General features: G+C 39.4%; 2 protein-coding genes across 6 annotated transcripts; both read right to left on the bottom strand.

Moving 5' to 3' along the window:
* Window positions 1-1,704: 1,704 nt before the first annotated feature.
* LOC134498386 (complement C1q and tumor necrosis factor-related protein 9A-like) lies at window positions 1,705-6,770 on the bottom strand. 2 transcript variants are annotated; one of them, XM_063304462.1, is made up of 4 exons: window positions 6,612-6,770; window positions 6,078-6,244; window positions 4,219-4,281; window positions 1,705-2,851 (listed from the first exon to the last, which is right to left on the bottom strand). In XM_063304462.1, the coding sequence occupies exons 2-4, from the start codon at window positions 6,241-6,243 to the stop codon at window positions 2,055-2,057; spliced, it is 1,026 nt and encodes a 341-aa protein (XP_063160532.1). In that variant the 5' UTR covers window position 6,244; window positions 6,612-6,770; the 3' UTR covers window positions 1,705-2,054. The 2 variants fall into 2 exon arrangements, with proteins under 2 accessions (XP_063160532.1, XP_063160533.1); XM_063304463.1 differs by lacking the exon at window positions 6,612-6,770 and adding an exon at window positions 4,844-4,927 and having other exon boundaries at window positions 6,078-6,168.
* A 2,435-nt stretch (window positions 6,771-9,205) lies between these two features.
* SPATA13 (spermatogenesis associated 13) lies at window positions 9,206-100,282 on the bottom strand. Of its 4 annotated transcripts, XM_063305760.1 has the most exons (14): window positions 99,998-100,282; window positions 63,020-64,822; window positions 46,390-46,746; window positions 41,297-41,441; window positions 33,642-33,778; window positions 33,150-33,329; window positions 30,257-30,442; window positions 28,749-28,928; window positions 27,440-27,672; window positions 23,812-23,941; window positions 21,065-21,437; window positions 20,173-20,247; window positions 13,547-19,144; window positions 9,206-10,317 (listed from the first exon to the last, which is right to left on the bottom strand). In XM_063305760.1, exons 2-13 carry the CDS (start codon window positions 64,706-64,708, stop codon window positions 18,963-18,965), a joined length of 3,867 nt encoding a protein of 1,288 aa, XP_063161830.1. In that variant the 5' UTR covers window positions 64,709-64,822; window positions 99,998-100,282; the 3' UTR covers window positions 9,206-10,317; window positions 13,547-18,962. The 4 variants fall into 4 exon arrangements, with proteins under 4 accessions (XP_063161830.1, XP_063161832.1, XP_063161831.1 ...); XM_063305762.1 differs by lacking the exons at window positions 63,020-64,822; window positions 99,998-100,282 and adding an exon at window positions 56,064-56,082; XM_063305761.1 differs by lacking the exons at window positions 63,020-64,822; window positions 99,998-100,282 and adding an exon at window positions 50,439-50,591.
* Between the last annotated feature and the right edge of the window lie 18,952 nt (window positions 100,283-119,234).

Raw genomic sequence — 119,234 nt, 5'->3', positions numbered from 1 at the left:
TAATAGTTTGCTTCTTCCCCTGCAGATGAAAACAAAGTTTCCCCAAGTCAAATGAGACTTTGGCTGCTGCCTGGGCATGTCTACATCATTTTCTTTCACAACTCAGATGTGTTTCCATAATTGGTTCCGGGATATTTTTTCCTGAATTCCTTTCCAGTCTACAGCTCCTGGTAGTCTCAAGTCCTAAATTGTTTAGCTTTTTCTAAGTCACCCTATATTAAAAAACAAGGTTTGGGGTACTTCCTGTGGACAACCTACAGCCACAGGCTTCTCTAGGGAAGGCATGGGACAAATAACACATGGGTCATAATGTCAGCATGCAAATAGTTTATTTATGTACTTAAGTCTACTGTCACAGTGTCATTACATGATCACACATCAATATTTCCATGTTGATATCTTTATTCATATACTGTATGCTGATCATTAAGGTCCCTTCAGACACAGGCAGCCATTTTGAAGTACTGTAAATATATTAAATGATCAAGCTGCAAAACAAACGTCAAGCCTGAATGTGTCTGTTAGTCAATGATCATTGCTAGGTAGTATTGTCAAGATTAATGATTAATTCCATCTTGCTAAACAGGCACTCTAGCCAGCAATTTCTGACTGCAGGCCTTTCCTGTCTGCTCTGCAAAACTGTCTTCCCAGCCCAGGAAAGCTTACATTTCATATTCCAGTTTTTTCAGCTTCTTGACCAGGTCAAAGAGTAACAACATTAGCAGCTTTCATGAGAAGGCTAAATTATATGTTTTATTTCCAAAAATTGTGTGAAGTGCCAGCTATTTTCATTTAAATGATTTATATGGCTGCCCATCTCCCAACAGTGAATCTGGGCAGCTTACAGGGATTAAAATAGCTACAACCAATAATCCATGATGCCCAAGGTAAACAGTATACCCCAGTCATGAAAAGCCACATCAACAGCAAAGCTCACCTAACCTTCTGGCTCAAACACTTGTTAAAACAGACAGGTCTTCAGAGCCTTGCAAAACGCTAACAGGGTCAAGGCCATCTGGATGTCTGGGGGGAGGCTGTTGTGCAAAGTTTAACATGTATGCCTGCCTAGAAGCAAGCGAATTGCACAATTTAAAAACACAGAACATGATCATCCATTTTGGTCACATTCCCTTTCCTCACTATTATAAGCAGTTTTCTTCTTTCATGCCTGTACTGGATCAGTGTTCAGAAATGCTTGGGGTACATCGAGTTGGGATGTTTGTTTGTTTGTTTGCTTCCTGAATAGATCACTAAATAAACCATGATATGTTCTAAGGCAATAAATGAATTCAAGTGTATGGTTTGTTGTTAGTATAATGAGCCAGTGGAGATTATGCCTATTTTGCAATTTCCTGGCTTATTTCTGGTTTGGTTTTGTGCCCTTCTCAAATCCCAACCAATCCAAAACTGCAGGGCAACAGCTGCTAAATATTTAAATAAATCATATTTTTTCCAGGCAAGGTATGCTTATTTTTCTTTTCTGCAAGACCAACTCTGGCTTTTCTAACATACTCAAGAAATAATGGTTAAAAACAAATCATGATTTAATGCAATACGCGATCAAAGAATCACTTGCCTTAAAGTCTATCCTGAGGATTGAGGGCAGTAGGAATGAGAAAAAAAGATAAACCCAAGATTATTTGTTATCTTGAAGGAAACAAATTTTGCTTTATTCAAACATTTCTAGGCATAAATATATAACAATGGATTGTGTGATTTTATTCATCAGTTTAAAGATTTTTTGTAAGAAGTTGAAATTAGTTTACTTGATTAAAACAATAATAAAACAACAGGAAAAGATAATGTTTTATATCCTGTGATTCAAAGAGTTATATAAGATATTAGAATTTTGTATTAATTTTGGTGTGGGCCTACATTTTCTGAAAAAATAGCAAAACCATATAAGCAAAGTAATGCGCAAGTGGTATTCAGCATCATTCTGCAAGAAACTGACTGGGAGGTCTTGATTTGGCTTCATGAACTTTGCTGGAACCATCACATGAAAACTAAGCTGCGCCATATATAAGTGATATATTCAAACACAAGCAAGCATCTTATATGCTGGATGACACAGATGCTGCTGCTTCTGAGCTACTAAATAGAAGGAAGCCACTGAAGACAGTGTCATCATCTGGATCTGCATACAATCCGTTATAAGTCTCCCCTCCATAGGACTGCAGCCATATCCGGTCCCCTTTCTGAAGTTCTAGGATGATTCCGCCGGATGCCTGATCTTCAGCCCCTTGGTACATGTCCGCAGTGTGGAGCATCCTGTGCTCATTTTTAACTAGAGCTACCCTCACGTTCCTTGAAAAAACGGTGATATGGTAGGTAAAATAATAGACCCCAGAGATCTGGCAGGTGAATACTCCAGTTGCTGTGCTATAATGGTTGAAGCTGTTGTATAAGACTTTGTCAAATTTAATGGGAACATTGAGTGGAGGAAATTTAGTGGTAAGGCCCACACTGAACGCGCTTTTGGCAATTACTGGGGTCTTGCCAAGACTTCCTTTTTCTCCCCGTTCTCCCTTCCAACCCCTTTCTCCCTGAATTCCTTTACTGCCCTTCGGTCCTGGGCCTCCTATCTCTCCTTTAGGACCCACATGGCCCACTGGGCCCATGGGTCCCCTTAATCCTATTTCACCTTGGATTCCAATCTCACCTTTATCTCCTTTGGGGCCAATTGGCCCAAGGTCCCCTTTTATCCCTTTTCTTCCCTGTGGTCCTAGCTCCCCCTGTTGACCTTTATCCCCAACCGGTCCAGGAATTCCTTTTGGCCCAAATTTCCCAGGCCAGCCTCGCTCTCCTTTATCACCTTTGTTTCCTTTTTCTTCAACTCTGCCATCAGCCCCTAAATGGAAAGTAAAGACAATGCAGTTAATCTTTTACAGAATTGTGAGAGTATATATCAACTGATGGATGAAAGCAGAAATCCAAGATAATAGGAAGAGACATTTGTTATTTCTATATTAGCTAACACAAAACCAGGAGCAGATGAGATGAGACTACCTTTGATTTTTCAGGAGGAGGAGGAGGAGAAAGCAGAAGAGATTAGGGTTCCCAAAGCAAACATATATGAAATGAGAGAGTCTCAAACTACAACTGACTTCCTGGATGCCTTCTAAATGTGTTGGGAATACAATTCCCAGCCAGTAGTAGTTCCAACACATCAGAATGCAAAAGGTTGGAGAATTGGGGTCTTTGGGGTCTTTGTCCAGGATGTGTGTTTTTTTCCTTCTAAAACTCCTTGACACCATTAGGCCTGCTGGGGCTGGTCAGGAACCAAATCCAGGCTCTTGACCAAGTTAGTTTTTGTACCCCAACCTAAGGTCTGATGGCAGAAAATGATCTAATCTTTTTTCACAGTGACTGTGTTTAATGCAGTGTCATGGCTTAATAGAAACATAAGAGGGCTGTGCAGCTGCCATGCAATCCTGGGCCAAAAAATACACTGCTTTAAAGAGTTCAAGACAGGTGATAAGTTCTTGCCCATGTGCATAAAAGTGCCTTTCTAGAACTAAATCTAAAGTGGTGAACAACTCTACTAAATAACCTCTTGGCCCATGACATCCAAGGTGACATTATGTGCTGAAGACTCTACCACTAGAAGAGTACAAGATTAAGCTGGAACATCACAATGCTGACAGGAGGTCAAATATGCTCTCGGTATGAAAGGTACTCTGATGAATGGCCCAAGTCATGACCAGCACTGTATGCTAAGCCTTCCAACCTGCAGTGATACTCCTGTAACTGGCAAGACATCATGCCAGTCCCAGCATTGGTGCATTGAATCTCCTTCCTATGGAGTGAGTGAGGAGAAGGAACTGATGGGCCTCAGCTTCCCTCATCCTAGTCCCTGCTGGAGGGCCTAAATCTACCATAACTGGAGATGTCGGGAAGGCTGATAGAACCCATTTTTCTGGCCTTTTATAAAATGTGCCTTTGTGTCAGACAGGATGATTGTCAGTGAGTGGTTTTGTAGATACTGCTGCTCATTTGATTGGATTGTAAAATGACATTTTGTATAGTTTGGCTATGAGGTTATAATAAATATTTTAAATAAATTATTATGTAGCTCCTGGATCAACAGCCATATTGCTGCAACAAAGTACAGGTTGTTGTATGTATTGTATGTATCACAGTCAGCACCTAATCACAGAACATTACCATGGATAAGCACATCCTCATATTTTGGGTGAGACCAGCTTTGGCTCCTACCTGATTCTCCCTTATTTCCACTGATGCCATCTCGGCCTGGTTTTCCCGGATTTCCTGGCTCACCTAATAGTAGCAAAATACAGCATTTGTTCTGTGAGGAAAATAAGTTTTCAGATGAATGGCCCCATTTAAACCAAATTGAAACATAAAGGAATGTGGCAACAACCTTGGGAGCTATCTCACACCAGCTTCTGCAGTTTTTGCTAACTTTTATCAGGACATTCCCATAGAAACCCATGAATCTCTATATTCAAGAAGGTTGCTCCTTCCTTTCTTCCCACTAAGACAATGGCTTTCTTCAGAGTAGGTAAGTAGAGCAGAAAATAACTTGAGATCTATTGCTTATGAATATGCATGTATGCCTGCATCATCATATTAATATGTATGCTTACATCATTTCCTTGTCCTGTAATGCATAAATATCAGCGCATTCCTTTAGCCTGCAGGCGAGGCACCCACCATCTTGGTGAGAACCCCTCCAGTGTGCACTGTTTAATACATACTGCAGTTCAGCCTTGATTATTTACTTTCGGTCCTCAGTTCATACAATATTATATGCTCAAAAGAGGTGGCAATTCATAGAGAGTAAGGGAGATGACCTTGACAGAAAATCAAAAACTGTTACCTAGGCAAAGAAGGCTGAAACATTCTTTAAGTCCAGAAAAATGAGATAACATTCAGAAGTTCAGACAGATAGCTCCCTAATTCACTGGAGTTTAAGGAAGAGGAAGAACTACAGCACAATCAGACTTGCAAGATTCTGTTATTAGAGCCTGTCTCAATAAAGTATAGTGCTAGAATTCCTGTGGAGTTGATTTCTTTGTCTGGTCTACCTAGTGGGGCTGACATCAGTGATTAAATGACGAAGAAATTGAATCAAAGAAGCAGACAATACTTACTGCCCTGTGTTACATATCTGGCCAAAGCCATAATGAGATGGTTTGGTTTCGGCTTAATGTCTTGTGCATACTAAGATACTGTATTTTCTTCACCGTATAGTGAGTATCAGTGTGATATACTGTAAAGGATAAAAGTATTGGGCTAAGACTTGGGAGACCCATCAGTGGAGATTTACTGGTGACTTTGAGTCAGTCATTCTCAACCCAGCCTATCTCAAAAGGATGTTGTTGTGTGGCATAATTAAAGGAAAGAGTGCCAGATACACTGTCAAAGGTTCCTGGAGGAAAAGCAGGATAGAAATCAAACAGATTTAATCAGTAATTTTATGGCTTAGCATGTTATATGAACTTAGGTAATGATGGTTAATTGAATAAAACATAGTTAAACAAACCATAGCTTAGCGTGTTGTCTGAATCAGACCACTTCTTCCTTGTGTTGGTATTTAACATGTTTATGTACTTAACTCAGTCACTGGCAGTGACCCTCGGCATCTCCTCCTTGTGTCAATGAGGCAATGCCTTGAATGGCAATACTGTAGCTCCAGTGTGCATATTCAGTGCACTACACATGGGACACCACAAGCATTCACTCCTTGTGACACTATAATTCGGATGGCATTTATTAATCTGTTAGATGGGCATTGTTAGTTTATCACCTGGATGATCCTGCTATTGTGACAGGGTAATGAACTCTGCATTTCAGTCAGCCCCAAGCATTCTTCAGCTCATTCAGCATTTGAAAACCAATGTAGCCTTCTCTTGATTTAAATGATAGGTCACATTTTTATAATACTTTCATTAACTATTTGGCATGACCTTCAGCAGTCAGCTATCAGGCTGCTGATTGACTGTTGCAGCTTCGGGCAAAGAGCTGATCATTCTTTCTTGAGAATATGCTTTTATGCATGCTTCAGAAACATTGCTGAACATACACTTCATTCCAATATAGCATCCTGATACCTAGATCTCCTTTTTCCCCCTTTGCTCCATCTCGTCCATCTCGTCCCGGTAAGCCATTGTGTCCAGGGTTCCCAGGAATTCCAGGAAATCTTTCAATACAGCTGTTCTGTCTTGGCATTTCTTCTGTGCTGACTGCAACAGCCAGCAAAAGAATCCAGAGTTTCATTCTAATTTCAATTGAAAGAATCAATATATTGGGTTTTTTTAAAATCAGTATTTAGCACACTTTGCAAAGTAAATGCTAAATTTCAGTCATAAACTTCAGGTATTAGGATTGGGAAGACCACTACTCTAAACCAAGAAAGATACTTTTAGTACATCATCCATGCCCAACTTGGTAGCTACCAAGAGTCTTGGACTACAACTTCCATTATCTTTCAGCCAGTAGGACCAGTAAGACCAGCTTGACAAAACCTAGCATAGATAATATGGATCAATGGTCTGGCAGGGTGCAAGGCATAATAGGTTTTCTAAAGGAGGCTGATTCTTACATAATCAATTATTTGAATTATAGTAACAGTTTGCATTCAAGACTTACCTTTATTTACCACTGCCCAGATGGATAATGTTTTCAGACATATTGTAGCTTCCTGCAATGGTTGTATGTGAAGGAGAAATAAGGATAATCATTTGGTTGGTTACTAAGTTCCAAAGGGTGTTATTCAGTCTTCAGATATGTTCAATGATTAATGCCAAGATGTTGATGTGGAATGATTTTAGCATTTAAATATTAATCATCAGCAAACTACCAAAGGCTGATATTAACTGCACAGTGTTGTATCACCTTCTACACAACAGGGGCTTCAAAGCAATGTTGGCTTATGCAATTGTACTGATCTGTTTCCCTGTATGTATGTTTCCTTGTATGTATGTTTCTGCATGGGAAACAGATCCTTGCCCCCTCTGAAAAAAGGATGTATATTTTATTTAGGTGGAGAGCTGTTCTATTATACTACGAAACAGAAAGGAGATAATGGTCAAAAGAATAAGATTGTACAAGGTGTTAAAGGCAAAAACAACTTCCTTACTACATCATCCCAGGATCACAATTCTGATTCAGAGTAGCCAGTAAATGCATTTGGTACTCTAAAAAGGGAGCTTAATTCATGTAATGAAAGTGATTGTTCCAATCAGAAAGCCAGACATGATTTTTTTCCTCATCTCCCAGAATTGCTATATGGACCTTCTGATTTCACTCAGATAGAACTTAATCGAGTGCTACCTAACAACCACAGTATATAATGACACTATATCCATGAAGGGTGTAACAGCTATTCTTCCTTTCCTACCCCAAATGTCTTGAAATAAAAGATAACATATGAACAAGGAACCCCCAACCATTGGATCTCTATTTTTGGGGTCTGATTTAATCCAAAACATTCTTAGCAATTATAATACCACCTCAATGGATTATTCAAATCCTTTAGTTTGTTGGTTATGGTAGAGTTCTTCAGAAATCTCTGGAGAATTAAATGGCTTGACAATGAAAATTGGGGGAAGTTGAACAAATCACTTTGTCAATAGGAAATAAGAGACTGAAGACTTAAAGACAAGCAAAAAGTCCTTCCTTTGCAATTGGAGACAAAAGAAATTAGAAGCTCAAAGCTGGCCACTTTTATTCCACCAGAACTTCAACTGGGGTAATATATAACCATTTTCCAAAAAGGGAGAGACTCGTTAATACATAATCAGCCTCATAAATAGGCAGTGATAGCATATTCAGAACACAGAAACAAAAAAATGCAGTCTTCAAAATCTATATTGCTCTCTTGTGGTCATTTTAGATATGACAGAAAATTCCTTATCAACAAATGCCTTTGGGAATGTTTTCACACAAAATCCTCTTCTAGGCTGTTATCAACAGTGAACCAAATGACACGGTACATTAGATTGCATGGCAGAGAAGCTAATAGGAGCATAAATAATAACACTTTTGTAGTAATTAGGAGGCTATTTCTGAATATTGACCTAGGCCAGTGATTCTCAACCTTGGCAACTTCAAGATGTGTGGACTTCAACTCCCAGAATTCCCCAGCCAGTATGGGGAGTTCTGGGAGTTGAAGTCCACACATCTTAAAGTTGCTAAGGTTGAGAAACACAGGTCTAGGGCTATTCAAAGGAGCTATAACTTGTGTTTAAAAAACAGGAGCAATGCATTTTCTAAACAGCACTAAACCGGTATGTATAAAGAGTTCCTGTAGTGGCTGTCTGGTCTTTTCCAAAGCATCAGCCAGGCATTATACAGGTAGATACCTCTGTGGAAGCTAGGCATCCAGTCTCTCCTGTGGTGTCAGCAAAAATTGAGATGGAGGGCAGTACTCAGTGACTAGAGAGAAGAGGCATGTCTATATCCATGAAGGGTGTAACAGCTATTCCTCCTGTTTTCTAAATCAACTACATAATTGAGAAAGTGTCACAGATAGTGCCTGTGGCCAAAAGGAGAGAGAAAACACCACTTTAAAGCCAGGACAGTTATATACAGTTTTACGTTGCCTCTCCTGTGGGCTGGAGATGAAATAAGGCAGTATCTTGAGGACCTAATATAAAAATGGTTCATGAGGCATCATCATATCACAGTAGAGGCATGTGAGAATGACCCCTTATTCTTTCCTTATGTCAGAGAAATAGCTCCAAGATTCAGTGGTCTGCACCTGATAGCAGGAAGCAATGCCTCTCATGCAAAGTATTCGTTGTGAAATTGTTTCTTGGTGTTAAGCAGTAGGCTGATGGCAAAGGAGTAATTTTAGTGAAAACTCAAACTGTTCCTCTCCCTTTCTTAGTCACTATGACACACACACACATACACACACACACAAAGAGTTTAACTGTGGTTTATCAAACAGCACAGCTGGCTGGATTCACAAAACATTAAGTCATAGATCACAGTTTATAGAGCACATGCCTGGATTTACACGTCATGCTTAGGCAAAAGCAGTTATGACAATATAACATGTGAATGTAGCGATATGAATGTAGAATGTGGAATGAATGCCTCTTAGTTCATTTAAATTGGACATGGCAAACAAGGCACTTAAAATTTATGCACTATGCATTCTATGAAAACTTAGAACATTCTTAATGTTTTTTTAAAGTAGATAGAAGTAGGCCAAATAAATAAAAACACTTCCTTTTTGCTGTCAATAAACTCCATTTTTTAAAGTTCACTTCATGCACTGTGAAAATCACAAAAAAATTAAAATGTACAGTGACATTTATATAAGACACAGCTGGTAAATGTTACGCACATTAAAATATAAAGTTAGAAGAAGATAAAAGGAATGTACATTTGTATATACATTTCTGGAAAATACATTTGATATAACATATTAATGCAGATAAATCTGGCCAAAGAGATTACAGCAAATACATAGCAGGCTGACGGGATCATATACATACATTGGATTTCAGCTTCAACAGCCTTTTTTTAAATGAAGCCATGACCTCTGGCTGAAACAACTATAAGATGCAGAAAGCATATATGTAAGAAAAAAGTTACAGAACACTTGCAAAATAAAATATACAAGCTGAAAAAATACCTTGTACAGGTATTAAAACTAATAGTTTTAAATTATTTTTTTTCAAAAGGTGTCTGTTATAAACAGATTCCATACACTCAGGAAAAAAACACATGACAAAAATATTGTTTTATTATGGCTAAGATCATTTGGCTGGATGGTTAGCATCTAAAATACTATTTAAAAAACATGTGCCCTCCAACAAAATTTCAACTGAGCTTCTTCACTTTTTGAATATTAAAATACAATTTCTATTTTAGATTTATTTTAAGTTAGAAATTCTGGTTTCTGAAACACAAATGGTGTCTGTTTTGCATAACACTTAAATTAAGAGCTGTCCATGAGGGAATAAAATGGCAATACATACTGTTAGCCAAGCTTTTCAGTTTAGTTCATGAGAACTTAATCTCTAGCTAACTTACTTATTTGAAGAAAACAGTGGTGCACTAAGTGTTCTGAACTCAACATTTTCAATTTTGAGTTTAAAATGCTTTGTTTTTAGTTTGAAATAACCGTTCCAACCATATTGGAAATATTCCAGTGCTGGTGGACAGACTATTCTGCCTGTGTTTTGAACTTAAAACAGCCCTATTTTGAACTTAAGACACTTCCAGAATGGTCAGAACAGCTTTGGGACACTTCCATAAATCAGAACAACCCATTTGAACTTGAGACGTATTTTGAATTTGAAATATTGTTCACCTTTCTTGTTAAAATATAAATTACTAATAAACTAGCCTCCGCAAAGGATCGTTACCTTGTCGTGGTGCTGGAGCTTGAGCACCTCAATGATGCCATGAGCTAAACCGTGAAGGGCCACCCAAGACGGGAAGGTCATGACAGAGAGGTCAGACTAAATGCGATCCCTGGGGAAGGTAATGGCAACCCACCCCAGTATTCTTGCCGTGAAAACTAAATGGATCAGTACAACCAGAGATATGTCGGTATACCATCGGAAGATGAGACCCCCAGGTCGGAAGATGGTCAAAATGCTACTGGGGAGGAACAGAGGATGAGCTCAACTAGCCCCAGTCGTGATGACGCAGCTAGCTCAAAGCCGAAAGGACGGCTAGCGGCCGACGGTGCTGGTGGTGAACGGCGAATCCGATGTTCTAAGGATCAACACACCATCGGAACCTGGAATGTAAGATCTATGAGCCAGGGCAAATTGGATGTAGTTATTGGTGAGATGTCAAGATTAAAGATAGACATTCTGGGCGTCAGTGAACTGAAATGGACTGGAATGGGCCACTTCACATCAAATGACCACCAGATCTACTACTGTGGACAAGAGGACCACAGAAGAAATGGAGTAGCCTTCATAATTAATAGTAAAGTGGCTAAAGCAGTGCTTGGATACAACCCCAAAAACGACAGAATGATCTCAATTCGAATTCAGGGCAAGCCATCTAACATCACAGTGATCCAAATATACGCCCCAACCACAAATGCTGAAGAAGCTGAAGTAGAGCAGTTCTATGAGGATCTGCAGCACCTACTGGACAACACGCCTAAAAGAGATGTTATTTTCATCACAGGAGACTGGAATGCTAAGGTGGGCAGTCAAATGACACCTCGAATTACAGGTAAGTATGGCCTGGGAGAACAAAACGAAGCAGGACATAGGCTGATAGAATTTTGCCAAGACAATTCACTCTGCATAACAAACACTCTCTTCCAACAACCTAAGAGACGGCTTTACACATGGACTTCACCAGATGGACAACACCGAAATCAGATTGATTACATCCTTTGCAGCCAAAGGTGGCGGACATCTGTACAGTCGGTAAAAACTAGGCCTGGAGCTGACTGTAGTTCAGACCATGAACTTCTTCTTGCACAATTTAGGATCAGACTAAAGAGATTAGGGAAGACCCACAGATCAGCTAGATATGAGCTCACGAATATTCCTCAGGAATATGCAGTGGAGGTGAAGAATAGATTTAAGGGACTGGACTTAGTAGATAGGGTCCCGGAAGAACTCTGGACAGAGGTTCGCAGCATTGTTCAGGAGGCGGCAACAAAATACATCCCAAAGAAAGAGAAAACCAAGAAGGCAAAATGGCTGTCTGCTGAGACACTAGAAGTAGCCCAAGAAAGAAGGAAAGCAAAAGGCAACAGCGATAGGGGGAGATATGCCCAATTAAATGCAAAATTCCAGAGGTTAGCCAGAAGAGATAAGGAATTATTTTTAAACAAGCAATGCGCGGAAGTGGAAGAAGACAATAGAATAGGAAGGACAAGAGACCTCTTCCAGAAAATTAGAAACATTGGAGGTAAATTCCAGGCAAAAATGGGTATGATCAAAAACAAAGATGGCAAGGACCTAACAGAAGAAGAAGAGATCAAGAAAAGGTGGCAAGAATATACAGAAGACCTGTATAGGAAGGTTAACAATATCGGCGATAGCTTTGACGGTGTGGTCAGTGAGCTAGAGCCAGACATCCTGAAGAGTGAGGTTGAGTGGGCCTTAAGAAGCATTGCTAATAACAAGGCAGCAGGAGACGACGGCATCCCAGCTGAACTGTTCAAAATCTTGCAAGATGATGCTGTCAAGGTAATGCATGCTATATGCCAGCAAATTTGGAAAACACAAGAATGGCCATCAGATTGGAAAAAATCAACTTATATCCCCATACCAAAAAAGGGAAACACTAAAGAATGTTCAAACTATCGAACAGTGGCACTCATTTCACATGCCAGTAAGGTAATGCTCAAGATCCTGCAAGGTAGACTTCAGCAGTTCATGGAGCGAGAATTGCCAGATGTACAGGCTGGGTTTAGAAAAGGCAGAGGAACTAGAGACCAAATTGCCAATATCCGCTGGATAATGGAAAAAGCCAGGGAGTTTCAGAAAAACATCTATTTCTGTTTTATTGACTATTCTAAAGCCTTTGACTGTGTGGACCATAACAAATTGTGGCAAGTTCTTAGTGGTATGGGGATACCAAGTCATCTTGTATGCCTCCTGAAGAATCTGTATAACGACCAAGTAGCAACAGTAAGAACAGACCACGGAACGGACTGGTTTAAGATTGGGAAAGGAGTACGGCAGGGCTGTATACTCTCACCCTACCTATTCAACTTGTATGCAGAACACATCATGCGACAAGCTGGTCTTGAGGAATCCAAGGCTGGAGTTAAAATCTCTGGAAGAAACATTAACAATCTCAGATATGCAGATGATACCACTTTGATGGCTGAAAGTGAAGAGGAACTGAGGAGCCTTATGATGAAGGTGAAAGAAGAAAGTGCAAAAGCTGGCTTGCAGCTAAACCTCAAAAAAACCAAGATTATGGCAACCAGCTTGATTGATAACTGGCAAATAGAGGGAGAAAATGTAGAAGCAGTGAAAGACTTTGTATTCCTAGGTGCAAAGATTACTGCAGATGCTGACTGCAGTCAGGAAATCAGAAGACGCTTAATCCTTGGGAGAAGAGCAATGACAAATCTCGATAAAATAGTTAAGAGCAGAGACATCACACTGACAACAAAGGCCCGCATAGTTAAAGCAATGGTGTTCCCTGTAGTAACATATGGCTGCGAGAGCTGGACCATAAGGAAGGCTGAGCGAAGGAAGATCGATGCTTTTGAACTGTGGTGTTGGAGGAAAATTCTGAGAGTGCCTTGGACTGCAAGAAGATCAAACCAGTCCATCCTCCAGGAAATCAAGCCAGACTGCTCACTTGAGGGAATGATATTAAAGGCAAAACTGAAATACTTTGGCCACATAATGAGAAGACAGGACACCCTGGAGAAGATGCTGATGCTAGGGAGAGTGGAAGGCAAAAGGAAGAGGGGCCGACCAAGGGCAAGATGGATGGATGATATTCTAGAGGTGACGGACTCGTCCCTGGGGGAGCTGGGGATGTTGACGACCGACAGGAAGCTCTGGCGTGGGCTGGTCCATGAAGTCACGAAGAGTCGGAAGCGACTAAACGAATAAACAACAACAAAATAAACTAGGGATTCAGAGTTTGGCACTAGCTTTTCCCAAGGGAAGCAGAAAGGGTTTTCTTTTCTGTCTTTCATTTCATTTCATTCACACAAGGAGACTGTTATTACAACAGAGTCCTGCAGCAAAAATAGCCTTCAATCATCATAACAGTGGCTCCCCAGGTGTTGTCCATACCCAACCAGCATGGCTATTGTCCTGGATAATAGAAGTTGATTCTATAATATCTGGAAATTCAAGTTTGCACAAATTTGAGAAATTTAAAACCATGCACGGTGCATTGAAGCTCAATATTCAATTCTGTGATTTATTTATATCAATTTATATGGTCACCCTCTCATAGCAATGACCGGCTGGCATATAAGAAATTAAAACCAAGCAACAATCAAATTGAACAGCCATTAATACACTTTTTTGTATTTATGTGGAATTGGTATGCATATTTAAAGTCAACTATACTATTTAAAATTTGAAATTCTGATCAAGCCAAGTTTGTAGGGAACTGGAAACACAACATTCTGAAATGTATTTTAATTTCCATACAGACCAGAGTCGGGTTCAGTCAGTTAACTTTGCATGTTTGGCTTTGTATTTCTGAAATGAGAGCTGTGTTCAGTTGGCAGTACATTTTTGAAATCAGGGTTTTGAGATGTAAGAAAATTGAAATTGCTAGGAAAAATTTACAGAAATTATTATGCTTTGGGTAAGGGGTGGGGAGAAAAGTAGAAAACAAGATAAAAAAACCTTTTAAGCAGCTTTTTAGATCTTAACCAGCACAACATGACCATAACATCACCCAGGAAATGTTAGGAGCTTAACTTGTTAGAGTAAATAGCTTACAAGAGTTCTTATAAAATGTTCTTGTAATAATCTAAACCCTGATCATCCCTATCAGGTCTTTGGAGCATTCCAAACCAAATTATTGTTATTATTGAAAAAAGCCTAATAATGCTCTCTTCAAATACTCTCACAAGCTGCAAAAGCTTTTCCTCATACAGTGAAAAATTAGGCTGCAAAAAGCCAGTTAAGAGGAGCATTAACCAAAACAGTTTGCCAAGCAAAATGCTGAGCACAGCATTGTTCTTGCATAATATGAACGGGATGATTTCCCTCTCTTTGTAATCTTTGAGGGTTTTCTGAAGAATGTAATATCAGTGATTATCAGAGCCCAGATGCAGTGGATGGGACACATCATCAGAATGGATGACCACTGTAAGGGGCCATGGCGGTGCAGTGGTTAAGACGCTGAGTCAAGAGGACCATTAAGGTTGGCAGCTCGGCAGTTCGAAACCTGAGAGCATGAGCTGCGTGATGGAGTGAGCTCCCATCAACTTGTCCCAGCTCCTGCTAACCTAGCAATTCGAAAGCATGGAAATGCAAGTAGATAAATAGGTACCACTTTGGTGGGAAAATAACAGGGACATGAAAGGAGCCCCCTTGGGTGTCCCCCGGCAACGGTGACATCACCGGCAAATCCTTTCAATACTGAAGCGCCTTGGTAGATGCTTCTGACACAGAAAAAAAAAAAAACCACTGTATGCCTCACCAGTTGCTCTATGTTGAACTGGAGACTGGGAAGAGACCTCAGGACCACAGCACTAGAAAGATGCTCTGAAAGAAACCCTATGCCACTGTGACATTCAGCCAAGGGAACCAGAAGCTGCAGCTGCTGACAGAACCTTCTGGTGAGCCCTGTGCTATGAAGCCTCCACCAGCTTTGAAGACAGGTGATAGAAAACCCTGAGCGGCATCACAGAATCAGACCAGCAGCTACTACAATGATGAACTCCCAGTGCCCCCATTGTGTTAGACTCTGTGCTTCCAGACTGGGACTGCAGAGCCACCTCCATGTCCACAGATGAAATGCACGACAGAGTGTCTTCTTTGAACCCAAAGGACTACCATACAATATCAGTGCATCTGCAAACAAATTCCAAGTGTTCTGCTCATCTCAACCACTAAATCTGCAGTGTTTACTGAAAAAGAAACTGGGCACAATCATGCAGAGAATAGAGGATGGTGTTCTACCCCTCTCTTTCTCTTTTGTCTAGGCAAAATAGTGGATATCCATTACTACCGCTCGTACTGAACTAAGAAAGAGTGCCAATAGAAATGAAGGCCTCTTCCTGTAAATATAACATAGCAGTCCCTCCATCTAAACAGGGTAAAGCTATGTTTAATAGCTATTGAATGTTGTCTGTCATCTGGGGAAGAAACAGGAGACAGTGAGGAGTAGGTCTTCCTGGAGAAAAGCATGGCTGTTTCGATATTTTATTATGATGAGAGGTAGTCAAGCTATGCCTCATAACCCCCTAGATCAGTATTTCTCAACCTTGGCAACTTTAACATGGGTGGACTTCAACTCCCAGAATCCCCCAGCCAGCCTTACTGGCTGGGGAATTCTGGGAGTTGAAGTCCACCCATCTTAAAGTTGCCAAGGTTGAGAAACATTGCCCTCAATACTCCCAAAATCACAGCACTGAAGTGTGGCTGCAAACCACCATAAACAAAATGCTGTGACTTCTGATGTTTGGTGGGGAATAAAAGGAAATAGATATATTAAACTTCCAATACACTTAATGCATCTATTAATATTAAGAAAACTTGCCCAATTTGGAACCTGCCAAAACAATTAAAAATTCTGGTATCTTCTGATGACACCATCACATCCCAGGCATATCCCCTGCACCACTCAGCTGCAAAAAAATCCTTTTAACGCAGTGTGAGCCCCAGGCACGAATGGTTACTTATCCATCTAAAATACATTATAATATTTTGTTACAAGTCCCAGTTGTTAGACATAATTTTAGGGGCACATTTTAAAAATACGAATGATGCAAGACAAGTTCCAATGTCCTTGCATGGCCACGTTTCTTTGTGCACACATTCACTACTTGTTCTTGCAAAACATGGCTATTAAGAAGATACTTGTTTTCGTATGAAATGGCAATCGCTATTGCAATTTTTTTTTTAGAAAAAGTAACATCTTTGGGGGAAAAGGGGCTAGTATCAAAAGCAAGTATGAACAGCACAATGAACAATTCAGCTGAGCACCAAAACTATTTTAAAGCATCCCCTCCCAGCCCAGTGCTCTCCAGATGAATTAAAACTTCAGCTTCCCTAATCCAGTGCTAATGCTATGTTGGGATTAGAGTCAAAATCCAGCACATCTGGAGGGAAGAAGGACTGTTTTGCTGGATTTTCTATGCTATGTACAGAGACATACTGTATCTAGCATGCCTGTTATTAAAAGCTATCTGCTCGTGTTTAAACATTCTTGTTAGTAAAGAAAGACATTTCTAGCAGTATGAAAAATGTAGGTGCACCAATTCCTTTCAATATATCTGTAGTCAGAGCTAATCAGATCCATCTTCTATTAGCATTTTTATCATATCAGAGACATAGTTTTTATTGTCTACTGCTGAAGCTGCCAATTGTTAAAAATCATTGTAACACTGTATGTGTGTACATATGTACAGACCACGGCACAATGCAGCCAAACTTTGGAACTGCTGAATCTCCCTAAGTTCAGTCTTTAATACTGAAGCATGTCTGTTGAAGCGAAGACTGAGAAATGCTGCACTTTGGCTGGATGGCAACCTCTCCAAGCCACGTCTGCTCAGAAGTAAGTTCCGATGAAATCAAAAGGGTTTACTACCTAGCAACTATGCTCAGGAGTGGACTCAAATTCTTATTTTACATTTCATCTCATCTGGGTGAAATCATGGCCCTTCATACAGTCTAGCCTTTCCTTTGGGCCATGCTGGCTAAGAAATTGCAGTCCAACATATCTAGAAAAGGCTGATCCTGCTTTTTTTTAAAAAAGTGCACACACATACCCCAAACCAACCTTCGTAGCAAAAATAACATAAACATCCCTGAATTTGTTTCAGAGCTCATACATTGCTCTGAGCTGTAGTTTTGTAAACCGTGGTTTATTGAAAAAATCACAATTGGCTGGGTATGCTCAATAGATTGAGCCACGAGCCATGGTTTACAAACTGCAGAGGCTGGGTTAGTGCAACAGGCTAAACTGAACACACCTGTTATGGCTTAATGCTAATTGCAAACCATATATCCCATCCTATTCTGAAGATCCCGTATTTTACTGTAAGCATTAGCAATATATGACTCCAGCAGAGAGGGGGACCAATGGCGTGCCATAAACTCTAATTTATGATAGTTTTCTCCAAGGAGCATATTTTTGGCAACCCCATGTTAAAAAACAATTTCATTTCACAGAAGAGAACAAACCAAATCAAAACAAGGACATATCATTTTAATATTCCATAAATAGACCATGTTTCTACCAAGTTTAATCAAAATTCATTTCTAATGTCACCAGATGGTCCTAGTGTTGGATACTCTTAATATAATGCCAGAGAAATAATTGCTAAGCCTCTTCTTGCTTGTCTGATGCACCTAAGAGTAACCACATAAAAATATCATGTTGGAAACTGTCTAAAGTCCTTTTTGTCGGAAATCCCACAAACCAGATGGAATGAGTATATTTATGGGATTGAGTGAAAAGTCTCTCAGGTTGCTTTTTTTTTCATATTCTTATCTTTGTATAGTCAGACTGGTGCCATTTAAGGCACTCCTAACATAAAAAAACACTTTCATTTTTCATACAGTACAAGCAGGTTCACTGGAAACCAAAGATGCAATTTTCATAGGCTCAAGAGCTACAGGTAACAAAATAAAATGAAATCAGTTTCTCGATGAGCAGATAATGCATGCAGCAAAGTACCGGTTTTGGTAAGATTCTACCCACAGTCCATAGGGGCCTTTCTTCATATAAAAATGCATGTTCATCTATTTATGACACTAAGTTCACATTTTCTTCCTTTTGCCATGAATATGCCTTGGAGGAAGTCTTACTCCCACTTAACAGAAAAACACAGCAAACAAAGACAAATAGGAAGAACTGAGCAGCTTTCTCAGTAGCGACAACTTGATCATATAAGATCCATAGGGAGGATACCACCTTTTGCAAAATTCTGTACAAAGGGGGAAAGGCTATCCTTCTTATTTCTAAATTTGGCCAATCCATTCATTATTAAGCCTGGCAAAATGACTTAAGAGTTTTTAACCATTCCTTTGGTACAAGGGTGGCACATGCCACTTTCTGAGATAGCAGCAATTTGCTATTGTGGTCAAGTGGCAGCTCCCCTATCAGTCTGTTTATTGATTCAGGACCATATTCACTTCAGATCATTCACTACCTCCTTCAATAACCCATGTATACTTCATGTTGTTCAGTGAAGGTTATGGTGGAAAATCAGGAATAGAGCCCAATTTCTTCTCTCCAGAACAGAATTCAAGTTTTCCAACTGGACCAACAAAATATTTGCTGGCAAATTGTTCCCCTTTTCCAGATGGCCTTCCAGGTCCAGTCCATGGGCCTTGGGTAATTCATTTCTTAAATGGCGTCAGTTTGTTAAAAGTGTGCCAGAAAAGTGATGGTTTCCGCTTTGGTTCTGCCAGGGCAAACACCTGCTGCTGTGGAATACTAGTGGGCACCGTAACATGACGCTGATGGATAGGATGTAAACTTTGGTGTGGTGGTGGCACAGGGCATCCATTATAGCTGACACCTGTAGAAGGAAAACAATATCCAAAGATTACAATTCAGGGGCAGTTCACACGACACTTTTTGCTATACATCAGGGAATGGGAATCTAAGGCCAGAGCCAGTTGCACCATTAGGCAAAATTCCAGGGATTAAAGAGGGTACACAGTAAATTGGGGCCAACCCCCTTTGCTGTCCACAACAGTTTATTCATTATGCCTAAGCTGCCTGATTTTCCACAGTAATTTGCTGCTGAAATGACCATTTTGTAATGTGTCACACTGATGACCCCATCCGAACCATTAAGAGTGACAGCATTAAGAATGGGAGTATTACAACAGCCAGAGAATAATGGTGTTAGAGAGATTATGGGGCAATGGAACAACAGAAGAGGGGAAACTGGGAGATCCTCTTTTCTACTCAAGTGGCAGTCCTTCTCCTACCTCAAATAGCATGTTTTCTTGAGTCACCATTGCCCGTGACACACTAGTTTTCATGGAACTACAACCTGGCTGATTCAGAGAACAGGACTCACAAGGAGGCTGATTTCACACAACATGCTTAACCAAGTCTTTTAAAGACAAAGCAAATGCATTCACACAACTTGTTTAACCACCGCTAATTTCTTCTGTGCTTAAAGTGTTATGCAAACAGAGTACATTGGTTAGCTTATAGTTAAATTATTGTATAAACCTAGAAAATTAAGCATATTAACTAATACAGTGAGTGGGCTGTGGGAATCATAGTTCAGCACCATATAAATCACAGGTTCATCATCACCTGTTCCACCTGCTAGGTACCCCATGTATCCAGAGTCGTGTACTTACGAAGATAATGCTGTATGTGGATTAACAACTAGCAGTGATATCTTGCCAATATCCAGCTAGTCAAGCATAGGAATTTCTGCCCTTTGGATCAATATTGCCTGATCTATGTGCCACCTCCTTACCCCCTAATACTGAACAAGAAGAGAGCATTCTTCATGTGAAGGGAAAAATATCTTGGATCAACCAGTCTTTGGTCACAATGAGGGAAGATGCTTTAAATATTCACCTTTCATCTTCCCATGTCTTGCCTTCCGTGCATTTTGCATTGCTTGCTTCTTTTGGTTTTCTGAGATTTCCATTCCTATATTTGAAAGGTAAATGATACTGATTTCAACACTGTTTCAAGAACCAGATTGTAATACATTGTTAAAGCAAAGTTCAATAAAAAGCATCATTGACTAACAAGTAGCTAATGGATCCGATTTCAAAAGAGGAGCCACATGTTTCTTGTAAAGCACACGTCACAGTTTAATAACAGAGCACAGACTTTGCACACAGAAATGCTCAGTTTCAATTCTCAACATCTCCACAAGGATGTCATAACTTCTGAAAAATAGTAGCAAGCCATTGTCATTTGGTGTAGAGAATACTGAGAAAATGGACCAATGGTCTGATTCAGAATAATGCAGATTTGTCAGTCCAGAACAGCTCCACCAAAAGAAGATAAATGGTGATCACAAGGAATTATGCCTGAGAACCTGGAGATGCTGTTTTCAGTCATAAACAGGACATAACACTATATTTAAAAGTCGTTGTTATTATTATTTAAAATTAAATGTATATACCACCTGACTTCCCAATGACTCTGGGTGGTTTTGAATCCACTGATACCAAAACCACATCAGAAATAAACAAAGTATTTCATCTTGGCTTAATAAAGAAATCAGCAATGTGGTCCTTCCAGCCCATTATATCTGCCAATGCCCCAAATGCACCTACTCTTACCCAAATTAAATAAAAAATCATTCTTTTGCAAAAAATCTGAGGTCTTACACAAGAACGCTGAAATCTCACAACATTTCAGCTACATCAACAAGGCCAGTGGGAGAGATTGTGCAATGGGAAAAGATTCCAAATCTCCATCCTCATGTTTTCAATTAGCAGAAGATAATACTTACCCATTTCTTTGTCTTCTTGTACCCGTCTCCTCTCATTTGCACAAGCCTCCAGCCACTTTTTTTTATCTCCTGGCTTTTTCCCACAAAATAGATGGACTTCTTCAGTAGCACTATTTACAATTTTAAAAGCATTTTTAACAGAGATATTGAAGTCTTTGTCTCTGCCATCCTCAACATCTACCACCTCCACTTCATCCATGTCCATCCGGCCTTTGTAGTACAGCATGTCCCTTCTCAATAAATCTTTCTTACAGAATACAAGCTGATGGTCGAAAAGAAAGAAAGTTCTTTGCTGGCTTTTGCCTTGCTTGGAGATTTTGGTCAATTCTCCTGAGTGGATTAATTCAGAGCTTTTGCCTAAAATGTCTTGCCCCTAAAGCATTTGTAAAAAATTGAAAAGGAGATACCCAACTTTATTTTCTTTTATTGTTACCATGAATGAAGTTAGGTGGGTGAATAATTCATCCTTATATTAGTCTTTAATATTAGTCTCCAATATGGTAGCCACCAAACTTGAACTGCTTGCCACACTTTTTTGATCCCAATGCCAGTAAATACAGCAGGCTCTTCACTTACCGGAATGGGGAAGACACCCCACTCACCCTCCCAAGGAAAAATATTAGAAATAGATGTCAACCACTCCCCATCAATGAATTAAGAACTACAAGATCCCTGATGGGAAGTTTATTTCTCCTTATAGAACAGTGTTTCTCAACCTTGGCAACTTTAAGACATGTGGACATCAACTCCCAGAATTCCCCAACCAGCCTTGTTGGTTGGGGAATTCTGGGAGTTGACGTCCACACGTCTTAAAGTTGCCAAGGTTGAGAAACACTGCTGTAGGTCCTCCCCTCCATTTAAGCCAGTGGAATGGTCTGTTGTGCACATAAATATTGGAAGATAACTTCCTGGTGAAAAACAGACAGAAAGAGACATCTATCCCTGCCAAAGATCCTTGTGGCAATAGGATGTTTGGGGGGAACTAAGCTTTTTTCCTGTTACTCAGCTGTCTGGAGTTACTATTTTAAGTCACTTAAATAAGGGATACTGTAAGAGGAGAGCTGTGTAGTTTAGGTTAGGCAAAAATCAAGAGTTTGGTGGCACCTTTTCAGACAAATATTTTTTATTAAAAGGCATAAGCTTACTCACAAAAACTTATGCGTTTTAACCTTAGAGAGAGAGGGTAAAGTATAAATGTCCTTGTAACCACTGTTAACAAGACTGGAAGCCTTTTCTTTTCTTTTTTCTCTTTTCTATTTCTTTCTTTGCACTTTTTCTCACTTACTTATCACTTCATTTTACTTTCCTTAATTTTCTCTTTCAAAATTTGTATTGTTTTTATTCTTTTAAAAATTTATTTAATTACAAAATTTATTTAAATACATAAAACGTTTATGCCTTTGAATAAAATTTGTTAGACTGAAAAGATGCTGCCAGACTCTTCCTCTTTTGAATAAGGGAGAAATTCTTTCCTACTGAAAAACTTGGTCTTTGCCTTTGTCTCTCTTACTCTGTTTCAATTTTGTCATTGTGCTTATGACCCTGTTTTAGTAATAGCAATATGTGCACAGGTCCCAAATGGTTGCTGACCTCTCCAAAACAGAATGAAGCAGGCTGTTTAAAATGCTTACTGAATTCTGAACTTAAATATACATAATTGTGTTAAGAGTTAAACCAAATTAAATTATCTCTCCGAATCCAAGGGTTGTCAGAAAGGTACCTAGGATTTCCAGAGTGTTCATTACACTCCTAAATAGTGCTCCAACCTCCCAGATCATGGACTATGACCGCCAAAGCCTCACAAAAATTGAGACTTTAAAAAACAGTACTCCAAAAAGTTGCCAATCTGGGATAGAATGTGTCCCTGAAGGGGGGCGGGGGTGATGTGGTGGATTTCAGCACTGCCACGGATTCTCAGGATGGAGGGAGCGCATTCCAGGGAGATACGAGGACTCACAGTCCGGACAGTGTTGGTGGGAAAGTGAAGAAGTGCAGGGTGGCCCCGCCCTAGAGTCCCCCTGGTTATTTCCCCTTAGGTAAGTTAGGGTAGCTTTAGTCTGGCAAGATTCGGTCTGTATAGTGAGAGCAAATAGAGAACTGGAGTCTGGAATGCACTGACTCGAACAATGTTCTTGGGCTGGCCCTGACGACATTCCCTGTCCAGTGAGATTACTGCAATTTTATAAAACCAATCTTAAACCAGGAGAGCCCATTTGAGTAAAAATGCCTCTCCTCTGCAAAGGTTATACCCTAAAAATGTTAGAGACTGAAGAAACAGTAACAGGTGTGCAGGAAGGGGAAACACCTACAGTGATTCCAACTCACAGTGAGTCCAACTTCACTTCTTCTCAATTTCAAGTATAAAACTAAGTGATCACCCAGCTGCTAATGGAAACACTGTAAAATTCCCAAATATGTAAATAATGGAGCTCAATCATTTCTAACACTGCTCCTTGATTTAGAATGGCTCCCCTGTCCTGCAGATTTGCTGCCTTTTGGGGGTAGGCAGAAATAGTTTGGTGCAGCTGTTTTGAGTTTTTAGGGCATCAGCCTTTTGGTGAATCATTGTGAAAAATAAAAGTGAAATAAATTAATAAATTACTTCAAGTAAATCACAATCACCATGATGGAGACCAACAACCACCTTTTCAGAAGGGAAGCAGCACAAAATAAGAAAACACCCAATGAAATAGTTGGGAGAAACCTGTGTCTTCATGCTTGAAAAATGCCTGGCAATGTCCCCTCACCTCCCAGTTGACAATGGAGACTTGCCAGCGAGCAATCTTGTCTATACTTTCTAGCCTTCGTTTGCGTTCATTGATGAGGCAAGCTACATTTTTCATGGCTTGATATGCTGCCTTTATATTGTTATAGTCGCTGCCAAAGAAAGAAAGGCACTGGTCAATCCCTGCAGAGGATACCTTTTGTTTACTTAACTAGGTTTATATGCCACTCTAATCAACAAATGACCCTGAGCAGTTTACACCTACCTCTTTCAGTAATCAACCTAAAAAAGACAAAGCCAAAACAATAGCAAAACCCACAGGAATAATTAGTTTAATAAAGGAGAAGAAAAATAACTTTATTACCCCAAAAATGCATAACACCAAGCATTCTCCTATAGGAAGGAACCATCCCATCTGCCAGACTCCAAAAGCTTGTTGAAACAGCAAGGTTTTAATGGTCTTACAAAATGCCAAAAGTATAGGAAACATCCAGTGTTTCTCAACCTTGGCAACTTCCAGATGTCTGGACTTCAACTCCCAGAATTCCCTAGCCAGTAAGGCTGGCTGGGGAATTCTGGGAGTTGAAGTCCACACATCTTGAAGCTTCCAAGATTGAGAAACACTAGTTTAGGAGTTAGATTATTTCTGAGCACCAGTTTATCATTTTTCTGAAAGAGTGCTAAACCCATTTCCAGAACTAGTCTGCGTGAAAGGCCCCAGGTGCAGGATGAAGCAAGAAGACCAAAAAGGGGTTGTGGCATTGGGGGCGTTCTGCCCCATTTCCTATGCTGGCTGGGGAATTCTGGGAGTTGAAATCCAGACATCTTAACGTTGCTAAGGTTGAGAAATACTGGGACAATCTAATGTCTTTCTAGCATTCTCTCTGACACACATGCATACATTCACATAGAGATTTGTGGGCAGTGGGGGACAGTGGCAGTAGAGTCCATTTCTACAAGTACCAATATGGGAATTTCCCACTGAACAGCAATCCCTTTGTGTATGCAGAGTGAACATGGGACAGCTCAGACGAAAGGAAGGCTGGAGCCTTTTCTGTGCAAAGTCATGCATGTCTTTTCAGAATGTCCAAGGTGGCCCTGCATTAGTCCCAAAGAAGAAAGTTGGAAAGAAAGGAATCAGACAAGGATCTCCCATACTCCTAACAGTCTGGCTGGGCAGCTGCTGTTGAAAGGGATTTCTATCTCAAAAGGGCGTGTGACATAACCACTGCAACTTCCTGTCCAGGTTGCATATTAACTGAATTTTTTATGAATTCACATGCTTAATTGCCTCATTGTCTGAGCACTTTTACAATGGGAATTAGAGCTTGTACCCTTGCTGAAAAAAAGAGACTGCCTATGGAGCAATTTTTGAAGCCACCTTTAGATTTAGCAAAGATGTGCCTAATGACCCCCTTTGCTGCTCTGTGTTAGTCAATACAAAGCACAGTCAACTGGAAAGAACAATAAAATGCATCACAAAAGTGATTCAAACAAGCAGAGCTATTCCAGCTCTCTGAGTGGGCTTGCTCATATCACAAGTTATTAGTTGCAGAAAGATTCTGATACTGGAGAAAAATTCAAAGATAATATTCACTTCTGGCATGATAAAAGTCCTGTAAAAGGGCTGTATGATTTCAACAAATGTACTTTTCAGTTATGCTTCAAAATGCAATTAACCTGAAAGACTATAAACTGAGCATCTCAACTGCTACTTGTTAATACTTCACACAGTGCACAGTTGCAATCTTCTGCCATTCATTTTAGAGAGCCGACACGCAAGTCAGGGGTCAGCAAAACATCGATAAAAGCCAGAGCACTCACAAACTCCTAGAAAGCACTGAAAGACCAATACATTAAATAAAAATGTAATATTCAAAATCTCACATGCTTATTAAACTCACAAGATTTCACCATTTTCAAATCAGATTTCATGAGCTTGTATGGGAATGCTGAAATCTTGTAAATTCTTGCGTGACTCCTAGAAAAGAGTGCTGAAATCTCACTAGTGATTAAAATGAATGGCAGGGACCAGGACACTGTACAACAGCATGTAAGCAGGCTCTGTAGCTCTGACAACAGCTCCCTAGGCAATAAAGCAGATTGTTCCAATTAAAATAATCACAGAGCTGGTATTAGGGTATATCTAGGACTGACCTCTGCCTCTGAATTCTCTCCTGGCAAGTTACCCACTTTATCCCCATATTAGAGAAGGACAAGTGAGAGAGAATATGTTGAGAGGTATTGAGTGGCCCACCAAAATCTAGGAAGAAGTTAGTTTGTGTTAGATTACATTTCCCATTTTCCCTAGTCTGCAATGTAGGATATGGGCCGTAGGACGTGAGTGATTTATAATGTTGCGAGGATCTAGGATTACAAGAGGGATTCACATGCATGTAGTCTGAAATTTGTGGCTGTGTGATGGAAGCTGTCATCCAGCATACAGTATCTTGGGAGCTCTAGGGTGAGAAATGTTGTATAAAGCAAGTTCCTCTTTATTTGATTACTCAGAAATTCTGAATGCACTTCAGTCCATTCAGAATAGCAGAACTTGTATCAGACATATTATGCAAGCAACAAAGCATTAAAGCCCTGAATCATAATTTATCATACAACAGTTCACTTTCTCTCACACTAGTAGTTTCCATTCAGTTTGTGTGAATTAAAAAAAAAGAGTTCAGTGAGGTGTGGAAAACTGGTTAAGAATGATTGGTTCAGCTTCTAAATCAGTCTTCCCTACCTTAGTAAGTAGTTACAACTCCCAGCATTCTACCCCATTGGCTGTGCTGGTGGGCAGCTGCAAAGACTTCAAAAACTATAGCCAGAAGGCCCTCAGCTCCTCAACTCTGTCACAGAAGTTGACCATACTGGCTGCAAATTCTGGGAGTTGTAACTCTAGTATATGTGGAAAGTGTCAGGCTAGGGAAGTGCAAGGCTAGGTTGACAATGTTTCTAGAGGTTGAGGATCCCCTCTACACAAAGAAGTAAGATTGCTTAAAGCTTCACGGGATCATCAAGTTTTGGCAAGCAATCGCACCCCTGATACATTGCACAAAAATGCCAAAATCTCAACAGGTCTCTTGCAAAAACATGGAAATCTAACAGGATTTTGCCATTCTTGTTCAAAAAGTTTACAAGGTTTGACCATTTCCATTTTAACTTTTGAAATTTAATTTAGGGGTTCCATGTATAGTGTCTAGGGCTATCATGGGCACCTTAGAGGCTACAGATGCTATGCTCTGCCCCAATTTAAGTGAATGCTCTCAGCTAAAATACATAATTTACATTTCAACCCAGTTTAACCATTTTACCTACTTCTCAAGATGGTTTAAAAGCTGTTTCCTTTCGCTGTCACTAAGTGTTGTATATGAAGAGGACCTACAAGCCTAAGTCTGTGCTTCTGGAAACAAAGTGAAAGGCAGAGGTGTTGGCAAAAAAAGTCAAGATAGAAGCCACGATGGTGCAATTGAAGCTCTTCCTTTTTTGTGTCTGTTTGTGATGCACATGAAAAACAGGTAGAACTTTGATCGTACCATCATGGCTGCTATCTTGACTTTATTGACCATATCCTGCAGGCATCCTTGGTGAGTGGACAGAAGATAACCTGAATGTGGAATTTCCCCACAGAAAACCTAATCACTTGGCCTTACCTATGATCCTGAGTGGTGTACTTCAATAATTCAGCAAGCTGCAGGGGATATTTGCAGATTTTCTGAACAGGCGTGAGGAGGAAACCATCAATGGCAATGTCAATCATTTGCTGAAGGAGGCGACAAGCTTCAAAAAAATGGCGGTACTTGCTGTGCTTCATCAGGTTGGAGAGCTCAAGGCAGGCTCCAGGATGATTGTTACAATACTCAGAATAGATCGCAAAGCCTTCTTGCTAAAAGCAAAAACAAAAATACGAAATACCAATTTTAAAATACCTCATAGCTGGAAGGAGGAAACTAAAGGCACAGATGTACTGTAAGCTGTAGAAATTGCTTCCACAATTCTGCAGCTGTTTTAAGGTAAAGAAAGGGAAAGGACAGAGATGCAAGTCACACCTGGATGTCCTGCAAAGGCACAGAGACAATATAATTGTTTCTCAGATAGGTGGCAAAAAATGAACCATTGAGCATGGCAGTCTGTCAGGCATGCAGGACCCAGAATGAATGAATCCCTGCAGCATCACATTTTAGGCAAACACCCAAGTATTTGCAGAACAAAAATCACAATATAGCCTATATGCCTTTGGCCGCCAAAGTCAAGACTTGCTAGTAAATAAAATCTGGACCCATCCGTATGCATTCTAGAGCCATTTCAGCAGTGATTTCTGCAGTCACAGCCACCCCAAGAAATGGCAATGCATTTATTGAAATTGGTCCTAAGTGAATCTGCACATACAATGGCTTCACATGATTTAGTTTTCCCATTTGAGGCAGAAAACTGGAAACTTCTGCAAATCAGGTCATTTGTTTCCTATTCATCAATCACAACTTCTTCTTTTAAAGAGGTTTTATATGGAAAGAAATACATTCTACCATGTTTTGAGTCATGGTGTTAGAACATACCAGTGACTGTATGCAAATTGAAGGTAAAACTGAGGAGATTCTTTGAAAGGTAGGCAACTGTCCCCTCTCCCTTTCTGCAGCCCTCAAAGCCCTCTCTGGTTAAGACTGCTGAAAATCTATGGCATAGTTCTCTTAACATTTTGAGATGGGAACACCTAAAAACTGGTTTAAGCTCTAAAATATATATAATATAGATTCCCAAGTCCTGGCCCCTCTTGCAAATCAGCCTGTTCACTCTGGCTTTGGCCCCTTCTGAAAACATTACTGAAAAATTGCCTATAACCTTTATTGAATCATGCTGATATTAATCGTGCAGTGTTATCTCACCATAGTTTCCCCAGCTCACCAAACTCTCTTTCTCTTGCACTGCGCTTTTTAATCAAATGAGGGTATTTAACCAACTTACATGCTGAAGAAAGCAGGATCCTATTTCACTTAAGTGGGGTTCTTCTTTGTTGTACTGCTTCTCTAGATCTTTCAAAAATTTTCTTTGGAATTTGTAAATGTCTTCAATATTTCCAAATATGGTGCTTAGCTGGGCCACAGTGAACATTCCTGTATGTTTGCGACATTGCCGAATATATCCCTAGAAATCCAACCACAGGGGTCTTAATACTGATCATAGTAAACAAAACTGAAGGTAAGTGTTCTACCATTTTACACTAAAAGAAGTCCAATCATAACATTTCCTCACTTGTCTCCTGCCATACCTCCTTAGAATTCATAAGGAACAATTATTTTGTGTGTCTCAAAGTCAAGATACAGGCACTGAATTCTACAGCATGGTAGAATTAATTTACTTCAAGGAAGTAACAATTGTTCTGGTAGAACATCTGGACAAGACATTTCAGCCTGCTCCCAGACAACTGTAGTGTATTTCCATGGCAAGAAAACCTAGCGCAGTACTAGAATAAGCTCACAACTTGGTTTTCCGCTCAAAGAAATGCAGTGCTCTATGAGTGGCAGCAGGTGCCTTCCTGTATCTTTTAAAAACAAGGTTGGGGAAACATTTACAAAAGGTCAGTGTGCCTTTCACTTGGGGAAAGCGATTGGAGGAGCAGTTGACAGACACAGGGCCAGTTCAGACCAAACCAAATGACTAAATAGAAATCATGATCACAAGCAACCTTTATTGTGAAAAGCACAAAAAGATTTCTTTGAATTTTATTGTAAAAATTTGTTATTATGATACTGACTTATTAGTGTCTTCCTTCTCTTTGCCCATTTTGCCTTTTCCTGTCACTTTCTCCTGTTCTTCTGTTTTCTCCACAATGCAGCTTTATGTTGCTTGACTCCTATGTACAGACCTGCTGGAAATGAAATTCCTTCCTCTACTTTGTCCAGAGTAATGGCCTGGTGTTCTGTCTGGACTGAACATATTACCCTTCTGGAGCTTCTCTTCCTTCATTATCCCTCCCATCCGTGCCAGGAAAGGCCCTGTGCCAAGTGGTTTCTACTGACAGACCTTCTGTATAAACCCGAACAGTTGACTCTCCCTTGTGCTTGATACATTCCTGTCCAATGTCTCCACCAGTGACCAGGAAATAAATAAATAAAACACCATAGTTTTATCGTTATTTCTGTCACTTGAGCCATTACAATTTCACAAACACTAATTTGATAGGTAGCAGGAAAAGACAGTTGAAGGTTGCTTTCCCAGTAGGTTGGGGGGCAAAAGAAGGATAGAAGTACGGTGTGGTTAGTAGCCCATACTTGCACTGGGGCAACCTGGATGTGTAAATCAGCCTAAATCTCATCACAGGAAAAGAAAGGAACAGTCCAAAGTGGTCTTCAGAGTTTAGTGATAGTGCTGTTCATTAAGGGCCACATCACTGTTTTGGATGGCTCACAGACTCTCTGAGACAAAGGCTGGATTTCTTTTCTCCTCCATTCTTACATCATTTTATAGCTTACCTCACAGATGTCCTTGAGATGTTTGATATAAATCCTCTCTGTATTCATTATTTCCTGAATTACATTGGTTCTCATCTGATCCTTGTTTTCTGCTATTTTTTGGCGATGCTTTTCAGGATCTACATTTGGTTCTTCATCTTGGAGGCCACCACAGTATTCTGCAAGTTCTTCTTGATTGACTCGTAGCTGGAATAAAAAGGTAAAAGGAGGTAAAACAATTGAGTTGAAAAAGTATACCTATAACCAACACCACTCTGGAAACATGATGTCAGTAATAACAGGGCAAGGTACTTGCCTAGGTATACCTAGGATTATCTCCATCCATTACCAGAATTTTACAATCTTTGTCAAAGTTTCCCTACAGATAACCATGTCAAATAACATGGTGGGGACTATATGACCTTTTCAGTTGTGCTACCCTGTTTCTGAATGTCCTCCTTAGAGAATCCCACCTGGTATCCATGCTATAGTCTTTTTAGTGCCAAGTGAAGAAATATCTTTTTATTTTCTAAGGAATTAATCATCACTTTATTGTTTTTACATATCTGCAGTTAGTTTTGCTGCAAGCTTTATTGTGATTTTATGTTGCCTCTATTCTTACTGCTTATTTTACCTTGGTGTTATTATACAGTTTTTCCCACTATTTTTCTTTCTTATATTTTATGAATTTAATTTTATTTGTATGTTGCCTAGAATTTGAGTTATTAGGCAATCTAACTACATAGAATATCTTTGGTCTAGTGGTTAAGGTGCTGGGCTAGAAACCAGGAGACAGTGAGTTCTAGTCCCGCCTTAGGCATGAAAGCCAGCTGGGTGACCTTGGGCCAGTCCCTCTCGCTCAGCCCAACAGGGTTGCTGTTGTGGGGAAAATAGGAAGCAGAAGGAGTATTAGGTATGTTCGCCGCCTTGAGTTATTTATAAAAATAATAAAGGCAAGATAAACATTAAATAAATAAAACAAATAAATAATGGCAAGCTAAAATGAGGGGGAAAAATCTAGCAAAAGGAAGTACCCAATTCTCCATATCCTTACAGGAAGCTACACTGAAAGTCTTTGTGATTTAACTTCAGAAGTAAGTCCTCAGTCCTCAAGACTGACTTGTTTCTAACTCCTTTATTATACAATGACAAAAGGTTCATATTTATCTTGTTATTCTTAAAATCCTTCCTTTACTAATTTTAAACCCCTTTCAAAGCACAGGTCACTCATCTTATAGCAATCATTCCAAATTGGTCATGTCTTCCTTTTTATATTATGTATTCTTTTAACTTTGTAAGTTGTTCAGTGTCTTTTTGGAGATTTGGAAACAAATACATGAAAAAATAAAAGCTTTGCTTTTTAAATTTATTGGATGATGACACCATAATTCCAATTTAGTGGAGCATTTGGCCAGGCTACTGGGAGTTACAGACAGAGATACATATCTGATTGTAGATGTTAAAGCATCTATTTCCATTTATTTGCAAAATACATAAATAAAGGAAAACGTCCCATGGAAAACTGAGTATTTCTTATTTCCATGGAATGATTTTAGAGGTTTCCATGGCTATAAAACAGAGCGGGAGCTCTCTGTGGTCCAGAGTCACAGGTTGCCCACCTTTTCCTTTAGATATTGCCAGCTTAAAAACAGTATGGGGAAGCTGCATTGTAACTAGTAAGATAGAACAAGTGATCTCTAGAGTAGTTTCGATTAATAGCAGCTTATTGTCAACAGAACAAAACCTTTATATTGTCTATTTAGCCTTTACAATATGCTTTTTGAAATCATTACTTATTTATGCTACAAGCAGAAGAAAAATAATATCCTCAAATTCAGCAACTTGGAAGATTAAATGCCTGCACACAAGGAAAATAATATTTGGGAATGAAAAGACAAAGCTGACTTTGGTCTCTGCCTATGCTGATGATACCTAATAATACATTTCCACCCCTGGCTAAGTTATGCTATCCCAGTGCTTGGAGGCTGTAACTGGTCCAGAATGTGGCAGCACACGCAGTTCTGGGTGCTCCACATTTCCCCCATATTACACCATTGCTGTGCGAGCTGCACTAGCTTCCAGTTTCTTTCTGGGTGCAATTCAAGGTGCTGGTTATCACCTTTAAAGCCCTAAATGGCATGGGACCAGGCTACTTGCAGGACCACCTCTCCCTGAGGGTATCTGCCCATCCCACTAGGTCAGATAGGATGGGTGCACTCCAGGTCCCTTCCCTTAAATGTTCTCATCTACTGGGACCGGAACATCCTTCCCCCAGAGTTCTAGCAGGCTCCTATCCTCCTTGCCTTCTGGAAGGCCTTGAAGGACTGGCTTTTCCTGCAAGCATTGGGGTAGAACAAGGGTAAAGCCCAGCAAGATTGTGGTGTGTAGATGTATGGGAGAGTGCTGCCTTGGGGTGCAATGTTCTTATAGTTTTATTTTACAGTGTGGGGGCTATGGATGTTTTTACTGTTTTGTGCACTGCCCAGAGTTGTTGCTACAATATGAGCAGCTATATAAGGCTTTTGAAACAAACAAACAAACAAACAAATTCAGGTTTATATACTAGATTGGGAAGCTGAAAAAACACCTCAGAGGAAGGAAATGGCAAACACATCTGCATTATTGTTATAAAATTACATGGACATGTCCATGTAGTCACCAAGAGTTGAGCTCAACTCAAGAAATTCTGTACACAGGAATAGTCTTTCTAAGCAAACAGAAGGAAACACAAGAGTAGGACAATTATGATTTTAATAGATGGGGTTAAATGAAGCTAAAGTATTAAAAATGAAAAATAATCCAATGGATCACTGCAGTCTAGATGCCTTGGTGGATAAGGAAGCAGTACAGAATTTAACCAGGTCTCCAAGGCTGAACAAGTGCTTGAAAGGTAGAGAGATCTTGCTTCACTCACCCTGACAAAGCTGGCTGGAAACCAGGCTTCCTTGTCTTCATTTCTTCCCCACCACCAATCTTTGTTGGAAGCTTCAAGGACTTGGATGACTTCTCCAGCTTTGAAGGCTAGTTCCTGATCATCCATGGTCACGTGATCCCAGAGAGCCTCTGCATAGACCACGTTCCCATCACTTATCAGCTGCAATAAAAACATTTCATTACAAGAAAAAGATCCTGCTAAGTACAAAGTATAAGCATAAGTAGTCACTGCAGTGACAAAAATGTGGAACTTTTTACATATCTTCTGTTGCAATGTGTGGATATTCCAATTCAGTAACTAGAATAAACAAAGTGCAGATTTTGGACACAAAGCTCTAATGGTCATGCTGTGGAAATGAAAACATAATCTAGTTGACTAAGAAGATTTATATGAATCTCTATCTATCTATCTATCTATCTATCTATCTATCTATCTATCTATCTATCTATCTATCTATCTATCTATCTTTACCTCATTGACAGCTAGCTGCTCGCCTCCAGGCTGCAAGTACCTAGGGTTGGCATGGCAGAGTTCCTCATAGCTGTAATCCTCCTCACTGCCATTATCATCGACTAAAGCTGGAGATTCAACGCCAACATCTGCAGCACCTGGTGGGAAAGGGAAATTCTGAGAAATTAGGTATTGTCAAACCCACTGTCCATTGCATTATTTGTTTTAAAAAACAGCTTTCTTAAAACAGCACAGCATTCTGATTTTTTATTTCTCATAACCACTTGCATGGACAGTAAAAAACCCCCAACTTACTACAATAGAAAAAAACAACTAAAAGACACGGTTAAGGCGAGGAAAAGAATTGAATGTATAGTAGGTGCCTACAGTATCCTGCGAAACAAATGGGAACTGAAATATAAGGATAGTGGGGAACACATCATTCAGTATTCCAGCCAGCCAGGTCTTCAGTCATAATATTCAGTTCCATGCTGCCTACCCAGACTTTCCTCCCTAGCAGTCAGTTGCCATTCCATGTCTGTCAAGCACGCTCAAATCTTTTCAAGCTATTTTAGAATGTTCCCCTACCCCTTTTTAATTTTCTTCCCAAATTTTTTGATACCATTTTCTTGGCTATAGGTATCAACACTCTGAGAATGAATTCATTACGGGTAGGGCTGGGCAGTGATATGGATTCAAAAACAAAAAGGTACTTCTGAGTACGTATAACACCCATTTGCAGCTGCATCTTTTCCTGGGATCATGCACCTGCCTCTGCAAGTGCATCACAATCCTGGGGAAAAATGCATTTAGTTTTAAGAATTTGCAGTCAGGCACTATATGCCTGCTCCTGTGTGTACAGGAGCACCTTGTTGACTTTAAATCCCCACAACTACAAAGCCCTAATTACGAATAGAAGACATGAGCTGGTGAAACTTTGAACGGTACCTCTTCATTTTGCTTGAGGTAACCACCATTCTGTTCTCCCCTTGGATGATACAGAATAATACATAAGCTTACTGAGCTTCTTTATCAGGCTTCTGAAGGACTGTAAAGACCTGACAATGCATAATTAGGAATAATGGAAGAAATCTCATTTTTGAAATCCACCCCCCCCTTAACTGAGCATATCCTCCTTCCCAATTTAACATTTTGTCCTATTACATAGAAGAATGTTGTTACAGTGGTCCAGGTTTCTATCAGCACAGTTGATTACCTATTTTCCCATAATGTATAGATCAACTGAGAGAAGGCCCCATTGTCCCATTTTTGAAACAAAATCTGAGAACCAATGAACAGTAAGGTGTAAATATCTTAATCAATTAATTATATAGATAGCAGTGTTGTATCTTTTCCCGAAATGTCTGCCTACTCATGCCTTACAGAAGGGTGGAAAGCCTGTGGCCCTCAAGATGCTGCTGAACTACAATTTCTAACATCCTTCCCTATTGGCTATGTTGGCTGGGGGATCTGAGAATTATAGTTCAGGGTAGTTAAAGAGCCACTGGCTTCCCATTAGACAGGGTGACTTTAAGTCATCCTCTGAGTGACCCTCATTTCAAAGTTTGGACAGTGGTTGTAAAAGATAATCTTTTCAGTGGTGGCCCCATGAGCTAGAGAAAAAGGCACCTACATTACTATCCTTTCAGTACAGGGTGATTCCTCTGTTCTCCCCAAAAATATCTTACTTCAGGCATGCCAAAAAGTTCTCCCAGAAATAGTACATGATAAATAGTGACCCACCAAAGTATATCCTTTTTACTTTAGTTGCCACAAGTCAAATCTTTTCCAGGATCTACATTCCAGGAGACTTAATTTTTAAAGCTGTACAAAACCTACTAAAATATTTAACTTATGGATATTTTGAAGTAGACTAGATCTGTCTGCCTAAAAATGTTAGACTAACACCTGATCTCAGTTCTTTAGTTTCTTTTATTTAAAATAAATAAATAAGGGAAGAGTAATTAGAATAAATTATTCCATTAATCACAATCACAACAGAGGAAATATTCCTAAAAACAGGAGGAACAGAAATAAAAATTGATGAAGTTACAGAAATGCAATACTCATTTGAAAGCCATTTTAAGATCCAGTATTGGTTTCTGCCTTAATACTGCATTTAGAAGATTTAATTGTCTATTTTTATACCAAGAGTAAGTTTTAAAGCAGATACCCATGAAGAAGATTGGAGCTGATTCATCCACTGAACTCAGCTTTGATTCTGTATAGCTAGTTTATTAGTTCTTGTTCACTGTCACTATTGTTTACTGCCTAAAGTAAATATGCAGACTTGAAGGGGCAATTTTTCTCTCTCTAATTGAAAGTCAAAAGTAAAAGCAACAGTGAAGTCATTTTCATATTTTTTAGTCCCACTACTGTACTAGGCTTTCCAGTTAAACCATGATATTTTATACCCAAGTCTAGACCCATGTTTAAAGCAAGCCCAAAAGCCACAAAGAATAAATGGAGATCTCCTACATCAACATACTTATCTGAAGGCTTTCCAGGCTCCAAAACCGGGTTATATCCCCTCTGGCTACCATCCTGCTATCCAGAAAGAGATCATTCACCATGCCCCTGGTTTACATTCAAACCAAGAATCCTTTTTGATCCGTAAATAAAATTCATCAAAGATCACGGAAGCTGCAGGCTATTGGAAACACTGAAATAGCTTATTCATTGCTTTGAGCTTCGGTTGCTGCACTTCAGCCAAACTCTACTTTAAAATGACAGCTCACTCTCTGAATGTGGAGCTGTGAGTTTAGTGCCTTCAGTGACATCATGGGGAATCCTTAGGGAGGAAGTTACGAAAGAAAAAAAGAAGATATACAGACAATTGTGCACATGCAGCATTCATCCACATAATGCAATCCTAGCCAATTCTCTCCTTATTGCCACCAGCACACATTTTTTATTACAGTATTATGGCTGATCGCATGGTCAGCCAGATGTTTAGACTGGATTTGGCATTTTTGTCCACCTATTAAGTCCTTCCCAAGAACCTGGGATAGGCAGATGTTGTTGTTTCATAATATTAAAGGTATCATTGCAGGATGTAAGCTGTTCCAAATAAAGCTGCCTTTTGCAATTGACTGATGGTGATTTTGTGAATGTGGATGGTGATCCTCCTCCTCCTCCGTGAGATTTTCACTGGGCATTCAGATGTATCCCTTTTTAAAATAAAACAAAAACCTTCATCCTACCTTCCCCAAATGTTGAAGAGCGACATTTGTCTCCACAGCATATACATAATAGTAATAATAATAATTATTATTATTCACTTGATGCAAAATGTGCAAATGTTGCATTATTGGAGAGTGCAGAATTGCCTATTTCAGCTCTTCAAACCAGGATTTCAGCAGCTGTACTGGATCACCAGCTTACTAGCTTGTTAAATTAAATTCCATGGGCCAAGAGAGCTTCTACGTCAGCAGGATTAGTTGCACAAAGATTCATCAGCTGACTCACAGTTCAAACCTATTTTAAGCAACGAGTATAAAAGAGCTGGTTCTTCAGCCCACACAACTTCTCTTTAGTCTTGCCAAAAGACTAATTCCATCAAGCTGCCATTAGGACCCAACAATTTTTGTCACGTACCAGCAGCAGAGAGATGTGGCAATAAATAAAGCCATTCCCTCTGCCTGCTGAAAAATCAGCTCCATTAGCTTCTCCTCTCCCTGAATTCAATCCAGTTGGCCATTCCATAAAAACTGCTATTTAACATGAAGAATTGGGCCTGAACCTGCCGTTTTCCTCTTCCTTTGCTATCCTGTTTTCCTTTTGTGACATGATTTCTGAATCGTATAAGCCTACAGGCAAGGTTTTTTTTTCACCAACTGTACACTTAGAAAATCTTTATAGTCTAAAAAGCAAGATAGAAGTGTAAGTATATCACTGTGAAAATTTATTCTCCTGTCCCCTTTTCCAATCTGTTGTTTCAAATAGACACAACTGCCTGATTTATATCTGCTTCTGGCCTTCACATATCACATCTGCAGCCTTAGATATCAGCTTCAAATGTACTTTAGCCTTTGGGCTTCAGCTCTTCCCAACCTGCCTTTTCTGGAGCATTTGCCATCTGTCTGGTCCTGATTACACAGCAGAATCTGCCCTCAGAATCTTGGTCTGCCATCTCTGGAAATTAGCTTTGTGAGATGCCTTCTCTGGATCACAAGATTCAGCAGCTACAGTGGCAATTGCTAGGGCTTGGAAGTGCTAATGAAGGAGAATGCCACTCCACAACTCCAACGTCTACCCAGCCTGTGAACAGTTGAATATCGTTGTGGAGCAGCAAGAGAGATGTATTAAGCTATCAGCTTTAGTAGTTGTACAACTGCACAAACATACTTTTTAAAAAAGACAGAGAACCTTAATTTAGAGAAGATAACTTGGTTGTGGAATATGTTTCCTTCCTAAAAAAGTGAAAAATGAATTTTAACAAATAAGTTACCTTAAAACAACAGGGATTTTGAGTAGCATATTATCTAGGTAATCTTCAATAGAATAGTGTAAGAATTTAATTTTTAAAAACTCAATCTAACATATAGATATATTATTGTTTAGTAATACGTAATTCCAGTGTGCCTCACAGAGAAGGTAAATTTTTGAATTATACTCTTTAAATTCTAAAGCTAGAAAAACCAAAATACAATTTAAAACATGAATGCAGAAAAGCAGCACTGGAATGAAATTTAAGGGTTTGAAGAATGTTTTCAAAACATATATATTAGTACAGATCCTAGAAAAGCATTCCTTAAGGACAGCATTGCAAAGCCTGGTCCTGCATCTAAGGCCTTATCTACTTTTTTGTTGTTTATTTCCTTCTACAGGCACTTGGTATTTATAGACATCACCCAGTATTCTTCAGGTGGCAGTGAAAAACTTTTCTCTTAAGCACTTCCAAAATCCATTGCTACCTGTTACAGTGATTGAAGAGGAAACAGTAGGAGAGAGAATATAAGCTTAGCTAAAACAAGCAACCACAAGTGTTTTGCTCACTCTTCTGAAAGTAGGCGCCCAGTTTTCTTGGATGCAGCCAGAAGTGGCCCGAAACTTACAAAGCCACCACTCAAACTCTGCAAATGCTACAGCTGTGCAAACCTTAACCACAGAAACTAGGTTTGTATCCTGTTGACTTATTTCTTAGCAACAATGTCGCTTAAATCAGAAGGGCAAAGACAGATGAAAAGTCTGGGGGAGTATACAGAAATTAACTGTACATATCCAAGCAGCTGAATTTTCCCATAGCTGAGGAAAGCAAGGGGCTAACCAGCATTCATTACATGGAACTTGAAATAATCTATGAAGAGCTGTTCTTGAGCATGGAACAATTCCCAACAACAGCAATGCTAGTTACAAACACAAGGTCAGAGTTTATCTCTTCAGCAACTGCACTGCGCTGATCTGACGCATTAAGTCAGTGTTCCTCAACCTCAGCAACTTTAAGATAGGTAGGCTGAGATTGAGGAACACTGCATTAAGCAATAGCCCCTGTATCTTCCTGTATTTGGAATTCCTTTTTAAAAGCAGCAACAAAGATTCTACTCTTTTATCAAAAAAGCAATTTAATGCAATTGGACTGTATTTGGAGGCTTTGCAAAGTTGAGAGCTTTCAAAAAGGAAAAAAAAACCCTCAGTGCTGCTTAGTTGATCTTTTAAGTGAGACACCCCACCCCTTTGTACCACACAGCTCGCCCACGGCTTACATTGTTCTCTTGCTCAAAAGATCTTTGAGGCAACACTGTAGTTTTGAAATACCCATAGAAATCATGTGGTTTCCTGGCTGGCTCAAATGGGAAATGAACAGTCGGGCATTGCATGGCAATTTCTACACTTGGCACCTGCAGACGTTGGCATTTTGCCATCTTTTGGAAGAAACAGCCCAGTTATGACAGAAACCGCCTTCAGCAGAACTCAGAGTAGCCCTGTTGAGCTACAATGAGAGTCTAACACACAACAAATTCCATCTTTAGATTCCTGGCTTGACCTAAATGATTCATTAAAGCATGCAGAAGTAAGCCAGAAGCTGTAGGATTTCTTGTATATCACACCCATATTAAGTAACAGGTGAAAAACGTGTCTAGGAAACAGAGCACCAAGCGTGCAACCCTCTTAAGGATATTATTATTGTTGTTTTTCTCCAGAATCTGATATATTGGTACTGACCTTCATCATCATCATCATTTAAACTTGTATGCCGCCCAATTTCCACTGATTCTGGGCAGTTCACAACAATCAAAGTAGTTACAATAAAATCAATAAAACATAAAGATAAAAGATGGCAAGTGAGATGAAGCATGGGAGACTCCTTCACTTGAACTACCAAGACTTCTGATAAAGCTCTCCTGCACAAGAGGAGCATTTTCCCCAGCAGGAAATCACTGTCTTGATGACCAGGCTGCTTGAAGCACTAAGCACATTCCAAAGTCGACAAAGAATTGACTAGCGAGCTGCTGCCAGATGCATCAAGCATCAGTGCTATAGCTCTACCAGTTAGCTCTTTGCAGCCTTCAGAAATATTGCAAATGGAAAGATGGTGCACTTGCTATCGCTTCTCCCAGAAACAAGGTCATATGTATATAAAGTGTCTGTATATATACCTGCAGGCATGGGGATACATGTATATGAGTGTGCACAATCCATCAACTAGCAGCTGAAAACAAGGAGAACAACAAGAAACCAGGAATACGAGAGTGTGTAAAATGACTTGTATGCTGTTATTGTTCTAAAACAAATTATTGTGCTGACTGCTTATTGCCAGCAGGAAAAAAAGATAATGTAATAAGGAAACTGGTAGGTTGGGAAGACCAGACTAAACCACACTAATTTTTTACACCTGCTGAAATGTAACGTACTTGTAGCAAGGAAGTTGCCAAAGCAGTATTCTAGCAATCTTTTCTGTTTTGAACAGCAACGTTATCCTAATACACACGCTATAGCTTATACATGTGTATAATTATACACATGCACACAGAGATAAACACAGAGATGTACCTACATGCACATACAACATACACACACACTGGGTTGGTAACCTGGTACTTCCCTTATCTTTTAACTTACAGTTCCCTTAACAATAGCCCATAGTTTAAGAAAATCTGGTGGCAGCTAGTAAAATTAATTTAAATCTCCAGTCTAAAATACTATACGTGGAGAATAGGTGACTCAATTCTACTTTTAAAATAAATTTTTTCTTGGTAAAAGAACACAGAGTCTTGCAAGTGGAACTACAATCTACATAAAGTAGCACCGCAATTTTATTTATTTATTTATTTATTTATTTTCTATCCCAACTTTATTATTTTTATAAATAACTCAAGGCGGGGAACATACCTAATACTCCTTCCTCCTCTTTTCCCCACAACAACAACCCTGTGGTGAGTTGGGCTGAGAGAGAGGGACTGGCCCAAGGTCACTCAGCCAGCTTTCATGCCTAAGGTGGGACTTAATGAGGGACATTAAAATAGCACAAACTTCTAAAACTCTGATTCTGAGGGTACAGTAAAAAAAACCAAATTGAAGATCCGCTTGAAGAAGACAGTTATTACTAAGAAGAATTTCTGCAGAAGTGAGTTCCAAAGTTTGGGTGCTGACAGCCAAAGTGTGAGTGTTCACCCCAATAGAACTTTTGAATATTCTCAAGCTTATTTACTTCTTTCATGCCAAACGAAACTCACCATTGGATGCTCTCATTTGACGCTTACACCCAACTTTATCCAGACCAATGGGCGTGCTTTGAGAAAAAGTGAAGGGGCGGAATCTGGCTGAGACAGCTTTGTAGGGAGGAACCTGATGTGCTGGTACTGGAGGCCGTGCCACAGGCTAAAAAGGCAAAAAAGAAATCTTTTACTACAGCCATGCAGGAAACAGTATTTATTTGGAAATTATGTTGTTGAAACAAGCAAAAGGGGCCCTTTTACTGCAAATCAGCGTTAGGGTTCCATGTTGTTTTCAGGACTGATAATTTATTATACCACTAATAAATTCTCCAAAGGCTATTCTTGACATAGTCAAAACAGCAACATCCATGCCCAAATCCAAAAGAGATAAAGTCTGCAAAATATCCCATGAAAAGTTAAAGGGGGGAAATAGCAAGGAATTTAAAAACAGCCCTGGAAATATCAAGTCTGCTCAATGGCCACTGAAGGCAGGGTTGGCATGCTCTGGGTCCCTTGTCCACGGGAGGCGTGCTTCTCTGTCACCATTCCTACTTTCTGGAATAGCATTTCCTCTAAAGTTCCTATGGCCCAGACCCTGCTGTCCTTTAGCAAAGCTTTAAAAACTTGGTTCTTCCAGCTGGGGCAATTTGTGAACCTGCTGGAAATCACCTAGATTTTTAAGTTGTTCTAATTCCCGGCATGGTTGATGGGTACTTCTGTTCCATTCATTTTATTGTCATGATGTGTTTTTAATTCTCTTTGTATGCCACCTTGAGTTATTTGTGATTAGGTGGCCTTATAAATTTAATTAATTATTAATAGTAGTAATTTTCAGTGACAGTTGAGCAAGAAATGAAAAAAGGAGGAAGAGAGGTAATATTTTAGAAAATCCTGAAAAAAGACCTTGCAGGCTAACTGAAATATTGCACAAACATTTTTTGCTGCAACATACTGTCCCTTTGCTATCTCTACTTCTACTGTGAGGCGAACATAACTACTTACATACAAGGGTGTCATTCATGCAGACATGGAAAATATCAGAGGGTTTGGGAAAAATCCAAGGCTTGCAGATGTTCAGAATATATTTTGGGGGAAAACAATTTAGAGAAAAAACTAAATCCAACAATACATGCTACCTGACTTCTTGGGACTATGTGAAAGCATAGGAAAGAGGAATAATGTGAAATAAGACATAGGATGTTACGGTTTGCTGAAGCACTGAGCTAAAGCAAAAGAACTTCCCATTTTTTTGCATGACCCACCTATAATTTTCTATTTAGCATTTTAAGATGTTGGATTTATATTCAGCACTCTCTCTCTCTCCCTCTCCACATTAGAGCTGGGCAGCTATAATATATTCAAATAATAAATATTCCATAAAGCAGAACCAAATTAAATGTTCACTAAATTTAGTGGGAGAATTGGGATAGCCATTTTTCTTTTCTAGTTGAAATTAGTGACACTTGCATAGTTTAAACACTGGAGGATTAACATATATGAGGTGTGCACAATATTTTTTGATGGGAGGGAAAAAGAGCTCACTTAAAGATGCATCAAGATTCCTAAAAGTGGGTGTAATCAAGTAAATATAGCAAAGCTAAGTTAAATGAAATACAAACTAAAAAACTCAAGCTACTAAGGAGATACTAGTTACTCTAAATCTACAGTCCCGATAATCAGCAAGGTAGTTTTCATTTCCAGTCAAAATCTACAAATATACTGAACCAGAAACGTGTTAACTCTCATTAGTATTATTAAATTCAACATTTAAATTCCAGGAAGGCCTCAGATAAGCTCCCAAGAGTCACTAAAGTAAATATCAGGGAAATTAATCTAAAGATTTCCAAATCAAACGCCATCACTGAAAGAGTCCTTTTTCTGGGCTGCCATACCATGAAACATAGGGGAAACCAAACAAGCAACCCACATGGCTTGCTTTATGGCAAGGGGTTCTGCAGGGAGGGTCAAAGAAGTCAAGATGGTGGTTGCAACCACACAATTGAAGCCTTGCCCCTACTCATCCATGGGGCTTTGATCATGTGGTCACAGTCACAATTTTGACTCTTGGACTTCCTTCCCCACGGATGCCCTGGTTTATGATTTGGCTGAAACCATGCATCAGGGATAGGGCATTTGATTTTCATTAACTGCCTTTTTCCGGTCCTGTTCGCAAATCAAACACAATAGATATTTTTAAAAAACAATTTTTAATGAATGTATTTCCTACACATGTTTAAGCCTCTCCTTCCATGAAAATGAAATACTGTTCCTTTCCGTTTTTTCTTATTAGATCTTTTTAATTAATTTGCTGTTAATAAGAGAAAGTGAGCACTTTTCACATTAAATTCTAGAGCTCTGACAACCTCTTTGTCAGGTTTTCACAGCCTTTCAAGAAGCTCTTTTGTCTGGAAGGGCTTTTGTATTCATTGAAACTGAAACACTTCCTTCTTCTAAATGAAATTGTCAAGCAAATGAAAGAAGTACTAACAAGGGATTTTGCTTTCTGGAATTCTACTAGCTTACACTCTAGGGTGATTCTTCAAAAGCTGATTAGGAAATATAAATACATATTGTATTTTTGTACATCTTCCCGCACTCCTTGTGTACAATTGATTACCTTTCTCTTTTTCTGAAAATAATAAGATCTTTACAAAAACCTTCAAAATCTCTTTTAATTCCTCATCTTTACAATGCTTCATCTATTCCAGTTAAACCTTCTAGGAGTAAAATAGGACTCCTATTCCAGTTAAACCTTCTAGGAGTCCTATTTTTCTTGTGGGTCCTATACAAGCACAAGGAGTTTACACTGTTTTTCAGACATTTGTTTACAAGTATTTCAGCTTCCCCCTTTTCAAAGTAAATAACATATTTCTTCTTTAAATATTTACCCCTCTTCCTTTTATTAACACTGGTAGGAAGACTGTATTTACTTCAAGCTTACATTCAGCAAGCTGAATGCAAACTGGTGGAAGACTGCCTATGAGAACTCAGTATGCTGGGGGCAGGAGGGTGAATCACACATATATAGGAAAACTGCCCATCTCGTTGGAAAGCTAAGAAAAGTAACAAAATAATGAAACAACGTTTGTGATATTTCCACAATGAGAAGTTTAAAGATAATAGCCTAGCGTTTTTCTAACTACTGAATAAACAGTGACTGTTACATTATTAATACAAAATGCTGCCTATAAAGGAAGTTAATATGAAAGTAAATAATTCAAGGGGTTTTTTTTTTTGCAAAACTTCTGTATTTATCTGTGAATTTTTTTAAAAAAAAAAACTGTCTTTGTTCACAAATATTCAAAGGTGAGAACAGAGAAAATATCTAAATAAAGCATCTCTGCCAGAAGCCTACGCTAGACAATATAGGTAGACCTATTCAGGTTTCACTGAATTCAGTGAGACTTATTGTAAAGTATGCTTTTATTTATATGAACCTCACCACATACTACTCTAATCCACATACACCACGCCCCTGACTAAAAGTGTACATGTTTATGGACTTCATATCACATATAATGTATACATCCATTCACAATTTAAATTCAGGGTGAATGAAATGGCTATATCTTCCTATGAAAAGCTCTTTTTCCTTTTTTTCTGTTTTGGTTACATCTGCAAAAAGTGCCATCAAGACAAACATTAAGGTTGGGGTATATGTCTAAAAACGTAAATGTACCCCTTTCTTAAAAAAAACAACCTGCAGAATGTTTGAAAATAAAAATGAAGTCCATATTGCTCAAATTCATTTCTTTACAGCTTGCGTTTCATATAACTGAGTCAAAGGCTACATTTGGACAACTCACTATAGCCAACTCTGTCTTAATTGCGAACGTGCCTGGGTGCTCTTCCTCATGGGTAGCATAGCTGCACATCACCTGCCTGTGACGGCTTATTCTACCTGCAAGAACTAGGAGTGTTGCTACAGTTCTGTCTCTTTCTCTCCATATATGCCATAATGCCTCACAACCTATAAACAAACCACAGATGGGTAACTTATAGTTATGCCATGTGAGGTTGCGAGCTCTTGAGGACATCTGCAGAAAAACTGTTGTTTATATCATGCCCCATGTCATCCAAGCATGGCCAAAACCAATACAGTTAAGTAAAACCCTTCTTGGAATTGTAACATAATAATGTATAGCTTCCAATATTCTAACTTAATTTGTATCTTCATTTTTTTTTTAAAAGTCAATAGGCCCTTCATATTTGTATTTATTTATTTATTACTTATAAATGGTAAGTAATAGCAACTTTATTACTATCATAATCAAAAGGCCAACTTTTGATGAATGAACTCCAACAAACTAACTTCATTCCCACGAACTGCATGATACATCATATTACGGTGACTTTTTCAAAAAAAAAATTATGATAATCTTGGTTGCCTGCTTTGGTTTTTCTTTTGAAATGAAAAGCTGGATAATGAAAAACAAAACAGTAATCATGGGTAGGATCACAAAGCAATTCTTGCTTAATAGAGGAATATATATCTACTCATTTAGATGATGATATTATGCAGGTGATAACAAGATCTTTGATTTGCAATAATTAAACATTAAGATGCCATTGACATAATAACAAAGATTTGTTATGCTTTTAATCCTTTATAGTTATGATGATAGATCATATTCTAATCATCTAGGCCAACTCCACCTTATATTATCAATCATGGGGGGTCTCTTGTAAATCTCTGTCCGTTTTATTAAATTCGTTGTGTAAATGCTTCAATTACTGTTCATAAATGTCTCCCATACTCTGAAACAGTCATGTTCATTTGCTTATAATGCATCATTATCAGTACTGTTTTATTACAGAGCCAAGAGGTGCACAGTAAAAGAGAAATATCTTAAAACCTCAAACCCCTGAAGCATCAACATCAGGGAAAGAAAAGTTAGTACAGTATACAATTACAGAGCAGGAATTATCCATTCACTAGTGTTAATTAATCTGATATCATGCTTTTAGAAAAATAAGTATGTGGTGATGATTTGGAAGAAGCAGAAAGAAGGAACAGGAGTGTCCGATATGTTCTAACTTGAAGGTTACAGGGAAGAAAAGAAGGATGATCTTTTGATTGAGTTTTTCAGTGAGTGAATTTTATTTCTTACTTGTGTGAGGAGAGCTGTTATGTCTTCTGTTTGATTAGTCTCATAGTAACTGACTGCACCAATGACAGAGATGGGTCGTCTTCTGTTTGCTTTTTGGTTGGCTACTGCACAAGTTCCAGATTTAACAGGAGGCGGCTTGGTCTCACTGTCATTCTCCAAAGAGTCCGTTTTCTGGGAACCCATAGCAACAGAATCTTCTGGAATGGAAAAACTTCTAATTGCCAACTGGCCATAATCTGAGAGGGGCCGAGGCCGAGATCTTTTTCCAGAACCCCATCTTCTGGTTGGGACTTTCTGAGCATCTGTTCTTTCTTCATCTTGGAATGGAAACTTCTTCCAATGATCATCAGTAACAACCTTTTTTCAAAGGTGAACAAGTCAAATAAGCCAAAAATACTTTAAAATCATATAAGTATTTAAGCTGTTCTAAATAGGGTTTAAATACCATGCAATTTCTACACTTTATTTCATTATACATATACGGTCAACCATACTTGATAGCAAATGTGGTAGCCTGTGGTAAAACATTAGTAACAGAAAAAAGCCAATGGCCAATTCATAGACATTTTTCTTTTATTGGAGAATTTCACCAAAATATGTGCATTTTTAAAAAAAAAGAACATATTTGTTCAATAGTCTCTAGCTGCATGTGGCCAAAATATAAGGTATGTTTTCTGATCTGTGACTTCCAGTGTGTTATGACTACAACTCTTATAAAGACCAGGCTGCCTAGGAATTATAAGAGTTGCAGTCATAGGTGTCCTCAAGAGAGTCCTGGGTAGAAGGGAAAAATGATGGCATGTGCATCATTATAGACTTCCATCAAATATTAAAATGTACTTACATAAATTACATAATTTAGTCATTTGTGCAATGATGACAAGACATGTCTTGTCACAGAACCCAATGGTTATATAGTACTTCCAACAAACCAGGGCGGGGGGCAGATAGGGAAAGGCTGATACAGAAGTATCTTGAGCAAAATCTTATGACACTGTTATATTTCAATAATCTGGTCTTTATGAAAAAGGCAGGCATTACGACATAATACTTATAAAAAATGCAATGGCTCATTTGCATATCATACTTCCAGAAACAATAACGTTTAGGAAAACTATCTTATGATTCTTAATTTAAATTACTTTTTGAAATGTATACAGGTAGTCCTCACTTAATGACTGCAATTGGGACCAGAATCTCAGTTGCTAAGCAACATGGTCATTAAGTGAGGCATCATGCGACCAGACCCGATTTTACAACCATTTTTACCACAGGCATTAAGTGAATCATGAGGTTTTTAAGCAAATCAGTGGCTCCCTATTGATTTGGCTTGTTGGAAGCTGGTTTTGCAAACTGCAATCACGTGACCTCAGGATGCTGCAACCACTCATAAATGTGAGCTGGTTGCCAAGCACCCAAATTGTGATCACATGACTGTGGAGTGGTGCAAGGGTCATAACCCTGAGGATGGGTCGTAAATAACTTTTTTTAGCCCCGTTGCATCTCTGAACTGTCCTTAAATGAATGGTTATTAAGCAAGGACTACCTGTAAACATTACAGAATGGTATTATGTCCAATGTCTTTACTAGGGTTAACCAAAGTGGTACAAAAATCATGCAAGTTTTCAAGTTGTCCAGAATTCTTCATCAGCTAAGACATTACAAAAAAGCCCCATAACTTTATATAGGTATACATCAAAGCCATCATAAACTAAGAGCACTCTGAAGGAATTTTCTTGTTTCTTAAATATAAATACTGTAATGTTAAAATTAGAAATAGATCATAAAATAGTATTTAGCAGTTAATGTCACTGATTTCTATAGGATTTATCTGAAAACAACATGGCTAAAGATTGGGTTGTTTAACATTTATGCTACAAATTGTTAATATTTACAATGGCTGATATACGATTTTCATTCTATCTCAAATAACTGACTTTTGTTCTGTGTTTATCAAGATCAACATAGAGGTAAAGAAAGCTTGCTCTTAACTGAAGGACATGAATATTGAATAATAGGGAAGCTATGGGGCATTGCATGACACTAAATATATGGTTATGATGATTTGAAATTACTTTGGAAAATAGCCAAGATACCTGAATGACTTGCTATCTCGCTCTCCTTTTGCACTACTGTTATCAAAAGTGAACCTCATGCTTCACCCTGCAACCTTCTCACTAGGTAGTGAGTTACATTAAACACAGAAGGATTTACTTATGAGAAGACACATATATATTGCTAAATTCATTTTCTTAGCTTTTTTCCAATGAATTTGCTGAAGATAATTGGGTTTATTCATCGTAATACCTAATTTTCTTTTATCCATGTTGACTGAGCGAGCCATAGTGGGCTGGTTCATAAACCATGGCTTATCAATGTAACCCCTGGGTTTACTTAATACTCTTAACAGAATTCAAATTCAAGTATCTTTATTACGGTCTTTGTCTAGCCTTCCTCCTAATAGAAAACAAACAGACCACCCCTATCCCCCACACACATTGTGTCTCAGTGCAATTTGCGAAACCAGAAATTATCTTTATATTGGCAGATGATTTTGTAACCTTATCTGGTGGGGAATAAAGAGAAATAATTAACTCAAGAAGATTATAATAATATCTATTCTAAAAGAAGTATGCCTTCTGTTGAACAAGATCTAGAGTACTCTTCCTTAACCCAATTACCTCTGGATATGTTGAATTTCCATTCTCATAATCCTCCAGCCAGCATAGGCCCATGCTGTCTGGGAGATCATGGGAACTGAAGACTAACATAGTCTAGAAGGCACCTGGCTGGAGAAAGTTGGCTTACAGCATAACGATAGAAGAGTCTCTGCAACAGCTTGGTGATACTTTCCAAAGGCCAATTGTCATTAGGGTAACAAATCTTATTAACAATGGGGCAAAGTGACTACCTGCATAATTATAGCTGTTCCTTACTTAAAACAGGCAGCAAGTTGTCATCATAATGAAGACACAAGAGGAGAACAAGACACTACTATGCTGCCAACTGATCCATAGATCTGATTTTTGCCTAATAACTTGTAAGTGACTGAAAGAAGGAGAAGAGCTTTGAGGAACATTAGGACTAAGAAAGTAGGGACCCTCGTAGTGGCCCAAAGTATCCCACCTACACCAGACTTCTACAATCTGAAACCCTCCCAGTACAGTGGGGCCACAACTCTCATAATTCATCAGCTAGCATGCTAGGAATTGCAGCTTAAGATTTGGAAGGATTCGGACTGCAGCAGACTGCTCTAAAATCTATAAAGGTTCCAATTAGAAAATACCAAATTTTGGTAATCATCGGAATTCTCCACCCACTCACCCATGTCATCCTCTGCTAGCATTTAATGACACAATGCCTCTTATTATTAAAAGTAACATCTAGTTAGTACACATATTTTCAAGGCCTAAAGATATGACATCGCTGTGGATAAAGATATGCAAAGTATCACTAAAGGCTGTAATCTTAAGCACCATTACTGGGGGAAAAGATGTAGTGAGCAGTCTTACCTCCAAATACTAATGTATGTAGCCTGCACTCTGAACTGTCCAAACTTTCTTCTGCTTATTAAGAAACAATTCCCTGCATAGGGTTTACCTCAGGCAAACAAACTTAGCAAGAGACCCGTGTAGCCCATCTGATGTGTATTTAATTGGACATTCATCCCCCTTAATTCAGGCTTACTCTTGAATATATGTGTACAAGATTGCAGCCATGACATCAACTCCCCTGTGTTCCAAAGGTTAACCCCTTCCTTTGTTATATACCCTTGTTGTGTAGTATTAACAGCTTAAACACAACTCTTCAAAATTGCACCGCACCCTCCCAACTCTGCAAACAGCTGACTGCAATTCATTTTACAAAACAGCCACAGTAACGTACAGAGGTTTCTTCTTCTAAATGCCAATTGTTATCTGACTGAAATCAGTATAACAACACTGAAGTTAAAAATAGTTATTATACTAGTTCACACCAGTTAAACACTTGAAATTATATACAAGGCAAGGGCGAGCAAATCAGAAAGAAAGCCATTCGCAGGAACATACCTTAGTACTGGTCGTAGTCATTGGAGACCCACACAGACACTGGGACATTAAAGTACTGGTTAAAGTCATCCTTCCATAATTTTCATTTCATTTTAAAATGAGTTGAGTAAAAATGAACATGATTCCTAGCACAGCTAGCTGAGCAGAGTGTTCATTTCCATGACCTTGTACCTTTAAACTAAGGGAAGGACACGTCACATGTCCTCTTTTCATTATTGCCCTAGTGCAAGCAATAAAACTTGGCGAACAATTGGAAAGATTACAACCAGCTGTACTCTGCACAAATTACAGTAAAAGATCAGCCTGTTCTGGATTCTCTATGCAAAAGCCTGATGAAGTCTGTTTATTAAGTTGCTTTAAATTTTTTATCTCATTTAAGTTACTAGCAGCTTATTATTCCAAAAAGAGTTAGATCTAAAACTAATATATTCTACTAGACAACCCGTGACCTGTTGGGCCATCGTTTCAGAGATATTTCCTTACCAGATTCCTCCATGCCTTCAACAATGGCAGAGCTTCTAATGTACTGCCTTCACTGGAAAAGTTATTAAAAATTCAGGGAGATATTCAGAGATGTATCTGCCTTGAAAACCATCCATGTCATTCATATTGATCTGTATAGCACAGTCAAACATCAGGAGTTGACAACAGGAAATGTTTCATGACATTTTGTATTATGTCATAAAATATTTTATGATAATTTCTGTCAGAAAATATTTTATAAAATTTGCCAAATTTCAATTCTAAGGGAGTCATGGGTCCTGGACTTTGGACGCATTCTGTAAGTTAGCCCATTTGAGGTACCTTGATTCAAGAATTGTTGGCCTATGATGCACCGTTTTGCCCAGTTAAAGGTTACAGACAGACATGAGTGTTTTAGTAGTATATAGATATTTGGAGAGTCCATTGCATATGTCTACATGTACACACACAGAGGGACAATAATGTATAGTGCATTCTCAGGAAAGGCTGAGGCACCAACTGTCTCAACTTTTCTTAACTTCATAGTGCACTTTCAGACTGTGATTCAGACCCTGCCCAGGGCCGCAACTAGGGTCTGTGTCACCCGGGGCAAACATGGATTCCACGCTCATTTTGGGGCCCCACCAGCGCGGCGCTCGGGGCACATGCCCTGTTTGCCCCCCCCCTAGTTGCGGCCCTGACCCTGCTTTCCAAAATTAGAGATATATTTATATGATTCCTTGTATAGCCAGATAAAAATAACAAGACTAGTTTCATGAGCAAAATTATAGTTTCTACACCATTATAGCTTTTTCTACCTGAGAATATGAAAGTTACATTTGCAGTTGGAAAACTTCTCCCTAGCCTGAAACCAAATTCTTATTTTAACATTCATGGTGCAATCTCATAGGTAACTGAACGGGAGCTATGATTTCTACTAAATGTTCAAAGTTCTAAGACAGAATTTAAATCAATATATGATAGACTCTAAGTAGATATAGGTTTCATACAGCCATAAATGACACTGGCTATTCCTTAGTAAATAGAAGATTTGGATAGCGTACATGTATTATCCACACTAGCATTAATAATTAATATTTGGAAACTTACCGAGATTTCTAAATGCCAATTTTAACTATTGTGCAATTTTTCTACAACCCTAGTAGCTTGGTCCTTAGTTTTGGTAGAAGCATTTCTCATTCACTAGAGTTATGGTAATTTCCTTCTATTCTTTAACCTATGGCCTTCATATATCTAGCCCAGGGGCCCTTCCTGGCCATAATGAGTGTATGGTATTCTTCCATCAGCATCACTTTCTCACTACCCACGGTATTATTGTCCATGCCCCTTTTTTCCTTCAACAGAGTGATTTTCACTTTCTCAGGATATACTATATGTAGCTTGTGTTGAGAAACAAAACACCATTCCAATACACTGTAGAAAAATCTGCATATACCCAAAGTTTTGTTTACATTATGGCTCCCCTGGGGGACAAATGTCTCCTGCAATGTATCTAAGGAGGTTCCCTCTGAGCATGTGGAAAATGCCTAGGGCCTCTGAAGAGGAGCAATATGAGCACAATAGGAGCCCGTTTGGTGTAGTGGTTAAGGTGCTGGCCTACAAACCAGAAGACTGTGAGTTCTAGGTCTCCCTTAGGCATGAAAGCCAGCTGGGTGACTTTGGGCCAGTCGCTCTCTCTCAGACCAACCCACCTCACAGGGTTGTTTTCGTGGGGAAAATAGGAGGCAGGAGTATTAGGTATGTTTGCCACCTAGAGTTATATATAAAAAAGCCAGGATAAAAATATGACAACAACTATTCTGGGCCCCAGGTGTAAGCAGAAAAGCTACACCCATTCTATGATAAACCGTTTAATCCTTCTCATTCAAGGCAGTTAATTCCAAGAAGTAATATTTCAATATGTTGGCATTACCCACACATTCCTGTTTTTTAGGCCACTAATTCAATGGAGAAAAAAACTGGAGAAATAAATTGGCACTGGATGAAATAAAGAGGGGTGGACACAAATGAATATTCTGCTCCTAAGTTTCTCAGAATCTCCAAAAGACCTTGAATGGGGCATTTTCATTACCTCTTAACCCCTACAGGTTAATCTGCCCTCCTTCCCCTCCTATATTTCCTATTAGACTTGCAGATTTACAGGGCATATGACAGGAATATGAAATTGATGGCTCTCCAGATCTTTCTGAGTTACAGTTTCCAGTATTTCTCACCACTGGGTGAGAAATATAGCAATATTTGAAAGTTCGGAACACCTGGCACAATCCTCATAAAGGCCTGAACCCTGATCATATTCAGACAGTACCTGTCCACAAAAATGTGTTTTTGGCTTCCTTCCCTATTTCCTTTCCAATGTCCTCCAGTGTTTTTCCTCTCCTTCCATCCATCAACTCAAACATTGCACATCTTGTTGCCCAAAATGCATTACTGTGCAAGACTCAGAGCTGACATAAATTCCCTACCTCAAAAATGTACCCTCTGTCAGCAACATTACAAGGCATTGGCAGAGATCCCACCATCACTCAAGATTCTGTAACACAACTGCACAAAACCAACAGGATGGGCAGTAGGCAGTTCATGGAACAAGTCTGCCCACCCATTTTACCTGAGTATGCCATTGTAACATATATAATTTAATAATTATTAAAGTTATATGCACAGAAAATAATTGCCAGATATGGCATTCACCAAATAATATTGCATGTATCAACCAGACCTGCTATTGAATAAATATTTATTAAAAATGGATGGATAACTGTACTCGCAGGGCTGAGCCCATAGGCTTAAAGATGGGGAGAGTCAACTCTCCTCCTCTCCTTATACACAGTCTGGTCCACTTTCTTTCAGCCCTTTGAGGTAGACCAGGTAGGAAAACAGATACCACAAGAAATACTAGAATTCTACTTTATTGATATAGGCAACAACAACAGAATCTTGAGACCCTCACAGGTTTTCTCTTTCCCTCCCTCTTATACCTAAACAGAGTCAAGGTGGCAAATCTTGAGGTTCTTTCTGACCCTCTTTTGTCTTTCCAGATAAACTGATGTTTATATAATGGCTGTCACATACTTTCTTCAAAGCTATCTCTATAATTGCTTGGTAGTTCTGTTGTTAGTAACTGTCTTCCTGAGGGATTCTTTACTTGGTGGAACAGACAGGGATCCTATGACTTACTTCCCAGGATAATGGGATTATTATTATTATTAATAAAGTTTTGTAGCTTTTAGAGCACATCATTAAGGAAATCAGCTCTTTGGGATCTGGATGAGAAGCATGATCTATAATTCAAAGTAAATTCGATTAAGAATAAGAAAAGGAAAATTAAAACTTCCTTTTTTCATTTAAGATAATCGCATGCAAAAACAATACATGGTAAAAGAGAGAAAAATATGTAGCTGCTCAAATTTCAGATAGCTGCTCTAAAAGATCTGCAATAGAGAGGTTTGCAGGAACAGTGCTGGATCCTGGGCATATCCCAAGAAGATATGAATCTGTAAGAAAAATGAAGAATTCTGCTGCACCAAGATCCCGAATTGATCAAACAGGCCAAGCTCACATAGAGACTATGGGTATCAGAGTCCATGAGGCAAACTTAAATACTAAATAACCTTAGCTAACTAGACATTTACCTATGTCAACCCAAGTAGTAATTCCTTGATCCAGAATTTCCTTTCTAACTCAGATTTACCTGTGTTTCCCTTTTGGCTTTCTGAAAATTCCCAGCTTCACTCTGGGGATGAAGGGATAATAGTCTCCACTTTTCTTTTACCTTCACCCCTTTACTTGTGCTTGTTCTACTTTTCCTGAAGATTTTCCTTCAGTTTCAACAGGACAGAGGCTATTTTACCTGATCAAGGAGGGGTTGGGATCTAATTTTTGCCTAGCTGAGCAGGAACATGTTGGAGAGAAAAGTGATTTCATTTTATTTATTAGATGCATATCCTAGCTTTGTTGATTCCCTGTCTTGGAACTCTGGCAGAGAGGGGCTGAAAGGGGACTACCATCATAACATAATCAACTAAATAAGATATAAACCCCACATTAAGTCTGCTGCCATCTAGTTTTATAAGCTCCAAAAATTTGCATTAAGCCAAACCTAGAATTAGGGCAAAGAGCTCTGAATTTTTCTCTTTTCCCAACTTTGGCCCATTAAGAGAAAAATCAAGCAAGAAATCAGAATATGCGCAGAGTTCTAATTCTTGCCATACATGTGTATCCAGCACTGGAAAATGAAACATTTCTTTCAATACTAGGTCACTTATTATTGTTTGTATTTCCTCTTTTGTGCATAAAGCATCAGCAGTGCACATTGCTCTTTATACTCATGAAAGTAAAATATTTTTGGAACTTTCTTAATCAAGAAGAGAAAAAAAGATAGGAAGAATTAAAAAATAGAACCCCAAATTATACGGGATTATACATGATCTTAAATAAATTACACCCTGTGATTATATCAAACTGGCAACTGATCACTTTTCCATCTTTTAAGATTTTTTTCACACCCAAAGGTGAAAGGGATAAAAATACCTATGTATCTTACCTACCTCAATTTCTCTGTACCTACTACACACAGATAGCAGCAAAATAAGATGGTCTCACTTCGTCTATAACCTAAACAATTTGTTAACTGTTATAATTAAAGAAAGCGTGCTGTAAATACTGTTAGTAGCTGAGCAAGGCAACACAAATTTACAGATATATTCTATTCTGATATTTAAATACAGCTCAACTTTGTATTAAAAAATTAAAGATTCTCTCTCTCCAATAAGTCAACAGACCAACCACCAGAGCCTTACACAAATCAACAGTCACATGAAAATCTTAATGCAAACTTATTAACCAGTGTCATTTGGCCTTTACCTTGACAAGTTTTTGAAGCCCAATTCACTGAGGTTCAACTTCAGAAAGTTGTTTTCAAGGTATCAAAACTTAATCTCTTTCAACTACTGGTTCTGCTAATATGAAATGGTTCAATTCACCTCAAATTAAATTCAAGGTTCTCCTCTAGGAAAGAACCCATATCTCCTTCAAGTGGCTATGGCTAGATACTCCTCAGATGTTATTTGCTGCCACAGTCTTTGGAGATTATCTTTTAAAGTCTTGGAACCATGAGAAAATCCATCATTATTTTTCATGGCTTACCGTGAACTCTATGTTTTTTTAGACAGTTTCCAGACTGAATAAGATTCAAAGTAATGAACAGCCTGCATTTGGTTTCTCTTGTTTCTTGAAGAACAGGGCTTCCTGCATCCCCTTTCATTTCAGTGGGTACCACCATTCAAGTTAGCTCTTCCATAGTTCCTTTTTGTTTCAATTTGTACCTAATTCCTATGCACATTTCATCATTTTTTCTTGGTTGTCAATTGTGCCAAGGAATGCAAAGTTCTTAACATCCAAACTGGAAAAGGGAGAATCAAAGACAAGAACAATGCTATCATTAAAAATCCAACTATTTTTTTTCCCCCTTTCTTGGCTACTTTTCTAGTCTCTTGAGACTGGAAAAGAATTATCAAATTAATGCCTTTAATGTTTCATTTCTGTCTGATGAAAACAAAGAATTCATAGAAAGATTTGTAATCTGTGTTGCAGCAATGGCCTTGCCTCCCATATTCCAGATATCTTGAAGCACTTGCAACAAGAACAGGCGTTTGTTATCTGGTCCTAAGAAAATGCTTCTAGGACAGCTAGCAAATGAGTTCATATTAGCCATGTAAATCTTCATCTTACTAACTTGGCCAAAATTACTTTTATTTCTACCAGCATAAATTGAGATATCAGAAGAGTATATTTGGTAATATGATCCCCTATCTTAAAATCAATGGGAAATAGCTGTATGCAAATGTAGTTTTTATTGACTGCCTTTTAATATATTTGTATAAATTAAAGTCCTATTAAACATTAATAACAATTACCAACTAGTCTAATTCACAGAATTCCTAGCCAGTTTAAGCAACTAGCTAACAATCATAGTTTTATTATATCTTCAGGAGGGCATGTTGGGGAAAACTCACAGCTACCTGACCATTCCAAAAATGAGGCAATCCATTTCTTTTAGGTTAATGTTGTGACTGAGGTTTGTGCTAATCACTATAATAATTTTCCTATAATTATTATAGTTAATAAATTCTGAGTGCTTAGTGAAAATTGAAATCCCAACACAATTGGAAAACACAGGGTTGAGTTAGTTTTACAAGTTTATGGTAATCACAGTTACTGAGAGATACATTCAGAAAAATAGCCTCCTGGAAGGTGGGGTGGGGCGGGGAGAGGAAAACTGTGATGGACTTCCATATAAACCAAATAATAAATTATAAGAATCCAATCTGCTTTTCTTAACCCCCAAAATGGAATATGGAGCTTAATTCTGTATATACAATCCTGTTTAAATATGCATATTTCGGCTGTAAGGATATTCATATAAAAAAGACCAATAGAGAATAAAGATTTTTTTCCCCTGAATGTGTGATTCTGATGTTTCTTCCTGCAGAAACATGCTCTTAAAGCATATTTTATGAGCAGCATTGTATAACGGACTACAATCCTGCACACTCAGCAGATAGAGCAAGATACAGAACAGATGCTAAGAAAGTAGCACAGCCATTTCTCACTGCTGGCATTTCTTAAAGGCAGCCTTCTCCAATCTGGCATTTACAAGTCTATTATTCTGCAGCATGATGGCTGGGAATTATGGGGACGAGCAGCCCCAACCTGCTCTAGGAACCTCTGTTTCAGGACATCTAATATTCTAGTCATGTCCTGACTCATGCACACCACTCTCAGGAGCAGACATTCTATTGTGGCCTCTGTTTTCAGAAATGGTCCACAGAAGATCCAATATCAATGCACTGAGCACAGAAGAACTCAGGAGGAATTAGAAAGTTAACCTGGCTTCTTCCTTGCTACAATCTACAACATTAACATACCATATAATATGTCACAGACGATTATTATTAGAATAAAAAAAAAAATCCCCTTCTCACCCCTATGGGTGGTGTCTTCCTCAACCTCGGGTCCTCTGCCAGAGCCCTGGGAGTTTGAGGGTTCTGCGCAGTATCTTAGCTGTTCCTAGCACTGCACTCTTCTGGACAGAGAGCTCTTGATGCTGTTCCTGGGATCTGTTGGAGCCACTCTCTCAGCTTGGGAGTCACAGCCCCAAGTGCCCCTACCACCACTGGGACCACTTTGGCCTTCCCTTTCCACATCGTCTCTAATTCCTCCTTCAGGCCCTGGTACCTCTCCAGCTTCTCATACTCCTTCTTCCTGAAGTTGCTGTCACTTGTCAATTTGTATATATACACATATACATATACATATACTTCAAGGCAAGGCAACAAAATACCTAACACTCCTCCCTCATATTCTATTTTTTCCCACAACAGCTATGTGAGGTGGGTTGAACAGAGAGAGAATGACTGGCCGAAAGTCACCCAGCTGGCTTCATGCCTAAGGCAAGACTAGAATTCAGTCTCCTAGTTTCTAAGCCAGCACCTTAACCTCTGCACCAAATTGGCTCTCAATTTCTCAGATTTCTTAGATGAAACATAGTCACCAAGAGTCAAGGCTGGCTCAAAAGCACAAAAAATAAAAAAAAGTGTGAGTGATAATTAGGTTTATTATCTACATTAAAAAAAGTATGAAGTCTAGATGATGCAAATACACCTTGTGAACTCAGCTCTATTGCTGTCCTTCTGCAACAGCTGACAGAGACAGAGACAAAGCTGGCTTCAGCATCCTTGTTATGGATAATTATTGATGCATTTGCTCAATTGCTGAGCTTATAAAGGTCATAGGCTGAATAACAAATTTAATCATATTGCAGCGCCTGAATGAATCTTGCCTATCACTGCTTGATTATATTTTTCTACAAACGAAACTTTATTATGAAGTATATTAACCATGAACCTGGGTCATCAAAGCAGCATCTGCAGGCAGGGGGCAAGGCGGGAGCAGAGTGACAAAAGCAGCACTGCAGCGTTGCAACACAAGCCCTGCCCCTTGTCACTGTGTGTCATGAGACGGCATGGCCCCTAAATAGGGAGGAGCTTGCAGCATAACACTGCTTTTGTTGTCCATCAATGGCCTTTGGCAAACCACAAACAGGCTGGCATGCTGCAGCGGTAATACTGGCTTACCTTACAAATTGTTGTAAGGATGACTGAGATAATTAAGGTTATATTTCCATTAACACTATCTGAAATGAAAAAAAAACTTGATATAACTTAGTCACTTATAACCTGAGCGCTAGTTTCTCAGATAGGGAAGATAACTGACACATATTATCATTATGTATTATCATGCGTATGCATTTATTGTTATGTATTTCTGAGTTGCCTTTTGCCCTAGAATGGGCCTTCAGAGCAATTACAGTTTGAAAACTTAAAGCATCATATGTACATGGCAAAAAGTTTGGTGGAAAAAGAATCCTTTTTCTGAAAAGTAGTGTTCAAATAGTTAAATTCACTTAAAAGCCATGCCTGGAAAAAAAAAATCAGTAACTTGTCTAAAAAGAAACGAAGGAGCCAGACAAGTTACAGCACCATCATCAGGACGGAAGCTATCAGATCTCATCTGCAAAAATCCAGCCAGCCACTAGATGGCAGCAGAGTTAGAGTTTTCTGTATCTCTCTGCTGCAATCTCACGACTGCCTGGAATTTGCCAGCCTAGATCTAGTAGCTCTAATCAAATGCACACATATTGAACTGATATAGATCCCAACCCCGATGACCTTACATGTAGAGGCAAGAACTGGAGCTAAAAGGCTACTTTTCATTAAGCCAAATTTCACCCTTTGCCTTGTCTTATTGTACTTCCAAGACTGCACAAGTAGTAGAGCATACCTGGCGATTTAGAAACGAAAATAAAAGAAACTTAGTAGGTACTCCAGTTGCATCATATTAAAATGCTCTATAAACCTAAAGGGAATTTCAAAATTCTGCATCAGATCTACAGGAACACTGAACTCCTAACAACCGTAACGGAGCCATATGCTATATTTAAAGGGCTTTTCTGGATAATTAAAAAGTTTAAATGTCAGAACTCGGCATTGTAAATTTCCAAAACTTGAACCTGTCAAGCTTCCTGGAACACCACTAGGGGGCATGTTGAGAATACAAATGGATTGATCCCTGAAATGGCAGCCACACACATTTTTCCCCTGAAAATACGGGAACTAATAAAATAAATTGAGTACTTTAATTTTCCATCTGCTTCATGAAAAACATGGATTCACATGTTCAGTGATTATGAACATTCTGATCTTGCTACATCAACACCAGCACATTAAGTGCTCTGTGTTTGTAGGAGCTGACACAGATTGCCATTTGAAGTTTGCTTCAGAACTGGGAACACAAAATGTTTCGGCTTTCGTTTAATTGTTTTTAGTCCTTGTGGAGAAAGATTCACTCCTTCTATGGCTTCTCCATTAAATCAGTAACAGTATTATTAAGATAAACACAAAGACTACAATCTCAAAAACGTTATGCTATTGTTCTATTGTTGATTTAGTGGCTGAACACTGAAGAGAGATTTTCTCAAACCCCATACTTCGCATCCTTTTACCTAAAGAAGTTGGAAATTATATCCTTCTGCAATATAAAGCATGTGTTCTAACCTGGGACCTTCTAATACAAAGCGCATATTCTACCATTTTGTTATGTCAAATAAAATTCCATTTGATTTATACCTCTCTGATTCATCTGCTGAAGTTTATTCCACGGAAGAACATATGTGGGATTCAGAGATGAATGTATACAAGCAGGTGCAATATGAAAAGTTATGATTCAACATCCAATATTATTCTGAGGGTACAGACTTAAAAATCGACTAAATAAATAATTCAGATGTCACAAGCCAGACAGATTATCTTTCATGCATCAACAACATAAGCCATTTTAGAATAAACCTGCAGAGTCTTCGTACAGTTATAGCTAACTGCTCTAAAATAACCAGGTTAGAATGAAATCTAAAATGTGGCACAGCACAGACTCAATGAATCAGCCACAGACAGGTGGAAGAAAATGATTTATATAATTCTTGATGTTATGCAAATTGCTAAAATAAATCCTAAGTACATTGCAGACAGAAGGATCCTGAGATCAATCGTATCTTTTCTTGGGGTTGATGAACTAGTGCTTTTATAATACAAAAAAACTGAGTATCTTTTGATAGCAGCATTTCTGGTACACTTTACTGCACCAGTGATGGAGCTGTTAAGTTCAGTAGAGAGGTTTATGAAATCTAAGACTGTGTTATAATCATGGAAAGAAGAAAGCAAGCAAGCAAGCAAGCAAGCAAGCAAGCAAGCAAGCAAGCAAGCAAGCAAGAAAGGAGAAGCTGTCTGCCTGTCTATCTGCCTCAATTTATATGGAAGCTTGTAAAAGCTTTCTGCAATATTTTAACTGTCAGCATATGTTGCAAGTTAAGAATGGTAGTTAAGAAACAGGAAGCAAAATAAAAAAAAAGGAGTTAAGTCAAAAGCCACAAATTGTTAACCCAGTTTCCTTTTCCTGTTCTTCCACACATTTCTTGTATTTAGCATAGTTCTACTCTCAGGCTCCAATTTTCAAACTTTACAAGAGCACTGATAAGGCAAGAAGGAACTGGGCAGAGAAAGAGTTTGTAGATGGTTATTGGTGGACAAGAGCAGGAGGCCATTGACAGGATACTTAAGTCTTTTCCAGTAAAAACTGGAGCAACACTGGCTGTGAACATTAATTAGGCAAAATTCAAGCCATTCTCTAAAGTCACAAGGAACAGAAATCTGCTTTTAAAAAATCAAAATGAATGCTCAGAATGATACATACAAGTCTGTAATGACATGATTAAGGTTCAGAGAAGGGCAACTAAGATGGTTAAGGGGGTGGAGCAGCTGCCCTATGAGGAAAGGTTGCAACATTTGGGGCTTTTCAGTCTAGAAAGGAGGCAAAATGGAGGACACACCATTGAGGAGTACAAAATTATGCATGGTGTGGATAGAGTGGACAAGGAGAAGCTATTTCCTCCTTCCCCAAATCCCTGACCTCTAGGGAGGTCACCCTGTGAAATTGAATCCTGGAAGAATCAGGACAGACCAAAGGAAGTATTTTTTATACAACATGTAATTCAACTTTGGAATTCACTACCATGAGACGTAGCTTGGCTGGCTCCAAAAACGGGTTGGATCAATTCATGGAAGTCATGAGGATCCATGGCTATCAGCCTTGATGGCAGCATGACTGCTTCTGAAGGCCATCTTCTGGAAGCCTAGGGGGCTTCCTTGTGCTGTCGGTTGGCTACTGTGAGAACAGACTGCTGGACTAGATGGGCCAGGGGTCCGTTCTAACAGGGCACTGCTTATGTTCTTAGGACGTGGCCTCAGAAACAGTGACCACGTCACTTTTCTTACTAATACAAAATGTTAAACATAGTAATGATTATGAGTTATTTGATGCTATAGAGATTAGGGCTGCTGAAAGGGATATGAGCAAAATGAAAGGGGAAAAAAAGAAAAAAATAATCCGTTCACAAAAATCATAATTATTGGAGTCACATTACATCTCAGATGACACTTTATAAATTGATGATAGAAAATATCCTTCTAACCAATATATATTTAAATAATTTGCCAACATATATTGCCATTTAAACACAATATATGCAGTATATGCAATACTGATATACACATATGCATTGTGGATGCATAAGCTTAACAAGCTGAGGGCTGGCTGCAAGGTCACTTACCAGTTTACTACCATCAACACAGACATGTAGTTTGCACTACGTGTTTTTTGTCAAGATTCCAGCACTCTTCACTAGACCTGCTGGGTCTTGATCCTGCCCCAAGCTTCTAACCGTGTGAAATGCAATGAAATTGTCCTTGAAAAGATACATAAGCAACCTCTCTACTAGAGCTGTGGTTATTATTGTGCACAGGCAGGCAAAATAAAATGGTGCTACCTTCAACATATTTTGAAGTTCTATCCATGGGGATTTACTTCTGCATAAATACACTCAAAGGAAAGCATTGTAAGAAAGATAACATAGGCACAAGATTGCTAAGCTACAGGATATGGGGCATTACTGATTGTTTTAAAGATACAGTGTTCACTTTCCTTCTTACCTCTTCCTTCTTTTCATCAGCGCTCACAGCTAAGTTGAGACTCAGCTGAGAATGGCTGCTGATGCCACTGTCTTCATTTGTATCATCATAGTATACAGCTTGCACAGAATCCTGGAGGCAAACAGGACTCTTCCCCAACTTGGCAGACGGCCCCTCCCCTCTTCCCTCACTTTCCACTGAGCTGAGCGACAGGGTACTGTACCGGTCGGGACAATGGACATCCATAATGCACTTGATGCTTTCAGCAGTAGGACTCTGAGGCTTGGGAACGGTGGGTCTAGCAGGACTGATGGGGTGCTCAGTGCTGTATGTAAATAGGTTGCGATTTTTTGACCCATCAAAATCTTCATGGAACACTTCATCAGGAAGGGACCCAGGGTTCTGAAGTGGAGGTGGCGAACAAACCAAGTCTGAAAGATCACAGGACGACATCCTATGGCCAGTAGCATCAAGATTTAATGAAGATGGTGATCCAGCATAGTCATCCTCAGAGCTCTGGATGCTGTACCTGGGAACAGCTGAGACTGGGTTACGCCGGGGTGGTAGACACTTCCACCTATCATTCTCGGTGCTGCCGGAAACCCTGCGGGAATAGTCCTCATGGAGCCTGCTGTTTGGTCTGGTCTTCTGGTTCTGTTCACCAGGGGAAGAAATGTCACTCTCAGTACAGTCCTTCTTCAAAGCACCATCAGTTACATTACTGACAAGTTTCAAAACTCTGTCAAAATCCTTCGCTCTAATTGGGCTCTTCCATCGTTTTGATTTCCGCTCCAAGTTCCTGTTGGTTTTGTCTGAGTCAGTCAAAGACATACTCGTGGTTCTTAGTGGCGTATGCTTTTCGTTTACCGCTTTGAGGTCGGCAAGGTTTGAGGTTGACTTCCTTTTGAATGAGCTCTTTTTCAGAAAATTCAGGTTATCGCTGCTCTTACTCCTCCTGTAGATTCCCTTGGGGCATTCTGAATCTTTTCCTACAATTTCACAACTCTGGGGTTCTTGCGTGACGGGGGATACCATTTTGGTTTTGCTCTGAGGATCCTGAGTTTTATCACCATCTAATAAATTTATACGGCCAGTTCCATAAGCACGCCTGATGCTGCGTGATCGACAAGTGCTCCTGAGGAAGGAATCGTCCATTTCTTCTCCATCAGAATGATCAGAAACCACTGTGTTATCTGTTGTGCTGTGCAAGTCATGGAGGGGCCCTGAATAAGAATACCTGTTTGTCTGAACTCTCACTGCTGTATTGTTTGGAATGCACTTCCTGATTTTGTTCTCTGTCAGGTTATCGTTTAAGTTACCTGGATCTTCTTTGGCTGGAATTCCTTGGAGAACGGATGATTTCAACTTCTTGAAAGATCCCATTTTTCTAAGGGAAGACAAAGTATTCCATGTTGATGAGTTCCCCATAACTATAACTGAACGAGGCCGTTCTACATTGGAGCTGGATCTTTTCCGAGGAGTGGGGAAAAAACGCATTATTTTGGAAGGATTGGCTTTATCATCCTGATTGTTATTTCCATTTTTGTTATTTGTGCTGCATCCCCCATTATGACACAATGAGGTAGTATTGTTCCCTGATTCTTTATTATCCATCACTATACAGATAACAGAGGTGGCATTTCCAGAGCCATTCTGCCAAGTTGTCATGTTTTCAGTTTTTGTACAGGAACACAGGGAGTCATAGCTCATGCCTTCTTCATCTTCATCTTCTCCATGCTGAAGCCTTTGTTCAATGGTACATTTTTCAAGCTCCTTGTTTGTACATATTTTCTGTGAATTCAGCTCTCCAGTAGTCTGCACTGCCTGCACCAAGAAAACAAAGTCAGCATTTAGGATTTTTTTTCTACTCAGAAAAGAGAGATTCTCTGTATAAAAGACAGGGTTGTAAGGCTCTCTAGTGTAGCTGGGAAAGTCTTTAAAATAATACCACATGTATCTTGATACTAATTAAATGAATATTACCAGATGTTACTTACGCAGCTTAGATACTTGTATTAGGCAGTTATTTCTAACATTAATGCTTTCAGCCAAAGAAATTCAATCCACCAACCACATCAGGATCTAGTTGAAGCTTCCACTGGACTGGATACATTACTGGCTGACACATCATACTAAGCAAATCATGCAGTTTGGGCATCTTGTAAATAGCTGGGAGCTACAACTCGGTCTTCCAGCAATGTAATTTTCAGTTAATTTGGGGTGAGTTGGGATGGGCACTTTAAGACTGGAGATATGAATGGGAAGCTTTTGGGGAGTAAACTGGTCCCACACCTACCCTTAATCTCTCCCCACAATCCTGGAAAGCTATCTGAAATCACACTGCTGAAATCTGGCCATTTTAATAACTCACAACTGACTAAATTCACACATATTAAGCTATAAACTGTGATTTACAAACCATTGTGGTTGATTCCTGTCTCACGTTAACCAAAAAACAAGCCGTAATGGCTTAACACAATTATGAACTCCGCCTAGAAGAAGAGAATCATAGAAATGGAAAGGGTCATCTAAGCCATTGAGTTGAATCCTATACTCAGTGCAGAAATCTAAATTAAAGCATCCCAGCAGATGGCTGTCTAGCCTCTGCATGAATACATCTCAAGAAGGGGAAATAGGGAAATCACCTCCCTGAATAAACAGTTCCACTGTCAAACTGCTTTAATATTCAATCAGAATCTGCCTTCCTGCAACTTAAATCCATTATTCTATGTCCTATATTCTGGAATGAGAGAGAATAGGTCTTGACCTTCTGTGTGCAACCTTTCAGGTATTTGAAGAACATACCATATTCCCCTCAATCATATTTTCTGAAGGCTAAACATACCCAGCTTCTTTAACCCCTCTTGAAAGAACTTAAGTTTCTAGACCCCTGATTATTTTCACTGCCTGTTCCAATTTCTCTGAATGGCTCTTAAAATGAGACATAATATGGAACTAGACATAGCAGAGGATGTCAGGTCTCACCAAGGCAGAATAAAGTGGAACAATTATTTCTTGTGCTTTGGAAATACTTCTGCTGATGCAGTCCAAATGCTGATTTGTCTTTTTGGCAATGCTGGCTCAGTTTGTGATCAACTGTTATTCCCAAAACTTTACAAATATCATACCATTACCACACCAGATGTCAACCATCGTATACCTGTAGATTTTATTTTTGTTTCCTAAATGAAAAATGTTGCATTCTTCTCTCTGAGCCAATTTCTCCAACCTTACAAGATCGTTTTGAATTTCATCTTTCCTGTATTAACTCTCTCTTTTAGTGTTACATCATCTTGATAAGCATTTTGATAAGCATTTCCTCAATCTCTTCATCTAAGTCATTACAGAAAATACTGAAGAGTATAGGCCCAGGACTGATCTCTATTGAACCCTACTTGATACCTGTTTCCAAACTGGTGAAAAACCATTAATAAACACTTTTTGAATAAGATTTTCGGGACACTTATATATCTACTTAATTATTATGCCATCCAACCTGTCCAGTTTCCTAATCAGCATGTCATGGCTATGTTTGCTAAAGTCAAGATCCATAGTATTCCCACACTTTATTATGGAGATTAACAGATAAAAAAATGTCACAAAGTTAGTCTCCCAAGATTAGTTACTGACAATATGCCAATTTCTGATAATTACTACATGATTTTTGAAGTGGCTACAAATCAATCTCTTTATGATCTGTTCTAGAATCTTCCCAGGAATCCAGGTCAGATTCACTAATCTACAGTTTCCTGAATCTTTGTTTTACACCTTTTGAAGAGAGTAACATTTATCCTTCTCCAGTCATCTGATATTCACCAGTTCTCCAGGATTTCTGAAAGATGATACTCCTTTAGAGTTTGGCCAGCCCATCTGCTAGTTCCTCCATTAACCTAGGATGCAATTCATCTGCTCCTGGAGATTTAAACTCATTTAAAATGATATTTCCTGATTACGTTTTTCATCAATCTCACGATTCAATCCTGCTCTTTATAATTCCTTGACAGAACACACACTTTTTTGTTAGGGAAATCTGAACCAAAATAGGAATCAGGCAGCTCCGTATCAAGGTCTTTCGAGCACTAATCACCTGTGCTGGATCTGCTAATGCTCAGTGGAAGCCATCTCTGTAAACACTTCCTGAGTTAATTTATAAACATGAAGTAAAGCCCTCTTAGCAACCAAAGAAGTTGAGGAGAAGTCTGCAGGACCAGAAGCTACTATATCCACCTTTAAGCCTTCACTTTTAAGCCATCCTTGCTACTTGTGAAAGCTATAAATTCCTACAGTCAAAATAACAAATGGAGTCAATGCACTGAACATCCAGAATTTAATCAGTATTAAAGAGAAAGGGGGGGGGGGAAAGAGAGATCTAGCACCTATCCACATAAATAAGCAATATATTAACATTCCACATGGAAGTTTGTTAATTCAAACAACCATTAAGTCCTTCAGTCTTGTTTTAATTTCTAGTTAAAGAGAAAAATACGTTGCATAAGCAATCTTTTATATATACTCCATAAAAACCCTTGGAAATGTTCTGTTTCAATCAACTTCATCCTCAACAAGTTACTTTTTCCCTTACATACTCTACTTTCCTTCTTTTAAAATTGACATTACGCAGTAGCAAACAAGGGCTTAGTGTGTGTCCAAGAGATATGAAACACCCCCCTTTTAATTCTGTTTTCCCCTGCTACCCTATTCAAATCTTTATAGCATCACTCACTATACTGCAATAGACATTTCTTACTCACACCAAGGCAGGCTTAAATCTAAATATTTACAAGGGGCCACTTTAAATGGCACTATTTTTCAGGTAACTTTTAGGACCTTCAGATTCAAATACTCCATCAGCATTCCTTTGATTGTATTTCAAAAATTTAAAATATAGTTTTAAAGTTTAAAAAGGGAGGAGAGTAAACATGACAACTGCTTTTAGAGCCTAAATTTATGAAATAATCCCAGTGAACTAATATTTACTTTTGAACTTCTGAGTGGACACATACAAGACCAAAACAATAAAAGGCAAGGTTAAGAAAAAAGGATAGGGTAGAAAGAGATTTTTTTCCCCATTTGTGTATCTTCCAGGTATACTGGATTATCTCAGTCTCATGGCATTTTTTGTCTGGGGATGGCTGGGGTATGTAGTCCAAAATATCTAGGGCACCGGGGCGAAGAAAGTTACTGCAAGGGACAAGGCATTATAATGGAAGGCAATCAAGGTTTACACACCTACTTCTAAAATAACAATATATTGTTATTGGAAGGACAAGGGTTGACAACACAGTGAAAAATAACATTGCAGGGGAATAATGGCCACCCAAAGTTGTTATTTCAGGGAATCATTTTCTCACTGGCCCGCCAAGGGATGACGTCTCCCTCCTTACACATCTCTCTTTATCTTTCCAACTTTCTCGTTACTTTTAACTTTTCCACACCTTGTGATCCAGCCACCTGCCGGGCTCCCAGGCCCTCCTTTCAGGGATCCCAGGACGTAAAGAAAGGAAGAAACACGAAGTGCAAAAGAAAGTGCAAACGCAGTTCAGCAACCACCGCCGAGCACTCAAGCGACAAAGAAATCGGGGAAGCCTAATCACGAGTCTTCCGTCCCTCCCACCCACCCAGGGTGGCACCAGTTACCTGGGAAAGGGGACCAAACGTTTGCATGCGCCGAGCACCAACTCCGGGTCGGGCTGGGAAGAAACGATCGCCGGGAGGGGGTCCCCTAAATGCTTCCACATGGGCGCTGGAAGAAGGAGAGAAGCGACAGCAGCCTTCTCACGCCTCCCTCTCTGGCGGCGGCGGCGCTTTCCCCCTCCCCTGGGTATCCGAGGCTAATCCGCTTCCACTCATCACTATGGCAGCAACCGGAACAGAGGGGTGGGGAAACCCTACAGGCACGCCGGCGCGTAGAGGCGGGTGGAAAGCGTGCGAAGCGCTTGGAGGGGCCAAGCCGGTCATGAGGACAGGGACTTGGCTAGTACTACGAGAGGGCTGCCGTATAGTTCTCCCTTTCTCATCACGTCCCCGTTTCTCCGCCATTGTCCCCCTGTCTCTCTCGCGGCGTCTGGGCAAGAGGAAAGAAGCGCTCCCGGCTGATGCCCCTCGTTCTGGCTTTTCAGCCCAGAGACAAAGTCGCGTCTCTGGATCCGCAAAAGGCGACCAAAGTTGACCGGGACGTTCAGAAGCGGCCGGTTGGGGGAAGTCGGGCTAAGATCGCCTCGCTTCTCAGTTAGCAGGGAGATCTCTTACGGGGGTCAACAGGCGAGGCGTCGATTGCCCCCCTCTTCCCGCCCTCCTTGCGACCCCGCCGGAGACAAAGGGAGGCTGCTGGAGAAGTCATCCGAAGAACCGAGAACAGCCGGTCCGGCCGCCGTTTTTAACTGGGGCCATCGGCGAAACCTTATTTTGAAACGCACCTTCCTACGTGTTGGTAAGGGCAGGGCAGCGACGCATCGTTGTAAATCTCTGGCGACCATCAGTTTAGCGAACACCGCAGCGTGACGCAGCTTTCCTCATCCCGGTGCCCTCCAGTTCTGTTGGACTGCAATTTCCATAATCCTCACCAAGCATAATCATCAGGTCGAGGAAAGCCGCTGTACCGTATTAATGGTTCGTACAATCAAGCTTCCAGAAGCATAGGAACTAAAAAGAGGTTTGACATCCACAGCCAAGAATAAACTTCCAACTCAATGGCTACTTTGGCACAACTGGTTAAGTTCTTACATGTCACAGCCTAAATTGTGATTTCCTGCTCCCAGATATAGGCTTCTAGAAATATACTAAACCAATTCAACCATGTTATGGATTAGCATGATACAGAAACCAGCCTTTAACACAGAGCAGTGTTTCTCACACTTGACAACTTTAAGATGTGTAGACTTCAACTCCCAGAATTCCCGAGCCAGCATGCTGGCTGGGGAATTCTGGGAGTTGAAGTCCATACATCTTAAAGTTGCCGAAGTTGAGAAACACTGGTGGGGAGAATAAACAAAGGAAGCACAAGCAGCTGAGCAAGAATTTCATATAAGTAGCTCTACAAAGCCTCACTTCTCTATTATTTTACAAGCTAAAGGGTTTAATTTTCCCTCCTGTTGAATGATAAAATACCTAATTCAGTCAATAACTCTGCTAACAATAAACTATGGGAAAATCAAGTAAAGTTTAGATAGTAATGAATATAAAGGTTTTAGAGAATGAATTCCAGACTGATGAAGGACAAAATTGCTATTAGTAATTGATATTGATGACTGTTGGTATTTATCACAAAACAACCAAAAAGTAAGAATTTCCTCTGATTTAAATAAGATTGAATACGCATATCAGGAAGGGCGAGGTGGATAACAGACCTCAGCGAAGTGTATGAGATAATTATCCAAATGTTACAGGAAGCTAGTTAAACCAAAAAAGTGGACTTTTTTTTAAATAAAATATTTGGTGGATATTGTGGTTTCTTAACATCATTTGTCATGTCTACAGCATTTGTGATTTATTTTTGCACAACTGTATTCTGTAATAGTTATTCCCATTTTACAAATGGTTGCTATGAGTCACTAACTTATCAAAATGCTAGACTGTGGCTGGGCCAGTCTGGTGCAGTGGTTAAGACATCAGGCTAGAAACCAGGAGACTGTGAGTTCTAGTTCTGCCTTGGGCACAAAGCCAGCTGGGTGACCTTAGGCCAGTCACTCTCTCTCAGCCCTAGGAAGCAGACAATGGCAAACCACTTCTGAAAAAAACTTGCCAAATAAACTGTAGGGACCAGGCAGTTTCCGAGAATCGGACACAACTGAACAGATTAAAAAAAAAAAGCTATATAATGTGCATAGGTATCTGCTGGGGGCGGGGGCAAGGCTACAAAACATTTCTTGTAATGCAAATTCTTTCCTTATCAATTTGCATATGATCTCATGATGGAGGAGATATATAAGTGAAGAGCTTGTGATGTGATGTGACATCACAACACAACTTTCATCATTTTGGCCATGGTGATTAGGAATGGATGCCTATGATACGGTTTCTTTGGGTTTGGCTGAGTATGTTAATCAGTGCAGCCAATACGGTCATGAATCCTTGTTTATGGCATAGTGTGCAGTGTTAACCCCATCCATTGTTATTATTCATAACTTGACTTAAGGAAACTCTCTCAGGCTGGACTGACATATTCCACTGTCTGTAGCGCAGAAGAAATATACTGTACTCTACTTGCCGTACTAGAATTTGCTAAAATAACTCCAGATCTTCATATTCTTCTGAATTGAGCAGTAAGTGACAAATAAATTCTATTCTGCCCTCTTATGATCTTTTGCATTTGCTTTATCATCTCCGCCTTTGTTTTCCCATGCCTATACTGATTCTCAAATAAAGTACTTCCTCTGGGTGAAGGTAACTATTTGATACAATATGCATACTCTAGAAGTTTCCAGAGAAATGATTTGGGCCAAAACATTCTCACTGAGAGGAAAAACCTGGAATACTGAGAATATCCAGGCTCATCTTGAAACAAGAAATAGTTAATAGTGCATACACATATATGTCTCTAAGGAAGACAGAATAAAAACAGCCTCATCTGACCAAATTCTTCTGGATTTGGTCTGCCACAAAACAGATTTATGTCTTCCTCACTAGTGGAGTTACTTGTGGGGAAGCTACCTAGCCTGTGATGAAAATCAACAGCTTGATGTGGTTTCCATAGCATGACATACTGGCTGGAATGAAGGGACATAACGGAGGTATTTTTACAGGGTGAAGTATGGATCTTGCTAACTTTCCTTGGGTAGGGCATCCTGTAATTTAGTTGCCTTATTCAACACAATATGAATAGCCTCAAAAGTGGAGATGAAACTCAAGTAGGTTATCCTGGGAAGAAGAAATTATGCCACTTTGTGCCTCCTTTGTGAAATGTTCACATCTCCAGCACGAAATCTTCCCCAAGCTGCATTTCAGTTGGATTTCCATAAGCAAAAATGTATTTGTTTAAAACAATGACAGCTTCTGGCCCTTAACCATAATCTGCACTCTAGTGAGAATCCCCCAAACCTGTCAAGTAAAGTTAATGAAGGCATACTTGGGGTTTAATAGTAAGCTGCATTTTACATCTACAAATATTGGATTCATGCATAGTCTCTCCTCTGGCTATTTTCTCTTTCATTTTCAGTTTACAACATCTCAGAGTTATGTTTAAACTAGTTAATTTTAACTACAATTTATTGAAATAAATGTACTTTGTAAATTTATTTATTTATTTTATTTAAATCAATTTATATAGCCACCCATCTCAGTACATGACTATTGGTGGCTCACAACATTAAAACAAATAAAATATATACAAATACTGAATAAAACAAGAAATAAAACACAGAGAATCATAAAAAAGCCCTCAGCACAACCAGGAAATGGCTTCCATCACACACCCAGGGCCCCAGGCTTGAGCACAAAATCCTAGTCTAAAGATGAATGCTAGAATTGCAGTTAATATATAAAGATAACAAAGATAAACTAAAGAAAAATCTGACATGGACTGTGTCGCATGGTGGTTGCACTGAAAGAAGAGAAAAGACAGCCTACAACCATTGTGTTCTGTTACAACACAATAATTTACAAAGTTGAATTAAACCAAATTGTTCCAATTATTTTACTGTTGAATTAAACCGAAAAATCCAAATTCATTGGGGGTTACTAGGCATCCATTAAGTTTCAGATTTTGTAAATGAAGCTCATGGGTAAGCACATGCACTGGGCAAAAAGATGTTGCATTAAGGTTTCTTTTTTTTTTCTTAATTTGAGAGTTGTAAAAATAACTTCTTAATAACCCTTTTCTATGGATACTGAAGTATCCCAGTGGATAACATCCATGATGTTGATCGGAGTGACATGTGTCCCAAAGTGTAACCCCTAAAAAGGGAATGCAGATCTTAGTTTTATTAGTCATCCTTCTTCCCAGTTGCCCAGAGCTTCTAGCCCTTCTCTTGGCACAGAGTTGTCATTTAGGCCGAAAGACAAAAGCCTTGCAGGATGACGCCATCTGAGAAACAAGACCTCTGCGTACCAGGTTACCATTATCCTCCATAGGAACAGCTCTAACCCACCCACCCAGCCACCTACACCACTGCAGCTGTATGCAGCTCAATGATGGATCCAGCCTTTCAGTCTGGAAGAAAGCTATTTATATCCTCATTCAGCCTGTCTCTGGTGCTATTATTGTGTTTTCTTCCCCTCCCCAAGAGGCATTATCCAGGCAGCCTGGTATGAAGAGATGCTTCTTTATTTCTTATTTATTATAAATGGGTCATTGTGCCCAAACACAAAGAAAAACTTCCTGTTTCCAATGAAAGACCCTGTAACTCAAAATCTCAGCCACCCCCACCTGATTTCTAACTTAAAGTCTTTAAAACTCAGAAGTTAAACTGTGCATGTAAAAAAAAAAACAGCAGTGGTCACGTTTCTTCAAATTTTAATTTAACTGGATTATCTAGGTTTTTAAAGCAATTATAGCTAATAGGTTTCCTGTTAAATGAAAAGAATATTCAGGTTCTACAGTGTCATATTTCAGATGGAAAGAGAGCGAAGAACAATACACAATCCATCCCTTTTGATTTAAATGGACTAAGCATTTGTTTTGTTTAAAATCTGTTTTATACCTGAGTCAGTACAACATACCAACCAATAAACAAAAAAACTATTTCCTATCCAGAACTGTCACTTACCACAAACTTACAGTCTCCCTTGCATCATTCAAAGCATAACAAAAATCATTCATACAATCACAATGGGTAGGTCTTCACTACATGCTAAGTCAAAAGCAAATACATTTCTGAAAAAAGCTAAAAAAAAATTCCTCAAAATACTTGAGGTTTTCATGTGTTCATATCTGTATGGATGAGGTGGCAACAGTTTGTACTTTACATTGATTCTCACCAAAATAAAGTACTTTGCTGTACATTTTGAGTCTCAAAGGGACTAGATGAGATCTAGAGATAACATTGTACTTTATTGCATCAATTTATCCGTGACATAATGAGGAACAAATGAATATATCAGAGTGGAAGATGTCACTTTATGAGTGGTAGTTTTAAGTCTGTGTAGTATCTTTTTTCCTCCTGCTAGTCATATGCTCCTCTGAGCCACTTCACATTTTGCAATGATGCAAAAGTAATGAGGAAGTGATAAATGTTTAAAATTGCCTGTTCTGTACCACATGTTAAACAGTTGTATGCATGTCTGTATGGAAATATGTTCACATTCAAGGAGCTGTGCCAAACTAAAATTCCCAAATCTTTCTCATGGAAAACCCCGCTACTTCAGGAGTTTATGCATTTTTCCTAGTTGGAAAAATTAGAGTTTTTTATTTGCAGTGGAAATGCAGAGAAAAAGCAGTATTTACCTTTGTCCCTTCTAACCTTCTGGAATGCCTTAAAAATCTGGCCTTTCCCCAGGTGTTGGGATAGGTTGAGTCTGGGGCCCAGTGACTGTGACTTTTTATGTATTGGCAAGTGCTGGTTTAGGGCACCAGGAGTTGTTTCTTTAGATGTTGGTTTTTATTGTTTTTTATGTTCTTATCACTGTTAATGTGAGCCACCCAGAATTCATAAGATCGGCAGCCATATAAGTCTCATCAATCAGTCAATTAATTAATTAATACAGCTTTCCCCAAACCACTGCTTTACAGATTTGTTGAACTATAGCTCCTATGATTTCAATGGTATGCTGGCTAAGAGATATTGGAGGGTTAGTCCAACACACCTGATAAAGAAGTTGGATTATTGTAATATCTAAAGACATCATTTCAGATTACATTTATACATGCAAACATACATTTATTACACTTCTCCACACCTTTTTATCTTTTTCCATCACCATCACCATCATCATCATCATCATCATCAATTTATTAAATGTATATGCCACCTGGCTTCCAGTGAATCTGGGACATCATGTCCATACATTGCTTCATACATTGCCCTTTGTTCTTTAAACTTTCCACTTTTTTTTTTGAGGATTATATAAATTCCATCCAACCAAGACTTTCTTGGTGTTCTCCTACCTCTCAATCCAGTCATTCTTCCATCATATATTGTTTTGCAATTCAGTCCTCATTCATTTTCTCTACATGGTTAAACTACCTCAATGTACTTCCTTCATATTGGTCACTCATTTTGGTATTTAGTCCACATTCATTCACTACCCATTCCTTCTTGAGCCTAACTCTGGTTGTTTTACTGCATAATTTCTTAATTACACCATTCCCACCTCATTCAACTTATATTTCTCCTGATATACACAACTCTCACTTCCATATAAAGAAGTGGACCGAACACAACCTTATATATAACCATTTTTGCTTCTCTTGACATTCATTCCCAACAAGAGATCATATACTACCAATTACCTTTCTACTAGCATTTGCACATTTTGTAATTTTTCCATCCTTTTCCTCATCTTTAGTAAACATTCTACCAAGAAACACAAATTCATCTACTTGTTCTAGTTTTTAACCATTTATGTCTAATGTGAAGTCATTCATTCTATTTTCCATGATAATTACCTTGGTCTTTGAAACCTTATATTTTCAGTTTTGTGTTCCTTGTTGCATCATATAATTTATCCAATGTAAGCTGAAAATCAGATTGTCAGCTAACACACATCATCTGCATACAGGTACTTTCACATCCACAACCAGCACACCTCTACCATAACCATATGTATTACTTATAATCAATAAATAGATTTAAAAAACCAAGAGGACATTGCATGTCCTTGTCTTACTCCCTGATCACTACTGAATCGTTTGCTAAGCATTCCCACATCATTCTACTTTCCTTTCTTTTCTTCCATGTTTATTTTATTCCAAGACTGACTTTTGATGCTACCAAATATAGATTTGTTCCACATTCAGAATATCTCATCAGCCAGTATCCTTCATTAATTATCTCAGTGTTTAATCATAAACAATGAATACTTTTAGATTTATATTCATTCTTTTGCCATGGGTACATATGAAAAAAACCTATGCTTTAAACCATATATTTGAAACAAACATACCTTACTATTAGTAGATGCTCACCAATCATTATGTTTATTTATTTATTTATTTATTTGTCAAATTGTTATCACTGCCCATCTCCCCCCTAAGGAGGGATTCTCATTCATTCGTGGGGTTCCAAATAGCCCAATCACTTTTTCAATATCCTGTTGTTTAATTCCCACCTATCCATTCATGACACCTAATTGAATTATGCTTTTCCTGGATCACATTCATTTAGAATGTTGTACAAGTGTTCCTAAGATTCATCTGGTTCTTCCATTATCACTACTGGAGCATAGAGAGGACTATCTTTACTCAGATCTGTTACATCCTTCCTATTTCTCTTACTTCCACATACATATACATATACATATTTTTTTCATTCATTTCATTTGTCAAGTCATATATTTTACTATTTATTACTTAACTTTTTGAATCACAATCTTCTTTATGCCTTGGTCAGATAGGCCCAGATAGGCCCAGAGATACTGACTGCCACCACCCATTATGGCTTTGGTCAGTCATATGATTATGGTCAATGATATGATTTTCACATAATGCTAAGAAGAGGTGTAGACTAGACTATAACTTCAGTTGCATCTGTGCCACATACAACAGAATCAGTGTTGAGTTGGGAGGCCTTATCAATCTAAATTATAAACGAATGAACAAGCAAGCAAACATTCTCTAACAGTAAGGACAGTAGTAGTTTGTTTTGGCTTACTTTAGCCAGTTCGCTACAAGCACCACCAAAGCCCAATTTTATCACAAGCATGCTCACATTATTCTATGCAAGTTAGTGTGAGGTTGGAGAACCTAGAAGTAATAGCTAATTGCGACTGGATGCTCCAACCTTACACATCAAGGGGAATGAAGGAGAGAGGAAAAACAATGGAGGGGCAAGGGATGAGAAGAGAGCAGCTAGCAACAAGCCCACTCACAACTGAGAGACTGTGAAGCCACCATCACGCAAGCTGTCAACGCAGAGGAAGGGGTGGGACAAAGAAAAAGCGGGAGGCTTAAGAAGGGAGGCGGGAGGAAGTGGGGCCAGTTGTGGCTTTGACAGACTGAGAGAAAGACCTAATAAAGAACTTTGCATATCCATCGTGGCTTGTGCTGTGAGTTTCTAAAATTAGGCCTTAAAACCAAAACCCTCACAGTTAGGAACTCTAACCAAGAGACTGACCACCTTGCAAGCCAACATATCAGAATCCGTGTATCTTTCAGGGAAGATTGTCCACCATGACTACTCCATAAGGAATTCCTCCTAAGTTCTAGGGAAGTCAAGAATTTCCCAGAACCCTGTTAGTAAACCACTGTTTTCCCCATGCTCATTCTCAAAGTCAGTAACCTTTCAACAATTGACATCTCTTGTACAATGCTTTGAAATGACTTGAAATGTAACTCTAATTAACCCCTGACCACCACCACCCCCGATGTCCCAGTGACTAATTAAATATTTATTTCTTAAAAGATTCTATCTACATATAATGGATATGTATGGTCCCAGAAAGGGTCAATCATAGCCTGCTGTGAACTTGTTAAGGTGGTGAGATGTGGGAAGCAGGCTTAAGTTCCATGGTGTGACAGAATGTGAAACCATTACAAAAAGATATCTCAGTCCTGGGAAAGTAGAAATTGTAAGAAAGAAACTCAGAACAGCTCCACCTTGATTGGGCTAGGGGCTCTGAAGTAGAGGGGGTGCTTTGACAGGCTTTCAAGATCCTAATACCCCAACTACATGAAAGTACTTTCCTAATGGCTCCTGTTTCCTAACCTTGTCTTGAATGGTTGACTCACTGCCTGCTTTGAGGGGGATTCAAATTCCCTGACATGTCTCATGCAGTCTTTTTAAAACAGTATTTTCGAAAAGGAAACAACCAGAATTAGATTATTTTAACCACAATAATAGTCCAGTGGAATAGATGCTCCGTATAATATCTTATAGACCTCCTCAAAGCATGCAAATCTTGCTACATAACAAGAATTCCACATAATACTTTTCATACCAATGAAAACGGTAAGCAAACAAACATCATCTAAGCCAAAGGGTAAGTCACATAATAAGGAAAACTCCACACTATAATAACAAATTCACAAAAGAGAGTAACAGTGAGATTTTCTAGTGATTTTATGTAAAAGAGTAATGAAATGGAAAGTATTTGAATCCCATGTTACACTTAGGTGAGGTATGGTGATAGAGAATTCTGTCACACTCCCACTGTGAAGGTCCCATAATGGTAACATCTACTAGCCAACAGCAGAACAGAAACTACTGAAACATCTAGACACAGCCACATATTTTATTGAACAGTTTCAACACTGAAGTGAGTATTGATAGCATTACAGCAACCTGACAGAGCTGCAAGATTCCTTTGCCTCTTAAGTGGTATAGCAGACTACAAAGCGGCAGATGCATAGCCACACAGGGCGGAACAGCACCTTGCCACTTTCATTGGTCATCTACTTCTGAGAGGCACAGGAACCCAAGCAGGAAAGAGATAGCAGCCTCAGCTATGGTGTCACCTAAGTTGCTGCTCTTGTAGGCTGTGTGTTATGTATGGTACAGGTGAGGGTGGTGGGGAACATCCTTTCCCCTATGAGTGTTCAATGGTTATCTGGTTACCTGTGGAGAGACAAGACAGACATGGGGGTAGTAATAATTAATGAGTAGTAATTGTAACAAACATGGTGATGTTCATTTGGGTTGGGAAACGTACAGTATGTTCAAGAAGAATACTCCACTCCTGTCCCAGCCACTTTTTATTATTGCTGGCTTCCCCTGAGATTAATATCAGCACATTTGCCCAGAAGAAAATACAATAATTGAGGCAATACTCACCCTCCTGGTGTGAAGATGTGGAGTGATACTCTGTTTCTAGTGACTATTCTTTGGGCCTGGCTCTAATCCTGAAAAAAAAAAGACTTCATGAGTGTTGGGTCTTCCAGCTAGAAGAACAGAATGCTTGGTATTTCCAACTATTGTGTCTATTAGGGGTGTGCAGTGCTTCGGATTCAATTCCGAAAAGGTGCCTTGAAGTGTGCAAGAACACAAATGGAGCATCTCTCTGCAACTCTTAAAGCAGGGACATATTTTCTCTGAATTCCCTCCCATCTGGACAATGCCATGTTTCCCATATTACATCGGACCCATGTACAAATTATTGGGTAAGAAGTGAGGTGTGAATGTTAATGAAAGCAGAAGCTTCTGATACACTAGGGTAAAGCGAATAGGAGATACATTACCCTGGCTCACACATCATTCTAAGTTCTAATGTAGTTCATTCATTTTTGGTTTGGGTATGTATGACTAACCTCTATGACCAAGGGAGTCTTCTAAGTTTAGAAATCATATTTTAAGAAATGGGCTTCTTCCCCAATCCCCATCCACCCCCGTGAGATCCTCTTGCTTACCTGTGGTGGGATGCTGTGCCCTTGCAGTCTCACTTGCAGTTGAGCTGGGTTTTCTAGTGGCTGTTTGTCAGTCTGGAGTTCTTTGCAGTACCTGTAAGTTCTCTGAAATAAAACAGGCATTTTATATCTCATCTTCATCTCTGGAGGTTGGTCTTGGCTATTTCACCAAATGCAGAAAGAGAGAGCCCTTTCACTGTGGCATCCGAGGGAGCAAAGAAATGGAGCTCTCTGTTCATATCTTGATATCTGGATGGTATTCTGTTGAGGGAATGCCTATGTCAGTTTTGTAACTGGTTTCAGAATTAATTGGAATCTTATCCTCCACTGACTGGGGTGTAGAACAAGAGGAAGAAGATTGTTGTCTCTGTGTCCTCAGAAGTGATTTCTTTGGCTAGAGCAGAGGTAGTCAATTGATGGGAATCCAAAGAGTATCCCACCACCACCACTGCCAAAAATAGGCATTTTTCCACCATTGCAAGCAAGAAATGCATTAGAAACAGATCCATAGCTCCTAAAATATCAATAATATCATAAAGCAAAAGAAACCCCAGAGGGAAAAATGTATTGGTCCCAGACATTCTGTTTGCTCTTCTGTTTCAGCTCTGAGCTTCCCTTCCAAAAATGTTTGGTGCAGCACTCAGAAACAAAAAGGTTGCTTAGGGATGTTATGCTCTCATCAGGCAGAGGGCTAAGTAAACATACGCATTCAGCCTCTTTCTTCCAGGTGATACATTATTCCAAACTAGCTGGGAATTCTGGAAGTTGTACTTATAGATGTGTCAGACAGGTGATCTGAGAGAGAGGAGTCAGAACTGAGCCTCAAGCTTCTTCAGTATCTATTAATCACATAATTAGAATCTATTTGCCTATCTATAGATGGGTGGTGTTTTGGATTGCAAGTAATCTACCCAACAGGGAAAGTGTTTAAGCCGGAGGCTCCCAACAGGAATGTGCTGACAAATTATCGTAAGGATATACAATTTGTGGAATTTTGCTTCAGAGCATAACGACTGATTTTTGTGGTTGTTGGCAGGACCTTGAAATTGTAAGTAACTTTTTTATTTATTATTATGAGTGAACATGCTAAAGTTAATTTAATTTCTCCAAAGAAGCTGGAACATATGCTGATCCAATGTGCCATGATGTTTTTTCCTTCAGTAGAGCTGAGATTCTTCACTCCTTTCAAGCAGATTGGCAGATGTTGGACATGGCATTGCTTTCTGTGATTCGTGTTTATGCATGCCTACACACACAATGGTTTGGTTCAAACCCATTTTTAAAAAATTCCAGTTTGTTGAATAAATCTCAGTTTGCTGAATTCATGCATCACATTGTGTCATGAACAAACAAGAACAGCCTGCAAATACAGGTTATAAAAAATGTGTCTGTGTGTTTTTCATTTACTTTCCGTTCTGACCAGATCTACTCTTCATTTGCCTTACTCATACATGGCTCACACATTCCACAAGATTCACATGCAGAGCTCAGTGTGAAAAAAGTTGCATATCCATGTAATAAGCCATAAAACAATGATTTATAAAACTCAAGCAGGCTGGGCTCATACAAAATGCTACGCCAAAACCAAACAAATCATATTGTGGCTTAGTGCAATGTATAAACACTGTTGCAAACTGTTGTAATTTTCCTTTATATTGGTAATGAAAAAAAAAAGGCAATACTTAAAATGTACAGTACAGGGCTAATCTGGCCATTAGACAGGACAAAGCAAGGGTCTTGGGAGCAGATTAAATTAGAGGAGCAGCCCCTAGCCATTCCCTTCTTCCACACCTGAGTGTATCACACCATCTACTCAACTGCATTGAACAAACTAAGCTAGTTTGCTATCCTCAAGTGTGATAAGACATCATTGTCCCCTCACCAGTATTGAAGCAAACTGTCCTGCCACTCAGTTTTTCTATGTGGACCAGAGATAGAAGGAAACGTCCAGTAATTTTATAAACAGAAGAAACATAATTTCTTTTATTATTTGCAGAAGTATAATGTCGATACTTCTCCGTTCTTATAACGTCTGCAGAATGCCGACCCACGGCCCTGTTTAAAATGACTTGATCCCTTTTGGGGAAGGTGGGACCAGTGACCCACCTACAGGGCCATGCAGAGGAGTTTTCTGAGCATCTGCAGGATAAAATTGCTTGGATCCGTTCCAAGTTAGACTCCAAGTGTGAGGCATGGTCCGTGGAGATACCAAGGGAGTGTACTTACCCAGTTATCTGGGAACAGTTTGATCCTGCTGGACCCAAGGAAGTGGACAGGATCCTCCAGACAGTAAATGCCACCACTTGCCATCTAGACCCATGTCCCTCCTGGCTGGTGAAAGCAGCCTGGGAGGTGACATGTGGTTGGGTCCATGCAATGGTTAATACATCCTTGGGAGAGGGGGTGTTTCCGGCTGCCTTTAAGGAGGCGCTGGTGCACCTCCTCAAGAAACGATCGCTGGATGCTACTGTACTGGACAATTTTCGTCCAGTCTCCCACCTCCCCTTTTTGGGGAAGGTGGTCGAGAAGGTGGTGGCATTGCAACTCCAGAGGATTCTGGATGAAACGGATTATCTAGACCCCTTTCATTCAGGTTTCAGGCCCGGATATGGGACGGAAACGGCATTGGTCGCACTTATGGATGATCTCTGGCGGGAGCGGGATGGTGGCAGTGCATCCATCCTTGCTCTTCTTGACCTCTCAGCAGCTTTCGATACCATCAACCATGGTATCCTTTTGGGGCAGCTCAGGGAGTTGGGGGTGGGCGGCATGGTTTTGTGCTGGTTCACCTCCTTCCTCGAGGGCCGGTCCCAATCAGTGGTGATAGGGAGCGAGAGATCCGACCTCGACCCCTCCTTTGTGGGGTGCCACAGGGTTCGGTGCCCTGTCTCCACTCCTATTTAACATCTACATGAAACCACTGGGTGAGATCATCTGTCATCATGGGATGAGGTATCATCAGTATGCTGATAATACCCAATTATACATCTCCATCCCATGTGAGGTAAGTGATGCTGTGACTGCCCTTTCTTGGTGCCTGGAGGCTGTGGGGGTCTGGATGGGGAACAACAGGCTTCAGCTGAACCCTGGTAAGATGGAGTGGCTGTGGGTTAAGGGCACTTCTGTATCCAGGACTTCGGCATCTCTGGTTCTGGATGGGGTTGCACTGCTCCAAACAGACCTGGTGTGTAACCTGGGGGTCCTACTGGACTCACAGCTGCTGCTCGAAGAGCAGGTAGCAGCCGTGGCCAAGACAGCCTTTGCGCAACTTCATGTTGTACACCAGTTACGCCCTTTCCTGGATTGGGAAGCCCTTTGAACTGTCACTCATGCCCTTGTTATCTCCCATATCTCCCATATGCACTCTACATGGGGCTACCCTTGAAGAATATCTGGAAGCTTCAGCTGGTCCAGAATGCGGCTGCATGGGCTGTTTTTGGTGCCCCTAGAAGGACACATATAACACCTCTGCTGCGCAAGCTGCACTGGGTGCCAGTTTGCTTCCGGGTCCAATCCAAGGTGTTGGTTATCACCTTTAAAGCCCTACATGGCATGGGGCCAGGCTACCTGAGGGACCGCCTCTTCCCCATTACATCAATCCGTCCCACTCAATCATGCAGAGAGGGCATGTTGCAGACCCCGTTGGTAAGAGAATTCCATCTGGCGGGGTCCAGGAGGCAGGCCTTCTCTGCAGTAGCTCCTGCCCTCTGGAACATCCTACCCCCAGAGATGAGGCTAGCCCCATTGCTCCTGGCCTTCCAGAGGAATTTGAACACCTGGCTCTGCTACCTGGCTTGGGGTGGGGAAGGGAATAGTCATGCCTGGGGATGGCTAGTGCCCTAAAATGCTCCTCCAATGCAAGGACTGAATTGGATCATAGCCATCCGGACTTTATTTTCATCTATACTTATTCGTTATTGTAATTGTATTTTATGTAGAGTATTTTTATATATTGTAATTATTTGTTTCATTGACCATTTTGTTGTAAACCACACATAGTCCCTCTGGTGGGAGGAAATGGGCAGTGACAAATTAGATAAACAAATAAATAAAATAATTCTTGTTGAGCCCTTAAAGTTGAATTACCTGTAAAAACTGTTTTTAGGTAGAAGAGACCACCTGATTCTTTCATTTTTAACATAGTAAGTGCACATGCCATCTTTTCAAATCTGCCTCAGGCAAGAATTTCTGACTTAACATGGCTCTCTTGCACGCTCAGCACAAGAACAAGAGCTGAATGAAAGCAATGTTTGGCACATGGTGTCTCTTGACCATTTTGGGTAACTTCACAGCAGAGATGAGTCCTATATAAAAGGCTTTTATTCTCTTATAGTAAGAAATTCTTAGTGGGCTTGAAGAAACTAGTCTTTTCACAGAATATACTGAAAGCCTTCCTGATTTTCCCACAGAAAGAACAAAATATAGCAAAGTAAGGAGAGTAAAAAATGGACTATTATACTAGATGACTTAAGAATCTCAACAGTATCAAGCCAAGAAAATGCAGCTCTTTGTAATTAGAGATTAGTTTTTTTTTTTAATTAAATTTTTACTCTGGGTTGTCAAATCAACATTTTCAACTAGGCATACTGTAATTTGACAAGTGCATTCACAGCCACAATGTTGTATTTTACTATGAATCAATATTTAATGCAGGGCCACAATTGGGGGGGGGGAAGTGGGGTGTGTGCCCTGGGCACTGCGCTGGGGGGGGGCACCAAAATGAGCACTGGGGGGTGCCAAAATGAGTGCTGGGGGGGCGCCGAAATGGGCATGGAATCCACGTTTGCCCTGGGTGACACATACCCTAGCTGCGGGCCTGTTTTAATGTCCTATTAAATCTGTGCTTTGCCAGTTTGGTCTAATAGTTAAGGCTCCAGGACAGAAACCAGAGACTGGGAGTTCTAGTCCCACTTTAGGCATGAAAGCCAGCTGGGTGACTTAGAGCCAGTCACTTTCTCTCAGCCTCCAACATCAGGCTTGGGCAACAAGCCAGTCAGTTAATTCCTGTCACAACCGATGGATCAACATTCGATTGATCTGAAAAAGTGGAAAAACGCTAGGAAGAAAAAAATTAAATCTGTGCTTTGCAAAGCAATCACATTTAAACAGTATATTAGCACAACATATATTTTCCAGAAATTATTTCCTCTAATTATAGAAGTATGCAGACATAGACAAGATTTTGCATGTTAGAGAAATTGTTTTTAGGCCACTCAGGATGCAATCCAGAGAATCCATATACAGTACTGACATTTAAATTTCGATATACAGGTGGAGAAGAGGCACTTGGGACCTATTTAGTTGCTCATTTGCACTGGTTTCTAATGCAAAGCCTCCAACTTTTCTTTTATTAAATAAGAATTGGTAATCCGACTTGTCCTACAGTACTTATGTTAAACAAGCAACAAATAGCCCAGTTGTACTAACATGGCTCAATAGCACCGACAAACTGTTTTCATTATGACTCACAATAAATGTATGTGTTCCCTAGAACTCACAATCAATACTATCAACTTTTTGGGTGGGGGATGCGGTGGCGCTGTGGGTTAAACCGCTGAGCTGCTGAGCTTGCCGATCGGAAGGACGGCGGTTCGAATCCGCGTGATGGGGTGAGCTCCCATTGCTAGTCCCAGCTCCTGCCAACCTAGCAGTGACAACATGCAAAATGTGAGTAGATTAATAGGTACCGCTTCGGCGGGCAGGTAACGGTGTTCCGTGTAGTCATGCCGGCCACATGACCACGGAAGTGTCTACGGACAAACGCCGGCTCTTTGACTTTGAAACGGAGATGAGCATCGCCCCCTAGAGTCAGACATGACTGGACTTAATGTCAAAGGAAACCTTTACCTTTACCTTTAAGGTGGACAGTTAGAATAACAGGAAGAATTCAGCAGGTAAAGCTTTTTTTTTTTTGTACATGCTGAGAAAAGCATCTTGGATTTCTTTTTATTCTTTTAATTGCCCCCAGAGTGATAATGCATGCTATCTAATAAGTATTTAATTCTACTACTACTACTTGTACTAATTGTCATACAGATTAGATATGTGGTTTTGGCAAGTACCATCATTTAAATTCTGTTTTACTTAATGATGTCAAAGTCAATAACCTACTAAACCTTAAAATCTAACAGTAAACTGATTTATATTAACATCTGTCACTCCAAAAAGAAAGTGGGCTGATTAAAATAATTTGCTTCCCATGAGACCCAAAATGGAAACTAATAGTTACTCTAATCTTACACCAAAAATATTTGGTAAGCCTTTCTGTTTAACTGAAAGGATCCTTTGTTTATACAAACTTCTACCTCCCTCCCAGATTTTCTTTAAAACAGTATCCCCATAAGCCTAACTTCCTGCAGATGGAAAGGAGTGCTTGCCAGATTAGCCTATTCTATCATCCTTTAATTTACTTTAATTTGCTATCGTACCTCTTTGTCCAACTTTCTTTTTAACAGGTCTGTTGACTTATGAAAAAGCACTAGCTGCCCTCTTTTGGTAAATACAATCATCTGATACAGTTCACTCTCCACTAAAACAAAAGTGTATCCTACAAATAACATGGTTATAAATTTGCAATGATGATAATTTATTTTAATCACATTTAAGGCCATGCATATAAGCACTTCATGGTGACCAATAGGATTATTTTATTGTAACCTTATAAAACCTCACTGAGATATTAGGTGAAATAATGAAATGACTAAATCAGTGTTTGTCAACCTTGGCAACTTTAAGATGTGTGGACTTCAACTCCCAGAATTTCGAGCATTTTCTGCCAAGGTTGAAAAACACTGGCCTAAATATATTCAAAAACTTCTAAGGATGAGTTTATATTTGACTTCTGTTTTTGTCAGTTCACATAAATCCCTTTGCTTCCCTAACCTAGTTCCTCCAGATTTTGGATTACAAACCCTATATCATCCAGGTAATGATGAAAGCTATAATGCAAATCAGCTGAGGGCACCAGATTAAGAAGCCTACACTATATCTCTCATACCTTCAGTTGTGTAAAGGTCATGAGTTGGTCTTGTGTGCAAAGCAAGATGAAGTAGATAAAAGTGTTGTTCTAAGATCTGGGACACTGAAGCTCAAGTCCCCCCTCAGCTATAGAAACTCACGAGATCCCTTTGGGCCATAATTCTCTCAGCCCAAGCTAATATAGTTTTTGTTGTGGGAAAAATAGAGGAGTACTTTGTATGTCACCTTGACCTTCTAGGTATAAATTAACAAACAAAACAAATCTAACAAAGAAAACTGTCAAAGAACTGAAGCTCTTTCCCTACAAAGAAAGGTTTGATGTTTCTATACATCTTTGTAATTAAAAAAGCAATAGATGTAGAGGTGGAGACCAGTAATTTTCCAGCCTTAACAACTTTCAGTTGTATGGACCAACTCCCAAACATCTCAGCGATAGCCATTGTGGTTGGGTCCAGACATCTGGATGTCACCAGCGCGTTAGAGGTTTACCAGAAAAGGATGATGAACTGAAAGAACCTGAAGAGCTAATGTTTTTTACCCTGTGGCTGGCTATGCACTGATATATGTATGTACAGAATGTATGTATTTCTTGGATCTGGATGCCACCAGATTCATAGTGGCTTACAGAGTAACATTTTAAAATATCAGTATAACATTGAGAGATTCTAGATTTTTAAAAAATATAGTTTAGCAAAACATTAACATCTTTAACCTTTAATGGCACTTCAAGAACCTGGTTCACCATAGAGATAATATTTAACCAATAAGGAATTACAAGTGGACATGTGGGGCAGATAATTTTAATCTGTTTGCTCTATAGGGAACCCAGGTAACTGTCAATTTCATTTGGACAAGGAAATGTTCTTAGCAAAGGGCTAAAAGAGATGCTCTTAATATCCAGATCACGTAACAACTCCTGGGAGAAACACAAGGTCCGAAGTATGACTCCCTGTGTGCATTGGGTCCCAGCTTATCTGGTCATCCATGTTCATCATGGAAGCCCTGAAATTCAGGGCTGTGCCAGTCCCCCAGTCCCCTGCCCCAGGCATGGGGGTTGAAGTCACCCACAGCAAAGGGCAAAGGGATCTGGGCCTGAGATCAAATCCAGGAACCTAAGCAAGGGATCCCATCAGGTAACAGAACACCTGGTAAACAAGTTTGTCTCTATTGCCCAATAACACTCCAGCACTCATACCCTGGAATCTTAGCAGCAGAGCCCCTTGCCAATTACAGGGAAGATGTCTTTATAGATCAACACTCCCATCCCTGGCTCTGGCATCAAAATTGCTGCAGGACTTGAAACCTGGAGGGGCAGATTTCTGAAAAGGGAACATCATCTCTCTCACCCAAGCTGGTTTCAGTAATACACACTAAGTCTCTCTATTCATTTAGTATCAAGTCAAGGATGAACAAGATCTTATTACAGGCAGACATGGTATTTACTATTAGCAGCCTGAGGCTATGGTCATTACTGATCTGGCACCAGGACTCTTTCAGAATCAGAAATAGGGACAGCATCAAATTATTACCTGCGTTTTCCCCAATGCACCCCTCTTGACCAATCCCGACTAGGTTTGGCTCACTCTCTCCATCCATGTGGAATTCAACCCCCCAGCTCATTTACCAATCCACCACCTCTTCTCAAGACTACCTACAATCCACCCACATACTTGGGAGGCCAGCAGTCTGTAGTATCCTCAGGCTGGCCTTTCCCTGTCAATGCCTCCCATAACACCTTCAACTCACCTTCAGGAGTAATCCCTCCTATTGACATCTAGGGGCAAAGCAATCCCTAGAGCTACTCTTACTGGTTCTAGGAAAATGCTTCCTCTAACTCCTTCCCCTGCTTAGCTTTCACTTCCACAGGTTCCCCATCTTTCACCTGGGGTGCCACCCATGCTTTACTGTGAACAGGCTCCTCCCCCTGGCATCCCCCGGCATCCTTCCTTGGATGCAGTTGTGATGCAGCTGCCCCAATGGAACATTAACATGTCTCAAAATCTCTTGGTCCATGCCACAGCAGACTGAGCCTTTCATGACAGGACCCATCCAATCAAACTCCACATGCGGCCTCCCATCCACCTTCTAAGCCCTGCCAATTCTCACGGCACTTCAGCAAACATTTATCAGTACTTTTCACAGGATCTCTAACGGTTCATCGAGGTAGAAAAGAGACCAGGAGCCTCTATTCCAGCTCTTCCCACCGTCTACCAACCAAGCTCTGTTGCCAATGCTCTTGATCTCCCTCTCAGAGAGCGTCTTGCTCCACTGAGCAGTAACTCCTCTAAAAATAAGCCAGCAATTCTCTATGAAAACCAAGGAAAGAGACTTTGGTGAGGGAAGGGACAGAGCTTTTGCTAGAATGATTGAATTCAGCCTGAAATTATGGAATTATGGAATCATTACCAATTTATATTTAAGATTTCAGAGCTGTTATGTTTTAAGATGCTTTTAAAACAAATTTAAAGTTGCTTTTTTTCTTCAGCACCTTCTTGCTGTCAAATTATTTTTGTTTGTGGGTGAGAATAATTTATCTGCTAGTCTGGCTTCTGGTTAATATTGTGGGTGATAAACTGAAAGAACTGGATAATGAGAGGCAACAACTGAAAAGACCATCCTTTGTGACTTTTATCTGTCCTTTGAGCCTGGCATCAGTAGCCTCCAGTGAGTGTGTGTGTGAATGTGTGTCTGTGTGTGTTTATAGACAATCTTCCTCTCTCAATGTCTGGTTTGTTAATTTTTTTTGTCGGGGGGGCAGTTTCTAAAAGCTCCTCCTGAAGCTTTTAATAATGTTCATCTTGTTGCTATTTTGACTAAATAACATCCTTTATTGTCATCCCATCTAAACTGCAGTGGGACTTAATTGCCAAGATTGATGAAAGATAAACACTCCTGGGATGCTGTGGAAATATTTAAGCATGCCTATAAAATGCTAATTCAAGGTTTTTATAGAAAGGGTTCCCATCAGACAACAACAACCTAAGCTATGAAGTCTTCTACTCCTTTCATATATTAGGATTTCTTTAATTAAGAAAATGACTTGTAATAATAAAGATTTTTTAATCTGTTCATGTGACAACAACCACCTGTTAAAATGTAGGCTTTCCTCCTTTCCTTTCTTTTTTGATAAATAGAGCAGCAGATAGGACTGTTGGATAGGACCACCTACACCACAAGAGATTATCTACTATTCTGGGGCCTTTTTAAAAAAAAATTAAATCACAAGGCTGTCTATCTGTTCTATGGCCCTGGAAAGCCAATCTTCAGATTATTTAGATAGTATAACTTCTGAGAACATTCTGCAAAACGATTCTTTTCAGACGTACTTGCAAAATGTTTTACAGAATTCTTTTTAGGAGTTGGCCCAAATTGGGAAATTTGCAAAGAACTTCAGAGGAACAAAAATAGTTTGTCCTTTTTTTCTTTTTAAATGAGAAGAAACTGCCACTGCATGAAATAAAAAAGAGGAAAATCACTCAGTTGCCTTTGTATTTATTTTTGCTTAGGGGAACCACACAAAGCAGTTGCTATAACACCTATTTAAAACATTTAATCAACAGTTTCCAAAGGGAGAGTTGTTAGTTGATAGTAACAAAAAAGAACAATCTTGTGGTTCCTTAAAAACTAACAAATACAGTGTGAAGATTCTGTGGACTGTTACACTACATGAAAGTTATGGTATAATGGATTAGTTTATTTTTTAGTTTTTAAAGAAAGCAAAGATGTAGAGCTGCTTCTTACTATGTTTTCTATCCTGCTTTCCCAGATTTTCTTTATCATCTCAGCTGCCTAGTTGTTGTTGTTTTCCTGGGCAGGTAACACACTTCCCTACAAAGAACTAGGCATCAGCCATAGAATTCCTTAGGGGCTTATGGGGTGCCCAGATCACCCGCCTGTAACTAAAGATGGTGTTGGAAGCTGATACTTTGTTCTTTAGTATGTTGGTTTATGATTTTAATTTTATTTTAATTAAAAGACTCAAGAATCTTACAATAAAGTCTGGCGGGGCAAAAAACCTGATGGGCAAAAAAAGTGGTACCCATGGGCAACACACTGGATATCCTTGCAACAGAGGAGGGGGAGTTGAGGATAACCATATAAAGATCCCACAGGGTAGCTGCATCAGAACTGGAAAGGGGGAAACCATTCTGGGGAATACGACCATAGCTTGGGCTAACCATCTAATTATTTCAGTAAAAATAAACCACTTATTTAATGGATGCTACCAATGATCGGTCTATCTCCAAATTAGCTTTGAAACTGAAAAAAAAAAATCGAATGTCTGCAGCGCGATCCTTTGCACGTTTATTCAAATCTTACTAAATCCAAAGAGACTTATTTCCAGCTAAGCACACAGAGCTGTCACCTCAATATCTACTTTCACAGTACCTTCACAGTACCAAAATGGTACTGTACCCCTACTTTCACAGTACCATTTTGTCCCCCAAAATAAAAATGTTCTGACAGAAGTACAGTGGGACATTTCACCTTCTGCTAAGTATTAATTGAAAACAATCCATATGTGTGTGTGTATGTGTGTGTGTATGCAGATAGAGAGATAGATACATGGATTTGCAAAATTTTAGTTTATGTTACAGAAGCTGCTAAGCATTCTAAAGGGTAAAACAGTCTTTATTTGCATTCTGTACAAACTATTAGGACCTAGAATCTTCTTGCAAAGCCATAGCAGCAGAGAACATTTGAAAAAAATGTGCTTGTTTAATGCATAATGCTATCTAATATAAATTCTGCCTAGAAGCTTAGAACTGTATAGCTATTTTCAATGTGCATTTAAAAATTTATATAAATTCTAATTCTATAATTAGTCACAACTGCTTTGGAAGTTAGTGTGCAGTTCAGTGGAAACTACAAACACTCCATGGTATTTGGTTTCTCACTGGTAACCATCCCTCCCCACTCCACCCTGGCCCTCAGGAATTAATTAAACTAATAGCCAAATAATGATTTACTTGGTAAGCATTGCTATCTTATGTCATAGTACTGGCAGACAATAAAAACTGAAATACTCTTTTCACTAACCTATATCATCTTAGGAAGGAAGGCTAATTGTGTTTTCTATCAAAGCTGGGAGATCAGCTTGCAGATTCCCTATTACTCAATTACTACTGAAATTGAGAATCAAGTCATATATTATGTAACAGACCTGTTTATTATTAGTAGTAGTATGTTTCATATGTGAACACCAACTGTGGATTAGAGATATGTATCTATAATCAACATCATTAGTGGACAATGGACAAGATTTCAAGCAACTGTTCCATGACATCTAGAGGAGGAGCTAGCTAACTCTGGCTGATTTCAACAAAATAAAGTAAAATAGGTAGGAAGCAGACCTAGTTTATTCTTGAATGGGAAACTGCTATAAAATCCCAAGGCTGTAGGCTAGGCTGAAGTCAGGAAAACATCCTGGAAGAAGCCAAGAGCAAGCCACTATTGCCCAGAAAATACATTGATGTGCTCATGTAGTCATCAGGAGTCAAGCTAAACTCAAAAGAGTTTTGTCTTTGCTTGCAAGAAGTTGGCATGCCTTCTCTGTTTACTATTTCATGAGGTCACCAGAAAGCTGTGATCTATTCAGCTGGATGAAAGATTATGATATCTTGCAGAGGCCATCCTCTCCAAGATTTAGGAATATGATTGGGGGCAGCCAAAAACTTAGCTTATATGCATGTCTTCAGTTTCTTATTTATTTATGTATTCATCTGGGATACTGTTGATATGGTGGTAGAACACCTGGCATTGTTTGGCAATCCAAGCAAGACATTGAGCAAGAAATGATATTGTGGGAAATGATAAACAATTATCTCCTACCAATGTAGGCAATCAAAGAATTAAATCCTAGAGATGTAAGCAATCAAATAAAGCACAATGTATCTTGCATTCCACTTCCATATCTTGACAATTCTATGAGCATGGAATTTTACAGTGTTTTGAGACAAGACAATCCAGGTCAATTTTTTATAAATCATGATTTTGTCTGCACTTGTTTTCCACCTCATGTTGATGATAGCCTTGCTACAGTCACTTCAGTGATGCTACTTCATTATATATACATGTAAAATGTTGTTCCCCTGTGATATATTTGATGAGAGAACCGTCCATGTCTTGCCCGCATTGTTGGTAAGGATTGCTCATCAATAAATGCTTCATATGGGGCAGTGTATAAGCCTGCATTATTTTAGGCTTAAAATAGACTGTTAGGAGAAGGGACTACAATGTGAAAAGTTACTCAAATTCTGTACCAGGTAACATATGCAAAACTCCATTCATGTAGAATTGCGGAAAATGTGAATTATACAAGCAATTCTAAGAAATTAGTTTTATAATTATAATGATTAGTTTGTTTCTTCCTTAAAGCAGAACTTTTAGCAAGGCGTGTAATTCCTGGAAATGATGCTTGCTTTTTTCATCACAGTTTGGCATTGCTCACCCGCAGGAACAACTACAGGCAGATAACATGGCACTTGCTGTACTGCACAGACCATCTGTTCCCATCTGCATTTCATTAGCACTCACACGTACCTATAACTGGCACGTCACTGAATGATAGGCAGTCTTTTTAACCATGAAGGAGACTATTAGTAAAGCTCTGGCTAAACCAAACACTTTTCAAAAAGTAGACTTCAGCTGTAGTTATGTTGTAGAACAATATGCAGTGACTATATTGTATATATTTTGAATGCAAACCCATATGAAAATTTAGGATTTAGAAGTACAGCCATTTTCTAACCAAAGCAGTTTTAGTTCATGTGGTGTCCAGTCTTTTCAGCAGTAGTCCAATGTACATTTTCCTGGTAGCAAGTCCCACTTGGATATAGTGGGACTTTTTTTTTTTAATCCCTTCAATCACGTCCAGTTCTCGGAGACTGCCTGGACAAGCCTCTGCAGTTTTCCTGGCAAGGTTTTTCAGAAGTGGTTGGCCATTGCCTGCCTCCTAGGGCTGAGAGGGAGGGACTGGCCCAAGGTCACCCAGCTGGCTTTGTGCCTAAGGCAGAACTAGAACTCACGGTCTCCCAGTTTCTAGCCTGATGCCTTAACCACTGCACCAAACTGGCTCCACAGTGGGACTTACCCCTGCTTAAATATGGATAAGCTTGCTCTGTTAATTCAGCTTTGCAGCTATAATTTAAAAGCATCTTACCTAGGCTCTTTTTTTTTTTTTGAAGTATCAGTAAGAACAACTTTCAGAAGTAGCATGCAAATATATATAAATATATGGAAAATTACATTCACATTCACCTTATGTAAAATCCAAAGCAGTACTATTATTATTCACCTGAAAATATGTACATTTAAACAGTTTGAAAAATTAACAACTGAGAAAGCAGCTCACAACCAAGATGTAAAATGCATATATAAGGAAAATATTGGAATATTAAAGCAAAATGTTTCTACTCAGTCATAACCCGTAAAGAGAGGAAATGTGAGATCAATGCCATTTATCATAGTGAGTCTGACTTCCTGAATAAACAATGCATTTAGAACCCCTTAAAAACCCCACTGTAAGTGGTTGTATTTGCCTTGCTGCATGATGTATTGTGTTAATGGAAACTATTCTGGCTTCAATTTGGTTAACACTGTAAATTGGTTAGAGTATAAAGAAGGGGGAAGTTAGAAATTAAACACCTATCTACTTTTTCTAAGCAACACCTTTTTTCTCTCTTTTATCATTTATAAATAACAAGAAAGAACAATACAGTGGAGACTTTAGTATTAGGCATTAAGCTCAAAAATCAAAACCTTTCTCATATCATAAATGAATTCAGTGCATCTTACAACTGTTTATCAGTGGCATACTTAACATTAATTGTACAGTTTAAGCAACCTTATGTTCATTAACATTTTAAAAATCGTATTTGACATTGATATAAACTTTTTCTCATCTTTAAAAAAAATGCATGTTGCACATTCAAATCAAGTGCTAGTACTGATGATGCACCTTTAAATGCTACAGAGGATCTTTTTATGTAATTCAACTGTTGTAAGAAACTCTTTTGTACTCTGCATATAGAAGCTGTTCATAATTATACGTATGAAAACATATGCCAATCCTTTTCTACCATCAGCATAAGACTGCAGTAAATATCTGTTCTTACAAAAGTAATAAACCTGTCACATTATACATAATGTCTGAATCAGCAGACAATACAATACGTAAGTGTGTGAATGTGTGTGTGTATGTGAATATATATATATATATATATATATATATATATATATATATATATATATATATATATATATATATATATATAATGTGCATGCTTGTCTCTACTGAAATTCTGCTGCCCAGCTGTGTCAGGTATTTTGCTGAGAATTAAATTGGACTCTGCTGCCTTTTAATAATATTTTAATGGCTCAAGCTGTGTATTTCTTGCTCCTTGTAGTGATTTTAAAGGTCTCTGCTTAGCAGTGGATGCTTTGTCTTACAAAACAAAGAGCTTGTATGCAATTTTTTCCAGCCCATTTTTTAGTCTTATATACATTCATTTCATTAAAAAACTGAAGCTTTAACTACTTCCCACATTTCAGAGTTCTTTATCCATTGAGGCTGGACATAAGGATAATGTTAAATACTCTGTCAGCTCTTGTGCTCCTGAAGTGGCCCTTCAGATAAGGTTGCATAGGTCTGGGCAGCCTCTGGTTGGCAGCAACACTCAGATTTTTCTGTATCTTTGCTGTGATGGTTGCCAGAATTTTGTAACCCAACTTTCACAACCTTACCCTCTGCAGATAGATAGTGGGCCATAGTCCATTTCATTTTATTGCATGGGAATCACCAATGGCCTCTATTAAGGAAAACTATCTCTGCACAGGTTGCCAGCTGCATCAGCTTTTTAGTGACACACTTGAGGCCACACTGCAAATGGCAGCATCGTCACATTAAACAAAAGTGACTGGGGGCAGACAAACATAAACTCACTCAATGCAATTAATATGATTACTTTTGATAATTTAACAGGTAAACGCACATACTTATGAGAATCCCCATACATTTCCACTCTATTGATTGCCAGATGAAATAACTTAGGAAGTATGTGGGCAAAATAATTTTAAAAAAAGAGTAAACTTCTCATACACATATACAACAACCATATATACACAAAGCCTGAGTTTGTATAACATGGTTACTGGATTAATCCATTTTTTGAGTTCAAGCAATAGACTGAAGCATAAAAATTAAAGCTGGGCTTACAAAGCCCTCCAAAACACAAACCAAATCTAACCAAGGTTAGAAATACACCAAAGTTAACAAGTGCAAATACAAGCATTAGGATTTTAAATGACCTGGTTAAGTTTTTCATGCAAACCCAGCACAACCATATACCCAACCTATCCCATATATTATGTATACAGTCTTATACATACAAGGAATCCCAAGACCATGAGTTCTAATCCTGCCTTAGGCACAGGAACCAGCTAGGTGACCTTGGACCAGTCACTCTTTCTCAGCCCTAGGAAGAAGGAGGCAATGGCAAACCACTTTTGAAATCTTGCCAAGGAAACTGCAGGGAATAGTCCAGGCAGTTGCCAGAAATCAACACTGACTCAAAGGCATGCACACACACACACACACTCATTTCTAGCACCCAGGGAGAAGAAACCTGCAAATAATAAATAGCTATTTTACAGTATGTGTCTAGTACTGTCTGTGATATCTGTATGTACAAGTAGAAACTGCCAAGTCCATCCAAGAACTGGGGTTTCTCCTATGTTGGTGTCAGATGCAAGCAACACATTTACCAGACTTCTAGCCCTTTAGGACTGAAGATCAATTGATTAGCTGGACAACTATGAATCTCTTGAGAGTTATAAAACAAATGCAAAAATAATGTGAAATGTTTCTATGTGTATATACACAAAAGGCAATCCCCAACATTAATCCCACTCATCCGACAATTTAAACCAGGAATCAGAAACTCGTCGCTCTCCAGATGTTGGAGTAAAACTCCCATGATTCCTCATCATAAACCAAACTGCCTTGAGCTAATGAAAGTTAATGTTCAACAATATGCCAAAATACCTCTGTTGCCCATCATTACATTTCAGACAGAAAAACCAAGAATAGACCAGGTAGCACCTGGAGAGGTTCTTAAAATGATTGTTTTTTTCTTTTAAGTGTCCTTTTGAAAAATATTGTAAAATGTTATATTGTCAGCTACTTTGACAATCCCTAACAGAATGGCATGAAATAAATGTTTTAACAAACAAAAATAGGCCCCAAATGACCATACAGAGAATGGTAGATAATTAGGGTAGCAGCAAACAGCACTCTCTCTTCTTGCTTCCTGTTTTTATTAAAGATTATACTCAAGGGGCAGTTAGTTAGGAATGTATATAGATGGTTTGTACAGATATGCATAATTACAGATCTAGGTACTTATTTTCAAAAAACATTTGGTTCTTTAAATGTACCCCTTTTTCCCATTAAGCTAAACTGTGCTGCTGCTTTTACTGATAAAGCAGGGGGGAAACCCTAATTTATCTCTCACTTAGTGAATGCAAAGGATTCATTTTGTCTTTGTTTCACAAAGGTAGATATGGAACCCTAAGCTCCCTGCTGGAAGAGGGTTTTATAATAGAAAATCAAAGTGCAAAAAATATAGTACCCCCTTTATGCCCCTTCCCTCCCAACAGTTGGTGAATGATCATTTTCTACCCAACATTAAAATCTGAATGAATTTAAGGGGCAAACTTAATTTAAAAAAAAATTAAGTCCCAAAACAAAAAAGAAAGCTGTTGCAACTAGTTCTTTCAGGATCAGGTAAAATGAATGAGTAATACAACATGGGTCAATGCATAATACAAGGAAGGTGGCAAGTCTCTGACGCTGATAGCTGTGGAACAGTGACAAGAAGCTGGGCTTAAGTAGAACGCTAAATTGCACAGTACAGTATTTTGAAAACCTAAATAAACTGGATACATGACTTATTACAGTCCCCAAACAGCTTAATTTTGCATAACTTGTACAAGACTTGATCAAGGGATTACTTAAGGAAGACTTCTCCAATCCTAGCTCTCCAGAGACTTCAACTCTTGCAGAATTTCCTGATTCGGTGACTCTGTAATTCTAATTCCTGCTTCACAAAGCTATTTTGATTGAAGTTTTGGGAATTCAGTTCCCAACACATCCTGAGAATGCCAGGCTGGAGAAGGACGACCTTAAGTCTAGCTGACCTTGGCAGATTTGCTGAAGTTAAAGTTTCACATTGGTAAACTATTTCTGACTCTTTTCTGCCCAGTGTACCTAGCACCAAACAAAGTTTTCTTTATGACTGTGTCTCATATCAGCTATCTATTAATGGAACTGCCAGGTTTTCTATTAATGTACTTCATCGTCAATCTTTTTCTATCTTTTTTGTAGAGTATGAAAGGAGTATGAAAGGAGGTAAGAAAGCATCAGGGAAGGATTCTTGGAGCTGTTGTTTTCAGGAGGCCTTATGTCTCATTTTAAAAAAGAAGAAAAGTGTATCTCCTGCAGTTGCATCAGAGCTGCTGGATGTAAAAATGCAGGCAAGAGCTGCTATGTTTCCCCTCCATCCTGTTGCTAAATCTTTGATTACCACCATTTCAAGAACTAATTGGGGACATTTGCTGATCTCTCCCATTTGGTGATTGGACCAAGTATCGACTGATTATGGATTTGAGCCCTAATATCTTCAGGCTCCTGGTTAAGTTCTGTAACTTGAATAATTTAATGAATGAGTAATTAAATTAATTTCCATGCATTCTTCATGCCTAAACACAGAGAACCCTTTGTATGAAATTAGGAAACCTGGACAAGCATGGAAAAGAAAATTACTATTGTGTGCATGCAAAATGTATGTTGAATGAATGGGAATCAGGAGCATATGCCGTCTGCATGTTTTACAATGAGTCTTTCCCACACTCAGGCTGCATCCACCCTGCTCAAATACAGTAACTGAAAAAGAGAAAGATGATAAGTCAAACATTTCAGAAGGAGCAGACAGGTGGATGGGAGGAGCTAAAGACATTGAAGGAAGAATGTTCAGTCTGACAAACGCTTCAAAACTCAGTAACAGCAGCAGCTTGACATGATATCCTCCCTCAATCTGTTCTCCATTTGACTAAAAATTTAATGCAATTAAAATATACACACCTCAGAAGAAGGCCATCAAATAAATCAATGCTTGCCTAACATGCACGTTATCTGTTCTACTGTATATCTATATCTATTTAAAGAGAGAGAGAGAGTAATAATTAAATCAGTGTTTCTCAGCCTTGGCAACTTTAAACTTTAAACTGTATGAACTTCAGCTCCCAGAATCCCCCAGCCAGCATGGGGAATTCTGGGAGTTGAAGTCCATACAGCTTAAAGTTGCCAAGGTTGAGAAACACTGAATTAAATACACATACAGTATATATATAATAAACATTTGCAGTTACACAAAGCTTTTATTCTGTACAATCTTTAGTTTGGGCACATCCACAAACTGTTTCTGTCATCTCCTTCACTTGACTTCATGTCAAGGTAACCCTAAACATGGTGCACTTCTAATATTAGCCTTTGATCATGCTGCTTTACTAGAGCGACCCCAATCCTGAACGCATTAATTAAACACTTTTACTGCTTGAGCTCCATTAAAATGGAGGGGGGAAAAGGCTATGAAAGAAAAACAAACGAATCACTAGTTGAGTTGCTTGCTCAGAATATCAAGATGGTCATAACTCTTAAAGGCTCACGGTGGCTGCTTTTTCAGCTGGATCATTAGTGAAATAAAGTAGTTTCCACTCACCTTATTGTTTTTGAAACTGGTTATTTAGAGACTTTCTTGCTGGATTTGTATGCATGGGGAGAAGATTTGTATGTATCCTGGCTTAATAATGTGATGTCTGATCGTCTGAGTTACTCTCCCAGGAGGTGGAACATTATTGTCCCAGGTACCCAAACAAAAGTACAAATTCACATATTCCATAGACACCAGTGTCTTTAGGAAATCTGCAAGGTTGAACTCCACTAAGAATCAGTGATCAAACTTAAACCAATCTCCTGACGCCGGCACTGCTGCAGTGCAGGTCACTTTCAGTCTGCTAGATCCTCTTCCTGCTGCAACGCTTGCGTTGGTTTTATAGAGTAGACCCCCCCGCCCCCCACCCACATATACATTTCCTTTTTCAGCCAGATTTGTTTTACTGGACACTTCGAGATGTACATTGCAACGGGTGAGTGTAGGGCTTCATTTCATACAACTTCCATTGCCACTTCCCCAATCAAGCCCCTTGGACTACAATTCCCATTCACCCCAGCCCTTTGGCAATGTTGGCTGGGGACTGTGGGAGCTGTAATCCAACAGATTTAGAAGGAACCAGTCTGGGGAAAGCTGTAAACGCGGACATTTAGATCGCATTAATGTTCTTAACAAACGTCAAGCACCCCCAATGCGTTCTCTCCCACCACCCCTCCAGCGCTTTGCTACAGGACGGCAAGTGTGGTGTGTGTGTGTGTGTCGACACTGCAAGGCGCCTTCTGGGGTGCTGTTATCAACTTCCAGAGGTTTTATCCCCAATAAGAAGGAAAGCGGGGCACGCCAACCCAACAATCTCACCTGTCTCTCCAGTCCTCAGGAGGCAGTCCGGGCACGTGGAAATCTTTCCCCGAGACGAAACCGGTCCCAAATGATCCTGCACCACCTCGCCTGGCAGGATAAAAGTTTCCGCGTCTCCAGCAAAGCACCGCAGCCCAGCTTGCGGGACTTGCTGGGATGAAGCTTTCCTCTCCTTAAGCCTCAAGCACCTCGGCTTGCCTTCGCTTTGGGCCTCCCGCTTCTCCAGATGGATTCGGAGCGGCGGTCCACCTCCCTCCCTTTCAGGAGCAATCGCTTCTACGAATCCGTTGCTCCGAAGCCAACCTCTCCTCTCTTTCTCTTCCAGCCTCCCTCGCCTCTCTCTCTACAGTACTGTGGGAGGCGGGCTTGGAAATTAGTGTCAATGCACGAAACAAGCACGTTTCGTTCTTTTTTTTCTTTTTTTCTTTTTCTTTTTGTCCTCAATCTTTCTGGAGACGTCTGTTCTTCTCCTTTCTTCTCCTCAGGAAAAATATCTTAGATCCTTTACATTGCTGACATTCAAATTTGTCTTCCTCCTTTTTTTCCTTTCTTTTGAAGGAGTTTCTTTTGAAAGAACCCACTACAAAAAGAAAAAATCCTCCCTCTTAATAGTAACTCAGATGGAGCCCTGTGCTTAAAAACAAAGAAGGAAATGCTGAAAATGTTGGGGGTTGGGAAGAGTCAGGGCTGATCCGGGTCCCCTATATTTTTCTGCAAGCTAGTAAGCCATCAGCCTTCCCCAAGGCCATTTGTATGCACAATCTTCCCTTTAAAATGCAAGGGTGGGCAAACCTCACTGCTCATGGCTAAAGGCCACTCAATATGTTTGCAATTCATAAGAATAATGTCAATACCACCACTATAAACGAAAGGTAAAATTTATCTCCAATCTAGAATAGAATATTTTATGTGTATGTGTTTCTGTGTGGGTGCGCGTGTAAATTGTTGGTGGGGAGGGCGAAAATGTCCCAAGAAATCAATCTCAAGTTTGCTTGCCAATCTGATGATTTGAGGAAAAATTCAACTGCTAAACATAATCAGATATTGATAATCAAAGTCAAATGGATTACTTGTACTTTTCCAAAGGCATATAATCAAAATTATTTATGGAAGATTATTTGTTTTTTGACTTCCTTTGAAGTCCCCCTTCTACCCATATTCACAGTTTAGGGTAAAGGATAGTTTTCCCCACCCATCTCCTTGATGGAAGAGGATGGATTTATTCCCCATGTTTTGTAATCCACACTGATGACTTCCAAGTATGGAAGCAGAGGTGTGTGGATGCAAAGTGTTCTTCTGCACTAGTTGATGAAGAGATCGAGTGTTTTCTGATATGTAAAATAACATTTTAATAATTTAGGAGAACAATGCTTCTGGCCACCCTATCTTCATTTCCAGAGTTTAGTCAAATTTGACCCACATGCAATGCAATTGACATTTCCAAATAGGATAATCACATGGATGTATTTCTAGCTCATTCTGGGGAGGTATCCAAAGAATTGTAGTATCACCTGATGCTGGAAATAGTCCAGTTTTGTGTGAGTGCTACCTCAATTCAATTACCAAGGATACTTTCTAAATATTTTATTTGACTCTAAATTACTGTCTTTATGAAGGACAAGAAAACAACCATGGAGTGCTCATGGTTGGAAAAGGGCACTTCCTAAAATAATGAACACTGTATGTATGCTATATTTATAAATATGAACACTATAAATATAAATATAAATACTTTATGTGTGCCATATTTCCTTACACTCAGTGTTCACTTTTTTGCTTGAACTTCTGCATATGCACAAGCTTTATTTTTTCTCTTAATGGTAGCAGCAATGGCCATACTCATGATTAGAGATGGGAATTAATTAATTCTGAATTAAGATGGGAAGCAAATTTCTGTCTTATAGCTTGTCTAATCCTGTTCTCAACTCTGTCCTGCATATTGACTGAATGTATGGAAGAACCAGTCTGACTGAAGACATTTTGCTGTCCAAGATACTTCCCACATGAGGCACAAAACCTCCCAAATCCCTCTTCTCCCAACCTTGATAATAAATGTGCAAAAATAAATTTGCTGCATGTTCATAACATCCAAAACCTGCTGCCTAAGGAAGCCAGTTCACTCTGCTCCAGAGAAGGGACAGCTTCCAGGCATGGAGTAGAAATGAGATGTTTCTGATGGGTCTATCCCCACCTATCTATCTATGTATGTGTGTATGCTACCCATAGATATGTTATACGTAGGGTCGCCATGAGTTGTAAAGGACTCGACGGCAACTAACAACAACAACAACATCCCCACCTGAAGTCAGGGTTGGAGACCGAGAAGCTCAGCTTAGGTGCATAAAGCCCTATTCTCCTTTTCTGCTAAATGCAGAGATGAACCACAGAGACTATTGCTTCAGGATGAAGAAGCTGGGAAGCAGCAGTCAGTTACTGAAAGTCAAAGCTGTGGAAAACCCAGCCTATTTTTGCCCCTTAAGGTAACTGTCTGCCTTTAAGTGCAATGGAAGGTGCTACTGTGTGACTAGAGCTGAAGGAAGAATCAACTAACAGTCCAGCTAGCTTTTATCTGGTTCTTCATCAGGGACAGCATAATAACTTGATTGTAAGCCTGATCCCACTCTGCATCCACTGATTTACTCACACAGAGAATGAGCTTTCTCAACCTGACATCTCTCTCCAAATATTTTAGAACCAACCTTTGGCCATGGGGCAACTGCTAGAAAGTATAGATTTAGGGAAGGGTAGTTTCATTAATGTCATTTATTTATGGTATTCTCTTACCATCTAATGGGACGATATGGGAATAATCCTAAAAAAATGGTTAGTTGATGCTTTTGCTTACAGCAGACTGTGCCTCAGTCCTATTTTTGTTGTAGTTCTAGCTGTAGTTTAGAAAATGTATGGTTGTAGAATCTCCTTGCATTAAAATATATGCACATTCAGAAAAGGTCACGCACACACATGGAACATATGTGGCACACCCTCAGTGTGGTGCCAGCCAGTAGAAGCATAAAGCATATCTTCAGTTCATCTTGGATTCTCTTGTTTATGCTTCTAAACTTCAGGGCCAGTTAGAACATTCTGTCTACTTTTCAAGAGAAAAGTACCATGCATTTCCTCTTTTTCTTTCCTTCCCCAATTAACTCTGCCCTCCACAAATATCATTGTTTTGAGAGAGAGAGCCAAACCCTGCTTGATGGATCCATCTGTCATCAAATAATTAAGAAGTTACAATGAATGAAAGGCAAAGATTAAGCATAGATCTCTTATTACTTATCACATTTAGATAATTTAGAATCACAAGTCATAAAAATGGAACGGTAAAACTAGCACTCAAAAAACTGCAGTGAGAGAAAAGCAGCTACATCTGGGATTTAGTCAATTTTGGATAATCAGCTATGACTGATGTTGAGGACCATTGCAGGTAGAATCTATTGTGATATCTTCTGAAATGTGAAGTGGTGTGTAGAAGTGTTACCTTTGAGCCATTTTTGTTTAGGATGTGGTAGTGTGGCTTTATTGCCAGATGTGCTTCTCAGCTGAATTTCATGCAGGCCTTACATAGTCTAATTTTAAAAGTCCTCTGCAAGCAGACAAGAGTGGTCTGACCCTTCCCTGCTCCATTGAAAGAAGCAGGTGAGAAAGAATCGAGCTTTGGAAAGAAAGAAAGCTTTCAAAAAGTGTGATAATGGGTGACTCCACCTATTTTTCGCTCTGGCTACATTAACTGTTTGTTGTGGTCCAGACTGGCCATGCTCACTACGTGTGTGTCATCCAGCAGGTAATCCCTGGGGGCGGTGGGAACCTTAAAAGCAAAAAGCTTGTTTACCTCCTGGTCTGCTGCTTCTTAAAGGGTGTTTCTAGGGTGCTATTCCTTCCTCCCCATCATCAGTTCCCTTAGACCAGTGTTTCTCAACCTTGGCCACTTTAAGATGTGTGGACTTCAACTCCCAGAATACCCCAGCCAGCAATTCGTAAGAATGACATCAATACTGCCAGCCATGGGAATTCTGGGAGTTGAAGTCCACACATCTTAAAGTGGCCAAGGTTGAGAAACACTGCCTTAGACGCTACTTTCCTTCTGTTTAAAAGCCTTAATTATGTATGTATACAAATCATTATGTTAAGATTTTAATAATGAGTTAAATCTGACCATATAGAATCATATGGTCTGAGCTTGCCTTTCTGTCAAAACAAAACTAATTCAAAAGTTGAACTGACACATTTAATTGAACCAGTATTTAAAATCTGTTGCATAGGCATCTTTCCAGAAGTCCATGATCACGTTTTTTCATAATAGTCTAGGCACAATTTATCCATAGTTCTTCATAAACTAATCAATTTTTTGGAATACACTTTAACAACACATTGACATCTTTGAATCTTAACTTCCTTCAAAAAACCCAGTTCACAAAAGTAATAATATCTAATCTATAAGAAACTACCAGTGGACATGATCATAACATATGCACTAGAGTTTCTTCAAATGTGTCACATCTCCAGCACAGAAAGAATGGGAGCCAATTTTAATCAAACATCCTTTGAAAAGTCTAGTAAATCCCAAAAGCATTCTTTCCTGAATTAAATGAGTGTGTAAATTGTACAAAACATACTTAACATTTCTTCAAACCTAAAGGCACTGATTTTGTGATACAGGATGTTCTAGTTATATATTCCATCTTTCTTGTATGTTATTCAAATGTATGGGGACGCGGTCAAATGTACTCTACAATACTTGATAATGCATTATTAATTTCTTAATTTCTCATAATAATAAATGTTAGCTCAGTCTCTATAAAAGCTTTTTTCAAAGTACCCAATGTTTTTGGAATGTTGGAAGCCAATAGAACAGTGTTTTTCAACCTTGGCAACTTTAAGATGTGTGGACTTCAACTCCCAGAATTCCCCAGCAAGCACATTGGCTCAGGAATTCTGGGAGTTGAAGTCCACACATCTTAAACCTGCCAAGGTTGAGAAACATTGCAATAGAACATCAGGGCCAAACAATGAAACTAAGAAGGGTTTAAAATTTATGTATCACCACTCAGCTGCATTAGTTGCCTGCCCATTAGCAGCAGGAATTCAAGGATCTTTTCCATGTAGATCAGCTGGCTAGTGGGCAAAACAGATACAGCACTTTTCCTAACAAGTAGCTGACCTGGAGGAAAATTTGCTAAACATGTCACTGGGGGGGAAGGGAAAAGCAATGAGGGTTTCCTTTGCATCTCAAAACCCATTTTAAAATAGGTGGTTACATTTTTGCTCCAGTTACCAGCAACAGAAATATATGATCATTCCTGGCCAATTAATCAGGCTGATCTGTTATCAGATTAGTTGCACCACTCCTGTGGCATATAAATCTACAAGACAGTCAGCTTTCTCATTTAAATTAAATTATTAAGCATGCCTTGCAATATCTCTCATTGAAACTGGGGTTTGAAGTGCTTTAATTTGGCTGAAGCAAGCCATTTAAAAATATCTAACTTTGGTTAGGCTTAACTTTCATTACACATTGAGACTCTTCTACTATTTCAACAGGTGGATTGCACTCTGCTTAATATTTTATAATGATAACTGTTAGATCTGCTTAACATGCCATTCCTAGTTTTTTTTAAAAAAAACTTGCTGAGGTAATGTTCAATATTAGCTTTGCTTATCTATTGTAGGTTTCACCTGAAATACTATACTTCTGATTGTTTACCTGCTCTTATGAATACCACATAATGTTACATCTTCGTAATCACATCATCAAAGTTTCGTTTTCTGCCCCCAGCGTTTTGCTTAATACTTTAAAAATCCAGCAAGAATCTACAGATTGACACTGCAAACATCCAAACAAATTGAGAAATAAAATGCATGTATACATGTCCATTTGTGTGATACGTGATTATATTCTGAATAGGCAGTAACAATATAGCATGCAAGATTAAACCTTATGCTTTCTTGAGGCCAAAACAAATATTAACAGTACCAGCTTTCTATAGGGTATTTGCAGCACTCCAGTTTCAGACCTTATCAACTCAGTTACAAGAACTCCATATAAAGGTTCCTACATATACTCAGTTGTCATGATTTCCTCTACAGGCACTCCAGCTACCAATTTTTCCATTACATGGCTTGTTGCTTCCTGAAGAACCAGACATCTAACAATGTACTCTGATTTAGCCCATTTGGATGAAATACTGTGGTCCCCTTTAAGCATCTTCTAATCTCAGACAGAAACTAGAACCACAGCAAGTCCACCAAGCTAAGTCCACAGAAAACCTTTAGAAAATAGGTCCTCCATCTTTGCAGAGGATACAGAACTGCAGTTGGCTCCAGTTCAGTCTGAATGAGGTTATCCGTCCATATTAACTGAGCCGTTATTAGATGGATCTCTAACCTTTTTGATCTATATGTGGCCTGCTATTTGCATTAGGCCAGGCTTATGATATCACGGAAACCTTGAGATCTGAATTGGAGGCCATCACAGCAAACCAAGGTTGTGTCAAAACAATGACACAGATGCAACAGTGTCATAACACAAACTGTCCCAGTGTACACAAGTAACAACTTTTGCATTACGATGTCATGATGCCTGATTTGCCACTTATTTCCCCTCCCTTCTGCCTGCCCCCCAGATGCCTATGCCCCCATTTATCTATATACTACTAAAACTCTTGAATCTGTTTGATACTTTGTACCCTTTAACTGGGCAAAAAGGTGCATCATAGACCAACAATTTTTGAACCAAGGTACGTCAAGTAGGCTAACTTACAGAATGTGTCCAAAATCCAGGATCCATGACTCTGGCTGAATAGAAATTAGGAAAATTTCATAGAATATTTTATGACATAAAAAATAGCATAAAACATTTTATGCATTCGCAAGTGATTGGCCTGGGTTTGGGTTTACATGTGTGCAAATCACTACCAGACAGAGCTGGTGTTACATAAAAAGCCCAATAAAAAACTAGTTGCCATATTTCAGAACTGTCCACAGCCAGTTAGTCTTTAAAGTGGTCTTCTCTAACTTAGTGAGGTTGACCTCGCTAATTGGGTACTGTATGATTTATAGTCCAACATATATCTGGGTTAGAGAAGAAGCCTGCTGTCCCAGCAGTGGCTGATCTGCGTGTTTGGAGATAGTATATTCCATGAAAAAAGTTAATTAGTAGAAGGCTAGCTTGCCCCATTCAGCAGCCATAAGATGGCTTTAGGCCATGGGTTTGCAAGGGAGAGTAAACTCTGATGATGTAATGTAATCTGATAACCTGCTTTGCTCCTAGTGTTTTCTGGGCCACAAAGGGAGCCAGACCTGTTCCTGATTTCCTTGTTCAGTTTCACCTAAATATAATTGCCTCAGTATCTGAAGATAATCAGTTGCTTGCCTCTAGAATCCTTTCGCTTAAGTCTATATACTCCATACCATTTTGCTGTATCTGTCACTCCTTCTCTCTCCCACTTTGGAAACATGGCTATAGTTCCTCTGTCTCTGAGCTCAAGCAACTTAAGGAGCTGTGGTTGTTACACCAAGTATAGCACTTAAATGGCAGAGAGAAGGCCTAAGTAGAAAAGACAACCATAGGGAGGGAATTCATGAAAATAACAAGAGCATGAGGGTGTCTTCATCTGCATTACAAACATCTGCAAAACCTTGGATGGCATCAAAAAAACCCAGAAAGCTCTGATGCCCTGTAGGGTTTTCCAGTTTTTTGCAACCCAGATCTGGTAGTACAGACACTGAACACTTTAATCCAGGGTTTCTCAGCCAGGGTTCCCTGGGAGATTAAAAAAAATATTTCAAATTCGGGCAACTTCACATTAAAGAGGTAAGTTTCATTCTTTATTTTTAGTTTAAGAACACTGTTAATGCATATATACAGGCCTACACATGAAACAAATGTAATGTTTTTGTAACTTCCGGCCTATATTTGAGCCTGAACATGCAGTTTCCCCAAGGCCTGAAAAATATTTCAAGGGTGTCATGTTCACTGTTTCAATGTGCACTGTACATCGTAACGTTTCACGTGCCATGGTGCTGACGTGCGTTTCTGTTGGGAGGGAGCTGCTGTGAAACCTTGTGCCAAGCTCTGTATCTATGTTCATTTCAATGGAATGTGTTTGGGTTATGTGCTCTGCTCAAGGACTTTTCCCGCAGACCATCAGAAGCCGTTGGGAGCACCTGGGATTGTGAGCCTGGGAAGATTCTACGGGGGGAGGGATCTCATTTGCACCGAGGGTTTTTAGTTTGCATTTGGCGTGCTTTTATCATTCTCAGCTTTCTCTGTGATCCTGCACACTATTCTTTAATAAATCAGATATCTTTGAATTCCTGCTCATGAGTCTAATGGTGTTTTAGAATAGGCAATCATTACATAAAACTGAGAATCACCAAAGTTGTACCGTTAGCTCCTACCAAGATTAGTTTCTTGTGAGGGAAAATAGTTAATGATGGCCGAGTCCAAGCTCACGACCTGGGGACTTGAGGAACTGACTGGCTTGATGCCTGAGTCAACGGTCAAGAGCGGAGAACTGAGCCTCACCCCAGAACCTTCAGGTTTCTGGTAGGATTTGAGTTCCAGCCCTGAGATGGGGAATCTGACAATGGGAGAGAACCAGAGCAACCGGCACCCAGCGAATCGCCCGCAGAGTTGATCACCTGGGATGAAATGGGAGAACCCCAGCCAGGGACGTCCCAGGCATCCTGGAAGTATCGTTTCCCGCTGACCCCAAACGTAGAATCTACCACGCGAGGGAGGGAGGAATCTCAAAGCCCTGAAAGGCTAAGAGTGGTGGAGGCCAAAATAGAATCGATGGAGTACATGTTAAGAAACTTGTCTCTATCATGGGGGGGTGGGCAGCCGAGGCACAAAAGAGATTCCATCTCCATGTGATCATCCTTCATCCCCTCACTCGGACCGCCGGCGGAGCAGGGCCGGAGATGGCGCCGGGATGAATCTCCACCCCGCAGAGTTCGACCACCAGTGTCCCCACCCTGAGGATGGAGAACTACTGTAACCTGGGGCCCAACCACTCAAGCAGCTGCTGATTCCGCTCCAACAGGAGTGGGGGTGAAAGACTTTTCTGTCAAGTTTGATGGGGATCCAACCAAGTTATCTTTCTTTCTCACTAATGCTAAAAGTTACATGAGGCAGTTTGGAGCATACTTCCCTTCTGAAGAGGCTAAAATAATTGCCATTGCCACCAAGTTGAAGGGACAAGCGGCTGACTGGTATGTTCAATTAAGTGAGGCTGACTCCCCTGAGCTTATTTTGAGGACTTTATGTGGGCGTTAAAGCTGCATTTTGAGGATCCTCTAGCCAAGGCAAGAGCTAAAAAGGCACTGAAGGATCTTACCCAGGGCCAACTGTCTGTAGCTGATTATGCCCTGGAGTTTAAGGCTTTAGCTGGGAAAATCCCTGACTGGTCTCAGTCAACCTTAATAGAACGGTTTAAAGAGGGACTCAACCGGGACGTCCTGTGGTGGGCGTTGTGTAGAGATGACCCAGAGACATTGTATGAATGGATCTGTCTGGCCGGCAAGGCTGAGCACACCCAGCATACCTTCATGCAAACCAAACGACCTGAAAAACAACCAGCCACCATGAGGGCCCCCCGAAGTGCTGCAACTGCTGCCCAGCCAGGCTATAGAGTCTGGGATGAGGAGAGAGATCGGCACTATGTGAGGGGTCAGTGTCTACGATGCAGAAAGGAAGGGCATCGAGCAGCTGATTGCCCAAAAGCCAAGGCTGGAGATCAAGCAGGCAAGCTGCTGGCCAAATCACCACCCCCCTCGCAGCAGATGACAGCAGCCAAGGGGGCAGCCAATACTGAGGAAGTATTCTACTTCTCGGGAGAGGCTGAAGACGACTCTAAGGAGCCGGCAGGAAATGCCAGCCACCTGCCATGAAAAGCGCCTGCGGGCAGGTGGAGGAGGATGGGCGTGAGGATGCTATGGTGAGTGCTGACTGTCCCACTTTAGCAGTAAAAGTGAAATTGGGCTCCCGCACAAAGACTACAGAGGTCTGGGCTTTAGTTGACTCTGGGTGTTCCAGGTGTCTAATTCACCCTGATCTGGTTGCTGCTTTGGACCTGCCTAGCTTCCCCCTCCAGCAGCCTTTGATCTTCACACAGTTGGATGGTTCAACGGTGGGGGGCGGGGGGCGGCAACCCATTTCACTGGAACTGTCGCAATGCAAATGGGCAGCCACTGTGAGACTTTAAAATTTGTAGTGGCACCTGTTGGCAACCCCTTGGTAATTCTGGGGATTCCCTGGTTGACCTATCGAAGCCCACATATAAATTGGGAACACAGAACTCTGACTTTTAAGGATGGGTTTTACCAAGCCCCTACTGCAGAGAGAGCTTCAAGTGCGGGGCTTGGAAGGGCTGCAATTGCCATGCTGCGCCCTAGTTTGGCATGTTTAGAAGGCTTGCCCAATCGATACCAAGACTTTGCAGACGTCTTTGGGGAAATGGAAGCAGATCAGCTACCCCCCCATCGGAAAACTGATGTGCAATAGAGTTGGTTCCCAACGCTCAATTGCCCAAGCCAAAAATTTATCCAATGACTCAGAAGGAGCTTGAGGCATTACGGGACTTTATTGACAAAAATCTGTCAAGGGGGTTTATTGAACCTGCAAATTCCCCAGTTGGGGCACCTGTGCTCTTCCGGGAAAAGAAAGATGGCATGCTTTGACTCTGTATGGACTATCGGGGGTTAAATTCCATCTCAATTTGCAATAAATACCCTCTGCCACTCATGAAGGACATGTTAGCTCACTTGTCTAAGGGCAAGATTTTCTCCAAGCTTGATCTTCGTGAAGCCTATTTCTGCATCTGCATACGAGCTGGAGATGAGTGGAAAACCGCTTTTAATTGTCCACTGGGTTCATTTCAGTACAAAGTCCTCCCTTTTGAGTTAGCAGGGGCGCCCGGAGTCTTCATGCAATTGATTAATGAAGTATTACATGATCATTTGTTTAAAGGGGTTCTGGTTTATTTGGACGACGTGCTCATTTACACTGAATCCGAGGAGGAACACGAACGCCTTCTCAAACAGGTGTTAAGTAAGCTTAGAGATGCCAAGCTTTATGCCAAGCTTTCCAAATGTGAGTTTCACAAGACCCAACTTGACTATCTAGGCTATAGGGTATCTGACAAGGGCATTGAAATGGACTCTGAAAAAATTCAGGTGAAGTTGGGAACGTCCCCGTACCCGGATGCAATTGCAAAGTTTCCTAGGGTTCAGTAATTACTATCGCCAATTTATCCAGGGGTTTGCTGAGATTGCTTTGCCCCTTACTGATTTACTCTGTACCAAGGGTTTGGGGGAGACACGCAAAGTAAGAAACCCTGGGGCAGTGCTGAATTGGATGCCTGAATGCCAGGCAGCATTCAAGAAGTTAAAAACCCTCTTTACTGCTGAGCCTATTTTACAGCACCCCGATCCTGAACGCCCCTTTGTGGTCCAAGTTGATGCTTCTGACTCCTCAGTTGGGGCTATATTGTTACAGAGAGATTCTGAAAATCACTGGGCTATGTACACAGTCTGATGGTGTTTTAGAATAGGCAATCATTACAAAGGGTTCTTCCAGAGTCAAAAAGTTGAGAAAACCTGCTTTAATCTCACCTCTTCCTCAGTTCCATCTCATTCAGTTTTCATACAGGAAGATAAAATGACTGGGATAGTCCATAATAATAATTACTTATTACTTATTTAGTTTTGCTCACATTTTATTCTTTAAATTACATTATTACTAACTGGATATTTAAGACTAATTAGAGAATCTATTGGGCTTCCATAAATATACCATGTTTTTGCTATTCAGGAAAACATCTCTATGATTAGGCATACCTTCCCTATCCTGGCTGCTTCCAATTGCGTCGTATGACTACAATTTGCAGTAATCCATGTAAGCAACTTCTTCATGGGAATGAAGAGCTGGTCTAACTATTGCTATCTCGCTTCTGTAATACGCTTGTGCTAGGGACAAAGGAGACAAGCAAACTACTATTGAGTAAGGGCAAAAACCTGAGGATAGCATTATGATTGGACCATGCCACCCCTCAGGGGACATGCGTCATGTCTCAGGCACGTATAAAAGCTCCCAACACCTTCACCGTGTGTGTGTCATGCGGCTTCCCACGTGAAGCCTGTATTGGACACCCAGCCGTTTTTTTGATCAAATAAACTGGTGTTGATGTTAGATACATGTTGTCTGAAGTGTCTATATTGGGAAGTAAAGGTACTTCAGATGTTGGGACCCTACAGGAATTCTGGAAACTGTAGTCTCTGCACACCTGCGGGGCCCAGTTTGAGGAAGGCTGGATTATGCCATAAATAATTTGTTTTCATTCTTTTGTGTTACATCATTTATACAGTATACTATTTTTATTATTTCATTTATACTGGTCTTCATGTCTCAAGGACAACATATAAATTTCCAAAACAAATGAGATACGAATTAATAAATAACATTTAAAACTTTTTTGAAGCGTGTCAATGGACTTTAACACCTAGTTAACCATCCTATTGTAAAACCACTGAAGCCTAAATGAAAATGCTGAGCTCATCCATGATTATTTGGATGTGAAGTCCCATAAGTTTAATGAGGTTCACCCCCAAGTTTCATTAAATATATAGATGGGATATTCTGAACAGTTTCTCAGGTCTTTTGCTTTTCGTTCATTGCTGGTCCATCTATGAATAGGATGTAATAACATGTGTTTACCACCCAGGCATAGCGAATACAAGAAAAGCAAGTTAAAATAAATTAGCACCACTGCTTTAAGGTACAGCCGGGAGAGATATCAAACAAGTGCTGGTGACACCAGCCAAACAGTCAAACAGAATGTTTGTTTACTTTAGTCTGCTGAAGGATTACGGGGCAAAGTCTGAAGGGTGGCTTAAAAAAACCACTTCTATAACCCAACCTGCAGTGCACAAGTGTTAATAATTAAATAACAGCAACCAGGAGCTGCTTTGGAAAGGGTTAGTTTTGTTTTGCTACCTTTTAAAACAGAGTTCAAACATTTTGAGCGCACATTATTTTGGTTTTTGCTTCTCATTTGTAGCATAACACCTAGACCTTCTGCTGAGGGAAGAGAGATTGAAGAAGAACTTTGGAATGAAAGAGATGTTTTCTGTATGTGGGTTTGGATCCATGTCTCCATGCAATGTTTTTGTGCAATCTTCATGTGGAAACCCATTGCACTTCTACCTGCTCCGATGTGATGCATGTGCATGAAAGTTAAGACATCCGATAAAAGATCTTGGCCACTACACAGCTATATCTCCAAAGGTGAGGGAGTGGACAGGAGCCAGAGGATTGCAAAATGGGACAAAGCATATACAGAAGTCCTGGAGAGAGTTCCTGGTATGTCAAGATCATTCCAGAGATAGACCACAAAAAAATGTAAAATTTGTCTGGACTTTTTCTATGAGCAAAATCCTTTTTTCTTTTCCTTGTTCTGGAATGCAAAATGTGTTGGGCTTTTGCCCACTTGGCCTAAGAAGTGGTAGGACTAGTTTATGTTTCATTTTGTTGGTAGGTTTTTAACTTTTTCTTTACCCAACAAAATTACTTTTTGCTAAGCAGTGTGGTTTTCCATTGATATCCTGTTGTGGGCTGTTTGTACTTGCTTCAATCTCAAACCAACTGCATCTCAACATTTGCATTACTGTTGGTGATGCAACCTTTTAGTTGGCCAAGACAGAACACTCTGGCACTTGGTTAAGAAACCAAGCTGATGGTGGTTGTTTTCACCTTCTGTAAAGTAAGAATCCATCTTCTGTGGTTTAACAAATGGATGCCATTTGACAGGCCACATTCTCCATGGTAGTCTTTTTTAAATAGGCACCCCCTTTCACAAAACCTCTTTTATGAGAATGCCAGCATGCTTTCAAAATTCAAAATGATTTGGGACCCTGGACATGTATCAATAGAAAACTGATAAGCAGGATGAATAAGCAATTATATAATAATGGAAAGTGAAGAGTAACACCAACCTGAGCCTGTGGTGGACTTCTATTGCAGAAGCACTCAAGAAGATTTGGGCAGAGTGAATATTTCTAACATTATTGATGCTGAACCTATAGTGTAAATAGGGGAAAGGGATTATCTCTTTAAAGGGGGAGAGAAATATATATTCGTGGTGATTTTTTCCCCTATATTTGATAAAATGAAAAGATAAAAGAACATTTCGCTAGCAAAATAAAAATCGAACCCCATCACTAGCTACCAACGATGGCCCAACAGAAAAGAGAGTCAAAGCTCTTTCAGATTTGGCTCAGGTCTTAGTGAGTACATGTAATTTTCCTGGCAATAAGATGGAAGTAGTTGGCCATTGCCTTCTTCTGGATATCCCTTCAACCTTTTAGTCTGTCTACTAAATATCAGGGTTTCCTGATATTTTCCCATACAAGTGCTAACCAAGTTTAGCTTTTCAAGATCAACCACGTTCTGCAAGGTGCAATTACTTGCTATGAATTTTAAACCCTTAGTCTTGCACTCCAAATATAGGTAGCTGTTTATTGCTTTCATTTTCCTTTTAGTCAAATAATCCTCTAGTACTTTAAGGATTAGTTTATTGCAGCCTGATTTTTCATAGGCAAGATGCAATGTTACCAGAGAAGCTATATTAGGACTACTGTATCTGGGCTGCAAAAATCCAGACAACCAGTAAATGACAATATAAAGTTAGATTTTTGTGAATCTCTTTGCTGTCATCTAGATGTTTGCAGTTTAGATATTCTATGCTTAAACTGTATAGTTATGCTGGCTTTCTACAGTGACTTGCAAAGGCAAGATCAAATATAGTACTGCATTTTACAAGTGAAATTGTTTTTATTTTGCAGATCATTTGAACAGGATTCCTGCAACAAGCCTTTTAGTGAATACCTTTGCATGACCACTCTATGAAGTGAAAAGAACATTACATAGTTCATGTTCTCTATTTTGCAAACACTTATTAGATAAAAAGCTAAATTGGCATGTTTGGTGGAGGGCCCTCATCTCTGGAATTCATCACTTCTTCAGAGTTCAAAGCTGTTTGGTAGGTTCTTCAGCTCTCTGCCAACACAGTGGACATTCTTTGGGTACCTGACGTTTCCCACCATTTTTCTGGAAAACTGAGGAAATGGAAGTGAATTTATTTTATCCTTTTATACTGGAGTGGGGTGTGTGCACATGAAATCTCTCCACGTGGCTTTTCCAGATGCTGTTGTTGTAAGGATGCCATGGCCAAAGATGTGAAAAGCCATGGTACCTAAATGCCTCAGGAACTCTTATAGTATACCAAAATAGCTGAGACTTCAGCATGGCCTGGAAGTATGGATTTTCGCAGAGAGACCGGATTCTTTGATTTTTAAAGGAATGCATTTTAAAAAGTATTGGAAATATATTCTGTTAATGAGCAGACTTCTCTTGTACAGCAGTTTTTGAGTCTGTATTGTTAAAAGGGTAGAGAACTTTAAGAAACTTAAATAAATGGAAGATATAGTTTTATAATTCAACAATGTAGAAACTGAATTATAATTCAAATGCTGCTATATGCTGCAATCTTAAACAGTAAGAAATAAGCTCCATTGCGCAGAGGGCTTTACTTTAGAGATAACAAGCCTAGCACTGAACTGTTAAAACTTTAAGTGGAAGAAAATATCCTTTAAAATGTATTGTAATTCAAGTTTTTAATTTTGAATAAAACTTGAGTGTGATTTGCAATGTGGAAGCTAAGCTATAGGCATGTATTCACTCAAGGTGATTGAGAGCCTTTACTGGTTCTGCCTGTGATAAGTTACCCATCTCCCCCATTATCTGGGTCTTCTTTGGTTTAAGTAAGAGCCAATCAACAGAATTTGTCTCTGTCCCATTCTAATAATGTGCATGCTATGTATGTATGTATCTATCTATCTCCAACCCACCTGGCAAAATTTTTCAGAGGCAGCAGAAAGCAGATGGGCAACATGTTATATATCTATAATTGTTATGTGCACAGTATGTTCCTCTGAAATATTTCATAGATGGTAATACTTCTGAAGCCAATTGAGATCATCTAAGTGGAAGAGAATTGCATAGTTTCTTATTCTTCTACTCCAAACAGCCAACATACTTCTTGACTGGCATTTCCACACAAAAGCTATCCAACATTAAAAGAAAAAAAACCACACTAGATACCCAGTCCAATATCTTCCAAGCTTCTTATGTTAGCAATTGTCATTGAAAAGGAAGGACCTCAATGGTATCTCCAGTTTAAAGCAATGATTTTGATGAAATGCAAGAAAAGATCTCTCCCTGCCTGACAGACAAAATAAGCAATACTAACAAAAAACTTTTTAATAGAGCTAATGTATGTCTGTAAGGTAAAATATGGAGCTGTAATGTCAAACCTGCCCTTGTAGTTTGAATTACAAAGAAGTGTGCTTTCAGGATTAACTTGCATTTCCTCTCTTGCTTCTGTTTCTTTTAAGCATTTCATTTATTATGCATAGAAAATGTGCTGACAAATCTCCAGATACTAATCTTTTTTTTCTTCCTAATCCTCCTGCATAAATTGGCAGCCTATTTTTTTACCTAACCAGCTTTGGCTGCTCTCAAAAAGCTAAGTTGTGCTGGATCTAGCTAGTACTATGATAAACCGCCAGTATATACCAGGCCTGTAGACCAGATTAGACCAGGAAATTACAAACACATCCCAGTTGTGCCAAGAGAACCACATAGATGTGTTCCTTGAATCCCCAGAAGCTGAGCTCAACTCAAAGGAGACTTTTCTATTTTAGAGACAAGGTAAATTCATTACAAGAGTGTAATGCAGTGTTTCAATACCATTTTACACATATCCTTAGTGTTTGCATAAAAGAAAATACTAGTTATCCTTCAGAAAGAGTAAAATAATCCTTAGGCATTTTGCTGGAGTCAGTTTCCCCAGCATGTATTATTAACGGGCTGTTTTATTGTTTGTTCTAGAACCATTCAATTCTCTATTTATGGTACATATTTCTTAATCTCTTTATTATTGTCAGCTCCACTAGGTAGATCAGACCAGGAAACCAGCTCCACAGGAAGGCTAAAACTACTTTTACTGAGATTGGCTATAATAGGAGAATCTTGAAAGTCAGATTGTACTGACCTCCTTCCCTTTCTCATACGCTAGTGAATTAGAGATGCATCCGCCTGAGCCGTTTCCAAATGTTATCTTGTTATTCTGGACTTAAAAAAATGTTTTAGCCCCTTTTGCCAAGGTAACAATTCCTGCATATTTCCATCAAAGTCATCTTCTTTACTCTCTACACTTATCCCATTGTTAATGCAAGCTTATTAAAAGTTTATAACACAGTTCTGTGATAAAACAGAGGAATGAAATGGCAAAAGAACTATAGGTAAACATAACAGCAATGAGGATGTTGTCAAAAGTTGAAAGAAAGAAACCAGAATACTTTACTTCCTGTAGCTTAAGGTTAAATGCATTAAATTAGACTCTTGAATGGAACATTTCAAAGTCATTTAGAAGCTACATAAGATGCCCAGATGCCATCTCCAATGCTTCTAATAATTAATTTCCCACAAATCCTCAGTACGGGGAGAAAGATATTTGAGATTATAGTAGTACCATTTCAACAAAGCATTATTTACCAAAATAGTTGTTGCTGGATAACTATGATGTGTGTTTATTCTGCTGCTGTTCTGCAGTGTGATTTCAATTATATTTTAGGGTTGTTTTGTTAGTTTTTATTGTAACTGTATTATTCTTGGTTGTATATTAGTACTGGAGGTACATGCACATAGTAGATGAGTTTTACTCAAATTATAGCTAGGGCCTCTCCAATGTGTAGTGTTGCAGCTTCCCTCATCCACAATATGATCTGGGCCAGCAATAATAGGATTAATAGTGCTATACATCTGGAAGCTGTCAGGTTGGGAAGAACTGGTCTAAATAAACAAGGTTAACAGTCAGAGGTAATCCTAAAAGCTAGAGTAGTTAAAATGTTGGGCTAGAAGCAGGAAGACCTAGGTTTAAGTCCACTCACAGCCTCAAAAGCTCCCTGGATGACTTTGGGTCAATTTCTTTCAGCCCATCCTACCTGAGAAGACTGTTCTTGTAGGGAAAATAGGATGGGGGAGTGGTAGGCACAGTGCCTTGAATTCCTGAATGAAAGGTGGAATGTGAATCCAACAAACAAACGAAACATATGTCTTGGATATATATTCTAATAAAAGATTACGAAGATAAGTATGGGTAGTCTGTATATTCAAAGTAGTTTATTAAATAGCTATTATATAAATTGAGATTATAATGTCTTTTTCTTATATGTGGATCCTACCTTTCTACAATATAACTTAAATTTGGGTCCATTAGATTTCCAGGTGGATTCCCATGTTGATGGTGCTTATCTTCATGGTTAGTCATTATTAAACCACAAATCTGAAGTAACTCCTAGAGCACTTCTAAACTATAATATTACAGCATTATCCAAAGCTTATTAGTACTGTATAATATATAGTCACTTTAGTATTGTGATACTTATACTTTTAATGCTGTTTTGACATTCATGATATTGTATATAAAGAATGCTGGAATATTTGTTGACCAACCAATCAATTATCATTTTGATTTATCTATATTTTGCTCAATCAATTATATGGCTGACCCTCTTTAACTGCATCTGAGAATGCACACACACAAAAATACTTCCTCAAGAAAGATACACTACCAGTTTTTTCTCCCTCCTGCCAACCAGGCTATGATCCATTTAGTCGTCTAGTGTAAATTCTGGCCCTCGTGAACTGACATAGAGAATAAGTAAATATCTGAGCATTGATCTATAAACAAAAGGAAGACAAGTGAGAGAGAAAAAGACTGTTGAATGAGAATCTGAGCATATGGATTTTAAAAAGAAGCCTTCACAACAGCTGAATGTTTTAATCTGATCTCAGAAGGGAGAATGTTAAAAGAGAAGTGCAGCTGACTAAGTGTTCGAATGAATAAACTCCATAGATGGTGGAAACAAGAGATCAAGGACTTGTCAATGTGTGGAGAAACCTGGAAGGGATGGAGATGGGAATATAGTACTTCTCTAGATGAATGTCACAAAAAAAGACACTCTCTAGGAATGGAAAATGACTTTGAACTGTTGGGTTCTCGGTGCTCTGTGGCTTGGATGTTTTCTTGCAGATGTTTCACTGACATTTTAATTAAATGTCTGCAGGAAAACAACCAATTCAGACAACACCCAAGAACCTAACAGTTCAAGC

Source organism: Candoia aspera, chromosome 5 (genome assembly GCF_035149785.1).
Source record: "Candoia aspera isolate rCanAsp1 chromosome 5, rCanAsp1.hap2, whole genome shotgun sequence".
In the NCBI taxonomy this organism is placed as follows: Eukaryota; Metazoa; Chordata; class Lepidosauria; order Squamata; family Boidae; genus Candoia; species Candoia aspera.
The sequence above is the reverse complement of the archived record's forward strand: the minus strand, read 5'-3'. Positions and strand labels throughout refer to the sequence as shown.

What these genes read in the sequence shown, in the direction of transcription:
- LOC134498386 (XM_063304462.1), bottom strand. Translation starts at nt 6,243, where the DNA reads ATGAAACTCTGGATTCTTTTGCTGGCTGTTGCAGTCAGCACAGAAGAA. An exon ending in GGGGGAAAAAGGAGATCTAG is followed by an intron (nt 4,282 to 6,077) that starts GTATCAGGATGC and finishes TGCTACTATTAG; the next exon opens with GTGAGCCAGGAAATCCGGGA. An exon ending in TGGAAATAAGGGAGAATCAG is followed by an intron (nt 2,852 to 4,218) that starts GTAGGAGCCAAA and finishes CTTTCCATTTAG; the next exon opens with GGGCTGATGGCAGAGTTGAA.
- SPATA13 (XM_063305760.1), bottom strand. Translation starts at nt 64,708, where the DNA reads ATGAGCTATGACTCCCTGTGTTCCTGTACAAAAACTGAAAACATGACA. An exon ending in AGCAGCTAGCTGTCAATGAG is followed by an intron (nt 33,330 to 33,641) that starts GTAAAGATAGAT and finishes TTTTTATTGCAG; the next exon opens with CTGATAAGTGATGGGAACGT. An exon ending in TCTCCATTGTCAACTGGGAG is followed by an intron (nt 21,438 to 23,811) that starts GTGAGGGGACAT and finishes CAAATGCTTTAG; the next exon opens with GGGCAAGACATTTTAGGCAA.